The following is a 144179-nucleotide window of genomic DNA, read 5'->3' as shown; positions in this document are numbered from 1 at the left end:
CTCTCCAGCTACCATCTACTCCTGGCCTAGGGACCCGAAGTCTTCACGGATCTGGCCTACCCCTGGTTCCAAGGTTCTTTGAGGATGAATTCTGGCTTGGCCTCACCTGCTCAGGTGCCTTTGGGAGTGTGCCCACCTCGCCAGCCCCCCTCAGGATACAATCACAGGATGATGATCTCAGGGTGTATGGCCGGAAGAGCTCACTACCTAGAGCCCGCTTGGCCAGTTAGTCACTTGTATTATAGGCGATTATTTAAGCACCCACAGTGTGCCAGTCCCTGGACTGAATCAGATCCAGTCTTTGTCCTGTCAAAGTACAATGGAGGCAGACAAACACACTAAACACAGCACAACCTATTGTAACATAACAACACAACTCAACAGGACCCAGCTCAACTCAACACATCTCAGATCGCAGGTCTGTTTTCCAGATCTCTGGGGCCTGAGCTGGAAAGACGCTCAGCTCATAGGCAAAAGGGTTGTGAGGGACAAAGATACTTGAAGGAATGCCAGCAGTAGAGGGCACAGGTAAGGAGCCTCCACGGTCAGAATACCTGGCTTCAGTCCTGCCTTTGTGATCTGGGACTGATGACTTACCTCTCCGTGCCTCAGTTTCCACATCTGCAAAATGGAGAGAATAATGTGTATCTCATAGATTTTGAGGGTTAATTGAGATAATACAGGTAAAGTGCCTGGCATGTGGTAACACAGTAGCATTGGCTGTGGTGGTAGTGGTTGTTGCCTTAGAATTATAAAACTGTTATACTCTTAGATTCTTGGAGTCATAGAACCCTAGGATCTTACAACCTTAAGAATAGAACCTAAAGAAAACATAGAGCCTGAATATTAGCTGGGTGGGTCTCCTTGTTCCCTCAGATGGAGGTGAAATTTCCTCTAATGCCTCAGGCCAGGGCTGTCACATTCAGTTGCTCGGGTCGTGCCCTATATGCCTCTAGAGAGAGCCATCCACATAGACTTTGATAGGAATGGAGTCCCCTAGATGCCGTTTGACCCCTAGATGCCTGCCCCACCACACAGGGAGGCCCCACTTTCTCCAGAGAAGCCTGCTAAGTGTCAGGGGGTTCACACTAACCCCCATACTCTCTTCCCCCAGCAAACCTTGCTGGCTTTGTTCTGAACCACACTGAATTGAATGTGATAAAACTCACATTTTTTGGATTTCATATAAAAACCAAAATCACTCCTCCCAAGCATTCCTGAGAGTAGACTTTACAGACGTTTTGGAATGCTCCAGAGAAGGAGCACATCTCATGGAGCACAGCCTACTGGCATCTAGAGAGTACGATGGGTCATGTACTCCCTTTCCCCACCTTACATGTCCCCCCCACCCCACTCCCTCTCTCCCTTCCAGTTCATTCCTCAGGAGTCCAGGCTCTCTATGGGGTCTCTACCCTTATCAAATCATTTCCTCCACAAAGATAGTTCCTTCTCTTCCCAAAAGGACTTCTGGGCCATGTGTTAGGCAATAATTTTTGTATACCTCATCACATTTAGTATCACTTATGAAACCCAAGACTCAAGAGAACTTTGAAATCAAATAATCTTAGAAGAAGAATCTTGGAATAATCTAGCCTAAGGATTGTAAATTCTGAGACTCATGGAGAATTTTAGAATCTGCCACATCTTGCAGTTGGAAGGAACCATAGAGGGTCCTGCAGTCCACACCTTATTCGGTGCAGGCATCTCCTCTATAACAGCGTGGCTGGCAGCCGTTCTGACTGCTGGGCCGTCTCTACTGAAACACAGCTCTCACTCTCTGACCAGGTGGCCCATTCCATTGTTAGATTACGACAGCAGCTGCCTGTAGAAATGCTTGCAATAAGGACGTCCCTACTTAACTTTCTTCTGTACCTGTGATAACACAGGTGGACTCCAGCTCAAGGTGTGCCGAGTTTTTAGAGCAATGACAATTGGGAAGACCCAGATGCAGTGTACTAGCTAGACCTGAGAGCTGGGACCTGAGTGATCCGGTGCGTGATGATCATGGTGAGCTCAGCTGTGATTGGGGCAGGGCTGCAGCCAGAGAATGAGGATAACGGCGATGGCCACCATGTATTGATAAGCTGTATTTTCATTTATTTCAAAATGTTTTTAAATTTCTCTTAAGGTTTCTTGTTTGACCCATGCGTTATTTAGAAGTGTGTTGTTTAATCCCCAAGTAATCTGGGACTTCCCTCCCAGCTTTCTGTTACTGATTGCTAGTTTAATCCCCCTGTGGTCTGAGAGGAGCTCTTGTATGACTTCTACTGTTTTAAATTTGTGAAGGTATGTTTTATGGGGTAGGATGTGGTCTGTCTTGGTGAATTTTCCATGTGAGTTTGGGAAGAATGTGTATTCTGTGCATTCTTCTCTTGTTGGATGAAGTAGTTGATAGATGTCAATTATATCCAGCTGATTGATGGTGCTATTGAGTTCAACTGTGTCCTTACTGGTTCTCTGCCTGCTGGATCCATCCATTTCTGATGGAGGGATGTTAAATCTCCAGCTGTAATAGTGGATTCATCTATTCCTCTTTGCAGCGCTATCAGTTTTTGCCTCATGTATTTTGATGCTCTTTAGGTGCATACACATTAAAGATTATTATGGGGCTTCCCTGGTGGCACAGTGGTTGAGAGTCCGCCTGCCGAGGCAGGGGACACGGGTTCGTGCCCTGGTCCAGGAAGATCCCACATGCCGCGGAGCGGCTGGGCCCGTGAGCCATGGCCGCTGAGCCTGCGCGTCCGGAGCCTGTGCTCCGCAACGGGAGACGCCACAACAGTGAGAGGCCCGAGTACCGCAAAAAAAAAAAAAAAAAAAAAAAAAAAAGATAATTATGTTTTCTTGGAGAGTTGACTCCTTTATCACAATGTAATGCCCCTCTTTATCCCTGATAACTTTCCTTGCTCTAAAGTTAGCTCTGTCTGAAATCAATATAGCTGCTCGAGCTTACTTTTGATTAGGGTGAGCATAGAATATCTTCCTCTATCCATTTACTTTTTTAAAAAAAATTATGTATTTTTTATTTTTGGCTGCGTTGGGTCTTCGTTGCTGCACACGGGCTTTCTCTAGCTGTGGCGAGCGGGGGCTACTCTTCATTGCGGTGCGCGGGCTTCTCGTTGCTGTGGCCTCTCGCTGCGGAGCACGGGCTCTAGGCACACAGGCTTCAGTAGTTGTGGTTCGCGGGCTCTAGAGCACAGGCTCAGTAGTTGTGGCGCACTGGCTTAGTTGCTCTGCAGCATGTGGGATCTTGCCGGACCAGGGCTCGAACCTGTGTCCCCTGCATTGGCAGGCGGATTCTTAACCACTGTGCCACCAAGGAAGCATATCCATTTACTTTTAATCTACACGTATCTTTATATTTAAAGTGGGTTTCTTGAAGGCAACATATAGTTAGGTCTTGTTTTTTGATCTACTCTCACAATCTCAGTCTCTTAATTGGTATATTTAGACCATTGATGTTAAAGTGACTATTGATATAGTTGGATTAATATCTACCATACTTGTTACTGTTTTTTATTCATTGCCCTGTTCTTTGTTCCTATTTTTGTCTTCCACTCTTTTTCTGCCTTTTATTGTTTCAGTTGAACATTTTATATGATTCCATTTTTTTCTACTTTCTTAACATATCAATTATAATTTTTAAAAATATTCTTAGTGGTTGCCCTAGAGTTTGCAATGTACATTTACAACTAATCCAGGTCTACTTTCAAATAACACTATTCTGCTTTACAGTAGTGCAAGTACCTTATAATAACAAATATTTCTAATTCTTCCTTCCCATCCCTTGTATCATTGCCGTCATTCATCTCATATACACATGTTATCATCATCAGACACATTGTTGCTGTTATTATTTTGAAACTTTTATCTGTTAAGATCAATTTAAAAAAATTAAATTTATGATTATTTTACCATCACTTATTCCTTCTCTGATACTCTTCCTTTTTTAATGCAGACCCAAATTTCTGACCTATCATCATTTTCCTTTTCTCTGAAGTTATTTTAATATTTCTTGCAAGGCAGGTCTACTGGTAACAAAGTCTCTCAATTTTTGTTTGTCTAAGGAAGGCTTTATTTCTCCTTCACTTTGAAGGAAATTTCACAGGATACAGATTCTAGTTTGTGGTTTTTTTTCTCTCAGCACTCAGTTTCACCTCATTCTCTTCTTGCCTGCCTGGTTTCTGAGGAGAATTTGGATGTAATTCTTATCTTTGCTCCCCTACAGATGAGGTGTTGTTTTCCTCTGGCTTCTCTCAAGGTTTTTTCTTTATCTTTGATTTTCTGTGGTTTGAACATAATAGGTGCAGGGTTGTTGTTTTTTGGGTGGGGCGGTGTTATTCTGCTTGGTGTCCTCTGAGCTTCCTGGATCTGTGGTTTCGTGTCTGACAATTTGCGAAAATTCTCCGTCATTATTCCTTCACATGTTGCTTCTGCTTCTTTCTCTTCTTCTCCTTCAGGTATTCCCAGTACATGTATGTTACACCTTCTGTAGTTGTCTCATAGTTCTTGGCTATTCTGTCGCATTTTTTCCCCAGTCTTTTCTTTTTGCTTTTCAGTTTTGAAAGTTTCTATTGAAATATCCTCAAGCTCAGAGATTCTTTCCTCAGCTGTGCCTGGTCTACTAATGAGCCCATCAAAGGCATTCTTCATTTTTGTTATAGTGTTTTTGATTTCTAGCATTGTTCTTTTGTTTTTGGAATTCCAAATTTTGTTCTTAGGAATTCCAACTCTGTGTACATTGCCCATCTGGTTTTTTTGCTTTTTTTGTTTTTTTTAGCCATGCTGTGGGAGCTTAGTTCCCCGACCAGGGGTTGAACCTGGGCCCTGGACAGTGAGAGTGTGGAGTCCTAACCACTGGACCACCAGGGAATTCCCTGCCCATCTGTTCTTGTATGCTGTCTACTTTTTCCATTAGAGCTCTTAATCTATTGACCATAGTTGTTTTAAATTCCCAGTCTGATAATTCCAACATCCCTGCCATGTCCGAGTCTGGTTTTGTTGCTTGCTCTGTCTCTTCAAACTGTGTTTGCCTTTTAGTATGCCTTGTAATTATTTATTGAAAGCCGGATATGATGTGCTGGGTAGAGGGCACTCCAGTAAATAGACCTTTAGTGATATGGTGGTAAAGGTATGGGGGATGAGAGGCATTCTGTAGCCCTATGGTTAGGTCTCTGTCTTTTAGAGAACCTGCACCCCTGGACTGTGAACTTCATAAGTGCTTCTCAGTTTTCTCCCCTTAGGTGGGACAGGATAGGATGGCTGGAGAGGGCTGGAGTTGGGTATTGCCCTTCTATGTAGGTTAGGCTCTGATAAAACTCCAATAGGTTAGGCATTGGTCAAATAGTTTCTCCCGAGGGCAGGTCTTGTTAAGGAGAGCAGAATGTCCCTTTTCCCTTGCCCTTGCCAGAAGCAGAGGGGCAGAGCTCCGGAGGTAAAATTCACAAACATGTGGGGTCCCCCTGTGTTTGGGCCCCCACCTGGGCTTTTAAACTCTCCATGTCTGCACGGAGTCTTCAGCAGTTCAGTGACAGCTCAGCTTTTCCCATCCGGTGCTAGTTTTGTGGAAGTGTCTACACATAGGTTTCTACTGCGGCAGATTATGAATCTCTGCATTCACCTGTCTGTCTCTCCAATTTTCAGTGCAGTGCTTTGCCCTGTGACCTCACTTCTCTAACAACTCTAAGAAGAGTTGTTGATTTTTCAAAGTTTATCCAGCTTTTTAACTTGTTTTTAGTATGGAGCGATGACTTCCAAGCTCTTTGCACGCTGGACTGGAAACTTTTTTTTTTTGGCCACGCCCCCGGGCTTGCGGGGTCTCAGTTCCCTGACCAGGGATTGAACCCGGGCCACAGCAGTGAAAGCACCGAATCCTAACCACTAGACCACCAGGGAACTCCAGTAAGTACTTTTTAGAAATATCTCATTTAATCCTCACCTCAATACTGTGAAGTAATACCATTATTTGATTTTGTAGTAGCGATCCGTGTGGCTTAGCAAGAGTACGTGACTCCCTCAAGTTCACACCATTAGAAGTAGGATTTGAACTTGGGTCTGTTTGATTACAAAGCCAGTGTGTGTCCCACCCATCTCCCCCCATGTCACCTTCCATAACTAAGCAGGTTCCAGACAGGGCTTCAGGCCCAGAGGCAGACGCAAGTCAGAACTAGACACAGGAGCCCGGGCCAAAATGGAGGCTCTTTCCGGGCAGGCAAGACACCAGGTCTCTGGAGGTAAGTGCTAAACCATGATTCTGCCCCTTCTAGCTATGTGACCTTAGCGGAGTCACTTTACGTCCTCCAGCCTCCGGTTCTTACTAAGTAGCCCAGGGTCAGGAAAATGGCAGTTGCTTTAAAAAAGGAAATTCTTACTGTTGTTGCTAGGTAGTAGTTAATGTTGCCAGCTGGGAGGCTGCAGGTGCCAGCCCCTTCCAGCCCTGGCCAGTAACCAGAGGAGAGGTCAGAGCTGTCAGAGACTCCAGCTGGGATGGCAGAAGGAGGAGAAGGCATTGGAACCTCAGTGCGGAATCATTTTGTTGACAAAGTTATAATGAAATAGCCCAGCTCGACTTCCCATGGGGCATACTGGTTACCTCCTCTTCCTGGCTACTGCTCTGGTTGGCACCCAGTGCCTGAGAGCTTGAGAGCACACTAGGATCAGCCCTTCCCTGGGGCCAGCTGTGCCACGTGGTGTAAGAGAGGAAAAACCTCCTAGATGCAGCTCAGAGCCAACCATGACCAATTCCAGTGCCAACTCTGATGATAGGAATTTCTGCTTCTGATTAAGATGCAGTAACAGAGACTAGATTTACCTTCCCATCTGAAATAACAACAACAAAAGACCACCCCGCCACACACACACACAAAATGGCACTCAAGACATTGCACATCAGGCAATGACAAACAGTGATCATACTGCTTGGAGAAAGTTGCCAGGCCATGGCACAGGGGTAGGGGAATTCAGGCAGAGCCTGACAGTCTCCTGAATAAAGGAGACATAACTGGGAACCTGGGGGATGCCAGAGAGGCTAGAGTTTGTAGGGAGAGAGCCTGCAAGAATGAGGGCCCTGGTGATCTGCAGCGGGTACCCCTCCACCCTTCAGCAAAGTATTAATCAACTAGAAATTATCTGAGGCTGCAGAGAGACCCACCCAAAAGGATAAGAGGGCATAGTGCTCAGGGCTCACACAAGTCTGAGAAATAGAGCCTGTTCCTCACAGCCTGATAGCCAGAGTGGAAAGTCTCATAATTCAAGGGACATCAATTAGAGTACTAAGAAGGGTCTAGGCTGAGTGCTGGGGAAAAAGTAACCCTAACGAAACACATTTCTGGTCCCACCTATCAAAAAGATGAAATTGTTTCCAAGTAACTTAATTACTTCCAAGAATAAAACTCAAGATTATTTATAGAAATACAAAACTATACAGAACCCAAACAGGTAAGATTCTGGCATCCAATCAATAATTACTAGGCATGCAAAGAAGCAGGAAAACACCATCCATAATGAACAGACAATCAATCAATTGATACTGACCCAGAAGCAACACTGATGGTAGAATTGATAGATAATAACATTAAAATAGTTATTACAGATGTATTTTATATGTTTAACCAGAAGAAAGGTTGCCTATGTAGAGACATGAATCAACTTAAAAACAAAAAAGCGGCACTTCTAATTTTAAATTAAAAACTTTTTTCTAATTTTAAAAAAGATCCAAATAAAACTTCTAGAGATGGAAACTACAATGTCTGAGATAAATAATACAGTGGATGGAAATAATGGCAGATCAGTCGTTGCAGAAGAAAAGATCGGTAAACTCGAAGACATAGTTATAGAAAGTACGCAAAATGAGACACAGAAAGAAAAAATACTTTAAAAAAATCCCCAAGATTTTAGTGAACTGTGGAACAACTTTGAACGTCCAAATAGCTAGTACAATAATATTAAAAAAAAAAAAAAAGCAACTAAGATTGGAAAGGAAGAAGTGAAACTATCTTTACAGACAATATGATTACGTTTGTAGAAAATCCTGTGGAATCTACAAAAAAGGCACTAGAACTAATAAGTGAGTTTAGCAACAATGTAGGCTATAAGATCAATATATGAAACAATTCTATTTCTACACATTAGCAACGAACAGTCTGAAATCCAAATTTTAAAAATTCCAGCGGCATCAAAAATATGAAATATTTAGGGAGAAATCTGACAAAATATATGTAAGAGCTATACACTAAAAATGGTAAACTATCGCTGAGATAAATTAGCACCATCCATAGAAAAATTGATAAATTTGACTTCATCAAAATGAAAACTTACCACTTGAAAGACATTGTTAAGAAAATGAAAAGGTAAGCCACAACTGGGAGAACAAAGACTACATATCTGGCAAGAGACTTGTTTGCAGAATACATAAAGAACTCTCTCAAATCAGCACTAAGAAAACGAAAATTAAAATACGGGCAAAGATTTGAACAGACACTTCACCAAAGAAAATATATGGTTGCTAATAAATACGTGGAAAGAAACTCAATATCATAGTCATTAGGAAAATGCAAATTAAAGTATAATATTATACCACTACAGATCTTTTAGAGTGGCTAGAATCAAAAAGACTGACCATACCAGGTGTTGGTGAAGATGTGGAGCAACTGGAACTCTCAGATGTTGTTGGTGGGAGTGTGGAATGGTTTGACCACTTTGGAAAAACAGATTCTTAAAAAGTTAAATGTATACCTACCATGTGATTCAGCCATTCCTCTTCCAATTATTTACCCAAGAGAATTGAAAGCATTATAAAAACTTGTGCATGAATATTCATAACAACCCTATTTGTAATAGTCCCAAACTGGAAACAATCCTTGTCCCCGGACCAGGAAAAAAGAAGGGCTTGGCCTGTGGATTACTAAGTAGAAGGTTTAAACAAGGACCTTGTAGGATCAGCGGCTCCTGGGTGCACATTGTGACTGTGCTACTTAAGAAAATGTTGAATTTGGGCAAATTATTTCCCTGAGCGTCAGTGTCCTTATCTGTAAAAGGGCTGGAGCATTTCCTGAGTTAGATCCTGGCTCTACCACTTACCTCTCTGGGCCTCAGTTTCCTCATTTGTAACATGGGCCTGATAATAACAGTACCTACCTCGTCTGTCTGTTGTGAGGATTTAAGGGTCTAGCAGCATATGCAGAAGGACTGTAGCAGACTTTTCACCTAATCAGTCTTTGCATCATCCTCACCATGACCTACCTCAACGGTTTCCTAGAAAGCTTAAGCAAGGCTGCTGATGCAAACTGTCTGGCAGGGTATTATTAGATACAGCCGTCCCTTGGTATCCGCAGGGGATTGGTTCCAGGAGCCCTGCGGATACCAAAATCAGAGGATGCTCAAGTCCCTTATACAAAATAGCACAGTATTTGCACATAACTTATTGGCAATCCTCCCGTATACTTTACATCATCTCTAGGTTATTTATAATACCTCATACAATGCAAATGCTATGTAAATAGTTGTCAGCATATGACAAATTCAAGTTTTGCCTTTTAGAGTTTTCTGGAATTTTTATGTTCTAATATTTTTGAGCCGCTGTAGATTGAGCTGTGGATGCAGAGTCCGTGGACTGGAGGGCTGACAGTAATTACAGGGCAGAGTGAGTGACAGATGCTATGATATAGGTGGGGGTGGTGCTGTGAGACTCAGGAGGAAAACAAAATTTCTGCCTGGCTGGGGGATGGGTGTAGAAGGCTTGGGGTAGGGGGGAGTGGCCTTTTCTGGGTCTCAAAGGACGTGTAGAAGTTCCCTGGGTAGAGAACGGGGAAGGTAGAGAGATGAGTGGAAGCTTGACGGTGAGAGAGCCTGAGCATGTCTGGGAATACGGAGCCTTTTCATTAGGCTGCATGTCTGGGGTGAGGGGCAAGGCATGAGGCTTCTGGGGCAGGGTGGGGGGGCATTGGGTGCAGAATGCTTTGCCTGGGGGTTTAAACTCATTCCAGTAGGTGGGGAGTTCCTTTGCCGTTTTACATGGCAGAATCACCTGAGACATTTTAAAAAAAACACAGATACCTGGCCTCACCAGGCAATATTTTCAGTAGTAGGTTTCAGGTGGGACCATGTTTAAAGCTCCCCAGGAGATTCTGATGCCCACCCCCATATGGGGACAGGGTGTCATTATGCAGGGAGAGGCCCTTTTGGAATACCAGATTTGAACAGAGAGCTTGAGAAGGTGGGGAGGGGGTGTGAGAGACCCCTGACTCTGACCCCCAGCCTCCCAACCCTCTCCAAGGGAACGCCACACTTGGAACAACACATTCACTGCCAGGAAGTTTCTTGTAAAGATATATACTAACATTACACCTCAGCAATCCCACTCGTGGGTATTTCCCCAAGACGCATGGAAGCAAATGTCCACCCAAAGACTGGTAAATGAAAGCTCTATTTGTAATAACCAAAACTTGGAAGTGATCCTCATGTCCACCTACAGGTGACTGGATAAACACATTGTGATATATCTATATAATGGGGTACTTCTCAGCAGTGAAAAAGAAGGAACTGTTCATCTATGCAACAACATAGATGGATCTCAAAAGAAGGTGAATGAAAGAAGTCAGACCAAAAAAACAAGCAAAAAAGAGAGAGTACGTAATGTGCATGACTCCATTCATATGAAATTCTAGGAAATGCGAACTAATCTACAGTGACAGAAGGCAGACGAAGGGTTCCCTGGGATGGAGGGTGGTAGAGGGGTGAGAGGGCACTTTTGGGGGTGACAGATATGTTTGTTATCTTGGCGGCGGCGGCAATGGTTTCAAGTGTGTATACGTGTGATAAAACTTGTCAGATTGTATAATTTAAACATGTGCTCTTTATTGAATGTTAATTATACCTCAATGAAACTATTTTAAAAATCTGATGCCAGTTCTGAGCAGTCACGGCCAGTCTGGTCTTTACAGAGTATCCCTGCCCCTGTATCTCCATCTTGACAGCCAGTGTACATCGAGTGGGTTATTATGCACAAGGTACTGTGTGCTAAATACTATATAGAATTTTACCTTTTACCCACACAATAGTCTTGTGAGGTGATGCTATATTATTAACTCTGTTTTACATATGAGGAAACTGAAGCTCAGAGCAGTTAAATCACTTCTCCAAGGAAATGTCATCTGACTGAGTCCTCACCCCAGCATTTACTCCAATCTAATTCAAACTCTGTTCTGATTGGTTCTTATGATTATACAAACATTGTGATATTTGTGGAAGACAAAATTTAAAAATTTAAATTGCTTTCAATCAACCCCTGTACATTATTGACTATCCTCACACATCTAATGATTTTTATTTTTCCATGTTTTTTCTTGTTTTTTTTTGTTTTTGTTTTTGCGGTACGCGGGCCTCTCACTGTTGTGGCCTCTCCCGTTGCGGAGCATAGGCTGCGGACGCGCAGGCTCAGCGGCCATGGCTCACGGGCCCGGCCGCTCCGCGGCATGTGGGATCTTCCCGGACCGGGGCACGAACCCGTGTCCCCTGCATCGGCAGGCAGACTCTCAACCACTGCGCCACCAGGGAAGCCCAAACCTGTAGTCTTTGTTTAGGTACAACTTATAGAAATAAAAATTCCTCACTTTCAAGTATAAAATATCATGAGTCTTGAGACATGTATGTAGTTGTGTAACCCCTTCCTCAATTGAGATACAGAACATTTCTGTCACCCCAAAATATTCCTGTGCCCCTTTGAAGTCAGTCCCCTCTTTCTCCTCCCAGCCCCTGGCAACTACTAATCTATCATTGTAATTTTGAATTTCCTGGAATTTCTTATAAATGGAATCATACCATATGCATTCTTCTGTGTCTGGCTTCCTTCACCCCACATAATGATTTTGAGATTCATCCATATTCTTTTTCTTTTTTTTCCATTTTATTTATTTATTTATTATTTATTTATTTATTTATTTATGGCTGCGTTGGGTCTTCGTTGCTGCGCGCGGGCTTTCTCTAGTTGTGGAAAGCAGGGGCTACTCTTCGTTGCGGTGCATGGGCTTCTCATTGCGGTGGCATCTCTTGTTGTGGAGCACAGGCTCTAGGCACATGGGCTTCAGTTGTTGTGGCACGCGGGCTCAGTAGTTGTGGCTTGCGGGCTCTAGAGCGTGGGCTCAGTAGTTGTGGCGCACGGGCTTAGTTGCTCCGCAGCATGTGGGATCTTCCCGGACCAGGGCTCGAACCCGTGTCCCCTGTCCCCCCATTGGCAGGCGGATTCTTAGCCACTGCGCCACCAGGAAGTCCCTCATCCATATTCTTGAGCAGTTTGTTTCTTTTCATTGCTGAGTAAATTCCACTGTCTGGATGTACCACAGATTGTTAACCCATTTATCTCTTAATTGGCATTCAGGTTACTTTCAGTTTTTGACTATCATGAATAAAGTTGCTATGAACATTCACTTGTAAGTCTTTAGGTAAATACCTCTCTTGGTAAGTATGTCTTGGGCAAATACCTAGGAATGGGATTACTGGGTTGTAAGTGTATATTTATCTTTACAAGCAACTGTTTTCCAAAGTTGTGCCATTTTACATCTCCACCAGCAGCTTATGAGACTTCCAGTTTCTCCACATCCTTGCCAACATTGGTATGGTCAGTTTTTAAATTTTTTTAGTCATTCTAATGGATGTGCAATGGCATTTCATTGTGATCTAAGTTTGCATTTCTCTAATGACTTGTATCTTTCTGTGTGCTTACTGGCCATTCATACATCTTCTTTGGTGAAGTATCTGTTCAAATCTTTCTCCCATTAAAAAAACTGGTCATCTTCTTACTTTGAGTTGTAAGTGTTCTTTATATATTCTGGATAAAAGTCATTTATCAGAAATATGTTTTGCAAATTCTTTCACCCATCTGTGACTTGCCTTTTGCTTTTTTAATGGTGTCTTTCAAAGAGCAGAAATTATTTTTTTGGTAAAGTTTAATCTTTGCGTTTTTCAAATTCTATGGTTTCTGACGTTTGTGTCTTATCTAAGAAATCTTTGCTTAGCCCAGGGTTTCTCAGTTTCGGTACTGTTGTTATTTTACACTAGAAAATGTTTTGTTGTAGGAGGCTGTCCTTTGTATTGTAGAATGTTTAGCAGCATTCCTGGCCTTTACCCACTAACTCAGTGGCATCACCCCTCCAGTTGTGACAATTAAAAATGTCTCCAGACATTGCCAAATGTTCCCTGGGGAAAATTGCCCCAAGTTAAGAAACAGTGGCCTAAACTTAGATAAAACTAATTTGCTCCTACATTTCTTCTAGAAACTTTATAGTGTTAACTCCTATGATTTTTTGGACATATTTTGAGTTAATTTTTGTATTTGACATGATGGTTGAGATTTGTTTTGTTGAATATGGACACCTAATTGTTTCAGCCCCATTTGTTGAAAAGACTATCCTTTCCCCATTGAATTCTCTTGGTCCCTTTATAAAAAATGAATTGACTACATATGTGTGGGTTTGTTTCTGGACTCTGTTCTAGTCCATTGATTTAGATATCTATCCCTATATCACATCAATATCCATGCCTACATCAAAGTGATTACTGTGGCTTTATATTGTCTTGAAATCAGGTAGCATAATCCTCAAACTTTGTTCTTCCTTTACAAAATTGTTTTGGTTATGTTAGGACCTTCACATTTTCGTATAAGTTTGGCAGTTAGCTTGTTAATCTCTGTAAAAGTATTCTGCTGGTGTTTTATTGAGATTGTAGTGAATCTATAGATCAATCTGAGAAGTGATTTCTCAACAATATTGAGTCATCCCATCCATGAACATGCCTTATCTTTCTTTTTTATTTGTCAGCAGTTTTTGTTTTTTCATTTATTTATTTTTTATTTATTTTATTTTTGGCTGTGTTGGGTCTTCGTTGCTGTGCGCAGGCTTTCTCTAGTTGCAGCGAGTGGGGGCTACTCTTCGTTGCGGTGTGCGGACTTCTCACTGCGGTGGCTTCTCTTGTTGTGGAGCATGGGCTCTAGGCACGCAGGCTTCAGTAGTTGCAGCATGTGGGCTCAGTAGTTGTGGCTCGCGGGCTCTAGAGCACAGGCTCAGTAGTTGTGGCGCATGGGCTTAGTTGCTCTGCGGCATGTGGGATCTTCCCGGGCCAGGGCTCGAACCCGTGTCCCCTGCATTGGCAGACAGACTCTTAACCACTGTGCCACCAGGGAAGCCCAACATGCCTTATCTTTCCATTTAAAAATTTCTCTCAGCAATGTTGTATTGTTTCCAGTGCACTGGTTATGGTGATTTTAAAAATAAGCTCACAGATTATTTGATACACCTCCCTACCAGAGGTGGAGATGAATTTCCCTCTCCTGGAATATGGGCTGGACTTAGTGATTTGACTTGCTCTAACAGAATAAAGCAGAAGGGACAGTGTGGGACTTCAGTGACTAGGTCATGAAAAGCACTGTGGCTTTCTAATTGGGTTGCCCTTTCTCTCCTGGATCATTCATTCTGGGAGAAGCCAGCTGTCATGTTGTGAACAGTCCTATGGAGCATTTCATGTGATGCAAAACTGAGGCCTCCTGCTAAAAGCCACATCAAGCCTTCAGATGACTGCAGCTCTGGCCAACGTCTGGGTTGCAACCTCATGAGAGACCCTGAGCCAGACCATCTGGCAGCTAAGCTGCTCCTAAATTTCTGATCCCTGGAAACTGAGATAGGAAATGTATGTTGTTTTAAACCACTCAGTTTGGGATAATTTGTTATGTAGCAATAGATAACTAATATACATATCTTGCATCTATCTTGATAAATGTATCACCTAGTCTTTGATGGTTTCTTGATACTATTTAAAAAGATGTTTTAAAATTTTCAGTTTCCAATTGCTTACTGGCAGTAGATAGAAATATAACTGAATTTAGAATATTGACGTTATATCCTGTGACCTTGCTGAACTCAGTCCCAGTAGCTTAGAAGTCAGTAGATTTGATATGTTAAGAAACTAGCATGGTTGGGAATTCCCTGGTGGTCCAATGGTTAGCGCTCTGAGCTTTCGCCCGGTTCAATCCCTAGTCGTGGAACTAAGATCCCACAAAAGAAAAAAAGAAAAGAAAAGAAAAGAAACTAGCGTGGTAGTCCTCAATTCTGGTTGGTGAGTATTTCTTCCTTCTTCCCTGCAGCGCACTTTGAATAAATAGAGTTCTTACTAATTCTAAGTGTGAGGCCTTTCCCCTCCAGTGCTAGAACCCTTTAGGACAGCCAGCTGCAGGAGTGCATGGACTTTTACTTTCACAGCTCAACATTAACACATCGCAGTGTGTTAATGGGACTTAACATTAACTTGGCTTGACTACCATCCCAGTTTGCTTCACCTCATTCTGCTGGCTACTAACTCACTTCTTTTAATTTCTCTTTTCAGTCACTGGCTTGACCAGGCTGGGATCTCTGCACTTCTCTATAGTGTGACTTTTTTGTCTCCATTTTCCTATCACGTTTTCCCATGTTTCCCAGTTCAAGTTCCCAAGTACGACAATGTGGTGGCCCATCTCATCTTTTCCCTCCATGTCATTGGTTGCCGGGCAGCCCTCTCCTCAGGTCCCCCCTTCTTCCAGTTGGTTCTGTCCACAGGAGACAAAGTTCCATGGTCCGAATGTACCCACTTGGGCTGCGGGGGTTGGAGACCGAGCAACCTCCCTGGAAAGGGGTGTGACAGGGTGGGCCTTTGATGGACACCTCTCATGCAGACCTCTAACCCCAAGCGCTCCTTCCTTCCAAGCCTTGAATCCCTGTGTGACACCGCTTGTCATCCAATCCACGAGAAACCCAAACCCCACTTATAGAATTGAACACGTTTACGCTCGGCACTGATTACCTTCCTCCTCCCTCCCCAGCCCTCCCGCCCCTTTCTCTGCTTATTCACAGTCAGAACTGCACGTGCCCAGGAAAATCACGCACTTCAATCCAGGCCCCGGCAGATGAGAAAACTGTGGCCTGGAGAGCTCAAGTGACTTGCTCAAGTTCATAGAGAGGCAAAATTTAAATACGGACCCCCTGACTTTCCCAAGTTAGTGTTTTTTCCCCACTAACCCCTACTTGGCCCCGGGAGGCACACCACCTCCCAGTCCTACTGGGGTCTGATGGCGCAGAGAACTGGTGCCGAGTCCAGTGGATTCAGGTGGCAGCTGTTACTCAGCCTACGCTGTGGGTGGCAGGTGTCCCATCCCACTTAGGATTGGGCTTTAGGGCTTAGTGGGCGAGTGCCTGGGGGGTCCAGGTCCAGGTGTGGCTAGGAAATGAAAGGTACAGAGGCAGGGGGCTGGCTGAGTTGGAGGCAGGACCCATAACCCTATCTTAGTTACCTGTGGCTGCTGTACCATAAGCTGGTTAGCTTACAAAACTAGACATGTATTCTCACGGTTTTGGAGACCAGACGTCTGAAAGCAAGGTGTTGGCAGGGCCCCACTACCTCCCGAGACGCTGGGGAAGAATCTGCTTCTGGCCTCTTCCAGCCTCTGGTGGTTGCAGGCGTTCCTTGACTTGTGGCCACATGGCTCCAATCTCCCACTGTCCTAGTGCTTCCTTCTCTGTGTATGTATGTCTTCTCCTCTCTCCGGCCCTCTGCCTCTCCCTTATAAGAACAGTTGGGATGACACTGAGGACCCACCTGGACAATTCAGGATAAGCTCCTCTTCCCAAGATCCTTACCGTAATCACATCTTTTGCCCGATACACGAACACTCACAGGTTCCAGGGATTTGATTTGGATATCTTTGGGGTACCAATTTCACCCCCCGACACCACTACCTTCCTTCCAGTGGCCTCTGAACTGTGGGGGAAGGAGCAGCAGGCTCTTTCCTTATTCCATCCTGAGAGTAGAGGGGAAACTGGAGATGTCAAGAGGGAGAACAATTATGGCCTCCTACTTATTTAGTCATTGTATTACATTGGGCGCCATAACAAAATACTGCAGACTCTTGGGCTTAAACCACAGAAATTAATTTTCTCACTGTTCTGAAGGCTGCATCTCTGAGGTCAGCGTGCCAGTGTAGTTGGTTTCTGGTGAGAGCTCTCTGCCTGGGCTGTAGACAGCGGCCTTGTTGCCATGTCACCCGCCACATAGCCTTTCTTCTGTTTGCACTTGGGGCGGGGGGTGGAGGGGAGGCTCTCTAGTGTCTTTTCTTTTGGCCGCATGGGCACGGCTTGTGGGATCTTAGTTCCCTGACCAGGGATTGAACCCGGGCCCTCGGCAGTGAGAGCACGGAGTCCTAACCACAGTAAAAAGTGCCAGGGAATTCCCTAATGTCTTTTCTTTTAAGGACACTAATCCTTATCAGATCAGGGCCACCTTATGATCTCATTTAACCTTAATTATTATACTTCCTTAGAGTCCCATCTCCAAATACAGCCCCACTAGGGGTTAGGGTTTCAACATAGGAATTTTAGGGAGACACATTCAGTCCATAACAGACACTTCTGCTTATGTTCTTATTGAATCATCTCAACTATATTGTCAGGTAGAGATTAGTATTCCTATATGACAGGTGAGGGGAACTGAGGCTTGTGGATGAAGTAACTTGCCAAGTGACCCCCCAGCTGAGCGTCAGAGTCAGGAGTCAAAACCAGGTTGGCCTGGCTCTGGAGTCCATGCTGATTCCACTGCCCCCGGCTCCACTGGGAGCTTCCGAGCTAAGCCTCCAGTTTTCCCCTCCACACGCTGCTGTCACTGCCGCTGCCTTCCACTGAAGTGCAAACTCAGACTTCACAGCTTCTTTACAGCAGCACCTCGTCATCTTCAGCCCTCAAGAACCCCAGATACACTCATGACTGTCGGGTGTCTGGAAGAAGGCAGTCACGGGAGGAAGGAAGACTGGGCCCTTCCTTCTGGGCTTCCCTGTGTCTGTGCCGGCTTGAGCCCGGCAGGGGAGGGGGCGTGGTCTGAGGAGAATGGCCTGGGGGAGGGGCCATGGAGGAATCCCTTCTCCCCTGGGAGTTAGGAGATTTTTTTTAGTTGAGGTTCAAGCAGGACATCCTCCATGAGTGATCTCTGGCAGTCCTTTCTGGACCTCAGTTTCCTCATCCGTCTAACGGGAGGATTCAGTTAACCTGTAAGATATGTTCGTGTCCTGAACCTCTATGATTTAAATTACTGTCATAATGACCAAAGCCCTCATATTTGCACAGCCCTGCCTGGTTAACAAAATGCTTTCACTCATCACTTACCATTCAAGGACCCTTTTCTTCCACTCACTGTCACGTGCTTCACCATGTGTTGGGCATTGCTGGGCAATAGAGGGCCCAGAGAGACAGAGGGAGCCCCAATTCCTGTCCTTGGGGAACTGCTAAGTGCAGGTACAAAGGCAGATGTAAAGGGAGTGGTGGCTAAGAGGTGTGTAGGTGAACAAAGAACGCTGGGTGCTGAGTGACGGTGCTCAGAGAGGGGTGGTGCTGCAGGTGACCCCACCTCCTGTAAAGCAAAGCAAAGAAGGCCTTTTTTATTTTCCAAAGAAGGCATCTTGTCTCCATTCTTCAGACAGGGAAATTAAGGCTCGCAGAGAGAAATGACTACCTAAGCCCACCCAGCCAGGAAGTGGCCAGGCCCACCTTCATTCCAGGTCCTTCTCCTTTGGCACAGTTGGCCTTTCACTGGAGGGGACACTGGGGTGGAGGATGGGAAGGAATTTGCGCCGGATACTGAAGACTCCTGTGAAGAGTTCTCAGTCTGGTGGGGAGGTGGACACATCAACACCCATTCTTGATTGGCGGCGAGCACCGCTTGGCCACCTTGTGAATGTCCGGCCTTAGGCTGGGGCTCAGGCAAAGGGTTTTCTGGCCCCTGGGGGAGCTGTAGCCTGCTGGCGTGATGACACATACTAGGGCAAGACCAGTGACGATCCACAAAAAGTCCCAGCCTGGGCATGCCAAGGTTTTTCCACCCAAATAAATTAATGGCCTCGGACATTCATTCATTTATCCACTGAATTCACCCACTCATTTGTTCTTTCATTCAGTCACCAGATAGTATTGAGGGTACCTGTGTACTCAGCCCTGTGCCTGTTTGGATGGGGGGGCGGTCTTCCCTCCCTCTCTGAACACTGGTCCTGAGTCCTCAGCACCTGGGCTGCAGCCCGGCGCCTGCATGTGTGTACGTGCCTATTACTCATGGTCTAGACACCCGCAGGGCAGGGGCCTGGTCTCACTCCTCTCTAGCTGACAAAGGGGAGACTATACCAGGCTATGTGGCGCCTTGCCTCAGAGCTTCTGTCTGCTGCTCCCAGGGTTCCTCCTCCAGGAATGGGGGCTCTAGGCCAGGTTGCAAGGGTGGGGGGAGTGTGTGTGTGTGTGTATGTGAGCACAAGGGCCCCACTCCCTCGGTCTGCTGATCAGCTCCAAAGCAGAAGGGCAGAACTGGAGGGGCCCCAATCACAGGGAACAGCCCTCTTCCCCACTGTAATGATTAGAGAAGTGAGGCAGCCACTCCCTCCCCTCCCCTACAACTGCAAGGGGGCCTAGTCTCTTAGCTTCCTGTTCTTTTGTGGCTTTCACACCTATCCTGGGTGGTCCTCTGGCCTGCTTTGATGGGGGATGGGAGGTCCCTCTGCACTGGGCTGGTGTGGTGGAAGAGGGCAGCCGCTCCCATCCAGAGGACATTCCCTCCCAAAGTGCTTTTGATCTCCAACTAGCCTGGCCCAATTCTCCTCTCCCACCTGCCCCAGGATTGCCTTGCATGGAGGACAAAGTGAGGGTCTGGGGAGTGAACAGGAGCGATAATCCCAAAGGATCATTCTAGGGTTCATTCTGTAGCCCTCCTTGACTTTCAGAATCTGGGTGGCTCCTGGGGAGCCCGAACGTACACGTGCATGTGTGAAATCAGATGGGAACATGGGTCTGTGGGGACAACACCCAGGCGCATGCGCGGGCGGGGCTACCTGTGTGTTTGCGGGACTGTGAGCGCCCACGAGGGCATCCTCTGGGCATGGTACGTGCAGAGGTGGAGCCACGGATGGCTTGAGAAGGCTTTGGTCTCCCTCTAACCTCTATCGGCGCCTCTCCCTTCCTTTGATGTGGACTGGACGATCTTGCGTAAAGAGCTGCTTGGAGACAGTTCCATCTGGGTTGACTCCTAGATAAGACATTCCGGAGCGCAGACTTGTGTACTTGAGTGCTCTTGTACATCAGATTCCGCTTAGAGGGCCTGGGGCACAGTCCCCATCCTCACACTGGGGGTGGGGGTGAGGTCGGGGCAAGTACAAAGGGGGCCCTGGCCTCGCTTCTCTCCTGCAAAAGACAGGATCGTGCCTTTCACTAGTCGCCTCGCCCCCACCCCTGTGGGACCGGGGCGGTCCCTTTGTCTGGGCCTCAGACATCCAGTCGGCCACACAAGGACCCCGCCTCCTTCCCGGGCCGTAGGGGCCCTGGGGAGGCCGCGGGAGGGAAAGCTGCGGGTGGAGGAGACCAACCTGGCCCGGACGGTGTGCTCTTGGGCTCCTGCCCACCCCGCCCCCCGCTTCGTTCCGTGGGGCACCCCCCAACCCTGGCGGGGCTGGTGGGGGGGCAGCGCGGTAGGTAGCGGGCAGGCCCCGCTCCGCCGCAACTCCTCCTTTGTACCTGCCGGGACACTCAGCAGACCAGCGACGAGAGCTACGTGCTGCAGCCCTCGGGGGCGGGGCGGGAGACGTCGGCCTCCCTCCATCTCCCCTCCCCCCATCTCCCTTCCCCTGCCGCCCCCTCCACCCCGCCGGCCCGGGGCCTCCCGGGCGTCTCTGGGCACCTGCTGCATCCCGCCCCTCCCCCGCGCACCACCCTCGTGGTGCTCGCAGACCATCCCCGGAGCCAGGCTTGGCCGGCCAGTCGGGGTCCAGGCGACCCTTATGCACGCAGTGCCCGCTTTGCCTCGCCCTCCCAGCGCCTGACCAACTCGCACCCCCAGACCTGGCTCAAAGGCTGCTTCTGGGAAGCTCTCTCAGTTTTAGCCACTCTCCTCGGGGTGCCCCCCGGGCACTGATCACTGCGGTCGAGGCTCGTCTGCCCTCAAGATCCAGGGTGGGGCCCGACCGCCGTACATACAAGTGTCTTCCCGGGGGGAGTGAAGGAGTGAAGTTGGAGACGGGTGGGAAGGAAAACCGAGATTTCCCGAGCCAGGCGTGGCCCTCTCCACGGCCGGAGCTGAGGTCCGAGCTTCCCTGTCAGCCCCGACTACTGACCCTGGGGCCTCCTCCGTGCCCTGAGACCCTCCATTTACATGACCTACTCAGCCCCACCTCTGGCCTCCCAGCCTTTGTTCAGGCTGTGCCTTCTGCCTGATACGCTCCCTCTCCAGCCGCAAGTGCAAACTGGACCCTTCCGAGGCCCGTCTCTCCCGGAGAAGCAGTACCTGATCCTTGGGGTTTGTCATCAGCGCAACCGGCTTTTGTGCCTGGTGCCGTACACATCACGTTGCATTTTCCCCTCGTTGTGACCCTGCAAGATAGTGAGTTGACAGACTTCCAGTGGCTGACCTGGGGTTTGAGCTCTGGGCTACAAAGACATCGAACACCAAAAGACATCCAAAGCATGCTTTCTCCCACCTCACACTGTTGCCTTGCTCTCCCAGGCCTTCCCCTGGGGACAACTGTTCCTCTGAACTGCTCACCATCTCCTTGTGTTCAGGCCAGAGCAGAGCAGGGCTGGGATGCTTGCTCTAGGGCTCAGTCTGGGTCCCCTGTGGTTTTGGGCCTCCTTGGGGAATTTCAGGGGTGAACGTGCTGGGCTGTGGGACGTGGGGGTGGGGGAAGGCAGCAAAAGGTGGTAGAGATGCTTTCCCAGGGAAAGCAAGGGCTAGTTTGAATGACAGAGGTTCCCTGGGGAGCAGAGGAAAGCTCTGAGGATGGGAATGTGGGAAGAGGAGGGTGAGAAGGGCGGGGAGGAAGCTGCTCGGGGCCCCATCTGCAGCAGCCCTTTCAAGTCCTGCTAAACCCGTAACAATGAAAGGAACTGACCTGGGACACCACAAGCAAAGGATGATTAACGTAATTCACCGAGGAAATACAAAAACCTCATGAAAATGTTAGAAATCCCGAAGTACAAATGAAAAGGAGATTCCGGCTTTTCTTACCTATAGAATTGGTCGAGAGAAAAAAATAATGAAAACACCAGATGTTGGTAAAGCGTGGGGAAGTCAGTGCCCTTTTCTCTGCTGAGGAGATAAATTATACAGCGTTTCTGCGGGAACTTTTGCACATTATTTTATATACAAAAGCTTTTTAAAAGAGTTATGCTTTGATTTAGCAATTCTACTTCCAGGATGTACCCTAAAATCAAAGATTTTTTTCATCCCAGTCTTATTTATAACTGGGGAAAATTGGAAATTCCTGAAATGTTCAACGAGAGGGAATTGGGTAAATAGATGATGCCCCATTCACAGGTGGGAGGCTGTGCAGAAATTAAATATCATGCTCTTGAAGGATATTAAAGAGATGAGGAAACACTCAAGATGTGCTGGTAAGTGAAAAGGGGAAGTTATAAAGCAGCATGAATCCAATGTCTATATAAATATGCACTCTATGTACCGTAGATAGTGCTGGACTGGGCGCTCTACCCTGTGCTAAGAACTTCACCCAGTCTCTCAGTCAAGCATCACAGCAGCCTTGCAAGGGAGATTCTAGTAACTGCAAGGGGGCAAAAAGAGACTAAAAGGAAATTCAATAAAATGTAAACAGTAAAATAAGAGGGCATGTGTGTACCCGCCCCCTCCAAGAATTCACTTCCAAAGAAGGCATGTGGTTTTAATTTTCTTATTTATACTGTCTGATCCTTTCTAAATTTTCTTCAGTAGAAATATAGAATAATAATAAAAACATTAGCAATTTAAAAATCACAACAATCATGTGTTCAAAAATATCTTCAGGATCTCTTCTTTTCGGGGTGGGTAGCAGTTTTTTCTTAGTGTTCATTTCCTGGGGCTGCTGTAACGAAGTACCACAAACAGTGGCTTAAAAAAACAAACAAGCAAAACAAACCCCAAATCTGTTGTTTCACAGTCTGGAAGTTAGAAGTCTGAAATCAAGGTGTTGGCAGGGTTGACTCCTTCTCAGGGTTGTGAGAGCAGGATCTGTTCCAGGCCTGTCTCTTAGCTGCTGGTAGCCTCTGGTGTTCCTTGTCTAGTTTCTCCTTGTGTGACTTCACCTTCTCTCTTGGAATATCTGTCTCTGTGTCCAAGTTTCTCCTTTTTATAAGGACACCAGTCATATTGGATTAGGACCCACCCTAATGACCTCATTAAAGTTGATTACCTCTTTAAAGAACCTACCTCCAAATAAGGTCACATTCTAAGGGACGAGGGGTTAGGACTTGAACATATGAATTTGGTGGGAACACAATTCAACCTATCACACTGTTCAGCTGGTGTCGCTCCCTCTGAGATGAGTGTGGTAGGGAAGTGGGGGTGGGGAGCCCTCCCTAGGAGGGAGAGTCTATGTTCCTGGACATTCTGGGTCCCACTGGACTTGCCCCACTGTGTGACCTTGGAAAGATCATTGTTGGGTTTCAGTTTCCTCTTTTGTAGATTCTGCCTGGTATTTCTTACCTTGCAGGGCTGTTGTGAATGGAGTGATAGTTGAGAAGTGGCTTCCATGGGGCCTGGCACATAGTCTTTCCAGGAAGTGTCCTCCTTCTCCCTTCTCAGTGAAGGTAGCTGGGTGAGCATGGGCCCAGGGACAATCATATAGGGCTTGGTTCAAATTCTAGTCCCATCCCTCACTAGCTGCATGGTCTCTGTGAACCTGTTTCCTCATTTGTGAGATGGGAAAAATATCTATTCCCATTGAGCTGTTGTACTTTGCTATCTCTGGACATGGGAGCCTCATGGCAGGAGATGAATGAAGACTGGTGGAGAAAAGATTGGGAAAGCCAAAGCAGGTCAGGATGTTGTGGAAGGCAAGGTGAGAGGAAACGTCAACTGGTTGGGTCCAAGTTGGGTGTCATCTCCTTTAGAAAGTTTTCTTTGAACCTCACCACCTGGATTAGACCTCACCTCCACTCCATCTAGGCTCCCACAGTCTCCTTGGCTGCCTTCTGTCATGGCATTATAGCTGCCTCTCTAGGACTAGAGAAGGCTCCTTGAAGGAAGAGACCATCACCAATCATACCTGTTAAAGTAGTAAATATGAATGAAAATAGTAAAACCCAGTGCTGACAGTGTTGCAGGGATCCATGCACACACTTAGTAGTGATATGTATCAACACAATCTTTCTAGAGAACTATCTGGCAATGCCTATTAAAAGCCACACACTTAAGTATAACCTTTGGCCAAGTAAAAGCGGTTTGGGGAATACATTCCAAGTAAATAATGGAAAGGAGAAAAACCCGTATTTGTCTAAGGATGTTTTGAGCTGACTATGCGTTGTGGGGAAAAGTGGCAATAACAGAGCAATGTGTAAGTAAATGGCAAAGTATGGTAGATTGGTATACACTGTGACAATCAACACAGTCCAGCCAATAGTAACTGAGCACAAGCATGCTTCAGGTCCTGAACTCTCCCCTGGCCACCTGGGAATCTCTGTCACATCTGATGGGTAGACAGGCAGGGAAACAATCACTGTAGAGTGTGAGAGTGTGACAAGAGGAGTGGGGAAAAGTGCACATTGAGGGCTTAACCCCATGGGATGGAGGGTCAGGAGGGCTTCTTACGGGAGTAGATACCTGAGCTGGTTTAAGGCAGATGGTGGTGGGAAGGAGGATCTTCCAGGCAGTAGAAATAACCTTAGACAACGGTGCGGAACATTTGAAAAATGGCAAGTTGTAGGTGTGGCTGGAGGGTGGGATGTGTTCAGGGTTGTTGAGGCTGGAGAATCTGGCAGGGGCCAGATCATAAAGGGCGTTGAATGCTAGTTTGTGCTCTACCCAACAGAGGTAGGAAGCCAGCCATCTTTAAATGCCTGAGCAAGGACATCATCATTGTGATTTAGGAGACTCAGGCTGTAGCAGTCTGGAGGGTGGACTGGGGAGGCCAACAGTCAGGGCTCAGGCAAGACAGGGCGGCAAGGCCTGGGGATGGAGAGAGCGGGCAGGCTCACAAGGTACTTAGGACGCAGAAGACACAGCGATTGGTGATTGGCAGGATGTCGGGGAGAGGCAGAGGCAGATTTGTGGCTGGTGGTGCCAATCACCAAGTAGGGAACACGGAAGGAGGAGTCTGGGGCGGAGTAAGGTGAATCCAGTTTTGGATCTGTAAGTGGTTGGAGGGAGAAGCAGTACTCTGGAAAGTCTCTTGAGAAAGATCCAAGAGGTAGAAAACCAGGAAGACTATCTCAGAAGCCCAGGGAGGAGAGTGGAAAAAGGGCGACTGTATAAAAGAGTGCCCACTTCTGGGCGGGGCCTCAAGGGTGTCTCTTCATGTGTCCAGATAGAGGATGCCCCAGGCCCTCCCTGGGCTCCCGGCCTCCTCACCGGGGGGCTCTGTGTGTCCTTTGGTAACCTCAGTCACCTGTGTGTCATTCAGTAACCCTAAGGCCTTTCTGGGTCTCAGTTTCTTCTTCCACGCAAGGGGCATCATAATTCTGCCTGCCCCCGCAGCAGTAGTCAGAGCTTCAGATGAGAAGCTGCAGAAAGTGCCCCATCAACTGCCCAGCGGATGATCTCTGACTCAGCCCTTTTAAGTCTCAGCCTCTTCCAGAGGCTTGTTGGTTATGTTTTCTCTTGTCTTTGGTGGTTCCTTGGCTCAGCCTTTTCTCCTCCAACGATGTGTCTGTTCTGACTTGTTCTGTGGCTGCCGTCAGTCTGTGGCTGACCCATCCCTGGATTTACTGAGTCATCCGTTTAGACTTGATGTGTTGAAGGTGACCCTGTTCTGGGGCCTGCTCCTTGCTCCACTGTCCCTCCCGTCTCTTCCCTGCGTCTTCAAGGTCTTCCCCTTTCTCTGTTATCCTTCCCCCTCCCCCCACCTCGACTCAAGTTTCTACCATATTTTAAAAGAGGAACAAAAATTCCTCTTCTACTTAGCCCCCCTCCAGCTCCCTCTCTATTTGTATTTTTTCTTCACCAAATCTCTGTCAATAATTATCTACATTTCTTTACCCCCCCCGTCTTTTTATTTTTTAACTTTTTATTTTATACTGGAGAACAGTTGATTAACCACGTTGTGTTAGTTTCAGGTGTACAGCAAAGTGATTCAGTTTTATATATGTATACATGTATCTCTTCTTTCTCAAATTCTTCTCCCATTTAGGTTGTTATGTAATATTGAACAGAGTTCCCTGTGCTGTACAGTAGGTCCTTGTTGGTTACCCATTTTATTTATTTATTTTTAACATCTTTATTGGAGTATAATTGCTTTACAATGGCGTGTTAGTTTCTGCTGTATAACAAAGTGAAACAGCTATACATATACATGCATCCCCATATCTTCTCCCTCTTGCATCTCCCTCCCACTTTCCCTGTCCCACCCCTCTAGGTGGACACAAAGCACCAACCTGATCTCCCTGTGCCATGCAGCTGCTTCCCACTAGCTATCTATTTTACATTTGGTAGTGTATATATGTCCAGGTCACTCTCCAACTTTGTCCCAGCTTACCTTTCCCCCTCCCTGTGTCCTCAAGTCCATTCTCTATGCCTGTGTCTTTATTTCTGTCCTGCCCCTAGGTTCTTCAGAATTGTTTTTTTTTTTTTTTTTTAGATTCCATATATATGTGTTAGCATACGGTGTTTGTTTTTCTCTTTCTGACTTACTTCACTCTGTATGACCGTCGCTAGGTCCATCCACCTCACCACAAATAACTATTCGTTTCTTTTTATGGCTGAGTAATATTCCATTGGATATATGTGCCACATCTTCTTTATCCATTCATCTGTTGATGGACACTTAGGTTGCTTCCATGTCCTGGCTATTGTAAATAGAGCTGCAATGAACATTGTGGTACATGACTCTTTTTGAATTATGGTTTTCTCAGGGTATATGCCCAGTAGTGGGATTGCTGGGTCATATGGTAGTTATATTTTTTAGTTTTTTGAGGAACCTCCATACTGTTCTCCATAGTGGCTGTATCAATTTACATTCCCACCAACTGTGTAAGAGGGTTCCCTTTTCTCCACACCCTCTCCAGCATTCATTGTTTGTAGATTTTTTGATGATGGCCATTCTGACCAGTGTGAGGTGTTACCTCATTGTAGTTTTGATTTGCATTTCTCTAATGATTTGTGATGTTGAACATCCTTTCATGTGTTTGTTGGCAGCCTGTATATCTTCTTTGGAGAAATGTCTGCTTAGGTCTTCTGCCCATTTTTGGATTGGGTTGTTTGTTTTTTTGATATTGAGCTGTATGAACTGTATATTTTGGAGATTAATCCTTTGTCAGTTGCTTCATTTCCAAATATTTTCTCCCATTCTGAGGGTTGTCTTTTCATCTTGTTTATGGTTTCCTTTGCTGTGCAAAAGCTTTTAAGTTTAATTAGGTCCCATTTGTTTATTTTTGGTTTTATTTCCCTTTCTCTAGGAGGTGGGTCAGAAAGGATCTTGCTGTGATTTATGTCAGAGAGTGTTCTGCCTGTGTTTTCCTCTAAGAATTTTATAGTGTCTGGCCTTACATTTAGGTCTTTAATCCATTTTGAGTTTATTTTTGCATATGGTGTTAGGGAGTGTTCTAATCTCATTCTTTTACATGCAGCTGTCCAGTTTTCACAGCACCACTTATTGAAGAGGCTGTCTTTTCTCCGTTGTATATTCTTGCCTCCTTTATCAAAGATAAGGTGACCATATGTGCCTGGGTTTATCTCTGGGCATTCTATCCTGTTCCATTGATCTATATTTCTGTTTTTGTGCCAGTACCATACTGTCTTGATTACTGTAGCTTTGTAGTAGAGTCTGAAGTCAGGGAGCCTGATTCCTCCAGCTCCATTTTTCTTTCTCAAGATTGCTTTGGCTATTCGAGGTCTTTTGTGTTTCCATACAAATTGTGAAATTTTTTGTTCTAGTTCTGTGAAAAATGTCATTGAGGGCTTCCCTGGTGGCGCAGTGGTTGGGAGTCCACCTGCCAATGCAGGGGACACAGGTTCGTGTCCCGGTCCGGGAAGATCCCACATGCTGCGGAGTGGCTGGGCCCGTGAGCCATGGCTGCTGAGCCTGCGCATCCGGAGCCTGTGCTCTGCAACGGGAGATGCCACGACAGTGAGAGGCCCGTGTACCGCAAAAAAGAAAAAAAAAAGTCATTGGTAGTTGGATAGGGATTGCATTGAATCTGTAGATTGCTTTGGGTAGTGTAGTCCCTTTGTCTTTAAAAAAAAAAATCTGTTTTCCCTTCTCTCCCTTTGCCCTTTGTCTCATTTCTTTGCAATCTGGCTTCCACTCCCACCTCTCCCATGAAACTCTTTTTTTTTCTTTTTTTTTTGCGGTACGCGGGCCTCTCACTGTTGTGGCGTCTCCCGTTGTGGAGCACAGGCTCCGGACACGCAGGCTCAGCGGCCATGGCTCACGGGCCCAGTCGCTCCATGGCATGTGGGATCTTCCCGGACCGGGGCACGAACCCATGACCCCAGCATCGGCAGGCGAACTCTCAACCGCTGCGCCACCAGAGAAGCCCCCGTGAAACTATTTTTAATGATCATTGTGGAAGTTTGAATGCTGGCCCCTGAAACGATATGTCCAAGTCCTAAACTGTGGAGCCTATGAAAGTGAACATATTTGGAAAAAAGGGTCTTTGCAGATGTAGTTAAGTTAAGGCCCTCAAGATGAGATCAGCCTGGATTTAGGGTGGGCCTTACATATGATGACAGGTATCTTTACAAGAGGAAGGCAGAGGGAGATATGATGCTGGGGTACAGAAAGGAAGGCCATGAGATTGCAGAGGCAGAGAATGGACTTATACACCCATAAACCAAGAAACTTCAAGGATTGCTGGCAGCCATAAGAAGCAAGGGGGTTCTTGGGCAGAAGCTCAGAAGGAGTCAACCCTGAAGACACCTTAATGTCAGACTTCTGGCCTCTAGAGCTGTGAGACAATACACTGCTGTGGTTATAAACCCCTCAGCTGTGGTGACTTATAGGCAGTCCAAGAAGCTAATTCAGTAATGATAAGAGCCCCCAACCTTATGGAGTACCTACCCTGTGCCGGGCACAGGTTTAAGTGCCTTACATGTATTACTTCACTGAATTCCCCAACCCAATGAAGTAGATGTGCAGTAATAAAAGCAATGTCAACATGTAACCAGACACTGAGGGTTTGCCATGTCTCTGGCATTTAAAACTTGAACCCTCGGGGCTTCCCTGGTGGCACACTGGTTGAGAATCTGCCTGCCAATGCAGGGGACATGGGTTCGAGCCCTGGTCTGGGAAGATCCCACATGCTGCGGAGCAACTAGACCCGTGAGCTGCAACTACTGAGCCTGCGCGTCTGGAGCCTGTGCTCCGCAACAAGAGAAGCCGTGATAGTGAGAGGCCCACGCACTGCGATGAAGAGTGGCCCCTGCTAGCCGCAACTGGAGAAAGCCCTCGCACAGAAACGAAGACCCAACACAGCCAAAAATAAATAAATAAATTAAAAAATTGAACCCTCCACCTGAGCAGTATGTTTTATTATTTTTCTCTTTTACAGATGAGGAGCCTGCAGACCAAAAACTTATGTAATTTGATCAAGCTTACACAACGAGCATGTAGTAGAGCCAAGATTCCAACCCTGATAATTCCTGTGGGTGCCCTTAACGACTTTGCCCTTCTTCTCAGGCCACTGGTGGAGAGGGAGCCAAAAAGGCTGAGGGGTGAACTGACCCAGAGCTGTGTTTTGTACAATTGGAGGAGTGGAAGGGGCCAAGGGACTGGTGAGTTTGGGGAAAGCCTTGTGGGGTTGGTAGGGTAGGTGTGGCTTGGAGGAGCCAAGAGACAGGGAAAAGGAGATTGGAGAGCTTGATAACCTCCTAGAGCAGATGCCTCTGAAGCAAGAGGGTGAGAAGTGTCTGTGGTCACCCTGGGGACCTGGAGTTGAAGATCCCAGAGACTGAGCCATTCTGGGTGATGATAAGGTCTAGTTGTGGCCATGGAGTAAGCCACTGAACGAAAGTGGGGCAGTGGGGGTAGGGGGTGGGGGGATGGCGGGAAAATGGTCCCTAGACGCCACATGGTCAAGAGACCTGGAGGGCAAATTGCATCCCGAGGGACCTGAGAGACTGCTCCTGAGTTCAAAGGGTTAAGCAATCACTCTTTGTGCTTATCATAGAATCAATGAAACCCGAGCTGGTTCTTGAAAAATAGATAGGGGATGACAGCCATGGAAAGCAAGAAGCGCTTCTAGGTAACAGGCCCAGAAAGAAGAAACACATGGAAGGGTGAATGTATGGGGCATCTAGTTAATAGTTTAAGTTGGCTAGAGTTTAGGGTGCATGAAATTGTGTGATGGGACTTGAGCTTTGAAAGTGTCCTAACTTGGGTACCCTCCAGAGCTGTTGCTGGATCAAGGATTTAGGTGTCAGTACTGTATTTGAGAGGATGTTCCCAGGAATTCCCTGGCAGTCCAGTCATTAGGATTCAGCGCTTTCACTGCTGAGGGCCCAGGTTCAATCCCTGGTTGGGGAACTAAGATCCTGCAAGCCGCAAAGTGTGGCCACAGAAAAAAAAACAAACAAAAAAAGAAGTGTCCTACGGAGGCATGAGGAAGCTGGAGTATTTGTCTATCAAATCTGATCAGTCCCGTGATCCTGCTCAGACGGCTGAGACTGTTCCTGCTGCCAAAAGAAAGCTTTTGGGCAAAGAGGTGTGGGTGCTTGACGTAGGACACTACCAGTGTGTACCGGAGCTCCTCGCCAAATCTGCAGGCGATGTTCAAGATGCACTGAGGGGATACAGGTGGGGTACCAGTAGCACCTGCTGTAGAAAGAAAAGCTGAAGAGAGTTCGTGGGACCCCTGCAGTCCCTGCTAGAGATTTGCTGTTTACTTGTTAGGAAATGGCGAGCCATGGGAATTTTCTGAACTTCAGGGGCTGCTCCTCAAAGCTGCTGCCAGCCCCACAATGTGCTGCAAGGGAGAGGGAAGAGGAAGATGGACGGGAGGAGCTGGCCTGGTGAAAGGGTGTTGCAGAGGCTAAATGGACAGAATTGGGCTACTGATTGGGTTGGAGTGGAGCAGGGGAAAGAGAGGAGGTTATCAAGACGATGCTCTGTCTCATAGGAATAGTAACACCTTCAGGACATGTCTTGTTCAGGAAGCATCAAAAGAGGAACATGGCACTGAGCACACCAGAAATCTTTCCCGAGTTAGTTAGCTGAGTTTCACCTACATTTGGTGTCCTTAAAAAATTATAAAGTCCATTTTAAAGCACCTACTATGTGCCGTGTGCTTTGTCTACATTATCACTTGTCTCTCACAGACGTACTGGCAGGTAGGTACTATTATCGCTCCATTTTATACGTGGGGAAACAAAGACTTAGGGAGGCTGGATCATGGGCACACACGGCGTCGCACACAATAAGTGGAGATCAGATCTTTTTGACAAAGCTCTTTCTCTACACTCTATCTACCTGCACATGTCGTAACGGCCTCAGGGAAATAAGTAAAATGCCAGCAACAGTCCTGGGTCAAGGCTCAGCCTTTTAGCTTCTAAAGGATGTTTGCTCATGAGTGTGCCAAGTTCTGGAGAGAACTTCAAGAGTCTGAGACAGACAGCATCGCCACTGGACAGATGAGAAGGCCAAGGTCCAGAGACATGACACAAAGCTTGTCCCTACCACTTGACCCAAATTGCATTCTCGGACCTTTCCCATCCTGGACGCACATGTCAGCAGGGAGGTCAGAGAGGAGGAGAGCCAGTGGAGTCTGACCAAAGACCATAACTGGGAGAAGGAGAGGAGGGGGTGTTGGAAGCTCATCTGGGTCCAGGCATTCAAACACTATTATCAGGAGCCTTTCTCTCCAACTTTAGGCTCAGCTTTCTTCTGTATTGGCTTCATTTTTAGAAGGGCTCTCTTTGCGCTTAGCAGCCCACACAAAAAGAGCATTTCTCGGGCTTCCCTGGTGGCGCAGAGGTTGAGAGTCCGCCTGCCGATGCAGAGTACTGGGGTTCGTGCCCCGGTCCAGGAAGATCCCACATGCCGCGGAGTGGCTAGGCCTGTAAGCCGTGGCCGCTGAGCCTGCACGTCTGGAGCCTGTGCTCCGCAACGGGAGAGGCCACAACAGTGAGAGGCCCGCGTACACCCCCACCAAAAAAAAAAAAAAAAAGAGCATTTCTCCCTTAACACATCCAGCAAGATAGACTTTCAGTGGCTCGGTTGGGGTATGTGCCCATCTCCGGACCAAGCATATTGTACGTAGGGTGATTGAACGTGCTAACTGGTCACACAGGTTATGTACCCAGCTCCGAAACCAAGAGAAAAGGTAAGCCCACCCAAACCCAAAGGGAAGTCAGATGTTATCTTTGTCCAGACACTGAACAGAAAGAAGCAACAGATATCTTCTATACTATGACCCCCACCCCCATTCTCCAGGTAAAGAAACTGAGGCTCAGCAAAACAGAAGTGCCTTGCCAAAGGTTATACTAGTATCTAGTATGGCAGAATATTTTTTTTTAAATAAATTTATTTATTTTTGGCTGTGTTGGGTCTTTGTGGCTGCGCGCGGGCTTTCTCTAGCTGCGGCGAGCGGGGGCTACTCTTCGTTGTGGTGCGCGGGCTTCTCACTGTGGTCGCTTCTCTTGTGGAGCACGGGCTCTAGGGCGCACAGGCTTCAGTAGTTGTGGCACGCAGGCTCCGTAGTTGTGGCTTGCGGGCTTAGTTGCTCCACGGCATGTGGAATCTTCCCAGACCAGGGCTCGAACCCATGTCCCCTGCACTGGCAGGCGGATTCTTAACCACTGCGCCATCAGGGAAGTCCCTGGTATGGCAGAATTTGAACCCAGGTGTCTCTCTCTGTAACCTGTGCTCCTCTAGGGCAGCGAACACGGTCTTTCTCCTTCCTGGGTCTCCCCCTGCACTTCCCCTCCAGATCTTAGCCCATAGTGGGTCCTCTATCCCAGTGCTACTCAAAATGTGGTCCACAGACTATGCTGGTCTGCACACTCTTTGTTACCAGTCCATTGTGAGTTAAGTACCAACGTTCTGAGTAAGCATTTAGAAACATTTTGCAGCAATTTGAAATCCAAGTGTGGTAGTACAAAAAGATAGGTCTGAGGTACATTGTAAATAATTTGAGAAGCATCGCTCTATCTGGTTATCTCTTTTTTAAAAAATATTTTACATTATCCTCCATTATAGGTTATTACAAGATACTGAGTAGAGTCCCCTATGCTTTACAGTAGGTCCTTGTTGGTTATCTATTTTATATACAGTAGTGTGTATATTTTAATCCCAAACTCCTAATTTCTCCCACTCCCCCCCCCACACTGGTAACCACAAGTTTGTTTTCTGTCTGTTAGTCTATTTCTGTTTTGTAAATAAGTTCATTTGTATCTTTTTTATAGATTCCCCATATGTGATATCATATGATATTTGTCTTTCTCTGTCTGACTTACTTCACTTAGTATGATAATCTCTAGGTCCATCCATGTTGCTACAACGACATTATTCCATTCTTTCTTTTATGACTGAGTAATATTCCATCGTGTGTATGTATATATATATCTCACATCTTCTTTATCCATTCATCCATCGATGGACATTTAGGTTGTTTCTATGTCTTGGCTATTGTAAATAGTGCTGCTATAAACATTGGGGTCCATGCATCTTTTCCAGTTATGATTTTCTCTGAGTATATGCCCAGGAGTGAGATTGCAGGATCGTATGGTAGCTCTGTTTTTAGTTTTTTAAGGAAGCTCCACACTGTTCTCCACAGTGGCTGTACCAATTTACATTTGCACCAACAGTGCAAGAGGGTTCCCTTTTCTCCACACCCTCTCCAGCATTTGTTGTTTGTAGATTTTCTGATGATGCCCATTCTGACTGGTGTGAGATGATATCTCATTGTAGTTTTGATTTGCATTTCTCTAGTAATTAGTGATGTTGAGCCGCTTTTCATGTGCCTTTTGGCCATCTGTTTGTCTTCTTTGGAGAAATGTCCTTGGTTATCTCTTGTATTAAGGCATGAGCAAAGGAAGCCATGGTGGCATTAGTGGGTCCTCCACAGGGAGGCCCCGGTGTGCAGAATGTCCATCCCACCATTCCGATTGCGGTTTTGTCATCTGCTGACAAGGGAAACCTTCCTAGGAACCCCACCCTTAGTGCAGGCCGCTGCAGCTGACGTGCCTCTCCTGCCTACCAGAGGGCGGGCAAGGAGGCTCAGGCCCAAGCAGCTCCACTGCCCAAGGGCTCTTGGTTCTACTCCAGCTGGAAAGTGGCTGATTCTGTCCATACCCCGTGGGCGCCTACCGCTGTCAGTCAGGGCCCCACCTGCCCTGTGCTTCCACACTGTACCCTGGAGGGAGGGTGATGGCTGACACAGGCTGTCCTTGAAAAGCTACCCTAAGACCAGACGGTTTATTTTTAAGTGGAGGTGGAAGGTCAGCTCCAGGATTGTGCTGCCACCTCCTGTCTTGACACTGGGCCTCCTTGAGTTGGTACCAGGAATGGGGCATGGCTCCTACCTTTGCTTCCCCATCGACTGGAAACTCTCTGATGCCTTGGGTCAACAGAGCAATTCTAGGCATGAGTATTTCTCAAAGCCAAGATGACTCAAGTTGGCAAGTGTGAACCAGAGAAGAGGCCCAGAAGCCAGTTTTGTCCTTCAGTGGGAGGTTACGGGTATTCCATCCTGGCTATGCTTTCCCTTGCCTGTTCTGTCGTGTCTGGTGCAGTGAAAAGAGCCCTGCTACCCTGAGTTAGAAGCCCAGGTATGCTGTTTTGCTGAGTAATTTTGGGCCGTTCACATAACCTTTCTGTACCTCAATTACTGCGTTTAGAAAAGGCTAGAACACCCACCTCAGACTGATTCTGAAGATGAATGGAGATAATGCAGCTGGTATGCACAGGCCCTCCAAGTGTGGGAGTGGATATGAGAATGTTTCCCCCCTTCCAGGCAGCTGGGGAAACTGACGAGGACTCTGACTTGGAGTTGGACAGACCTGGTTCTTGCTCAGGCTCAGTCACTTCCCACTGTGTGACCATGGCTAAGTTTCTTAGCTTCTCTGAGCCTCAATGACCTCATCTATAAAGAGCAAAATATCCACCTGCAAGGTTGTTGTGAGGATTGAATGCAATCAAACATACAGAAGAGCATGGCACACAGTAGATGCTCATTAATTTAACACATTTTTCTTACTAATGCTGGAGACTGGGTCCACCAGGTCAGGCATCGGGAATACCATGGTGAGCAAAGAGAGAGCCCCTCCCTTGCCTAAGACTTTAGTGAGGGAAATGACATTGTAAGGGAAACAGATATGCAGACAGATAATCAAGTCACACCCAAGTGGCACATATTACAGAGAAAGGTACAGAATGCTAAGTGAAGATGTGACAAGGTAATTTAGCTGACTTAGGGGCACCAAGGAGGGCTTTCCTGAGGAGGTGATAATTGTGCTAGGATGAACGAGAAGAGTTCCCGACAAGAAACAACATATGCAAAGCTCTGTGATAGGGTGAATCCCAGTAAATTAAAGGGACGGAACAGAGGCCAGTGTGGTGAGAACTCAGGGACTGAGAGGGCGTGGGGTAAGGTGGGGGTGCAGAGGAAAGGAGAGGCCAGACCTTGCAAGCCTTGTAGGTTGTGTTATGGATTTTCGTCTTTGTTTGTATTTTAAGTGGGGGTGGGGATCACATGATCATTCTGGCTTTCAAAAAGGATCCCTCTGGCTGCAGCTGGGAGGTGAAGTGTGTGCACCAATGTGGATAGAGTTGGCTCTTGGGAGACCCTTGCTATGGTGCGGGACTGAGGAAGGAGTTTTGGGTTAAGGCAGTGATGATGGAGATGGAGAGGAGGGGACAGAGATAACTGAGGATGTGAAATGCAGCATTGTCCAAGTGTGTCGAGGACACTTCTAGACTCCTGCCTCGCACTAGCACTTGACTGGTGCTACCAGAATAGGAGCAGGTTTGGGGGAATGAGCTCATGAGTCAGGTTTTGGATGGGTTGTATTTGAGGTATTTCTGAGATGTCTAAGGAGCAATTACCATTCTTCATTGGATCTGGTGAGATACAGCTCACAAGTACCTTTATCAAGAGAATTTTCAGTGAGTGATGGAGCAGGAAGCTTGTAAAGGGGCACGAAGAGACTCATGGGGGTGATGGAGGTATTCATCATCTTCATCGTGGTGGTGGTTTCATGGGTGTAGACATATGGCGAAACTTACCAAGTTGTACACTTTCAATATGTACAGCTTATTGTACATCAGCTATACTTCACTGAAGCTGTCAGGAAAGGTGAGTGGAGCTGAGAAAGTGGAGACAGAGGTCTGTGGTAGAGGTTAGAAACACAGAGAGTGGTTGCTGGAGAAGATGTGAGGTTGAGGGAGTTGGCTTTTGTTTTTGTTTAGCAAGGTGATTTGAACGTGTTTAAAGGCTAACAGGAAAGGTGTGATGGAGAAGTAAAGTTAGAAAATCCAAGAGAAAGAAAGGATAATAAGAAATACTAGGTCCCCAAAAAAGGGGAAGGCAGGGCACCAAAACCCAGGTGGAGAACTGGGCTTTGATGAGAATGTCAGCTCCTATGCTGAAATAGAAGGGGAAAGTGAAGAGGATGGGTGTAGGCTTGCATGTGTGTGTGTGTGTGTGTGTGTGTGTGTGTGAAGATAAGGAATAGTGTTTTCTTTCTCTGTCAGGTAGAAGATGGAGTCACCACTGAGGATGAGGAAGCAGGTTTCAGGAGCATGGTGAAGGTGTGAAGTGGCCATTGGAGGGTGGTTGGTTATGGGCAGTGTTCAAGGCCCATTTGATATGAGGGTCCCAGAGTTACAGGGAAGGCCTCTGCCCTGTGGTGTGCAGTTCTCAGCAGTGTTCGGCTGCTGGGCAGAGGAAGCCACAGGAACAGATAGGGAGGGGTTTGCTCAACCAATGAGATCTAAAGACAGAGGGGCAAGAGAATTCATGGCATTAGCAAGACTGTTATTGAAATTTCGGACCTTGACGGTGAGCTGTAATAAAGAAGGACATGACTCATAAGTGTCAGACTCTATCTGTCAAGTAGATAAGAAGTAACAAGCGTTGGTGAGGAAGTGGAGAAAAGGGAACTCTTGTCCACTGTTGATGGGAATGTAAATCGGTGCAACCACTGTGGAAAATAATATGGAGGTTTCTCAAAAAATTAAGAATAGAACTACCATATGATCCAGCAATTCCACTTCTGGGTATATATCCAAAGGAAATGAAAACAAGATCTCGAAGAGATATCTTCACTCCTGTGTTCGTTGCAGCATTATTCACAATAACGAAGATACGGAAACAACCTAAGTGCCTGTCAATGGATGAATGGATAAAGAAGATATGGTATATATACAATGGAATATGATTCAGCTATGAAAAAGAAAGAAATCCTGCCATTTGTGATGACATGGATGGTCCTTGAGGGCATTATGTTAAGTGAAATAAGTCAGAGAAAGACAAATACTCCACAATATCACTTATACGTGGAATCTAAAAACAGAACAAAACAAAAAAATCAGACTCATAATAAACAGTAGAAAAGTGGTTGTGAGCAGCTGGGGGGAGGGGAAGGAGAAAGACATGAGGAAGAAGAGGGTGAAGGACTGGAAGAACAAAGAGGGCCAGTGGCTGGAGATGCCTGTGTGATGAAGAACAGGTGGAGGGGACCTGTGCAGTACATGTGGTGGGAGAGTGGAACTGTGGTCAGAGGGCGGGAGGTCCAAGTTGTGATTTTTAGAGCTGAGGGCATTGTAGTTGTGGCAGGTGGGGACGTGGGAAGTGGTGAATGATTGAGCGGGTGCATGAGTGAATATACGTATGTGGTCACCTGAGCCATTTTCTTTCTCCAGTTAGCCCAACAGTCTGTCTTTTTTTTTTTTTTAATTTTTAAAAATCCTTTAGTTCTCAATAACCTGACCCCAACCCCCTCAACTTTTTCAGTCTTTCTTCATGTTTCAGCTCAAATTGTCCCTTCCACCAAGAAGCCTTCCCTGATTCCTACTCCAGGAGGGGTACTTGTGAGAATTAAGCACCCTCTGAGGTAGAGGGACGCCCTACACCATAATCTCCTCGTCTGTGTTCCTATATGTTCCCTACCCTGGTTGAAACCCCATGGCAGGCACTCGTTCTAATTATTATAAGAAATCATAAATGGCAGCTCACATCCACTGAGTGCTTATGTGTCGAGCTCTGTGCTGAGCTGTACCATACAGTTCCCTACTTTATCCTCATTGCACAATAGGTTTTCGGGTGTGATGACACCCTCTTTATCAGATGAAAAAGTTAATACTACAAGAGGGAGGGTTGTGTTACCACAAGTAGTGGTTTTGCTTGTCTTTGCATCTCTACTCCCAGAGCAGAGAGGGGTGATGATTGGTGAACCACCCAGGTATTCTGTCTGCTTTTCTCATCCTGCCCAATTCCAGCTGCCTGAATCACACCTGACCCTTAGCACAGGGCCCATATTGCCCTCAACTTCCACAGAAGCACAGAACTAAGTATAGAAGAGCTCTCTGCAGTGAGCTAGTCCAGCTGCCCTGTTCATGCTGAGACCCCTGTTATAGATTGAATATTTGTGTGCCTCCCCCCCATTCATATGTTGAAGCCCTAACCCCCCAAGGTGATGAGATTTGAAGATGAGGCCTTTGGGAGGTAATTAGGGTTAGATGAGGTCATGAGGGTGGGGTCCTCATGATGGGATTAGTGCCCTGATGAGAAGAGACATAAGAATCAGAGCTCTGTCTCCCTCCCCCACCACCCCTTTCTGCACATGCACTAAGGAAAGGCCATCTGAGAACACAGTGAGACGGTCACCATCTGCAAATCAGGAAAAGAGGGCTCACCAGAAACCAAATTGGCTGGCACATTGATCTTTGACTTCTCAGCCTCCAGAACAGTGATAAATAAATGTCTATCATTTAAGCCACTCAGTGGTATTTTTTTCTGGCAGCTTGAGCAGACAAAAACAGTCCCTCTTCCATATCCTCTCAAAGTGCTCACACCTTCTTTCCCCTTGTGCCAGGGAGCTTACTACTTCCCTGAGGCAGCCATCCATCTTGGAAGAGCTCTGCCTGTGGGTAAGTTCCTCCATCTTCAGGGAGGAAATCTGCCCATCAGGGCATCCACACAACAATCCACGCTCTGTCTCTGGACCCCACAGAACAAGGCCATTCACTCTTCCCCAATACCTCTTCAGATATTTGCAGGCAGAGATCTTGACCATCCCATCCATTTCAGGTTTCCACAGGGACAGAGGCCATGTCTGTCTTGTTTATTTGCATGTCCTCACACCTTACACAATTCTTGCCCCAGAAAAAAAGCCTGTCACATATTTGTTAGTTGAATGATCAAAACTACTTTTCTCCAGGTTAAGCATTTCCAGTTCCTTTAACTGTACTTCCAAGAACTTTGTTTCAAGCCTTTTCTCCATTCTCTTTCCCCACCATGCTTCCATGCTCATTTTTCAGAAACTGAATTTTTTTTCTATCAAAGAATGGGGTGTTGATTCTTGCAGCTTGACAAATTGTCAAACATTCCTCCTACATCTTCCCTCTTGCTGTACTCCTCTACCTAATTTATCTTTCCACATTACAGACTCCTCAAATGTTGTAAAAAGCAAGGAAAAGGAAAAGAAGAGCTGACACTTGTTTATGTTCCCTAATGCTACCCCCAAAGTGCTCCATGCTGTTCAGATGAGTCTAACCTAAGACAGGAGGAGAGGCAGGCAGTGAAGGTGTTCAGGACCAGAGCTCTGGAACCCAGAAGGACAGATTGCAAATCTCAGTTCCTCCACTCCAGAGCTGTGTGACCAGGCAGGTAGAAACCTGTCTGAGCCTGGGATTCATCACTGGTAAATACCACCTCCCTCCTGCTTCCACCTCAGGGCAAGAGTAAATGAGAACATCGATCGCTGAGACAATGCCCTCAGCAGGGCACCAGCACATGGTGTCCAGAATATTGATGATGGTGAAGGAGAAGTGAGGGAGACAGTGGGTCCTGCAGTAGAAGGATGATGGTGTCTCAGTCAGAAGGAGCTAGATTCAAATTCCAGCTCATTCATTGACTAGATGGTCTCCTTGGACAAGCAACTTTGCTTCTCTGAGCTTCAGTGTCCTCATCTACAAAAATGGAGATGCAAAGTGGATGGGAGGACTCATTGGTGGCATGAAAGTCCCCAGCATGGCGAAAGGTCCTCAGCAGATGTTTGTTCTTTGTCCTTTCCCATGTGGTATGAGCTCCCGTATCTCCCTCTCAAGGAGTCATTCAGGAGGGAGGCCTGATTCCCTTGAATAGACAGGGGGCTACATCACGGTGGAGGAAAAAGCACAGGCTCGCTGGGCTCTCACAAGGAAGGCATGTGTCCTTTACAGCACGAGACCAGTCCCTATGTATGCTCCGGCACCCCTTTTCCCGGTGCTTCCCACCATCTACTCCTTCACAGCAGTGTTATTCTGGACCAACTAAACTTGCTGCTGAACAGAAGCACATAGTACATATTTGAATATTTATTGAGTGACTAAATGAATGTAAGAGAATAAAGATCAGTCCTTTTTTTTTTTTTTTTTGTACTGGTAGACCTAAGTCACTATTCATCTTGCATTTGTAAATATTTTTAAATTATAAAAGAAATATATGTTGCTTCTAGAAAAACAATTCGAAAATACAGCTGTTCAAAAAGAAAAAAATAACAACCCCATGCAATCCTACCGTCCAGCCATACCCACTGGTGTTAATAACTTGCCATATCGATCCTTCCAGGCATTCTTCTAAGCAATCGCATTTCAACATCCATTGTTTTGGGAATTTCCTATTGTTTGGGAACCGGTCTTATTTTTCTTTTCACTTTGTAATATTGTGGATGTCTCTCCACGTCATTGCAAATTCTTCTAAGACATCTTTTGATTTTACTATTTGTGTGGTATTGCATTGTATGAATATTCCATAGGCAAATCTTTTATCATTTAAGAAACAAACATTAAAAAATCCCTCTCGATATTTGTATCGCTAGCACTGTCCCCCAGTATTTGATATGGCTCTTAGCAAGGCCAGAAGGGCACTAGCACTGATGGATGCCGTGTGTTACTTTACACACAAGCCCCTCTTTGACCTACCCTGCAGCTGCTGAGCGGTGGGTGGTGTGTGTGGTGGTGGAAAGCAGGGCTCTGAGGTCAGGCTGCCTGTTAGGGAAACTCTTCAGTTTCCCCATTTGTAAACTGCGGATAAGAATACCTTTTTACGAACTTGCCGAGAAGACGATATGAGTTAATATATGGAAAGTGCCGAGCACAGAGAATGCCTGGCGCGTAGTATGTAATCAACAAATGGCAGCTCTCCTTATTAATATTGTAAGGAAGTTATGTTTAGCTCCAATTTGTAGATGAGGAATCACCTAACAAATAGCTGGAATGACCTGCCCATTGACACAAGTTTAAGAGAGTCTAAACTCTGGCTCCGAAGGGAACTAGAATTTGTTTAGCATCTGTAAGGTACCACACGCTACAGTGGGCATTTTGCATAATTTTGGATAATGTCACCTTGCACCATTTCGGGTCCAGCAAATATGGCATATAGAATATTCTAAATCATACTATCGCATGGATATTGTTGTCCTTGTTTGGTGGAAGGAAACTTGAGTCCTACAGAGGTTGAGGGACTTACCCAAGTTCTCACAATGAGCAAATGGCAGGGCTGGGATTGGAACCCTTAACTGCCGTGCTTGCCGGTCTCTCAAGCAAGTCTCAGAAGTGGCTTGCTCAAGGTGTCACCATAGTTTTTACTCTGTCATACTACCTCCCCAAATAGTCTTGTGGAATTTTCCAGGAATCTGGGGCTGGAAGTGATCTCTATAGTCATTAGACACTTGCGGAAGATGACCAGGACAGCAATATCCTGACTGTCAAAAGATCACACTCGGGGACCCAGAAGGCCAAGGAGGTGAAATACGAGAATCCCAGGCTGGAGATCAGAAGTCTTTCTCAGCAGCATCCCCTCCCCCCGCCCTGCGTGGCCCTTCCCTCTCCCTTTAGCCCAACAGGAAGAGGCCGTTGCTGTTTGCTTTAGGAAGAGCTCACACAAAGAGACAATGCCACACCTTCCCCTGGCCCCTCATTTTCCCTCTGCTCCAAATAGTGAAAGTAGGAGTAATAATAATGATCATGATAACACTTATTGAGCGTTTATTACTTATCATGTGCTAAGGGCTTTTCACGTTTCCTCCCCCCAAAGTTAATCTTCACAATAGCCTCTAAGTTGTGGGCTGTCATCATTCCTGTTTGACAGAGGAGGAAACCGAGGCTCAGAATGAGCAGGTAGTTTGCTTTAAGTAGTTTGCCTCTGCAGTGAAGGGGCCTTGGCTGGACCCCAAGTCTGTCTGATTGCAGAGCCATCCATCTTAGTCAGTATCCTGGACGCAAAGTCAACATTGGTACTGGGGACACTGTGGCAAAGGGACGCCACCGCTTCACCAGTGTAGCTGGAGAAAAGAAGAATATGGAAGTAGCCCCTGAGATGGGGGTCTGAGTTATGACTTGTCCCTGGCTTCCTGTATGACCTTGGGCAGATGACTTACCCTCTCTGTGCCTCGAGAGACCTCAGGAAGGCAGGGGTGAGGCTAAGAGGCCCCACGGCCACCTCTGGGCTGTGTGATGATGGCAGGAGAAGGAAAGCAGGCACAGGAGAGTGCCTCCAAGGGCCGAGTGAGTGATCAGGACCCGCCTGGGCCCCACTGCCAGCTCTGTGACCTCCACTCGCTGTTAAGAGCATTTAAGTTTACTTCTACCTGAAGTTAAGTTGTAACTGTAATTGTAAAACAATGCTGGTTGGGGAAAAAAAAAGTACATATGAAATATTTCTTTTAAAAAAAAAGAGCACCTGGCTTTGGGTCAGAAGGTCTGTGTTTTGACCTGGACCTCTCATTACTAAGGGTGTGGAGTGAAGTCCAGTCTTCCCCAGCTGGAGCTGGGCCCCAGGTCCAGTTCCATCTCCTCTCTGGCCTCGGTCTCGCAATCTGTGAAATGCGGGCATTTTTCACATAGCATCTGACACGCTCGCCCTGGCGCACTCCTGTGGGGCCCACCTCAGTTCTTGTCCTGATGCCTCTCTCGGCCCACCTTGGTGTCTGGGCAGGTGGTGGAAGGGCCTGGCCGCGGCGGGGAAGCCAGGGATGGGGGCTCAGGTGGGCAGAGGGGAGGAGAGGGGCACAGTGCCATGAGACAAACCACGCCTGGCTTGGCCCCTGCATCCCCCCTGAGTGGTGTGGAGGGCCTGGCCTGAGATCAGAGGTCCACCCGCGTCAGCCCCGGCCCGGCCCTCGCGTCAGGAGGCGCCTTCTCAGCGCAGAACAATGCGAGCTCTTTGAAGGGCTGGGCAGCAGGGGATGGGTGTTTCTCCAAACACAGGGCCTCCTTTGCAAAACAGGCTTTGATTCCCAGGCCCCGAGGCCCCAGGTGCCTGTTGGGCGGCAGGCGGGGGCTGGGGGCTTTGTTTGGCAGGAAGAGGGGCCTTGGAAACTCAGGAACAAAGCCCGGGACAGAGCTGGCTGGGGCTGCAGACCGGCCTGGGCAGATAGGTCAGGGCTGGGATGCCAGTGGGGGAAGTGGACCCTATGTCTCGGGCCAGCCCCTTTTCAGCCGGGCTCACCCAGGGTATTTCTGGCCTCCTCTCACGGTGGGTCCAGCTCTCTCACGTATACGGCAGGTGCTGTGGGACCTGCAGGCTGTCATGGTGGTCCGCTGGTTCCCAAAATATCTGTTTAGGAATGAAGTGGGTAAAATGTGGAGCCCAGGACACAGAATTCAAGAGGAGGGGAGGAAAAAGCGCTAACTCAGAGTCCACTGGGCTGCACTCAAGGACCTAGGTCACCTAGGCCAGACACTGGGCTGGGTACGTGACATGCATGTGTCTCTGAGTTAATCCTCATTTTCTCACTTGACAATGACCTATAAGACCCCACAGGACCTCCCTGAACTCACCTCCTGTCACTCTCCCTCCCCATCGCTTGCTCCACTCCAGCTACCCTGGCCTCCTTTCCAGAACACACCAGGCATGCTCTGGCCTTAACATCTCCACACTGACGTGTCCCTCTGCCCAGAAGGCTCTGGCGTGGCTGACCCCTCACTCCTTCACGCCATGGCTCCCAGTGAGACCCACCTTCCCCTGACCACTCTGCAGGCCGTGCCTGCCAGCCCCCTGAGCTTTCATCCCCCATAGCCCCCTTTTTTCCCGCTTAACATAATACACAGTTACTTATTTATTGTGCTGGTTATTGACTCTCTGTCTCTCGACTAGAACGTTAAGCTACACTGAGTCAGGCACTGCTGTCAGTTTTATCCACTCACGGACCCCCTGCACCTCCAACAGAGCCTGGTACATAGTTGGCACTTGCAAAGTTAATTTTTTTTTTTTAATTTATTTTATTTATTTATTTTTGTCTGTGTTGGGTCTTCGTTGCTGCGCGCGGGCTTCCTCTAGTTGCGGCGAGCGGGGGCTACTCTTTGTTGCGGTGCGTGGGCCTCTCATTGCAGTGGCTTCTCTCATTGTGGACCACGGGCTCTAGGCGCGTGGGCTTCAGTAGTTGTGGCACACGGGCTCAGTAGTTGTGGCTCACGGGCTCTAGAGCACAGGCTCAGTAGTTGTGAAGTAGGCACACGAGCTTAGTTGCTCCACGGCATGTGGGATCTTCCCGGACCAGGGATCGAACCCGTGTCCCCTGAATTGGTAGGCGGATTCTCAACCACTTGCGCCACCAGAGAAGCCCTGCAAAGTTAATTTTCTGTCAACTTGGCTAGGCCATGGTGTACAGGTCAAATGCACATCTAGATGTTGCTGTGAAGGTGTCTGTAGATATGATTCATATTTTCAATCAGCTGAGTCTAAGTAAAGCCGATTACGCTTCATAATGAGTGGATGGGCCTCATCCAATGGCCTTAAGAGCAAAGACTGAGGTTTCCCGAAGCAGTAATTCTCCTCAAGACTGTCACGTAGAAACGCTGCCTGAGTTTCCCGCCTGCCATCCTGCAAAATTTGGACTCAAGACCTCAATGTCAATTCTTACCTGAGTTTTCAAACTTCTAGCCTGCCCTACAGATTTCAGATTTGCCAGCCCGTTAAAAGAAGGGGAATTTGCCAGTATCTGAAAAGCTATCTCTCTCTCTCTGTCTCAAACCTATTGGTTCTGTTTCTCTGTAGAACCCTGACTGATAGAGAGCTCAAGAAATACTAGAGTTGAACTGTACGAAATGGCTGTTTCTGTAAGAAAATGATTAAACATCAGCAATTTCAAATTGTTCAACCTATTATCGTTGAATGAATAAAAGAATGAATTGTAAAGCAATCGTGAGGCAGGTGTTATCCTACGATAGGGAAACCAAGGCTCCCAGAGATAAAGCTGCTTGCTTAGAAAGGCACAGTGACTAAGTGGCAGGGCTGGGATTTAAACCTCAGGCTGATTCCAAGGACGGTGCTCCTAACAATCGCAGCAGCTTCTGCCTTCTCTAACCCACCAGCCAACCACGGGGCTGGAGTTCCCAAGCGGGGTGCGAGTTTAAATGCCCCCCAGCTGCAAGCTCTATAGTGGCCGTGAACGTGGCTCTGCCAGCTTTGGGGCTGCTGGTAGCCTTCCTTGGTCCCAGGGTCTTTCCGTAGCTGCTGGTGGCCCACCTGGCCCCCATCTCTAAGGGAAAGTCTGAAGGGAAACTGAGAGAAGGGAATCATCCACGTCTCGCCAAAGATGGAGGTGCCCAGGAAAGGAGGCAGCATGGCGTGCTGGAGTGTGGTGGTGAAGGGAGCCTTGGGGCCAGAGGACCCGGGTCTAAGACTTGGCAGCCAGATGACTCTGGCCAACTTACTTCATGTCTCCGAGTCTCAGGCTCCCCACAGATAAAATGGGATAATCATGCTTTACCCCTGGTACAATTTCAAAAACAAGATGAAATAATACATGCAAAACGCTTAGAATCCTGAGTGCCCAGTAAATAGTAGTTACTATTATTACTTTCAGCAAATAGTATCAGTACAAATTTTAGTTATTTCTGGAGGCAAAGAAGGGAAGTCAACTACATTTACTTTGGGGCCCTGATTACATCCCTTTGTCCCCTCCAGGATTCCCTCCCCCTTGGAAGAGGATCTATTTGTGGTAATTTAGTGCAGCTTTGCTCTGGTGAGTTTATACCATCCAGGTGTTACCCTCAGGGGGTATTCCTTGTTTAGACCTGAGCTTTCATTCTTGCCCAGATTCTTGTCGGTCTGCTGTTAAAAAGAAACAAAAACAAAAAGCATGAGTATTTCAGGCTCCTGGAAATGACACCTCACAGCAGATAATTATAGTACTTCACATTTTCCACATAAACTGGTGTTTCTGTAAGGGAGGCATGACAGTGACACGTATTATAATCCTGATTTTAAACAGATGGGGGAACTCAGGTCCAGAGAGGAGACACAGCTTGTCCTAAGTCTTCAGTGGTAGAGCTGGCTGTAAGCTCCCTACGTGCTCCACTCTGTCCTGTGCTGTGAAGATGGGCTTGCTCCGGGGCAGTGTGGACTCAAAGGGAGGGCGAGACAGTTCTCTGGGCTGCAGGAAGAACTTCTCTTTATATGCATTTTTTTCATAACAAAAAACTCATTAAGCTTTACTGCTATTTAACATAGAGGAAAACAAATACAATATTTCAAAATAAAACGCACACATGTTTGAAACAGCATGCTTAGATTATTTTTAACCAGTAATGGTATGAGATCAAAGAGGTTTGGAGACCACAGCTCTGGGGAACCATCCTGAACTTTGCCTTTCAGGATGACTTCCTTCCTGCTCTGGGGCTCAGCTCAGCCTGGGTCCCTGCAGGGGACCATCAGGGACCAATAGCATCATCTCTCAGACGTTGGTGCATCCTCAGCTTGGTCAGAGCTGTCTGCTCTCCCAGCTCCCGGAATGTCTGGCTCCCGCTGGCCCAGGAGGTTATCAGTTCTGGAGCCTCCAACAGCCTTTCCTGTTATCAGAGCCCAAGTGTGTAAGAAGGAGTCTGAATCTCGGGCCCCTTCCCATCCTGCTGGGTTACAGTCTGTCCTTGGAGTGAGAGTAAACAGAGGAGGTGACAGTGTCAATAAATGTCTCCCGTGTGGCCTTGGCGAGCACACATGCCTTTCCACTAAGGGACACAGGTAGACTTGTGCTTGTGGCCCTTCCTATGATACACACAAGAATAAATATTAAGAAGACAGGAGGGCTTCCCTGGTGGCGCAGTAGTTGAGAGTCCGCCTGCCGATGCAGGGGACACGGGTTCGTGCCCCGGTCTGGGAAGATCCCACATGCCGCGGAGCTGCTGGGTCCGTGAGCCATGGCCACTGAGCCTGCGCGTCCAGAGCCTGTGCTCCGCAACAGGAGAGGCCACAACAGTGAGAGGCCCGTGTACCACACACAAAAAAATAATAATAATAAGACAGGAAATAGTAACAAAAATAAAAGAACAAAAAGGAAAAGAATGTCTCTTTATGAACTCTGGAAGAGGGCTTAGAAAGCAAGTTCCGGGTAATACGAAGTCTAGCTTCTTGTACCTTATCACACTTCAGGTGATGAGTAGCAGATTCGCATCAAGAGGCCAAGTCACCCAGTAAGTACGAATTTCCTAGCCACTTACAAATATGTAATGGACATGTGTCGGTTATCCCACTGATGAATGAAGGAACCAGTAAGATGGTTATAAGAATGCTGATATATTTAAAAACATTTACAAAATTGGTTTATCCATGGGGCAATCATCAATGCTTTCCACTGGATGCAATTCATTTGCATTTCCATGGAAAAGAATAATTTGCCTTATTATCCATTTTCCACTACTTAGAGAGTTGTAGACTATCTCAAGGATAATAAAATGTGACAACAACCTGGAAGACGACTGTAGACAAGACACCCAGTAATCTTTTCTGCCCATGTCAAAGTCTTTCTAACAGCTTTCCCTGACACTGGAAAAACAAGTTTGACACATGCATCCAAAGAACTTTACGAAAAACTTGATTCTATTTGAATCAGATTGGGAGATGAATCACTGCAGAGTTCCATCCTTTTCTCCATATAGATGATTCCAGAGAGGGCAGCATGCTGGCAAGCTAGGAAGCAGGAGATCTGCGTCAGGTCCAACTTCACCACTCTGTCATCGGGTGGCCTTGGGCTATTCTCTTTGAGCCCATGACTTCTGACTTACAAAATGGGGCCAATAACATGGCACTGCAGAAGGCAAAGGACTCGCACCAGGCCTGGCACAGACTGGGAACTCAGGACGTGGGGGCTTCCTTCCCCATTTCTTTTTTTTTTTTTTTTCTTTTTCTGTACGCGGGCCTCTCACTGCTGTGGCCTCTCCCGTTGCGAAGCAACAGGCTCCGGACGCGCAGGCTCAGCGGCCATGGCTCACGAGCCCAGTCGCTCCGCAGCATGTGGGATCTTCCCGGACCGGGGCACGAACCCGTGTCCCCTTCATCGGCAGGCGGACTCTCAACCACTGCGCCACCGGGGACCCATTTCTTAAAAACTATCCCCAAAGGCAACTCAAGGCATGTCAGTCTTTTCCAGTTGCAGAAACTGCCCATTTCAGTCACTTGGCACTTCCAGCCCCTTGAGACCTCAAGTGGATGGAGTTTTGTCTGTGGAAACCTCCAAAGGCACCGGGCAAGCCTTGTGGCCAAGGTCTTCTTTGGAGGAAAATGGAACCTGGCCCCACGGTGTCACCAAAGGGCAGGTCTCTGGGGCTGTAGGGAGGGAAGGAAGTCAGTGAGTCAAGTGCAGAGCTTAGAAGAGATGTTGGTTGAGAGGAAGGTTTGATTCCTACATTTGGAGGGTTGGTCAGAGACATCTTTGAAAACTCTAAACCCCCCTCCCCAGAAATATACATGTGTGTAGGCTGAGAGACTGCAGCAAGCTCTTCCCTAGAGGTGCGGGGCTTGGAACGGGACATCTTCTGCACCCCCTTCCCCTCCCCCCAGTGAGTGTCTCCAGCTTCAGAGGACCTGGAGGCCATCTTCCCAGGATATGGAAGCCCCAAGGTGAGAGGTGGCAGATCAAGTTCCTTCCCTGTCACCCAAGTGATGGGGCCAGATGAGCTGCTGTGGCCTAGATGGGGCTCAGGTCTCCTAGAGCCTTGGCTCTCATCCAGGGGGGCTGCCCTAAGTCTCCATCACCCCAGTCTTTGAGTCCACACAGCCGAGGACCAGTGTGGAGCAGAGGTGGTGGTGGGAGGACTTCCAAAGGAAAGCATGGGGCCCTGACCTTCTCCCTCCCCAGTTCATGGGCCTCCAGGGAAGGTAAAGAATGTGGGCTCTGGAGCCAGTTTAAGATTTGTGTCAACCATGGAGGTGCACCACTCAGCTCTCCCTTCAAAAGATAACTTGCTAGTCAGCTGTGAATGAGTTTCCTGGGGCTGCCATAACAAAGTACCACAGACTGGGTGGCTTAAAAAACAGTAATCTATTTTTTCATAGTTCTGGAGTCTAGAAGTCTGAAATCAAGGGATCAGCAGGGCCATGCTGCTCTGAAGGTGCGAGGGAAGGATCTGTTCCATGCCTCTCTCCTAGCTTCTGGTAGCCTCAGGCATTCCTTGGCTTGTGGTTGCGTTACTCCATCCTCCATCTTCATGTGGTGCTCTTCTTGTGTTCCTCTGTCTTCATATGGCCTTCTTCTTAGAAGGACACTAAAGATATTGGATTAGGGGCCCACCCTACTCCAAAGTGACCTCTTAACTAATTACATCTGCAACAACACTATTTCCAAATAAGGTCACATTCAGGGGGTTAGGACTTCAACACATCCCTATTAGGGGGTTCGGAGACATAGTTCAACCCATGACAAGCTACCAGGAGTGCAGTTAGTGGACCCCCTCTTTCTGCAGCACTTTTGGGGAAGCATGCTTTCCCCAGGCAGCTCTCAACCAGTGGGAAGAAGCTTTATCAGATCTGCATCACAATCAGAAGGCCTAATCCTCTTCTTCTCCCTTCATCTTTCATAGACATTGTCTCCCATTAAGTATTTTATACTCCTTACTCCATCATGGTGTGTGCTTCCTGAAGGAACAAACCTGGCACAGGAGATAAGATGGATTTATTTACTGGGTCGCTTGCTGCCCAGCTGTCAATGAAGAACCCGTCCCCAGGGGTACGTGAGGCACGATAGTCCCTGGTACAAGATGGCAGCTCAGTTGCTAAAACTTTCATTCGTAATGACTTGGGAGAATGTTCCAGTTGAGGGAACATCCTGGCCATGCAACAATGTGGGTGTTTGAAAAGCACAGGGGACAATGCATATAAAGACAATGGAATTAATTCGTTGTATTAAGCTACATAAAATATATTGACCCTTCAGAGAGATCATGAAAAGCGGAGGGCACTTAAAAAGCAAAAACTAAGTGTGAAGACGCTTTTGGGTGGTTTACAAATGAGTCTTTATTTCCTGCAGAGGGAGGGCAGAAAAAGTTTATGATCCAAATCAGGATTGAATAGTATGGAGTTTCAAAGATGAAGAATGCTCAGTTGAGGCAAGTCTCTATGCTAAGGTCAGGAGCCTGGCTGGGAAAAACTGGAGCCTGACACATGAAATGGAGACACCTGTATATTTTGGCTCCCCAGACTCTGCACTATCAGAGCATGCAGAGGTGGCCCACTCCTCTCTAATAAGAGATAGCACTCCCCGCATGCAGGAAGGCAGTGAAGACGCTTCTCCCCTACGCCGCAATAGGGGTCTTCTCCAGAGTCTGCCCCCATCTCCTTTCCTGGCTGCCAGGCTGATAATCAGAACTAAGTTGCATCATGACCCAGCCAGAGTCTTACATTGGAGGAAAGGGACTATACTCCAGAAGAACTATAAGAATTATACCGTAGACTGTATTTTAAGGGTGCTGGATCAAGGGATCCAGAACAGACGACTGGGAAAGGGGAGTTTATTTACTTGGGGATATGGGATTTAACCCTCTGGCAAGGATCTGAGGGAACAGTGCGAACTTGCTGCTTGGGAAGCTCCTAGAAACTTGGAGAAAATGGTGGTGTGTGCCAAGCAAAGTTGAAATGCCTGAGTTGCCATGGCAAATGGAGGAGAAAGGGATTAAAAGTGTCAGGGAAGCAGATGTGCTAGAATGAATATATTACGTGAGGTCAAAAGACCCATCAGAGGATGATAGTCCTTAGGAAGGCTCAGAGAAGATATTACTCACCAAGTTCATTGGGTGTGTGTTGGTGAGAGGGCACCAGTGTCACTAAGCTCAATGGTGGTTCTCTCCTTTTTAAGAGGAGGTGATGGTAGAAGATGACTGTCATAGAGCTTGGCCTCTTGGTAGCAATGGGGATTATGGCTCCTACAAAAACCAGGAGGTCACAATTATTGTTAAACTGGCAAAGTTAGGGTGGCAGCCAATGGAGCTTGACCTGCAGAGAACAGTGGAGATGGTTAATAGAATAAGTTGCCCTACAGGCAAAATAGATGGGTAATCAATGAGGGTATCATCAAAAGAAAGCAAGAATGTTTAAGCAACAGGTTTAGGGTGGTTGCCCCAATAAAATGTCACAATCCCTTGCCCAATTCTTGGATGTGATCCAGATTTTAGATCTTTATGTTAGTAGAAGGGAGAACCTGTTGACTGAAGAAGTGGCTGTCTCTCCAGTGGCTTTCCTCCAGGAGGAAAGACTGTGCTATATCACAGTAAGCACATCCTCTAAGCATCTTCCCAGTCCTTCCCCAAAGAGACTGATGGCCTTTTGCTCAGAGTCTGTTTACTGTGGAAATAGGAATACCCGGATATTTCTAGGACTATTGGACCCAGAGTCTGAGTTGACATTGATACCCAGAAACCTGAAGTGTCATTATGGACCTACATATGAGGGCCAAGTAATAATGGAGTCCTGTCCAGGGTCCAGCTTACAGTAGACCCACTGGGATGTGAGACCACTAAGCACTCATTTCTCTGATCTCTGAATGTATTATTGGGGTTGACTTACTTGACAGATAGAGTAATATGTACATTGGGTCCTTGACCTGTGGGGTAATAGTGGAGGAGGCCAAGTAGAAGCCCCTGAATCCATCCTCCTTTCTCTCTTTCCCTCTCCACCCTCTGTTCTCCACACTCCATTCCCCACCAAGATAGTAAATCAAAACCAGTATTTTATCCTAGGGGAGGTAGCAGATATTAATGCTATCAGTGAGGATCTCAAGATTTAGGAGTGGTGGTCCCTATGATATCTCTGTTTACCAGTCTGGTCCTTACAGAAACCGGATGTATCCTAGAGTGTGACTGTAGACAACTGGAAGTTCTACTGAATAGTAGCCCCAAATGCAACTGCCATGCTCATCTAGGGTCTTTGCTAGAGCAGATTAAGATGACTTCAGGTTCATGGTGTGCCGCTATTGACTTGGTAAATGTGTTATTTTCTATCCCAATCAGGAAAGAAGATCAGAAACAGGTCACATTCACATGGGATAGACAAGAATATACATTCGTAGTTTTATCCCAGGGCCATGTTAATTCTTTTGCTCCTTGTCACAATATAGTCCAAATAGTTGTAGACCACCTGGACATCCCACAGAACATCACAGGAACCCGTGACATTGATGACATTATTGTAAGCAGGAGGATGAGCAAGTGGTGGCTAGCACGCTGGAGGCTTTGATAAGACACATGTGCTATAGAGAGTGGGAGATAAGCCTTGAGAAGATTCATGAATGGCTGCATTTTGCTTTTGCCACCATGAAGGAAACACAGTGCCAGTTAGATTTTTTCGGTTCTGGAGGCACATGTTCCATGTCTAGGGTTACTGCTCCAGTCCACGTACATGGTGACAGAAAAGGCTCCCAGGTTTGAGTGGGGCCCAGAGCTGGGAAGGGCTGTGCAGCAAGTCCGGGCTGCAGTACAAGCAGCCCGCCACTTGGTTTGGGATCAGCAGATCTTGGTTTGGGAGACGCCAGTGCAGAAGAAGGTGTGGAGTGAAGTTTGCAGCAAGCCCCAGAAGAAGAATCGCAAGGCAAGCCCTGGGATGAGGATCGAGGGCTTGGGTCACATCATCTGACCTGTCAAGGTGACATCTCAGGGAAGAGGAGGGGATTCAGAATGGATACTGGAGGAGGGAGATGATGAGCACCAGTTGAAGCTCCAAGATCAGCTGCAGTGATGGGCGCTGAAGTTTGTCCCACTAACCTCCCTCTTCCAGGTCTCCTCCCTTCAAGAAGAGTGGTCCACTGGAAGCTTGGAGAAGTGCATCGCTGCAGGGAATAGGTGGACTGTGGGAGTCTTGAAGGTGCACCCCCCAGACCTCCCTTCAGTAAAGAACTTGCCCTTCATCTGTGAGGGGAGCAGGAGGTGAGAGCTTCCAGCTGCAGAGACTTCAGGCCAAGGCCATATTCTCTGGGCAGCTCCCAGCCAATGAGAAGCATGTGGGTCCTAGGATCTGGCCCTTTCTACCCAGTGTGGGACTCTTCTGATGGGCAGTCTTTGCTCGGGACCTCCCTATTGTGTTGGCTGGACTTTGTCAGTTTTGCATCACAGTCTGACAGCAGCCTGAGTAACTTTCAGGATCTGGGATCACACCAGGTAACCTGGGCTTTCAGTGTCCATTTGATGGATCTGGAAAGTGAGAGAGTTGTTCTCAGACCCCATTGGAAGGCCACACCTTCCCCTTGAACAGCCTCTGGAAGTCAAAAGGGCATAGGCTTAAAGTCAGACACACCTGGGTTGCAATCCCAGCTTCTGCACTGACGGGTCATGGAGCTTTGGTCTCTGTGCCTCCTGAAGAGGCCTCACCTTTATCATCTCTCTGACTCCTCTCTCTTTCTCTTCCACACTGCATGCCTGCTCTTTTCCCTCCATAGTACAGGCCCAGCCAGAATCCCTCAGGGACAGATTCTCTGCCAGTAACTGCCAATGAGCTATTGAGGAAAAGTCTCCATTTCCAAGACCACCCACTCTCTCTCTGCCCCCTCGTTCCCACCCCCCAGAATACCTGCCTCCTCTAATTCTCAGAAGGAGGCCAGGCACTCAGCTATCAGGGCTGAAATTTAGTGAAGGGCCACGGTGAATCTGGCCTGCTCTGGCTTGTGATGTTTATGTGCTGGAGAGGCAGCTGGAGGAGCTCCTGGGGTCAGGAAAGTCATGGTAGGCCCTGAAGGCTCTCTGGAGTGTTTGGGATTACCAGAGCTCTTTTTTTTTTTTAAAATAAATTTATTTGTTTATTTTTGGCTGCATTGGGTCTTCGTTGCTGCGAGTGGGCTTTCTCTAGTTGCGGCGAGTGGGGGCTACTCTTTGTTGCGGTGCATGGACTTCTCATTGCAGGGGCTTCTCTTGCTGCAGAGCACAGGCTCAGTAGTTGTGGTACACAGGCTCAGTCGTTGTGGCCTGCGGGCTAAGAGCTCAGGCTCAGTAGTTGTGGCACACGGGCTTAGTTGCTCCATGGCATGTGGGATCTTCCCGGACCAGGGCTCGAACCCATGTCCTCTGCATTGGCGGAGAATTCTTAACCACTGCGCCACCAGGGAAGTCCCTACCAGAGCTCTTTGGATCACAGCAAAAGTAATGATATCAAGATCGACTGCAATTTATTAAATCCTTACTACGTGCCAGACGCGTAGGGTTAACAAACATGATCTCGATTAACCCTCCCAGCAATTCTGAGAGGGAAGAATTGTTTTCCAGAATTGTCCATCCAGGCCTGTGTGGCTCCAAAGCTCATGCACTTTCCTTGATGCAGGTCTGCATCTCCCCTTGGTAATGACTGATGTGTCCTCGCACCTGCGGACCATGCGTTGGCCAGATCCCTGCTTTGTCCACCACTCCTCCCTTGCTCTGGCTCCTCAGACAAGCCCCAGGTTTTGGACTTGGACCATGGAAAGGATAAACCCTTCCTAGGTGTAACTGAGTCCCATCTTCCTGAACCACTGAGACCTAAAGGAGATGGAAGAGACTTTCTGAACCCTGTTCAGAGCAAGAGAGAATAAAGAAGGCACAGGCTTAATGTTTATAGAACAGAACAGAGTGTTATAGAACAGAACATAACCCAATGGACCCTGCCTTCTCTATGGTGGAAAACACTCTTCAAACCGAGAAGTAGAACAATCCTGGCTAACAGTAAGTTAAAAGACTTAGCTACCCCCAGCTTCCTTTGCTTTGTTCACGGCCCCTCTGGGCAGAGATGGGTCATTCCAGGGGCCCTTCTGGGGAGGTGAGAGTTTCCAGGAAGGAATTCAAAAAAATGCTGCCTCAATTTGAGCATGGGAAAAATATGGTACATTGAGCTTATGATAATCCTAGGCAAAATTCCAGAAGTTCCTTTTCTAAGCAGGGATTATTGGGAGCCAAGACGGGTTCACGTAGGTCAAGGCATGCCTCACTCTACAGACTTTCGCTGTAGGAAGGGTGATCAGAGCACGTTGTGGGAAAAGGACCACAGACACGGAATTTTAAAATAAGACTTTGCTGTTATAAGAACTGCATTGAGGGGACTTCCCTGGTGGTCCAGTGGTAAAGAATCCACCTTACAATGCAGGTGACACGGGTTCCATTCCTGGTCGGGGAACGAAGATCCCACATGCCGCCAGGCAGCTAAGCCTGCGTGCTACTATTAGAGAGCCCATGTGCCTCAACTAGAGAGCCTATGTACCGCAAAACTACAGAGCCCACGTGCTCTGGAGCCTGAGTGCCACAACTAGAGAAGAGAAAACCCACACGCCACAACTAGAGAGGCACGCCGCAACTAGAGAGAAGCCTGCACGCCGCAACGAAAGATCCTGCATGTCTCAACGAAGATCCCGCGTGCCACAACTAAGACCAAATGCAGCCAAAAATAAATAAATAATAAATCTGAAAAAAAAGAGCTGCATTGAGGAAGAAAAGAGAGGGTTCATCAGCCAGGGTCACCTCAGTCCCTTACATACCAAAATTATAAGCTTCCCTTTATAGCAGAGGAGACTCAAGTGCTGCCAGAATTTGTCTCGTGGTCGGTGATGGAGGAGGAGCCCTGGGACACTGAGTGAGAAAGATGAGACGTGCTGAGGTTATGAATGTTGGTAACCTACATTTGAGAGACAGTGATAGTATTTGTCCAATATAGCAGTTAGGACCTAGAAAGTTTTATTTCACCCATAGGACTAAAATATCAAGAATCCCTTAGAATACGTGACATAGATTATGGAGAGGCTGATTTCCTTGTCAGGCACCAGTAGTACCAAGGTCAATTTTGCTGTTGATGAGGGGTTTTTTTTTTTTTTTTTTGCGGTACGTGGGCGTCTCACTGTTGTGGCCTCTCCTGTTGCGGAGCACAGGCTGTGGACGCGCAGGCTCAGCAGCCATGGCTCACGGGTCCAGCCACTCCGCGGCATGTGGGATCTTCCCAGACCGGGGCACGAACCCGTGTCCCCTGCATCGGCAGGCGGACTCTCAACCACTGTGACACCAGGGAAGCCCTGATGAGGCTTTTGAAATGCCTCTCACACATATTTTTGCGGGTCAGTAGAGAAATAGGGACCAGATCTTAGGGTCGTTCAGCCTTCTCATGGCTGGTTGAAGCCCTCTGCCCAGGATAGAAGAATCACAGTGATTCTGTTGGATGGGATTCTTCCTCTTTTATGAGCCAGAGCATATGGTCCTTCCACTAAAGCTCGCTGGTGTCTGTCTCTGTGTGCCCTGTGCAGAGGAAGAGAATGCGAGTCTAATGTGTGAGAGGAAAACCCTGCTAGGTGCCCGGGTCCCAAGACTGGTCCTGCACTGTCCTCCCACTGCCTTCATGGCAAGGCTGTTTCTATCCTGGAGGCCATGGAGTGGAGAGGTTCTAAGTTCATGCTCTGGGGGCAGACTGCCTCCTACCCCCACCCTCCCGTCCTGTTCCAGTCTCAGCTCTGCCATTTACTGGTTGGGTGACCTTAGGCAAGTTAATAACTGATCTGTGTCTCTTTTTTTTTTTTTTACCTGAAAATGGGGATAATTGTGGTGCCTCATTCATAGAGTTAGAGCATTGGTTTTCATTTTATTTTTGACTTGTGACCCACAGTAAGAAATACATTCTACATCAAGACCCAGTACACACATTCCTACATATATATACATACATACCTACATACATGTGTAGGTATAGCCGGAAAAAAAGTTTTCCAAACAATTCCTAACCTTAGTGCTGGTTGATGAACTATCATATTTTTTGTTCTATTCTATTCTGTTGTTTCATTCAGCAAAATGATGGTTGAGGACCATTAAACTGATTTTTACTATTTACATGGGTCACCACCCATCGTTTGAAAAACACCAGGTTAAGGTCTTTCTGGAGTATTGTGTTTGATTCCAAAAGCTATACTTTTTTTACACATATCACTTTTTAAGAGAGCTGTTTTCAAGCTATAGCATGTCCGGAAGAGAATGGGCAGGGTATTCCATTCAGCTCTTCTTCCTCTTCCTTCCTTTTCTGCCTCCTATCCACTCCCCCATTTGGTTATTTCTTGATTTCTTCATCCATTTAGCCATTTATCATAGGTTTAAGCACCTGTTTCATCTGGATAGGAGACTCCAGGAGAGATATGGTCTGTACATCATGTGAAAGAGGAACTAGACCTGTTCCTTGCAGTCCCCTAGGTAGAACTGGGACTTCTGGGTGAAAGTGACAGGGAAGTGAATTTGGGTATCACGTAGGAAGTGTATTCCAGTCTTGGGTACCTCTGGGCATTGGGTCCAGCTGCCTGTGAGACTTCTTTCTGGAAGTGAGTGATCAGAGGTGGGAGAAGGGGAGCCATGAGGCAACTTCCAGTGTTGAGTGGGGGGGGGGCTGAGGTTGGTTTTACACCCCATGTTCCGCTGAGCCTGGGGTCTGCTCACCCCACTGCAAGGGCTGCTGTGGGGCTGGAGAGGAAACCATCCAGCTGGGGTTCTGTGCCCCCCGCCTGACAACTATAGCAGTTCCATTTCTGTTTTATACAGTGGGATTCCCCAAGTGGTTTATTTTGGAAGAAGGGCAGGAGACACTTTCCACTGATGCTGAAATTTTTTTTTTAATCTTTAAACTAGGAGCTCATTAAATCCCTGTGAGTCTTAGAAGTAATCATTTCTAGGATTCTGGGACTCATTTTTTTCCTATAAAAACAAGTCCATTAAAATTACAGCATAAGCCTTTGTTTTGCGCTCTTAAATCCAGATATAATTGAGAGTAAGAGTTAAAGAATTACAAGGGTGGCAGGATAACAGATTGTGCTGTTATTTGTGTCGGTGGCTGGTTTTTCTTCTCCCCATCCTGCCATCCTGCATCCCAGGCAGAGGGCAGAGAGCCCTGCCTTTGTGCTGCATCACCTCAGGGGGTGTTGCTGAAGCTGCAGTTTGAAGTCCCCTGTAGACAACTGGTCTTTCAGGCTTTTGTTGATGGAAAGCCTGAGATTATGGAGGGAGTTGTGATGAAAGACAGGGAAGGAGGGACAAAAGGGAGGTGGTTGGGTAGGTCCTGGGAGGAATGAGGAACTGGCAGAATTCTGGAGGGTAGTGTCTGCTGTGTGACTCCCTTAGGGAGGCCGAACCCCAGGCATCCACGCTCCTTCGACCCACCAAAGCCACAGTGCTGTCAGCCGTCGAGGGGTATGTGGGGGTGGTCTACAGGGTTTTTCAAATATTAATGTGCCTGTGAATCACCTGGGAATCTCGATATAACACAGATTCTGATTCTCTGAAGTGGATCCTGAGATTCTGCATTTCTAACAGGTTCCCATGGACTCTGATGTGGCTGGCCCTCAGACCACACTTTGAGCGAGGAGGAGCTCCAAGGGTCGTTCCCTGGTTTTCTGGACACAACCTAAGCCTTCCAGACTCTTGTGCATCCTTAGAACAGGGAAGACCTTCCCACTCGTCATGGAACTGGAATTTTCCATCAGCACAGCCTAAAGAGATGCACCACTAGTTTTAATTTGACTTGAAAGAATCACAAGCACCCTTCAGCTTGTGGCCGCAAACGCATAGCCACAGTCCAGGTTAGGCTGCATCTCTATGTGAAATTCTAGGGTTATTAACCCCTTCTTGTTCCAGGGCTGGAATCTAACTGCTCTCCCTTCCCAGGGTGAGAAATCAGGGCAATGAGTTCTTTGTTTGGTTTTCTGAGAGACACTTGAGCTGGGAGAGGCCTCTTCTCCTCTCTCTCTTTCCCACCCCAGGGGGGTTAAATCCCTTACTAGCTGCTTATCTTAATTTCTTTGGGTGGAATTTTATCTGTTCCCTATCTTGCTCTTGCCTGGAGGCACAAAATACATCTGTTTGTGTCCTCTCCACCAGCCTGGCTTAAGAGATAAATGTAGGAGCCTCAAAGGAATGGAATGAACACAGCAAGCTCCCTCCTCTGTTTCTTTGTCTCTTTGGGAACTGGTATGAGTATCAACTCTGTTCACCTGTTCATCTCCACTTCGTTCGCTTGCTTTCACGTCCTACCTGGGAGTATACATTATTTTGCAAAGAATAGAAAAAAGCTAACCATTCCCAGCCTAGCCCACTCAGGGAATACTTCTTAAAAGGGACTTTGCCTCCTTTCCTCAGAAGGCCTAAACACACATTTTTAAAAGGAACAATCTGTAAATACTCCTTGCCTACAAAGTAACTCTTTGCCTTTACATAGCTCTTTAGACTGCTGAAAGGATCTGGTATTAATCAAGCATCTACTTGTGCTAGGGACAGCATCCCATTTCATCTTCCCATCAACTCCTTCAAGGAGGTATTAACACTCCTTCTCTATTTATCCACAAAGATTTAAGTGAATGAGCCTTGCTGATTCAAGCAAAAGCTATAGAAACAAAAGCAGAAATATTAATTGCAAGAAAGAAAAAATGAAGTTTAAAGGGAACTTCTAAACGGAAGTTTAAAGCCGGAACCCTGCTTCCTTGGCCACTAGGGATGCCCAGAGGGTGATTCACCCCTCTCCCTCGTTTTTTATTTGTTTATTTTATTTGTTTATTTTTGGCTGTGTTGGGTCTTCGTTGCTGTGCGTGGGCTTTCTCTAGTTGTGGCGATGCGTAGGCTTCTCATTGCGGTGGCTTCTCTTGCTGCAGAGCGTGGGCTCTAGGCGTGCGGGTGTCAGTAGTTGTGGCTTGCGGGCTGTAGAGCGCAGGCTCAGTAGTTGTGGTGCACGGGTTTAGTTGCTCCGCGACATGTGGGATCTTCTCAGACCAGGGCTTGAACCTGTATCCCCTGCATTGGCAGATGGATTCTTAACCACTGTGCCACCAGGGAAGCCCTCACCTGTCCCTTGCTAAACGTGAGAGATGGAAAGTTCGGGGGTGATGGTGGTGAGGAGGAAGTTTCCGAGCCCCATGGAGGGACTTCTTTCTTTGGGCCTTCAGTAAGTCAGTTCTCAGGGAGGTGGGGAAAGCAGGTTGGGCACAGTTCAACTGTGGCAGGAGCCAGGTCTTGTATCTGAAGAGGTGAGAGAATTAGCACCAGGATGTGGCCAAGCTTGGGAAGCAGGTGATAGGTCCTGTCTGGTAACTTTGGCATCAGGAGACCTGGAGCCTAGCTCAGGAATTCCACTGACCAACCATGGGCCTCTGGCCAGGACCTTCCAGGCTCTAAGCTTCAGTTTCCCCTTCAAGAAAGTGGAGTCTTTGGCCAGGATGCTTGCTCTCCAAGGGTTGAAAGCTTCTGATTTTCCAGCTTGAGAAGGGAAATGGTTTCCTTGCCTGAGAGACTGCTGTAACCTGTTTTCTATATGGGGCTGAGTGGTGCAGTGGAGGTGGGGACACACACACACACACACACACACACACACACACACAGGGGTTATCCTGTGCCAGGCGCTGGGGATGCAACAACGAGCAAGATGGATGTAATTCTTCATCCTTGACCTCATGGAGTCAGGAAAGGCAGACACTGAGCTAGTAATTCAACAGTTATACATTCACTGATGTTAGAATAGAGACCAAAGTGATGAGAAGGAGCAAGTGTGTGACGGGCAGAGAGTTCCAGGCAGAGGGAACAGCATGTGCAAAGGCCACAGGCAGAAACAAGATTGCCATGTTGGTGGGCACAGAAGAAAGCCTCAGTGGCACAGGGGTGTGGGGAGATGGATGGGCAGGGACACCTCTTTCATAGTCTGGCTCCTGCTACAGAGTTCTCTTTGGAGGCAAGATACTGGGCTAGGTGCCTCTCTGCTTCTGCACTCCTCACCCCATCATACACGCACATGCGCCCATGCCCCGCACGCTCATACACACATACCAGCCTCGGGGAGCCTTGGAGATAGCTGGGCAGGGGCTTTGTGGTAGATCATTGCAGGCAGGAAAAACTCTGTTCTTCTCCCCCCACTCCTACCGGTGGGGGGACCTTGGGGTCTCGCCCAAGGAAAGGAAGCACTGCTTCCTGGTTTATGTTGAGATGAGAAAGACTTGCCCAAGAACAATGGCGTTTTCGTAAAACACCACTTTGTTCTGGCGAGACCAGGAGGGGGTTTCCTTCGGGACCTAGCCTGGCCCCATTGCCCCAGCCTGCCAACCACAACAGCCTCATGGCGTTCTCGGGGACCAGCCTTTCATCTGAGACGCTTGCTCACGCACAGCCCTGACTGTTTAACTCTTCACACCCCACACTGCCTAGGCAGCAGCATCTCAGGGCTTGAGGATGCCTCTCTGGAGATCCTGGGATATGTTGGCCAGGGGAGTCTACTGGGGGAATCAATAGATGACTTGACAGACAGTCTGTGTTTTCTCATTTGAAGGGACCTTCTGGAAAAAGGGCTCAGATTTGTCCTGGAAGTGTCTCAGCTCAAAAAACCTTTCAGGAACCAGAGTTGAAGGTCATTCTTTCACAGGTGAGGAAACTGGGGCAGAGAAAAGGAAGTGAGTTTGCTGAGGCCACACAGAAAGTTAGAGGTGGAACTGAGGCTGGGATCTAGGGCTCTCAGACTAACACTCTTCCAACATTCTGTTCTGCTCTAGAGGAGCAGAACAGAAGTTGGGGAAGCGAAGGGATTAAGTCTACCTTGGAGACTTGGGGCTCTCTATCTACAGAGCCCCAGAATGTCTGAGAGAGGTACGGAGGGAAAAGGGTGTGTGATGCTAGGAGCTGGACTTCCTGATGTCACAGACAGTAGGGGGTTACTCCTGTAATCACTCCTGTGTTTTTCAGCCATGCATGGCTGTTCCTCTGTGAATCGCTAAACGGACCAATTTAGCAAACAATCAAGTCTGTTCAGAGGAGGACATTAATGGGAAGTGAGTGGGCATATAATTATATAGTCAGAACAATAAGAAGAACTTTGCTTTCCTCCAGCTGTTTTTTTCACTTTCTGCCTGGCATAGAAACAGGCTCAGGTGCAGAGCAAATGTTTCTCATCCTAATAGAGAGGTGGTGGTGGTGACAGTTCGGGGATGATGGAGTGTTCATATTGGGGAAGGTATTGCTGACAGCTCTGTGGAGATTATAGTGATGATGGTATAGATGTTGGTAGTACCATTTTTAGTGGTGTTGATTAAAGTTATGGTGGCACTGGTATTTTTTATGGTTATGGTGGCAATGATGATGATGGTGGTGTTGGCGTTGGTGGTGTCCAGTTTAGAGCTGCTGAGTACAGTCATGGTGATGATGGAAGCCATAATGGTGGTGGTGGTTAAGGTGACAGTGATGGTGGTATTTTTTTTTTTTTGGCCTTGCAGCAAGCAGGATCTTAGTTCCTCGACCAGGGATTGAACCCATGCCCCCTGCAGTGGAAGCACAGAGTCTTAACTACTGGACCACCAGGGAAGCCCGTGAGGGTGGTATTGATTATGGCAGTGGTAAGAGTGATAGTGATGGTGGTGGTCGTAATGACGTCGGTAGTGGTGATAACGGTAAAGGCGAGGGTGGTGTCAGTGTTGCAAATGGTGGTCATATTTTTGGTGGCAAAATGACAATTGTCTTGGATGGTGGTGACAGTGACAGTGGGGTTGGTATAAGAATGGTGGAGGTGTTGGTCAAAATGGTTTTACTGATGCCTTGTGTTGGTGATGATGGTAGTGGTATTGGTGTCAGTGCTAGTGGCAGTACTGTTTTTGATGGTGTTGGTGACACCTGCCTGTCTTAGTTGGTAGAACTAAATGATGGAAGTAAGCGGTGGTGGTATGGGTGCTGGCGTCAATGGTGAACTTGACAGTAGCCTTGCTGTCAGGCTGACAGCTGTGGTGATGATGATGGTGGTCCCAGTGATAGTGGCAGTAATAGGGAGGGTGTTAGTGGAGACAGGGATGATGACCACGTTGGCTGTGATTACACGGAGAGTGGTATCACTTCTGGCAATGAGCCCTAGCTTACATGTGCTGCCCGCAGCTCTCCTCTCTGGAGCTGACCGTGTGCAGGATGTGGGGAAAAGGCTTCCTACCTTCCCCCAAAGCCCTCCGTCCCACTTGCTGCAGTTCTGGCGAGGATTAGCTGTCTGTGCCAGATTAGTTGGCTGTCTTTTGGGGCCAGTGGGGATGGAGCGGGGAAACAAGTCTGTTGCTAGAAAAGTGGGCCGGGAGGGAGGCCCAGGATTGCTGAGCCGGAGAGTACTCTAGTGGGCAGGTCAGCAGGAAACAGGCACATGAGGGCATGCCCATGGTGGGGGCCGCACCAGACAGGCGGGCAGGCAGCCGTGGTGGCCGTGCAGGGACTCACGTAGCTGGCAGAACAAGGGCTCTACTTCCTGCTGACTCAGCAGAGCAGGCTGGGGCTGATTCTCCTGGACTAATGTGTCTTCTCCTGGGATTAGCTCACTCAGCTCTGGCTGGGAAAGGGGGAGGGAGATCGCCTCTCCCATCTCCCTGGGCTTAGGGGCCCTTGGGGAGGCTGTGGGCAGAATCTGGGGCCCCAGCAGGGCCAGGGACTGACCCTGTGTGTCCTTGACCTCATTCCAAGTGGGCCCTCATTTGACTGGGTCCCCAGGTGTCAAGGAATCTAGTTACCCTACCCCCCACCCCCTCACCCACTCCACGTGGCTGGTTTACCCTGCATTCAAATCCCAGCTCTGCTGTACAAAAGGCAGCACAGCCTGGGAGGGAGGAGAGGAAGCCCTGGAACCAGACCGTCTAACCTCAATTTCCAGGTCCCCCACGCAGTCACTGTGTGACTTTGGGACAGTCACTTGCCCTCTCTGCGTCTTGGCTCACCGTTTGTGAGATGGGGGCAATGACCGTGCAGCTCATAGGCTGCGGTGAGATCAGATGAGTTACGGCTTACAAAGTGCTTGAGGTGCTGGCATGGAGCGGGCATTCAGAAAGTGCTTGCTCTTACTATTATGCTGAGAGTTGAGTCACTTTAAGAGACCCTTAAGTTCTCGGGGTCTCAGTTTTCTCACCAGCAGAATGGAGATAATCCTGAATGCGCATGCTTGATAAGAGAATGGAAAAGGAGTAAACAGGTGAAGACGTTAGTTGTTACTGTCCTTGTTGTTAGTATAAGAGCCAGTCCCAGGGTCCCTCCCGGAGCAGGGGGCTCATGTCATGTGGGATTTTGGATCCCTAGAGCGATGGATGCTAGCCTGCGGCTCCAGGATCTTGTGCCAGCGCCGGCTGCCTCCTGGAAACAACTCCTCTTCCTTGTGATGGGGGAGTTTGAGGAGATCAGCCATCTAGTTTCTAGCCCTTTGCCCTCCTCCCCCCCTGCCCCAGCCCCAGCTCATGCCCAGGATGAGGTGGAGAAATGAAGAGAATACTCTAGGAGAGTCCTCCTGCGCTGAGGCTTCTGAGGAATCTTTTCTCATTCCTTCATCCCTACTTCCCTCTCTGTTTCTCTTCCTTCACTTCCTCATTCGCTCATTCATTCATTCACTCATTCATTCATTCATTTCTCTACAGGACATGGAGGTCGTGGGGTCTGCCTTTGTCTCAGAGAGAATCTAGTTCAGGCTTCAATCAGGGCTTCAGTGAATGATTCTGAGAGTGAGAGCAAGAGAGGAAGAGGGGGATTGAGAGGGAGAGGGAGGGAGAGAAAGCATTACATGAAAATCAAACTTTGCATTGAGGAAAACTGTCGACAGTGATGCTATTTAAGTACCATAAAATCAACAGCTAAATAAAAGGGCGGAGGAAAAAAAGGAAAAAAAAATCAACTGTATGAATAGTTTATTTTCTCAGCTGTAAAAGAGACAAAAATGACACACTCCCATGGATCTAACTTTTTTTCCCCCGTTTCATTGGCCTTCAGATGCACAGAGTTGAGTCCTCTGTGCCAGTTTAATTTGTCCCCTCTTCCCAGATTTCCGTTCCTATTCCTTACTCCCTTCCCCAATCCAGGAATCCACTCCAATATGTATTTTTTAAAACTATGTCCTTAAAATGTGTTTATCTTTATAAAATATGCATTTGGGGGGTTCATTTACAAAAATAGTACTGTGGGGCTTCCCTGGTGGCGCAGTGGTTGAGAGTCCGCCTGCCGATGTGGGGGACACGGGTTCGTGCCCCGGTCCGGGAGGATCCCACATGCCGTGGAGTGGCTGGGCCCGTGAGCCATGGCTGCTGAGCCTGTGTGTCCGGAGCCTGTGCTCCGCAACAGGAGAGGCCACAACAGTGAGAGGCCCGTGTACCACACACACAAAAATAGTCCTGTGTAAATCTTTCTGGTCCCTAATTTTCTTACTCAACACCGTGATTTTGAGGTCTGTCCAGGTTCCTCTACGTAGATTGCTCTGTTCCTTCTTGCTCCTGCATAGTATTCCATTAGAAGCATCCACATGCTTCCCTCATTCATTCCCCCGAGCGATAGATGCATCACCAGCACAGCCTCACAGCATTACTGAAGCGTTAAGCAGAAAGCCCTTAATGCTGAGCTTGCCCGAATTTCCCATTCTGTAAAGTCAGCTGTCATTACAGGGATGTTATGATTGCTTCCATCAGGCCTTTAGGCTACAGAGTTTCCATAATCTTTCATAATCAGTTGCACGAGGGCCTCTTACGCTCTCATTATGATGTAGCACAATTTTCTCCTTCACGTATCACTGATGCTCGTGTTAATCCTTGTCCAGTGCCGGGAACAGGATTGAAGAGATGACTTTCATCAGGCCCCATGTTCTCAAGGGTCTCGCAGTCTAGGAAATGGGCCATTCAGGGCAGGGGTGGGTTGCAAAAGAGTCAGAGATCAGTTCTGCTGGTGGAGGGCAGAGCCCCCGGCGTAGGGTTTTAACAGTTGAGTAGGAGCTCACCAGGTAGATGCAGGGAGAGAAATGGGGCAGAGGTGTTTCCAATAGAAGGAACACCCTAGGTAAAGGGTCAGAAGCATGTAGCAGCTCAGCAGGTTTAGGAAACTTCATGGTTTTGTTATGGCTGAGGCAAAGGATATGAAAGGGAAGAGGCCAGAGGCAAGAACTGTTTGTTGAGTTATTATGTGCCAGGCACTGTTGAAGCAGTTAAGTACAGAACCTATTTTAAGCCACACAAGAACCCTAGGAAGACACCATTATCATTCCCCTTTGACAGGAAAGGAAATGGAGTCCCAGAGAGGTTAGTAACTTGCCCACAGTCACACAGCTTATAGATGGGATCCCTAAGAACTGAAGCCAGGCTGTCTGGGTTCGCAGTCACAATGTTATGACCTCTGAAAGTTGAGGAAGGTGAGGAGGTCAGTGAGAAGGCCGACAAGGGGCAAGCAAGAAGGCACGGGAGCCTCACGTGAGAGCCGTGCCGCGTGGTGAGCGTGGAGACCACAGGAGTGCACGAGGGCTGTGTGCTTGAGTGTGCCAGGGCGGACATGTCTGTGCCACAGGGCCAGTCCCACTAGGACTCGGTGAGTGTGCGTGTGTGTGCGTGTGTGTGAGAGAATCTCACACTTGCATGTAAGTGTGGGAATCTCTGGCTGCCCATGGGTCTGAGCATGTGTCCTGTGGGCATGAGAGTGGGCCTTGGTGTCCTGCCCTCCTGGGGCCCCAGGGAAGCTGTCAGAGCCCATTAGCCTGGCCTGGTGTGAGGGGTCTGGCCTTGGCCTCAGAAGCTGAACGGTGCACATCAAAGGCAGTCTGAGCCTGGGACCAGTGGGGCGGAATAATTTAATGAGGGTCCAGGAGGGAGGCTGCGGCTGGTGAGGGTTGCCAATATGTGCCCAGCGCAGCTCCCAGGCTCCACCGCCAAGCATCTGGGGTCTGCATGTGTGTCAGGGAGGGGAAAGGCTGTGCTGGGTACCTGGCCACGCTGCCCTCCTTCCCTGGGCACCGGCAGAGCTGCATCTGAAGCCCAGGCTCAGGCTCCCGGCTTTTGCCTGGATGTCAATCTAGCCCCCAGTCTCCCCAAGGAACTTCAGGGGAACCAGGACGGCAACTCAGGCATTTTCATCTTTCAGGCCCTTCTGACATTTCCGTGAGGTGGAACACACAGAGAATCATTCCCGGGTCAACTAGTCTAAGCCCCTGGCCTTACAGAGGGGTGTGTGTGTGTGTGTGTGTGTGTGTGTGTGTGTGTCCTTTTGTGAGGGCCTTGGGTCAGAGAGAGAAATGTGGGAGGACTCAACCTAGTCAGTTTTTCTATGCATGATGTGGGAAGAAAAAGGAGGATTTTCGGCAGGGGTAGGAGGAGGGACTAAAGATGAAGGTTCACGTGAGGACACAGTGGCCCTTGCCAGGAAGCGGTTGTGATGGGGCAAAGCAGAAGTTGTCCCTGTCGTCAGGGTCTTGGGTAACAGGAACGCAGCCCCTTTTTGTCCAGTGACCACAGTGTGAGAGCATCTCTGGGAGGCCCCTCTGACAAATGTCTTTTCATGGCAAGAACCTCCCGTGGGTTTTAGGTCCATCTACAGGGTCAGGCTCAAACTCCTCTCTACATGTAAGGCTTCCTTCCAATTCCCGATCTATCATCTGAACGCATCCACAAATCAGTTTTTTCGACTGACGCATACTCTTGAACAGAAATGCTTTTGACAGGACAGGAATGCTCCCATTAGACACACACTCCCCTCCCGCCACCATCATTTACACTGTACCATTTCGTCCATCTACACCACCTTCTTGGCACCAGAAAGCACTTGATTTGGGACCCTTGAGCATAAGCTCTTCGAGAGAGGCTTGTATATTTTATGTGTCATAATCTAGCATGTGGTAAGTATTGATAAATATGTGTTGAAGAGCTGACTCCAATTTGCCTCATTTCCTGTACCTCAAGTCCACCCTCCACTCCTTATTTCACCCATGCTGGCCTCTGTTCTCTGAAACACAATTTTCCATCTGGAAAGCGTCTTGGGGAACTCCAACTCACCACTCCAGACCCAGATCAAGCGGCCCCGCCTCTGGTCCAGGGCGGCTGCTCCCTGCTCTGAGCTCCCACATGCTGTGTCTGTCTCTGTGTTATAGCCCCCCATCCTGGCATTGTAATTATTTGTTTACGTGTCTGGTCCGTCCAGCTCAGCGCATCTGTTAGAGGACTCTGACAGGTGTCACTGTTCATGGGCTAGGCTTTGGGATTAGTCTGTATTAGATACATACATTAGTTGGCTTACCAACTTTGGTAAATCCCATTAGCAGCTCTGGGTGCTTTGCCCCCAAATCCTGGCGCCTTGATCCTCAACTTCAGTGGGTGTTGGAAGAGGCCTCATGACTCAGGGTCTGGCCCTTTCAGGGAGGAGTGTCCCCAGGCAGAAGACAAATACTAGCTCTCAAGCTGGGACCAGTACTGCCTGGCCCGGCCAGGCCCCTCCTGGCCTGTGACTTGGCACTTTCTGGGGCAACCTGCTGGGTTTGGCCAGGGCGAGTTGCCTGGGCCTGTGGGGAACTGCTGGCAGCACACACTTGCCAGAGTTGCTGATGACGATGCCAGGGTGCACCCGTGCAACACCATGCTGGTTCAGGCGCCCCCTCTTAAATGTTCAGCGCGTAACTCCCACCCCAGGGTCTAGCCTTAGCTGCGCAGGGCCCCTGATCCGGGTCAGCTCATCTCTTCTGCAGCAGGAGGGTGGTGCATGTGAGTATGAAAGTGAGAGAACGTGGGTGTGTGAGTACGTGTGTGTGAGTAGACAGATGAGTGAAAGGATCATGTGGGATGAGTGTAGGTGAGTGTGTGCTGTGTGTGACCACATATGACCATGTGCATGTAATGAGTGGACGTGTGCAATGCCATGTGTGCAGGTATACAAACCAGCTGGGGATGTGGGTGGGAACGGCTGTCTATGTCCATGTGTACATTCATGGGTTTGTGTGTAACAGTTTCTGGGTAAGCTGTGTGGTGTGTGGATGTGTGTACACGTGACTCTGTGTGACAGCAGAGATGTGAATTTGAGTCCTGGTTCTGCCATTTCCTAAATGTGTTGAAAACTTAAATAAATCCCTTCCCCTCCTTCTGTAAAATGGGGTGGCATAGACAAGATATCTCTTAAGTTCCCTTCTAGCTTTGATATTCAGTGACCAGTTTAGGAGTTGAGCACAAGTGTGTGAAAGTTGTGTGTGCACCTGTGTGTGTGTGCACGCGCAGCAGCAGAGTGGTGCTGTGCAAAGGGCATGGCTTTGAATTCTGATTCCACGTTTAACAGTTATGTGGTCTCAGCTTAGTCCCTTCCCCTCTCTGAGCCTCAGTTTCCTCGTCTGCAGATGCTAGTGATTCTTACAGGGCTGCTGTGAGGACTAGGAAATATTGTTTGCAATGGGTCTAGCTTGGAATCTGGCTGAGTTCCCTCTGCGAGAGATGCATGTGTGCATGCATGTGTGTGTGTGCATGTCTGTGTGGATATGCGTGTGTGCACGTGGACGGCCATGCTCACATGCTTGACTGTGCAGGTTGGTCTGGAAAACAGAGTAATTGATCTAGATCACTCCTGCCCTCTGGGGTTTCTGACTGCTTGGGACACAGCCACCCAGGAGAGGTAGAGCTGGGCAGTCAATTTCCAGCTACCCACCTGGACCCACGTGATTCTGAGGGCTGCCCCAGACTGTCACATGGGCGCAGTGGCCTGGAAAGGAGGATTGGTGTGGGCAGGAGACAGGCCTCCTAAATCCGCTTAGTGCCCACCCCACTATTCGGGGTATTAGAGACTAAAGAAATTCTTCTTCTTCTTAGAGGGTCAACTGCCAACCTGGGATGGTGGCTGAGCTGAGCGTGAACCCCTGAGCCCCATGCCCATCTAGAATGAGGCTTCAGAGTGGAGGGCCAGGAACAGACAGGGTCCTGCCCTCAGAGAACTCCCAGCCAGATGGAGAGAGCCAGGAGAGTCAGGCTCGAAAGCGGGGCGGGGGTAAGGAAGGTTTTCTAGCAGGAAGCAGGCTGGAGGGACTCGTAGAGGCTGGAAAGAGAAAGGAGAGCCTTCTGGATGGGAAGACCAGTGTGAACAAATGTGGAGTGATGGGAATGAGCAACGTGTGTGTGTGAGTGTGTGTGTGTGTGTGTGTGTGTGTGTGTGTGTGTATGTGTGTGTGTAGGGGACGACAGGAAGAGGGTGGTGTAGGGGACCTTGGAGAACATCAGATCCAATCTTCCATTTCTTGGTGAGGAAATGAAGGTAGAGAAGGGAAAGGATAAGGATGTGCCTCTGGGCAGAGTGCAGTCACTCTGCTTCCCAACTGGAGTTTAGGGTCTGCCCTTAATTCCTGGGTTCTGAAGAGGGGTGTCAAGCTGAGCTGCCACGGGCCCTCCTTTAGCTGGTCCCACAGGGTTCTTGATGAACTGGGGCAGATGGTGAGCCGCGATGTGTGTCTTCAGGCCAATGGAAGGCTCTGGGGCTAAACATTCATCTAGAGCAGCTACTCACACTTGGACCTAATCTGCCTGGGCAGGTGCCAAACTCAGATCCTTGACACCCAGAGAAGATCACCAACACTGGACCACAGGTACTAGATGGGCTTCCAAGACACACCAGGAAAGGCTCCAACAATCTGACCTGGAGAGGAACACCACACCCAGACTCTGAACCCAGAGAAACAATCCCCACACCTGGACCAGGTACCTCTGGACCAGCTTCCATTGCAAACTTTGCCTGAGTGGATCCCTACAACTCCATCCAGAAACTGAGTGAAGGTCCCAACATCTAGAGGAGAGCACCCAGAGAGGGTCCCGACACCTGAACTCTGAACAACGAGATCCCAACACGGGACCAGATGACATCTGATTGACTTCCAACTCAGACACAGAACACCCTGATTGTATCCCAGCAGCCTGACCCAGAACACCCGGAGCTGGTCCCAACACCTAACAGACCCCCCCTGCCCCGCTCCGTCCCTTCCGCCCCCAATCCATCTTCGGATGAGCTCATCCCGAGAGGCTTTCCCAGGTTCCAGGGCTTTTTCTGGGGGAAATCTGTGGTCGTCCTTCGGGATGCCTGGGATGAGGAGGGGGCAGGAGGCGAGGCCCACGCCCTTTGCAGGGAGGGCTGGGGGTCCAGCTTGAGGAGTGGGCTTTGGCTGCTGCCTGCTGGTGGGCGGGGTGGGAGCGGACGGGCGGGGAGTGCGCGGCAGCCCCCCTCCAGCCGCCCCCAGCGCTGGGCGGAAACCGTGCGCCCTGCGAGGCCCAGCAGATTCCGCGCCGCGCGCCCCCCAAACAGCCCGCGGGGCGCTGGGCGCGGGGCCAGGAAATCCGGCGCCGGCCCTTGAAGCGGCCCCAGGTCGGGCGGGGCGGGTGGCCGCTGGCACCGCAGCCGCCGAGCAACGTGACCGCGCGGCCCCACCGCGGCCTCGGGTCCCCACCGGGACAAGGCGGCCTCTGTGCCGACGCAGCTGATCCCAAATCCCTTCCGGCTGACAGCCCGCGCCGGCTGGGGCCTGGCGGCGTGGGAACCGGGTCGAGTGGGGCCGGGGGTGAGGTGGGCGCGAGGGGAGCGGAATCTAGTGGCGGCGCCCCCGCCCAGAGGCCGTCTGCTCCGGACAGGGTATTTCGCTCCCCGAGGGTAGCAAGAGTTACCGCACTTCCCAGACAGGGAGACTGAGGCTCGCGGTAGTGAGCAGTAGTCTTAGCCCATTTCTTGGTTGAAACCAGGAATCTAAATTAAGCCCCCGTGATAAACTACATACATGGTGAGAGCTGGGCGGCATCGCGATCCCCATTTTATAAATGAGGGAACTGAGGCTCAGAGAGTTGAAGCCACCTGTCCAAGGTTCCCAGACAGGTGGAGTGAGGGGGGGACTGAAGCCACCTCTGCTGACTCAACGCGGGGCGCTATGTGTATGCAGTCCCCCTGCTGGACCCCCTGGCCACCAGGTAGTCATGGAACATCCCATGGGAGGTTCTGGGGAGGGTGTAAGCCCCTGGGTCCATCTGGTCAAGGAGTTGTGTTTCTGGGTTCCTGAGTGTGGTGGACCCAGTGAAAGTGTGGAATTAATCTCTTGGAGGACGGATGTGGGGCTGAAGTGGGGAGACATCAGAGTGAGGGAGACAGGTGTGGGGAAGGAGAGGGGCTTGGAGGGAAATGAACCAGGGGGATGCCTGCTGAGTGCCCCTCTGCTCTGCCCTTAACAGCTGGGGACAAAGCTGGAATCTGAGAGGCTGGAGAAAGGGTCATGGAGGGGTGATGCGCTAGAACAAGCCTCACCCTGGCCTCTGGGAACGGGATGGGGATTGTCCGGTGGATTCTTTGGAATTAAAACGTGGCACCTTCTTAGTGCAGGGGGAGCCTGGCTAGACCCTGGGTTTTGTCCAGCCCCTGTCCTATCTCCCAGGACTGGGGCAGCTCAGGATTTTCCCCCCTTTCCTTGACTAATGTTTGATCTAGACAGGCAGTGTGGGGGGCCGGGGGAGGAGGGAGGATGGCAGGGGCTGGGGGTGGGGTGTTTGCTGAGTGTGCACGGGAGTCTCCCGGGGTGAACGTGCCTGTGTGTGTCTGCGCACGGGCTGCATATCTCTGTGTGACGGTCTTATGTGCGTGTGCCTCTGAGAATGAGCCTGTCTGGCGGGACAGGCATATTGTTTCTGCGTGTGTTGTTTGTGTGTGATTCCTTTTGCTTCATCTGGATCTATGTTATCTCTCTGGGTCTGCGTGTTTGTGGCTTTACTGGTATCAGTGAGTCTTTGTGTGTGGGCCTCCCTCCCGGCCCCCCGCCGCATCAGGGCCCCGAATGCCACTTTGCTGCCTAAGTGTGCTGAGGAATGTGAAGGGCGCGGGGCGAGGGGAGCACACGTACTGGGCTGCGGGCCTGCTGGTTATGGAAAACTACTGAGGCCTCCTGGGGATGGGCTGGCCAAACCGGCCCAGAGCCTGGCTCGGCAGCTTTTGCCCTCCCAGGCTCCTCCCACTCTTCTCTGCAGGGCTGGGGACCTGCCGAGATGGGTCTTCCATTAAGCAGAGAGCATGGCCTCCCTCCCACCACTCCCCAGATGGCTAGCCTGGCCTCCGCCCTTCCCTGGGCCTAAGCATCCCTTGGAGAGGGGGAAAAGTGAGGCGGTGGGATTATATTTTCTCCGAAGCCCTTCCCAGCCCTGACAGTCTCTCCATTCTGTGAACGTTAAAGGGATTTAAAGAGGGCAATTTCACCCCCATTTCAGGGATCATGAAAGCATAGGGCCCTAGACTATTAGAGTGAGACAGGCTCCTAAGAATGGCCTCATCCTATTCCCTCCATCTTATACACGGGGAGAAAGTGAGGCCTGGATCCAGATCCCCCAGGTACCTTCTAGAAGGACAGGGATCAAGTTTTCAGGTCTCCTGTCTCTCAGTTGCCAGCCCTTCTGCCATCATGGCTGCTTTTCAGCTCGGCCTAATCAGCATGGAAGGAGAGGCCTCTGAGATGGCCTTGAAGGATGGGAGGGCTTTGACATTTGGAGATGGGGTCGAGCCAGACAAGCAGCTGGTGGCAAGAAGACATGGGTTGAGATATGGAAGTGGGCCGGTAAGGAGTGCGGTCAGGATGGAGAGCTGGGAGGCACCAGCTGGGCACAGGAGGTGATGGGACTGAAAAAGTTGTGTCTGAGGCGCCCCGGAGGCCAGGCAGAAGTGTGTGGACTTTATCCGCTAGGTGTTTCTGGCAGAAGAGGCCAATTAGCAGTGTAGCAGAGTGATTAAAGACAGGTGCTCTGCAGTCAGATCAGACTGTGTGTATTCAAATCCCAGTTCCAAGACTTTAGTAACTATAATTAACTGTATAACTGTGAGTGGGCTACTTAGACTCTATGTACCTCACTTATCTCTGAAATGGAGATAATAACAGTGGTACTTTTCTCATCTTGTGGTAAGGAATACATGCATAAATGAGAATACAGGTAAAGCCCTCAATGCCTGACACATACTAAGGGCTCAGTAATAGTTATGATGGTACGATGATATAATCTATATTTTAGGCCAGGCTGGAGGGAAAGAGAGTGAAGGCAGGGAGACCAGTGGGGATTCTAAGGACGTCGTGTGGATGAGAGGTATGGAGGTCCATGGTGAGGTCCCCTGAATGAGTAAGGGACCCAGGCAGAGGGCTCAAGGGGGTCTGGGCTGTTGCAGGAAGGTGGGCAGAACTCGTGTTGAGTGCTGGGGAATGTGAGGGAGAGGTTGAGAATGGCTTCACTGTGGGAGGCGTGGAGGGACCTCCATCAGGGTTTGGGGAGGAGGGTAGGTTAGAGAGGTACTTGAGAGGTGAGTTGACCAAGACCTGGGGACAAGTCTCTGTGGCCAGGGAGGAGGAGAGGCAGAGTCCGGGCTGAGCACTTGTGTTTTAGGCTCCGAGTCACTGGCACCTGGGAAGCTATCTTCAGAGTGGACAGTGGAGGAGGGTTAGTGAGATGTGGGAGGGGACGGAGGAGAGAAGGGGCTCAGCTGTGCTGAGTGTGGGGTGAGCCCCCTGGGGATTTGCTATAAGGCCTGGAGCTCAGGAGCCAGGCCTGGGCTGGCGATGGGTGTGGGGACCATTTGATAGGCTCGTGGTGTGGGCAAGGTCATCCCAGGGAGGCTAAAGATAGAGACGGGGCCTTGGAGCCCAGCCAACCCCCTGCTGAGAAGCAGCACCTTGGGAGAAGCAGCAGCCAGAGGGCTAAAGAAACCGAGGCGAGCTGTGGGCAGAGAGGGCAAGGGAAGGCTGGGCTCCAAGGAGGAGTGCAGACCAAGAGAGCTGCATGCTGGGGACCCGGGGAGGGGCTTGGGGAGAGAGAGAGAGAGAGAGAGAGGGGCTTGGAGGCCACCAGGGACCCCTGCAGAATGCAGCCTGGAGAATAGGGGGCAAAACGCAAGCAGCAGGGAGGTGAGGGAGGAATTAATGGAGTGGGGGAAGCGGAGATGGAGGCAGGTATCACACTGCCTGGAAGCTTGCTTGAGGAGAAGAGGGGGCCACCTGAAGCAGCCAGACCAGGAAGGCTCTGAGCCTCTGGGTAAAGGGGGCGGGGCGTCCTCCCTATGTTTCAGGTAGAGAAACCGAGGCTCATTCGTACACAGAGTTACAATAAATTCATGTGAAAGACAGCCCAGGATCTCCAACTCTTAATGTAGCAATTTTTTTAAATGAACAATTGAAGTTGTATCACACACACACACACACACACACACACACACACACACTTGTTTTGATCACAGAAAGAAAACATGCTTATTGGATAAACCTAGAAACGCATGCACAAAAGTACAAGGGGAAAATACAAAACTTAACCTGTAATTCTACCACCCAGAGATAAGCATTTTTACCATTGTGTATTATGACCTTCTACTTTTTTCCTCTGCTGATATACAGAAATAGACACTGGGGTCATGTACTTACTGTTTTGTAGATCCCTTGTTTCGTTTAGCAACACGTCATGGACGATTTTCCATAGTATCAATAATATATATTCCTTAAGACTATTTTTTTTTCTCTTTTAGCTCACAGTCTAGTCAGGGAGACAGGACAAGGACAAGGATGGGATCCTCTGACGATCAATCAGGGCTGTGTCTTATCAGGGTGTCTGGGGCTGTGGCTAGAACACCAGACCAGGAGCCCGCTGGACTGGCTCATTCAGTCCTGGATTGGCCCCTGGCTCACCATGTAGCCTTGGGTAATATATTTGCCCTCTGTTGATCTCAGAATACCAGAATCACAAACGGATTATGAGCAAGTCTCTTCAGGCCAGCTGCCATCACTGTGAAATGGTAGAGAGAGAGGCTTAGAAAATCAAACGACTCTGACCATCATGATTCTGCAGGTCAGATAACTGCTTTACGCCTCAGTTTCTTCATCTGAAAAGTGAGAATCACATTTACCTACTGTGCCTGCCAGGACTCTGGTGAGAATCCAGTTAGATGAACTGTTATGATGCCTAAAAACAACGAATATTTGGACAATACTTGGGCCACACGATCTCACTTGCCATTCCAGCAACCCTATGAGGTAGGTACTATTTTTGTACCTTATTTTTCCAGGTGAGGAAACCGTGGCTTGGAGAGGTGAGGTCACTTGTTCAAGGTCACAGGTAGGAAGCGGCAGAGTTGGATTCAAGCCCAGGTCTCCCAGTTACCAGCACCATGGATCTTTACACTGCACCGTTCTGATGTGTGGTGTGGGCCCAAGCAGGAAGAGGGACAAGAAGAGCCCTGGGAAAACAGACAGCGAGTGGGAAGCAGCCGCATAGCACAGGGAGATCAGCTCAGTGCTTTGTGACCACCTAGAGCGGTGGGATAGGGAGGGTGGGAGGGAGACGCAAGAGTGAGGAGATATGGGGATATACGTATATGTGTAGCTGATTCACTTCGTTATACAGCAGAAGCTAACACACCATTGTAAAGCAATTATACTCCAATAAAGATGTTAAAATAAAAAAAAAAAAAGCCAGATAATAAATCATGTTAGGCTTTGTGGGCCACAGAATCTCTAAAAAAAAAAAAGAAGGGCCCTGGGAGTCTGGCCCTTGCACCCTTGGTTCAGCTGTTGTTGTCCCAGGCACCACCATCTGTGGGGAGTGGCCGCCCTCTGGTGTCCTAAATGTGACTTGTCCTCTCAGGGAGGAGAGCTGGCAACCTGCCTGTCTCCGAAGGGTGGGATGAGCTTGGAACAACCCCAACTCATCCTTTCAGAGTTTGGGGGTTCAGGGAAAGTGAGTGCACTTCCACAACTTACTGGATGTGAGGCTGTGCCCCAGAGGGCTCTGGGTAGAAGTTTCATCAATTTCAGCCCCCATCTGCCTCTCATCCTGGTGTCATTTTGCAGGGTAAGTGGCCACGTTCTATTTCTGACTCGAGTGCTAGTTAGAAGGGCGTTGCATTATTATTATTCTTTAAACCCTGCATTAATGTTTTACGGGCATTTCTGTATCTATGTTACAACACAACAGAAAAAAAAATAGAATTGTTGCCAATCCTTATGGGGCAAATTTTACTCTGGGCTGATGAAAATTTTGTCATTGGACTGGCACCAGATTGCAAAGTGGCTCAGGCAACACCCAAGGATGTGTGCTTTAAAGGGCTTTCTCAGCTCATTTTATAGTCACCATAACCTTATGAAGAAGTTTTTTATGATCATTTTACATATGAGAAAATAGGCTCGAGCTCCATCCAAACTTGTTTGAAGCCAAAGAACTTTGCAAGATGCCACACTGCCCCCTGTGGCAGCCTTGTGGGTTACTCGGCAAATAGGCCATAGCAGCGTGTCCAGTTGTCTTCCAAATCCAAAGATGTTGTGCTTCTTTCTTTGTGATTGGAGGTGCCAGATGCAACAACTATCCTTCACTGTGGAAGGGGTATTCCGCAACATTCCATTATTACAGCTACTTGGTCTTCCAAAGGCTTGCCTTCTATAGGCCACCAACTCTAGCCAATTACAGGTGATAATTTAAGTAACCGCATGCCATGGACTGGTAGTAGTGTCCCTTTTTCCAATATCAGTGAGTTCATTACTACTTTTGCATCTAAACAGATTGAAAAACAAATTCCAGAGCCATTTGCAGTACTAAAGACTTTCAGAGTTTAGTTAGGAAGACAGAGCAATTCTATGTATTCTGGGAATAAAGGCTTTAATACAGAATTGGGGGCTCACACAGCTGTGGGAAGAGCCAGCCAAGCTGAGGGAGTGGAAATCAAGGAAACTGTGGCTAAAGGTCAGAGAAGCTGACACACGCGATCTCTTCTTCAAGCAGTGAAGTGCATAGTTCCCAAAAGCTTGCCTGGAAACCACTGCAAGTCTCAGAAACCTCCGGAAAGCTCCAGGCATCTCAATTTGCAGTGGTAAAGGGGGCAGTTCTCACGAGCTTGTGTGAAGGTTTTGTGATACTTTTGTCTGTTCCTGTGTTTGGCTGCAACCACAGCTAGAGATTAGTGGCTTCTACGTTGGCTGTACCTTCCAAATCTTGTGTGAATTCTCTTATTTGGCAAATTCTAACCTGGAAGCACATAGGAAAGGGGACTCCGGGAAATGCAGTTCCCAGTCTTAGAAGGGCGTGGCTGCAGCTGAACACAGACAGGCACTCATGGCAAAGATACCGGTATATGTTTACTCTGTTGCCTCAGGGCCAAGTTAATTAACTCTGCTTTTCTCTGTCTTATATATAGTCCGCAAGAATTTTGCAGAGTATCACGCTGTTCACTATATTAGTGGCATTCTACTTACAGACCCATGAGCAGGAGGTGTCAAGAATTCTAGATGCCCTCTGATGGGAGATAAACTTCATGAAGGTTCAGGGGTCTGCCTCTTGGTGAAGTTTTCGGGGCCCCTCTTATCCTGGAGCAGGAGTTGGCAAATTTTATCTTTAATAAATATTTTATGCTTTGCAGGGCATAAGGTATCCGTCACCACTACTCAGTTTTGCCATTGTAGTGTGAAACCAGCCATAAACAATAGTTAAATGAATGGACGCGGCTGTGTTCCAATAAAACTTCATTTACAAAAATAGGAGGGGGATCATATTTAGTCTGTGGATAGCTGTTGGCCAACCCCCACCCTAGAGGAGACACTCCTTCTAAAGTAAAGGACAGACTGTTGCTCGTCACTCCTCTTACCGCTGAGAAAGGGGCACCACACTTGGTTGTATTTTGATGGTAGCATTGACCACACTTGGGAGTATTGTTTTGACCCTTAATCAGGTGACTCAGGACGCTTCCAGTTCTGACTACAACCCTGAGAAAAGAGGACTCTGCAGCCGATCCAGGCTGTGATGCCAGCTGTCCTGCTGCTTCAGCCATGTGACCAGCAGTTACCATGGTGCCCAAAATGTCTATGGTGAGTGAGGACACTGTGCAGAGTGTCTGGTAAGCTCTGATAGACCTTCTTGTGAAGATTTTTAGGTTTTGAAGCCGGGCTATGACTTCTGTGGTGGAGAAACACTCTCAATTTGAAAAATATTTCCTGGCCTGCTACTGGGCTTTGGTAGAGACTGAATATTTAACCACATGACACCAAGTGACTGCTTATCATGAGCTGGTTTTACTGGATGGTTACAGATCCACTGAGTCATAAGGCTGGGTGGGCACAGCACCAGTGCATTGTGTGATGAAAGTAATCACTTAGGAGTCATGAATAAATTATAAGGACAGGTGTCTCAGACTCTCATGTCACCTACCAACGCAACTTATTCTATGGCATCAGGAAGGGGTCCCTATGACCAACTGATAGAGGATGAAAAGATTTGGGCTTGGTTCTCTGGTGGTTCAGTGTGATTTGCTGGTGCACGCTAGAAAAGGAGTGTGCTCCTGATTACAGACTATCGGGGTGGTCCTGAAAGACAAGAGTGAAAGGGCGTGTTCTCAATGGGTAGAGCTGAAGGTGGTACACTTGGTCATGGATTTCCTGTAGAGGGAAATATGGCTCGAGATACCTACACACACTGATTCCTGGGCCATGATGAATGACTTGGCCAATTGGTCAATGGCCAAGAAGGAACAAGACTGAGAGGTTTGGGGAAGAGTTATGTGAGTGTATATTTATGGGGGTGAACATAAAGCATACAGATCTCTGTGTCTTATATTAATGTTTTCCAGGGAGCATCCACTTCAGAAGAGACCGCCACTACCACTCCACCCACTTCCCTCCACCACCCTAGCCTCTCTCCTTGGCCGTCCTAGAACTTGCCAGGTGAGCCCAAAGGTAATGGCCATGGTGGCATGGATGAAAGTTCTTCATGGACTCAACTACACTGAATCCTTCTCAACAAGGATGATTTAATGCTTGGCCTTCTAGCATCAGAGAATGACGCAGAGCCCTTGATACAGCATCATTCTCCAGAGAGACGTGCCAGCTACTTGATGACTGGTTGACCACATTAGATACCTTATACCGTGAAGGAGGCAGTGATTTCTTTTTGCTAGAATCGATAACTTGATAGATTTGCATTCTCTGATTGCATAACCTTCACCAGTACTATTATCTGATATCTTACAGCATGCCTGGTTTATTGTCATGGCATCTCCTACATACTGCCTCTGGTCTAGGGGCCCGTTTTATAGCAAAGGAATTAGGCAATGAACTCATCACCACATGATTCATTGGTAAAAATAACCCATCACCTAGGAATAGTCAGCCTGATATTAACAGTAGAACAGCTAAGTAAAAGTTCACCTAAGGCACCAGCTTAGGGACAGCACCTTATAGGGTTATAGTGCTGTCCTTTACATGTGGTATATGTGCTGAACCAGTGGCTGATATATGTTGCTGTGTCCTTAATAGGTAAAATATGTAGGTCCATGAACAAAGGGGTAGAAGTAGGATTGGCTCTTTCATGATCCATCCTGGTGACCTGATTATGAAATCTGTATTTACCATTCCTGCAAATATAGGGGGAAAAACCCTTCCTCCAGGGGACACAGTAAAATTTTACTTCCTCCTGGGGACCCAGGCTAAGACGAGAAGAACTTCAGAGTGGAGTGACTGGGTGAGACGTTTTTGTTTTTAAAAAAAATGCTGTTGTAGAAAGCAACAGAAATGGCTTGAGTAACTAAGATGAAAGGGAGGGAATATTTTAAAGGAATGTAATTCAAAGGAACAAAGCAAAGACTGAACAAGCCCGTAGAGCAGATGGGAACCAGGGAAGATCTGCTGATGTTTATAACAGCATTAATGGATGGTATCTGTGATAGTTTTAAAAGATGAGCACAAAGTTTTGGATACTCCTTCCTTCAAGAGGTGGAGCCTAAGCCCTCTTGTTGAATGTGGGCTGTGCTTAGTGACTTAGTTCTAATGAATAAAATATGGCAGAAATGATGGTCTGTGGCTTCTGAATCTAGGCCATAGAAAACATTGTGACTTTCACCTTGCTCCCTCTTCTATCACTTGATCTGGAGGAAGCCTGCAGCTGCCGTGTCTTGATGACTATCCAGCGGCCCCATAGACAGGCCTGGGTGGTAGGGACCTGAGTCCTCCTGCCAACCGCCATGTGAGGGCACCATCTTGGAAGCGATCTCCCGGTCCCAGCCTAGCTTTCATATGACTGCAGCTTTGGCTGACATCTTGACTGCAACCCTGAGGGGGCCTGAACCAGAACCACCAGCTAAGAACCTCTAGAGTTCATGACCTGTAGAAACCGTGGGGTAAATGTTTGTCATTTTTAGCAAGTGAGTTTTGGTGTAATTTGTTTTGCAGCAGTAGATAACAAAGACGGTATCTTTAAGGTATCTCCAGTGATTATTATTTTTTTATTTTTTATTTTTTTGCGGTACGCGGGCCTCTCACTGTTGTGGCCTCTCCCGTTGCGGAACACAGGATCCAGATGCGCGGGCTCAGCGGCCATGGCTCACGGGCCCAGCCGCTCCGCGGCATGTGGGATCCTCCCGGACCGGGATACAAACCTGCGTCCCCTGCATCAGCAGGTGGACTCTCAACCACTGCGCCACCGGGGAAGCCCTCCAGTGATTATTGATCTTGGCATCAGTATTATTAGCCCCATCTGCAAAATAGTCACAGTAATTGTACCTCAGTCATAGAGCTGTTTACAAGGCTATAAAATGCTCAACATTGTGCCTAGCACAGAGTGAAAATTCAATAGATGTTACCCGTGCTAGTAGCAGTCATCATCATCATCATCTCAAGATTCAAATTCCCAGGAAAGAGAATCTGATTGACTTAGCTTGGGTTATGTGCCTTCCTCTTGGGCAAGGGAGCACAGGGCACTCTGACTGAGAGTCCTACAAGGTCTGTATTTCCTCAAAGGAAATTAAGATGCTGTTGCCAGGCAAAAAAAAGCAACACTAACTACAAAGGGTGTGTATACTTTAAGGTTCCTTATACATAAAGCCAAATTGCTTTCCAAAAAATGTTGTCTCAATATATATGCTCCTGCCAACAGCACGAGAGCATCCTCTCGGTCCACCTTTGCCAACATTGCTATTATCCCGAAGAAAAGAAGAGCCAGTTTAATGGATGAAAAATAATGATATCTTATTGCTATGTCTACACTTCTTTACTAGTGAAGCTGAATATGTTTCCATGTTTTATTGGCCATTTGTATGTCTTGTTTGGTGAATTAAGGAACACTCATCGAAAAAGTGGGATATTGGGACTTCCCTGATGGCACAGTGGTTGAGAATGCACCTGCCAGTGCAGGGGACATGGGTTTGAGCCCTGGTCCGGGAAGATCCCACATACTGCGGAGCAACTAAGCCCGTGCACCACAACTACTGAGCCTGCGTGCCACAACTACTGAAGCCCGTGCACCTAGAGCCCATGCTCCGCAACAAGAGAAGCCACCACAATGAGAAGCCCGCGCACCGCAACGAAAAGTAGCCCCTGCTCACCGCAACTAGAGAAAGCCTGCTCGCAGCAACGAAGACCCAACGCAGCCATAAATAAATAAATAAATTTATTAAAAAAATAAAAGGTGGGATATAGAGTTATTTCTGTTGACTTATGTGATTTATTTATGTGCTAATGGTATCAATTTTCTGACATATATTACAAGTATTTCCTCAGTGTATGTTTTTTGTTCTAATTTTGTCTATGAAGCCCTTTGCTCACGATGTTAAATTTTTAATAAGTGAGACTGATCGAGCTTTTCATTTGTTCTATTCCTGCCATGTGTCATCTTTGGGGGGGGTCTGATCTTGCTAGAAATCTTGGAAGGTGGGTGGTACCTATAAGTTTAGTTGAAACATGAATACCAGCCTTAACTTACCTAAGAAGGCCAGAAAGCAAAGGAGTGGTCACTATTTACCAGCCCATTTGTTATTGGCCCTCCAGAACAAAAACTTGCATGACTTTCATCTTCTGCTGGATTGCCACTGCATGGGAGTCCCCAGCTCACACACGAATTGCAGTACATTTAAGGGGACAGTATCTTAGAGGAGAAAAAGTCAAACAATCAAAACAGGAGGGTCCTCCTGAGGTGCAGCCAGTGAGTGATAAAAAACAGAACTGAAACAAAAGTACCACAAGAACTCCAAAGGCAGTGCAACTAAACCTCAAAGACTTTTCAAAAGTGCAAGACATAATTTCTATGTTTGAAAACTTGGCAAATTAATTAAGAAGTACGATCAGAGCTGAGAACTGAATTAACATTCTGACTGATGTTTAAGTTAAACTACCCTTATAATCCAGAGTAAAAATACAAAGAAGTTGAAATCATGAGTGAAAAAAATGGTTGACTCAAATGATAGGACTAGGAAGCTGAACATGCTAATAATAGGAATTACAGAGGGTTAAAAAGGAAAATAGATGGAGAAGTCATAATTAAAGCACAAATAGAAAAATACAGCTTTGTCTAGTTGAATGTGGGCTTACTTGGTCATTGAAAAACCCAGACAAATTCCAGTCTTTTGGCCTATATGTGAAAAATGCACATAAGCATAAATAATTAAAAGGAAAAGATATTACAGATGAAAATCTCCTGGACCTAAAGAAAGGGGAGCCTCCAGATTGAAAGAGCTCAAACAATCCTAGGCATGATTTTTTTTTTTTTTTTTTTTTTTGCGCGGTACGCAGGCCTCTCACTGTTGTGGCCTCTCCCGTTGCGAGCACAGGCTCCGGACGCGCAGGCTCAGCGGCCATGGCTCACGGGCCCAGCCGCTTCGCGGCATGTGGGATCTTCCCGGACCAGGGCACGAACCCACGTCCCCTGCATCGGTAGGCGGACTCTCAACCACTGCGCCACCAGGGAAGTCCATAGGCATGAATTTGTTTAAAAAGCAAAAAGACACTAAACTTGAAGGATCAAGAAAAAATCTTATAAACTTCTCTTATAAAAAGAACAGGTTACCTACAGAAGGAAAAAGGAATCTGACCTATGTTGGATATTTCATTTACAACAATGAAAGAGAAAAGATAGTTGAATAATGTCTATAGACTATTGAGGGAAACAGGCTGTGCAATTAAATAATCCTAAATCCAGCAAGGACAGAATTCATCTGACAGCACAAAAGGAAAACATTTTCTTTTCTTTTTTAAAAAATTTATTTGCTTTCCTTCATATATATATTTATACAACTTGAAAATATTATACTCCATTTATGGTTATTACAAAATATTGGCTATATTCCCCGTGTGGTACAATATATCCTTGTAGCTTATCTTAGGCCCAATAGTTTGTACCTCTTAATCCCCCATCCCTATACTGGCTGTCCCCCCTCTCCCCACTGGTAACCACTAGTTTGTTCTCTATACCTGTGGGTTTGTCTCAAAGGAAAACATTTTCAAACATATGAGGATTCAGAAAAACTACCACAAATGGACGCAACACAAGGAAAATATTTCATCAAATTGAAGATTGAATTGAAATAGAGAGTCTCAAGACATAGAAAGGGAATAGTCCAGGAGACAGTGGTGAGCAGTGACTCTGATGATACACATAATTAAAATTAAATGGATGCTAATAACATGCCTGGGATCTCTAGTATTAAGTGAGGAGGGTTCTTGAAACAGAAGAAACACATGATTAGGCAAAACCTAAAAATAGACTGTAGTCTTAGAAATTATCCTGCTCCTTGTGATTCTGTTTATGATTAGGTAAGAATTAGTATAAAACATGTATTGCCACATACAAGCATGAATGTGGGCTGGCAAGAACTGAAATAAAAGCACACTGTCTTGTTATTAAAGTCAAATGAAGAACAACCAGACAGAAAACGGGAGAAAAAGAGGACATAACACAATTAACCAACTAGATCTAACAACATACCCAGCACACTCTACCCATCGACAGCAGTGTACACATTCTTCTCAAGTGCATGTGGGACATTTTCCAAGATAGAGCCTATCTTAGGCTCAGATGAAGTCTCAGTGAATTTAAAAAGATAGATATCATACAAAGTATCTTCTCTGAGCACGACAGGATGAAGTTAGAAATCAATAACAGAAGTAAAACTGGAAAATTGTTAAATTTGTGGAAATTAACAGACTCAGATAATCAATGGATCAAAGAGGAAATCACAAGGGAAATTAGAAAATACTTGAATGAAAACAAAAGCACAACATATCAAACCTTATCAATTATACCTTAATTAAAAAAATTAAAATAAAAAGATGTGGTGAAAGCAGTGCTAAGGGGGAAATTTGTAGCTATAAATGTTTACAGTAAAAAAAGAGAAAGATCTCAAATGAGCAACCTAATTTTACAACTTAAGGAATTAGAAAAAGAGCAAACTAAAGCTAAAGCTAGTGGGAGGAAGGGAATAATAAAGATTAGAGCAGAGTTAAATGAAATAGAGAACAACAACAAAAACTGAAGATCAATGAAACCAAAAGTTGGTTCTGTGACAAGATCAACAAAGTTGGCAAACCTTTAGCTAGATGGACTAAGATGAAACAGAGACTCAAATTACTAAGGTCAGAAATGAAAATGGGAACATTACAACCAATTCTACAGAAATAAAAAAGATGATGAAAGAGTGAGTGAGAGAGAGAGAGAGGGAGTAAACAAGTGTAACACTGGAAATGTTTGTATAAACAGTTTGACCCCTAAGAGTTAACTAATCTTAGATTACTTGTGTCAGTATTTAGTATAAAATGTTTAAGAATGTAATACAACCTTGGAATTCTCCTACTAAAAGAGGGCATTCCTCTAGTCATTAGAAATATACCTAAAATCAAGGTATCTGCAAATAAGAGTGCTCTGGGTTTGGTTTTTGCTAAAACTGGAACTAAAAAAGTTTTTCTCTTCACTTTAAATCTTGATATAATTTCAGACTTACAGAAAAGTTCTGATAGAGTGGAAACGCTAATACAAAGAGCCATTGTTAACACTTTGATATTTCTCTGTGTGTATAATTGTTTTGAATTTTCAAGAGTAAGTTGTAGACACAATATTTACTCCTAAATATTTCAATGTATATATCCCCCAAACAAGAGCATTTTCTTAATAGCTTCAGTCTAATGATCAAAACCAGGAAACTAACATTGACAATACTATTTTCTTTTCTTTTTTCACTTCCCTTCCCACATTTATTTTTTTTAAGTATAGTTGATTTACAATGTTGTGTTAATTTCTGTTGTACAGCAAAGTGATTCAGTTTATATATAAATATATAAATATATGTATGTATACATACACACACACATTCTTTTCCATATTCTTTTCCATTATGGTTTAATCACAGGATATTTAATATAGCTCCCTGTGCTATACAATAGAACCTTGTTGTTTATCCATTCTATATATAATAGTTAGCAGCTACTAATCCCAAACTCCCAATCCTTTCTTCCCCCCATCCCCCTTGGCAACCACAAGTCTGTTTTCTATGTCTGTGAGTCTGTTTCTCTTTCATAGATAAGTTCATTTGTGTCATATTTTAGATTCCACATATAAGTGATATCATATGGCATTTGTCTTTGTCTGACTTACTTCACTTAGTATAATAATCTCTAGGTCCATCCATGTTGCTGCAAATGGCATTATTTCATTCTTTTTTATGGCTAAGTAGTAGTCCATTGTATATACATACCACATGCTCTTTATCCATTCATCTGTCGATGGACATTTAGGTTGTTTCATGTCTTGGCAATTGTAAATAGTGCTGCTATAAACATAGAGGTGCATGTATCTTTTTGAATTATAGTTTTGTTTGGATATATGCCCAGGAATGGGATTGCTGGATCATATGGCAACTCTATTTTTAGTTTTTTGAGGAACCTTCATACTGTTTTCTATAGTGGCTACATCAATTTACATTCCCACCAACAGTGTAGGAGGATTCCTTTTTCTCCACACCTTCCCCAGGATTTGTTATTTGTAGACTTTTGAATGATGGCCATTCTGACTAGTGTGAGGTGATACCTCACTGTAGTTTTGATTTGCATTTCTCTACTACTTAGCAATGTTGAGCATCTTTTCATGTGCCTATTGGTCATCTGTATATCTTCTTTGGAGAAATATCAATTTAGGTCTTCTGCTCATTTTTTGACTGGTTGTCTGTTTTTTGTTATTGAGTTATATGAGCTGTTTGTATATTTTGGAAATTAAGCCTCTGTCGGTTGCATCATTTGCAAATATTTTCTCCCAATCCATAGGTTGTCTTTTCATTTTATTTATGGTTTCCTTTGCTGTACAAAAGCTTGTGAGTTTGATTGGGTCCCATTTGTTTATTTTTGCTTTTATTTCTATTGCCTTGAGACACTGACCTAAGAAAACATTGGCATGATTTATGTCAGAGAATGTTTTGCCTATGTTATCTTCTAGGCATTTTATGGTGTCCTGTCTTATATTTAAGTCATTAAGCCATTTAAATTTAGTTTTGTGTATGGTGTGAGGGTGTGTTCTAACGACATTGATTTACACGCGGCCTTCCAACTTTCCCAACACCGCTTGCTGAAGAGATGACACAATACTATTTTCTAGTCTACAGACCTTATTCAGATTTGCCAATTGTTCCAATAGAGTCCTTTATAGCAAAAGAAAAGTTTTGATCAGGCATTGATTCCAGCTGCCCTGTTTCTTTAGTCTCCTTTAATCAAGAAAAGTTCCTCGGTCTTTTTTCTTCATGACATTGACATTTTGAAGGAAATATATTACTTTCTTATTGCTGCTGTAACAAATTATCACAAACCTAGTGGCTTAAAATGACACAAATTTATTATCTTACAGTTCTGGAGGTGAGAAGTCTCACAAGCCTACGTCAAGGTGTTCACAGGGCTATATTCCATCTGAAGGCGCTAGAGGGTAATCCATTTGCTTGCCTTTTCTAGCTTCTAGAAGCTGCCTGCATTCCTTGGCCCATGGCTCTGTTCCTCCACTTTCAAAGCCAGCAATGTTGGCTGACACCTTCGTATGCTGCCATTTCTCTGAGTCTCTCTCTTCTGCCTTCTTCCACTCGTGAGGACCCTTGTGATTAGATTAGACAGACGTGGCTAATCCAGGATACTCTCCCTATCTCAAAGTCAGCTGATTAGCAATCTTAATTCATCTGCAAACATAATTCTCTTTGCCAGGTAACCTAACATATTCACAGGTTCTGAGAATTAGTATGTGGCTATCTTTTGGCTACCACAATAGGCCAGTTACTTTTAAGAATGGCCCTTAATTTTCATTTGTCTGATGTTTCCTTATGGTTAGATTCAGGTTATGCACTTTTGGAAGAAATGCCACAGATGTACAATTGACCTTTTATCTGGAAACCTTGATGAACTTGTACTGGTTTTAGTCTTGATTATTTGGATGTTCTGTGTATGTTCATATCATCTGTGAATAGTAACACTATATATAATATTTTCCCTTCTAATTTCTTCCTTCCTTGCTCCTTCCCTCCCTCCCTCCTTCCCTCCCTCCCTTCCTTCCTTCCTTCTTTCTCTTTCCTCCCTCCCTCCCTTCCTTCCTTCACTGCTCGGGATCTTAGTTCCCTCACCAGGGATTGAACCAGGGCCATCGGCAGTGAGAGCGCAGAGTCCCAACCACTGGACGGCCAGGGAATTCCTCCCTTCCAATTTCTATACCTGTTATTTTTCTTATCGTATCGACCAAGACCTCCAGGACTATGTTAAACAGTAACTGGGATCACTGGCCTTCTTTCCTTCTTCTTGCTCTTACAGGGAATACATCTAAAATTCTATGCTAAGTGTAATGTTTGCTGTAGGTTTTTCATGTATAGCCCTTATCTAAATTAAGAAAAGTCCCTTCCTTTCTTCTTTTTAATTTTTTATTTATTTAAAAAAATTTTGGCTGTGTTGGGTCTTCATTTCTGTGCGTGGGCTTTCTCTAGTTGCGGTGAGCGGGGGCTACTCTTCCTTGCGGAGCACAGGCTCTAGGTGTGCGGTCTTCAGTAGTTGCCGCATGCAGGCTCAGTAGTTGCGGTGCACGGGCTTAGTTGCTCCGTGGCATGTGGGATCTTCCCGGACCAGGGATTGAACCCATGTCTCCTGTCCCCTGTCAACCAATAATAGCATGACAGGAACTATCAGAAAAAACTTGTGCTCTCAATTAGAGCAGAAAACCTGATAATTTATAATCTTGTTTCTGTCTCCCTCTCCAAACTTATTTTCCACTACATTGTCACAGAAACCTTTGCTCTAGTCATACTATTTGTTGTTCTCTGAAGACATGATGCTCTCTCTTTACTCTGTGCCTTTGCACATGCTGTTCCCTGTGTCTGGAATGCCTTTCCACTAGTTTTCTGCTTTTTACTCCACATTCAGTGCAAGCATTATTTCTTTCTTTCTTTCTTTCTTTTAGTCACACCATGCGGCATGTGGGATCTTAGTTCCCCCGACGAGGGATCAAACTCCTGCCTCCTGCAGTGGAAGCGTGGAATCTTAACCACTGGACCGCCAGTGAATTCCCTCTTTCTTTTTTAGATTGAAATATAATTGACATACAACATTATATTAGTTTCAGGTGTACAACATAGTGATTTGACATTTACATACATTATGAGATCATCACCGTGATAAATCTAGTTAACATGTCATCATTTAAAGTTATTACCATATTTTTGGCCATATTTCTGGCCATATTTCCTATTCTGTATATTACAGCTTCATGACTTATTTATTTATAAATGGAAGTTTGTGTCCCCTAATCCCCTTCACCTATCCCCCATCCCCCCCCACCCAGCGCCATCATTCTTGACTCTTGAAATCATATAAACTATTTCCAAATCTTGCCCAAGGTGGGTGTTCTTCTGTGCATCTAAGGTACTCTATGCTCACTCTTATCTCAGAAATTATTATATGTGTTAAATTTAAATGTGGTGCAGATACTCAAATTCTGTTTAAATCAGAAATCTCCTAGCGTCATTTTTTTTTTACCTGTCTATGTATTCAATATGAGAAGAGGAAAATGCCATTGATCCTCTACCAGCTTAACAAAATAAAGTTACAAGTATTTATACCTTCCATAAAATAGAGATGCCAACAATTATTAAAGAAGACATCTGTATGGTCAGGCCATTCAAAATGGCTGTTCTCTTGCTCTCTCTACATCCTCTGCTTGATCAGGTCCTGTTTCACTCACATGACTATCCAATCCTCTTAATTATGGGGCTTAACCAGTAACTGCCTATGTTCTTGCCTCCTGCCTCAGCTGCTGGTTTCCCTGGTAACTGATGAGCCAAACGGACATCAATTCCCCTATAAATGGTAGCCTCCTTCTCCCCACCCCCCAGTAGTGAAGATTGATGCCATGTCCTGCCTGCTATCTGCTGTACATGGTGAGGTGTCACTCCGGGACCTTGCTTCAGACTTGTAAGGTCTCCTATCCAATAAAACCATTGATGACTCTGTCATTGTATCTGGGCTCTTCCTTCAGTCTTGCAGCTGGGCAACTACAAGGCTTGCAGGCCTGTGGGGTGCAGCCCAACAACAGTCAATCGTTAAAGGCCTTTTTGGGATTAAAGATTACTTTCATTGGATATACCAGCAATCTCAGGAGCCCTGATGTTTTAAAGGGCTACCTTGTTAGTAGCCCTTTGCAAGAACAATTATATGAAGCAGAATAGTTTCTGCTTATCTACAGCTGGGAAGAAGGAAGGATCATTTCTTTTTGCCTAGCTAAGAGTTCTTCCACTAGCAGTTAGAAGAAACTACAGTTTAAAAGGTTGCAGAAAGGGAGACATGGGTTTGGGTAGGTGGTGTAGGAGAAGCAGCACTTAAGCTAAGTCTTGAAAGGTGAAGAGAAGAAGGAGAGAACTTCCTTGGGCTAGGGAATGGCAAGAGCAAGGCTTGTTTGCCATGGGTGGGGTTTGGTGAAACTAGCTTGAAGAAGGATTATGTTGGTAATTGGGAAGTAAGTACTGTTGAGGAGATGGGCTGAGAAAGATTAGGATGGACCCTTGAAAGCTAAGCAAAGGGAGTTGGGATTTTTTAAAAATTAATTAATTTTTATTTTTGGCTGCATTGGGTCTTCATTGCTGCGTGCGAGCTTTCTCTAGTTGCAGCGAGTGGAGGCTGCTCTTGGTTGTGGTGTGCAGGCTTCTCACTGCGGTGGCTTCTCTTGTTGCGGAGCACGGGCTTTAGGCATGCAGGCTTCAGTAGTTGTGGCTCACGGGCTCTAGAGCTCAGGCTCAGTAGCTGTAGCGCACAAGTTTAGTTGCTCCGCGGCATGTAGGATCCTACCGGACCAGGGATCGAATCCGTGTCCCCTGCCTTGGCAGGCGGATTCTTCACCACTGCGCCACAAGGGAAGTCCTGGGAGTTTGAATTTAATGTGATAGTAAACAAGGAGTCATTTGAAATTTCGAGCAGAGCACTATTTTGACAAAAGCAAAGCTTTAGCAAGATTAATTTGATAACTGTAGGATGAGTCAAGCCTCAGTATCTCATCCCTTTGCCTTTAACCTCTTCCTTCCCAAACCCGACCCTAACTTTTTAGGGCAGAGGTTCTCAAGTATTCTCGGGACATGGACCCCATTGAGAGTATGATGAAAATCTAGGACCTATTCCTCAGAAAAACACCAACTCCAGATTTTTCACAGATTCCCTGAAACCCATCCATGGATTCCAGGATAGTTTCCAATCTTAAGAGCTAATGGATTTTAGCAATATTGAAATGGCTACTATGTTTTGAATGTTAACTATTGACTAGGCTATGCGTTTGTTTTGTGAGTGGATTGCAGTCATAGCTCAATATAATTTTTAATTTTGCCTTCTTATTTAATGTGTCACAACCATTTTCCATGTTATTGCATAGTCTTTTAAAATTTTAGTCACTGTTTAACATTCCACTGAATGGATATTTCCTTATAGTTGTTCATCTATGTGGCTTTTAACTTATTACAGACCGGGTGGACATCACACATCATTGTGCAAATAACTTTTCCATTATTTTGGATTAGTATTACAGGATAAATTCCTAGGAGAGGTCAAAGTATTTAAACATTTTATTTGACAGTTAGTACCAAATTGCTTTCCAAAAGAAAGGGCCAATTTAGCCTCTCACTCATTAGGAAAATGTAATTGTTATTGTTATTATCATTTGCTTTTCTTTGATTGACACTGTTAATATTTTTTTCCATACGTTTATTTACTAATTTGCTGTATTTTATTAGAAATTGTTCATGTAAAGGTTAATTGGAAAAATGAAAATGTCCATTTCATTAGAAAAGTCTCAGTTGATAATGGTATCTTTAGAAAACAATTTCTAAATGCAGGTGACGTCAATATCTCCTTCTAGAGAAAGGGTATATATGATGTTGGTAAAGAACTTTCCTGGGTCAGGATCAGGATATGTGAATTTGTATTTGTTCTTTAAGATGCTGGAGTGGCTTTTAATATGATTGTATCATCTATCCATTTTCAGAACCTTATGTAAAAGACTGCTTTCACGTGACCGTATCAGCGAAAGGAGGGCATCTCCAAATACAGAAGGTGGAAAAATGAAGATTTGACCCAACTTCCCCAACTGGCACAGGGAAGGCTTTGCTTAGAGCAAGCATTGGCTGTTTCCAGCCAGTTGTAAAACAGTAAACAGCTCATATGATCATAAATGGGCATGTCCCAGAAATTCATAGCAATATTTTATTTCCCCATCAAGACCAGGAAATTCAGCCTCTGAATTTTTCAGTCTGAAAAAGATATAACCAATCACATTCCAGAGTGGGAAAGTGGGGATTTTTTTCTTTTGAAAGTTTTTCAAAATCAAGGTTTCTAGCTATGGGTTTTTGTGCAAACAACCCAATTTCTCTTTGCCTTAGTTTCCTTATTGTAAAATGAAGATGACAATAGCCCCTGCCTCATAGGGTTGTTGTGAGAATTAATATGCCTAAGATACTTAGAACAGTCCCTGGCACCATGCAAGCATTAGCTATTATTAACACTATTATTGTAACTATTGGGTCAGAATTAAAATTACATTAGAATTAGAATTCTAATATTCTTTATAAATTCTGCTAGTGTTTACCTTTTGAAAAAATCTAGAAAATTATACACTTAAAAAATAAATATTAAGAAAAAACTTGATATAGGAGGGTGAGGAAAATCATATTGTCCATATTATAGTCAGAGAAAGGCTGCTCTTTGGGAGATGTGTGCATACTGCATGGCAAGTTGACTGAGTCTTGTGTTACAGTGATTTTTATTTTGTATTGTGCCAAGCCAACTGGAAAACATATAAAGAGGGATTTTTGTATCATAATATCAAAATACATAGGAATAACTCTAACTAAAAAGAATCAATATTAGTTGATGAGTTTCTTGACACAGAGTTTTTGCTTTGAGGCTGCATTTATGCAATTGTGATCATATGCCCCCAGAGGGCTTTTGTCAATGACTCCCGGATACAGATAGGATAAAATCTTTGTGTCTTCACAGTCTGACCCTGCTCATGTCTAGCCCTGCGGAGAGTGGTCGAGGAAGTGAGTGATGGTAACTGAAGCAGAGAAGGTAAGCAGGCTTCAGATAGTAGAGGGTCTTGTGTAGCACTAGGAAGTTTGGATTTTACCCTGAGGGCAGTAGGATCCATAGAAGGATTTTTAAGTAGGGAGTGACAATCAGATTCTAGAAAAATCACATTGGTAATAGTGTGGAATGTTAGGTAGATAAGTAAATGCGGATACAGGGAGGCCAATGAGAAGGCTGTCTCAGTAGTCCAGGGGAGAAGTTAGTTATAAATCTGTAGAAATCATTTATGGTCAAGTATTATCAAAATATTTTGTGAACATTGTCTTGTTTAATGCTCTTAACGGTCTTGTGAGATTAGTGTTATCTTTGTTTTATGTATTGCAAAATTGAGGTGTAGATCAGGTAAGCAGTTTGCTCAAGGCCACACACAGACTGATTCAGAAGCTGGGTTTCTAACTGTGGTGCGTCCAATTTCAAAGCCCATGAGCTTGACCAGTAAGCTACACTATTATTCTACTGACATGAATTATAATAGGGGCAATTCAGAAAGAAAGAGGCAGCTAAATGTAAGAGGTACTAAGGAGGAAGCATCAGCAAGACCTGGTGATTGACGAGATATAGAATCTGAAGGGAAGGGAGGAGCTGAAGTTGACATATAGGCAATGGGGCAGGACGGAGGTGGGAACCCCATTCCTAATTGTTTCTATGTGGAGGAACTTTTAAAGGGACCTCCTGACGTCTCTCTGCTTCCTCATTCTTCTTTCCTTCAAGGAGAGGAAAAGTGGCTTAGCTGGTAAGTTTGGAAAAAGCTGAGCTACTTGGTTAAGTTCCTTCCTCTTTTTTCTTTGGGAATGGTCTACTCTTCCATGTCTTAAGTTTTATTGGGTTGGTCACCAAGTGGGAGGCCTGAAGAACCCAGAGCTGTCTTTGACTGCTTGGGTGTATCGGTTCAGATTAATTTCACTGCAGGTGGCAGAAATCCAAAACACCATAGCTTAAATGGATTAGAATTTTTATTTTTTTACATAATGTCCAGAGGTAGTCAGACCAAGGACAGTGGACTTGATGGCTTTGTGCCCTCAAAGTCCTTGAGGACCCAGTTGCCTCCTGCTTATTGCTCAGTCATACCTAGAGTACAGGGTGCTCTGAGGACATAAAACTAATATATTCTTGCCATCACATCTGTGTTCCAGGCAGCAGGATGGGGGAAGGGAGGAAGGAGAGAAGAAAGAACAAAAGGCAAAATTTAGGGAGGTTTTCCTTGAAGCTGCCTTGTAGACCTTCAGTTTATATCTTATTGACCTGTATACCTCGCTACAGGGAAAACTAGGAATTATAGTCTTTACTCCAAGAAGCCATTTCCTCAGCCCAAAACTGAATGTGAAAGGCAGAATAGGGAATAATCAGCAGCCTCTGCAGCAGTGGGTGTGAGTTTGCCTAATTCAGGAATGAACTTAACGAGCTCATTTTCCCCAGGTCTGAGCCCTCTCCTCCAAAGTAGCATTTAAAAAAACTTTTTAAAAAAATGTATTTATTTTCTTTATTTTTATTTTCGGTTGCATGGGTCTTCATTGCTGCACATGGGTTTTCTCTAGTTGAGGCGAGCGAGGGCTACTCTTCGTTGTGGTGCACGGGCTTCTCATTGTGGTGGCTTCTCTTGTTGCGGAGCACAGGCTCGAGGCATGTGGGCTTCAGTAGTTGCGGTACGCGGGTTCAGTAGTTGTGGCTCGTGGGGTCTAGAGCGCAGGCTCAGTAGTTGTGGCACATGCGCTTAGTTGCTCTGAGGCATATGGGATCTTCCTGGACCAGGGCTCGAACCCGTGTCCCTGTATTGGCAGGCGGATTCCTAACCACTGCGCCACCAGGGAAGCCCCAAACTAACATTTATCAGTAAAAAAGCTGACGTTTATCTCCATCTCTCTTACTCCTGTATCTATTTCTCAGTATTCCAAGCCTGTTCACTAGATGTTGGTGTTTGAAGTAAGACTCCCTTTTGCCCCCTAAAATCAGCGTTATATTCAATTTTGCCCATTAGATAAACAATTTTGCCAATTAGATAAACCATCTCCCTCCTTTTGAGGAGGAGTCGGTAGGGGGTTAAGAGACGGGCATAAGTTACCTTCCTGTTGCCCACCCCTTCCCACCCGCAAGGAGTGGAGCACAAATTTCCTGTGGAAACATTAGGTTATGGCATCCCTGTCCCCTCTCCCCACCCCAACTAATACTATTGGTGACAGTTGCTTGGTCAACCTACAATATCAGGGACACCTGAATTCATAAGTTTTTTCACAACTAAAGCCTTCATAGTATGCTTTTCTTTATGCCCCTAAATATAACTTAAAAATAACAAACCTACTGTAATTTATTGGGGTCTTTTATTTTATTTTTTTTGTGGTACACGGGCCTCTCACTGTTGTGGCCTCTCCCGTTGCAGAGCACAGGCTCCAGATGCTCAGGCCCAGTGGCCATGGCTCACGGGCCCAGCTGCTCCGCGGTATGTGGGATCCTCCCGGACCGGGGCACGAACCTGTGTCCCCTGCATCGGCAGGCAGACTCTCAACCACTGCACCACCAGGGAAGCCCTATTGGGACCTTTTAAATAGAGCTCGTAGTCTTCATGTTTTTCTTCCTTGCCCCCCTCTCATTCTGATTTTGATATCCCTCAGATCCTCTCTGATGTTAAAGCTTGTCTGACTACCTGCTTCTTGGGACAGTGTTTAGCTACTCTTGTTTCTGCTGGCTTCCTATGAGATTTTGCTTTCTAAAAAGTCTCTTAGAGGGAATTCCCTGACGGTCCAGTGGTCAGGGCTCCGCACTTCCATTGCTGTGGCCTGTGTTAGATCCCTGGTTGGGGAACTAAGATCCCGCAAGCCACGTGGCCCGGCCAAACACAAAAAGGTCTTTTACATATTTCTGTAAGTCATCATTGAAGGGAGTTGAACTTCCTTAAACTTACTGATTGATAGTTATATGAGTTGTAGGCCTTTGAGATTGGCTGTTTCTGAAACATTTCTCCCATTTTAATTCTGCCCTGTTGGTCTCTCTTTCCAGGTTCTTTTAGGGGGAACTATCCTCTAGAGCCTGAGGGTGAAGAGAGGGAATTGTTGCCCTATATCTGTCTACTGAATGATGAGTGCAGAATCCTGGGTGACCATGGTCCTGAGCTCTTAAGGCCAGGCCCACCAGGAATAAGAGAAACTACCAATGATGACATTAGAAGAGACCTCAAATTGGAAACATGAATCCATCCTGCAAGGGCATGGCCTCAGCCCTGAGATTTCTTACCAGTCTGGTAAACAGTTCCACTATCAGGAGAGAGAAGGACTCCAGGAAGCTCTCAGCCAGCTCCCAGAAGCTCTGCCCTCAGTGGCTAAGGCCAGAGATGCGCATGAGAGAATAGCTATTTACTGTGCTGCCAGAGGCAATTCACAGCTGGGTACAGGAACATTGTCCAGAAGGTGGTGAATAAGTGGTGACAGTGGTGGAGGATGTGTCTCAGGAGAGTGGTAGGAAGATGGCCATTAGTGGTAGGAGAGTGAGTTCTTCACAGACTGGAGTTAGGGTTTTGGAAGTCCAGCCTGGGGTCAGTACAACTGGTATCAGTAATATATGTTTCTCTATGAAGGTAAAACGTCAACATTGTATTCATTCAAATTTTTGAGTGCCACCCTGAGCTAGGCGTTAGGGATGTAAAGATAATCAAAAGACATGCCCCATACCCATGTGAAATTTATGGTGCAGGAGGAGATACAGTCATTAAACAATTTCACAAGTAAGTAAGGATGGTTTGATTATGAAGAACAAGTACAGAGTGCTATGAGAGTTTATACTGTTGGGTTTTGAGGGAGCTCAAAAAGCAACACCTCACTTCTCCCCACCTGAGTTTCGAAGCAAGACACACAGGAGTCAGGCAGATAAGTATCAAAATGTCAGTTCCTTTACTGACCAACTAACTGACTTGCTAATACAAGCTGGTTTTACCACTTTAGGAAAAGGCTTTTCTACATGAAGTTGAGGTTGAGACTTGAAAGATAAGTAGGCATTAGCTAGGCATACGGGAAGGGGATAGATGGCAGTGGAAACAGCCTTGAGATGGGAAGAAGGATAGTGTGTTCAAGGAACTAAAAGAATGCTGGTATGGTTGAAGTATAGGGAAGGAGGGAGAAAATGGTTTGAGATGAAGGTAGAGGTAGTCTGGAGCTAAATTATATTTTATCCTAAGGGTAACTACAAGATAATGAAGGTTTTAAGCAAAGAAGTGACATTCAGTTTTGTGTTTTAAGAAGATCGGTTTGTTATGTGGAAAATAGATTGCAGTGGAGCAAGAATGGATACAGGGAGACCAGTTAGGAGGTTATTACAGTGGCACAGCGGAGAGATGACAATGACTCAAACGAGGTTGGCTGCAGTGGACTCACTAGAACTTGGTGATTAATGGGATTTGCAGGGGGCAGGGGTGTGGATTAAGGATGCTTCTTAGATATCCAACTTGAGTACCATCTACCAAGAGCAAAAAGACTAGAGGGAGAGGTAGATTTGATGGAAACATGTCAGTTTTTTAAAAAATTAATTAATTAGTTAATTATTTGGTTACACTTGGTCTTAGCTGCAGCAGGCGGGCTCCTTAGTTGTGGCTTGTGGGCTCCTTATTTGTGGCTCGCCTGCTCCTTAGTTGTGGCATGCAAACTCTTAGTTGCAGCATGCATGTTGGATCTAGTTCCCTGACAAGGGATCGAACCTGGGCCCCCTGCATTGGGACCTCGGAGTCTTAACCACTGCGCCACCAATGAAGTCCCAATGTCAGTTTTTGATATGTTAAGGGCCTATGAGGCACTTGAATGGGAGGTCAAACAGTTGGATTTTGTTTTTGAAGCTGAAGAAGAAAGGTCTGGGCTGGTGAAGATTGGGAAGTTATAATAACTAAAGTAATAATAATTAAAGCTATAGCAGTGATGAGATTGCTCAGACAGAGAGTGTAGAGAGAGAGATGAGAAGACAACCTGGGGATGGAGATCCCCAGGAGCTCCAGCATCTAAAGGTCCAGTTGGATCAGGAAGAGCTGGCAAAGGAGCCTGAGGAGTAGCAGTATTTGACATGGAGAGTCTTGTCTTGGGCTCTGTCAGTCTATAGAAGGAGGACCTCATAAGGTCTGGTGCCTCAGGCACAGCAGACCCAGCCTCCATTGTGGGAGTCCAGTGCTGGAGCAGTCCTCCTCGCCTCTATTGCTCTGCCAGCTCCGCAGGCATCAGCCTCCCTACGAGAATGAAGGACCACCACAGGAAGACAGCTGTACTTGTTATGTCCAGGTCTCAGGAGAGCTAGAATCCTCTTGCCCCTCTAACATCCTTTTGTGACTTGGTCCTTCCCTTCTTTTCTGTTCTTCCCAGGAATTCCTACCTGGGCTGATGGGGCCCCCTGAATTTTTAAATTGTCCTTACTACCATTTCCACTATCCTTATTTCCCCTGTGCCTTAAACACCCACCACATGTGTGGATAGCAGATACTTGGTTACATTCAATCTCCCCTGGGTTCTACTCACAAGGTCTAAGTCCTTTTTAAAAATAATGTTACTTGTTTGCCTTTGCATTCATGTAAATCTCACCTTTAATTTATTGCAGATAACCTGTTTTTAAAAGGAAGGTTTCTATGTCTTTTTTGTTTATTGTGCAAACAATAAGGTTTGCTTTCTTTAATTTCTCCTCTACGGGTAGTGAGCCCTCCTCTATTCTCCTAAAACGCTGACCTGAAATGTCTTAGTTAAGGTCACAGGAGACTTTTCTCCAGAATTTGTTTTTTAAAAGTGGCTGATCCTGATTATGTCAGGCCTTATACTAGTGAAATAACTTAAGAACCAAGTTATTTGAAGGGTAAGGGTGGATGGGCTGGGATGTGTCCTGATACAAGTCAAAGTCTGTGAAAGGGACCGAATTGCTTATTCAGCTTTGTATCCACAAAATTAAATCCAGTGACCTAACTCTTAATAAATGTTTGAAGGATGGATGGATACATGGACGCATGGATGGATGGATGGACAGATGGTTAAATACATGGCCTCTGCTAGAATAAGAGATGTGTATGGAATAGAAACCCCAAAATCTCTGAAGAAATTAAAAAAGAGATATGAACTTAACTTCCTCTTGAGCTCTGCTTGTTTTACCTGATAAGATCTGCCTCTCATCTATGACCTGGCATGATCAAACTCTGGCCCTAAAAAAAGCAAAGGAGGGCAGGAAAGAAGTGAGAAGAGGGACCACAGCAAGACACATGGTAAGGAATCTATCCCCTGACGTGCTGGTGCACAGGAGTGATACATGTTAAAAATCTAAGAACTCTTTCAATACCTATTCAACAAAAATTCAATGTGAAGGATTAATCTCCAAAATATACAAACAGCTCATGCAGCTCAATATCAAAAAAACAAACAATCCAATCCAAAAATGGGCAGAAGACCTAAGCAGACATTTCTCCAAAGAAGATATACAGACTGCCAACAAACACATGAAAGGATGCTGAACATCACTAATCATTAGAGAAATGCAAATCAAAACTACAATGAGGTATCACCTCACACCAGTCAGAATGGCCATCATGAAAAAATCTACAAACAATAAATGCTGGAGAAGGTGTGGAGAAAAGGGAACCCTGTTGCACTGTTGGTGGGAATGTAAATTGGTATAGCCACTATGGAGAACAGTATGGAGGTTCCTTAAAAAATTACGAATAGAACTACCATATGACCCAGCAATCCCACTACTGGGCATGTACCCTGAGAAAACCATAATTCAAAAAGAGTCATGTGCCCCAATGTTCATTGCAGCTCTATTTACAATAACCAGGACATGGAAGCAACCTAATTGTCCATCGACAGATGAATGGATAAAGAAGATGTGTCACATATATACAATGGAATATTACTCAGCCATAAAAAGAAATGAAATTGAGTTATTTGTAGTGAGGTGGATGGACCTAGAGTCTGTCATACAGAGTGAAGTAAGTCAGAAAGAAAAACAAATACCGTATGCTAACACATATATATGGAATCTAAAAAAAAAAAAAAAAAAGGTTCTGAAGAACCTAGGGGCAGGACAGGAATAAAGACGTAGATGTAGAGAATGGACTTGAGGATATGGGGAGGGGGAAGGGTAAGCTGGGACAAAGTGAGAGAGTGGCATGGACATATATACACTACCAAATGTAAAATAGATAGCTACTGGGAAGCAGCCGCATAGCACAGGGAGATCAACTCGGTGCTTTGTGTCCACCTACAGGGGTGGGATAGGGAGGGTGAGAGAGAGACACAAGAGGGAAGAGATATGGCAATATATGTATATGTATAGCTGATGCACTTTGTTATACAGCAGAAACTAACACACCATTGTAAAGCAATTATACTCCAATAAAGATGTTAAAAAAATAAAGGTATGTACATTGTTTTTTTTGACATAATGCTATATTGCACACTTAAGAGACTACAGTATAGTGTAAACATAACTTTCACATGCATTAGGAAACCAGAAAATTCATGTAGACTTGCTTTATTGTGATAATCACTTTATCGTCATAATTTCTTTTTTTTTGTGGTCTGAAACCAAATCCTCAATATCTCAGAGGTATCCCTGTATCCTTCAAGAATTATATTTTCTGTATATCAGAAACATATCAGGTTTACTTATAATTCTACATGGCTTAGTTTTTTTTAAAAGAAATGGGTGTTGTGTTTTATGAAGTTATTTTTCAACAGTGACTAAGGTTTGGGTTTTTCTCTTTACCTAAATTTGAACCATCCTTGCATTCCAGTGGTGGTATAGTGGTGATGATAATACTATTAATAATTGACATTTATTAAGCATTTAGTATATACCAGTCAGTGTTCTTTGTTCTTTATGTTCAACTCAATACTACATCCCTATGAGATAGTTCCTACTGTATGATTACCATGTTGTTTTACACATAAGGAAATTGAGACACTGAAAGTTTAAAAATTTGCCACATTACTTAGCTGTTTCTTGGATATGACATTATTCTTTTAGAACTCCACTCGTTTTTGGTTTTCTGCTCTTATTTTGTTTAGGAATTTTACATTTATATTCACAAGTGAAATTGTTCTACAGTTCTCTGTTTTTGCATGTTATCACCAATTTTAATATTAGGGTTATGTTTTTCTTAAAGCATTAGTTGGGAAATGTTCTTTTTCTGTGCTCTGCTTTTTCTCATTTTCATTTCTCTAATTTAGTTGGTATTTTCAATACCAACCATTTACTGAGCACTTACTTGGGTTAGGCTATGTATAAAACCCTTCACATACATTATTTATTCCTCACAGTTAAGACATTTATATTATTACAATTTAAAAAAATTTAGATTTAAAAAAATGTTATTTGTCCAATATTACACAGCTGATATAATCCAGGGTTTGGTTCAATCCAAGGTTTGAATCTAAACTGACTTCAGAGCTTATGTATACTCTTGACTTTTCTACTATACTTTCTCCCTCCACCTCTCCTGTACAAAAAAAATGTTCTACAAGATAGACTACACCTTTTCCTGATTTCTCCATTGCATGACCCCTATGTCTCAGCCTTTCTCTTCTGCACTCTGTGTTACAGTTCTCTCAGTTTTAATGTTGTGAAACTTTTGGTGGAGGTTAGAAACACTATGTTGTCAATATCCATTGACCCAGGAATTTTATTTCATGGATTAAACTTAAAAAGCCAAATTACACAGACGGGAAAAGTTTTCTATATAAAAGGAATGTATTGTGCCATTGTTTTTTAAAGAAAAATTAGAAACTATCTATGTGCCCAAATGAATAGGCCATTATTTAAAATAAAATAATAATTCTAAAGATAGTTCTTATCATCTATTAAGCTATTATTATGCATTAGGTATTTTGAAAATTCTTTTTAGGCATTATTTCATTTAATTCTCACATTTATGGTAGATGTTATAATTAAGGCTGACAGAGATTAAATAATTTGCCCAAGGTCCCACTGCTAGTAGATGGTAAATTTGGGATTTGAATTCTTGACAGTCTGATTCCAAAGGAGATGCTCATAACCACTTCATTCTAGTCCATATAATAGAATACCAGTATGCAAATAAAAAATGATGTAGAACTACATTTTAAGCATGGAAAGATGCCCACTATATGTTCGGGGAAAAAGTAGATTATCAAATAGCATATATAGAATGAATCTATATTGATACCATCTGCATTTTTTACAATAAGCATGTTATTTTTATCATCAGAAAAAAAAATCCACTATTTTATTTCTGAAAAAAAGTCTAAATCTTAGGGTTTCATGTGTGTACAACCCTAAAGTCAGAAATCCTTAAAAAATGCAAACTGTTAGGGCCCCTTAATCCTAATCCTGATCTTCCTTAGGTAATGAAAAATAAGATAACTACATTTTCTCTTCTTACAGATTTTGAGGACAGAAGTGAGAAGGAAAACAATACAGAAGAGAACGTTTTTGAAGAAGTGTTGCTTGATGGTGCATTTTTAGCTTCTGTACAGTGTTATCAGAGGAAAGACTTTGAAATTGAATGTGAAATGACATCTCTGATACATTAATAGGGAAAGTCCACCCCTGAAGAGGACAGTTTAAGGTCATTTGCAAGTCATGAAGGGTCCTGTGTAGAGCTGTGTATATGTTCTAAGTGTGGAAGGAATTTTACTCAGAGCTCACACCTTATTAAGAATCAGCTGATCCACACAGGAGAGAAATATTATCATTGCCCAGATGGAGGGAAATGTTTCAGTAACAGTTCAAATTTTATTAGACACCTACGGACCCACACTGGAGAGAAGCCCTATAGATGTCCTGATTGTGGGTGCTCCTTCAGCCAGAGCTCAGCCCTCATCACACATCAGAGGACACACACCGGGGAGAAGCCTTACAAGTGCTGTGAATGTGGGAAGTCTTTCAGCAAGAGTTCTAGCCTGATCACCCACCAGGACCTTCACAATGGGGAGAAGCCCTAAGAGAGTCAGGGGTGTGCGGAAAGCTTCAGCTATGGCTCCAGCTTGCTCTGGTACCAGAGGACATGCACTGGTAAGGGGACCCATGAGTACCCAGAGTGTGGTCAGAGGTTTAGTCACAGCTCCTAACTTGCAGTGCATCAGAGGACCCACACAGGTGAGAAAACGTATCACTGTTCCCAGTTTGGGAAAAGCTTCAGGTGCAGTTTATTTCTTCTTATGCATAAAAGAGCCCACATGGGAGAAAGACCTTACAAGTGCTTAGTTTTTAGGAAAAACTATAGTTGGAGCTCATTTATCATCATTCATCAAAGAACCCATACTGGGGGAGAGACCTTACAAATGTCCCACTTGTGAGAAGGGTTTCAGCAACAGTTCCAAACTTATCACCTATTAGAAAACTTAGTTTTTAGGAAAAACTATAGTTGGAGCTCATTTATCATCATTCATCAAAGAACCCATACTGGGGGAGAGACCTTACAAATGTCCCACTTGTGAGAAGGGTTTCAGCAACAGTTCCAAACTTATCACCTATCAGAAAACTCATTCTCAGTAAAAATGTTAATGTGGCCATAGGGAAAACGTCCTTGTAACCACTAGTGCCTTCATGGACCAGTTATTAGGCTAGGAATCCTAATTGCTCTGTGGATGATGTGTCTCTGATATGTCTTACTTATGCAAAAGGTCTGCCCTGAATTATAACAGCCAACTCTTTCTAAAGCAGATATCTTAAATCTGAAGTTGTTACCTTAGTTGTTACCTTAGATCCAGAGAAGTCAGGAGACTTGGATTTTATTCTTGGTTTGATTTAAACTGCCATCTTAAATTTCTCACTCTCTCTGTGCTAATTTTTTGGTTAGCCTTCTTGAATATTTAAAGATTTTTATGTACACCATGTTGTCCATGAGGTCTTTACCTCATTTTTCTTAATGTATTGTAGTAAGGTAGGGAACAGATCTTCGAAGATAAGCTGATGGGAAAAAGGAAACCAGGATATCAGCCTTGAGTAAAAAGTAATTTCGTACTTTTAAATTTTATTTATTTTTATTAAAAGTGCCTCCATCAGGGCAGCACAAATCTCACCAACAGTTTAGACATCAGTTGTCTAAACAAAATTTGCTTTGTCCAGTTTTCTAGCTGGGCTAGAGGTAAATGGCCTTCTCATTCATATTTTCTACATTGAAACAGATTTTGTGGTTTTGTTCTGATGCTGTTGAATCTCAAGGGGCTATCCTGTGTGTGGAATGGTACTAGACAGTGCAACATAGTTGTTTGGTGGAATTTAGTTATCTTAGACTAGATGAGCTGGCAGGAGACAGAGCTGTCCAGAGGCAAGGTTTTATACCTTCTTGGGAAGAATGCTATCTCTTCAGAGCTACTCTATCCTTCCTTTACTAGAAGAAAATTTGTTCCTTCAGTCTGCAGTGTCTTTACAAACCAAATGTTGAGATATATAATCTGACACAGGGATGAATATTTAGAGTTAAAACTGTCCAAAGAGTCCTTGAGAGTTCCAGGTATCCTATTTCTTCATATACTATATCCAAATAGTTGGTTCTCAGAGGCTTAGAAATATTTGAGTTACATATTATTCTGAAACAAAAACTGTTTTGCTATCTCTGTTCACACTATCATGTTCTTTTAGATAAAATCAACATAAACATGCTCAGTACAGTAGAGGTGTAAGCAAGTAGGTAATAAGGTGTTTTAAATCATGAATTTGGTTTAAGCCTATGTGCATATATTCTAACATTTATAAATTCTCAGTGTTGTAAAACTCAGAGCTAATACTCTTGCAAGTAATGGATGACTTGTGAGTAATGAGTCAGTTAATGTATAGTCATTTGAACGTTTATGATTCTCTGAGTTTAGCAAATTGATCTGTGACTTTTGCCTGTGACTCCTGTGACTTCATCCTTGTGACCAATTACATTGTTTTCAAGAATGTTTAAACAGGCAGAGGTTGAGGTTGATCCAAGGTTGTTTCTGATTTGGAAATCAGGTGTTTGGATAGGACTGGTGAATGTGTTGTCACCATATGTTCCTCTCTGAACCTGAACTCAAAATAAAGCTTGAAAAAAATTTTTTAGTTACCATCATTCTTATTTCTGATGTCCAAGCCAGGGCACTCTATTAAAGCTTTTAAGGTGCTTCTAGAGTTATAAGGTTTGAATCCATATTTGTAAAAGTCACAGCATAATACCTCATGTTGTTAAGTGGCTCATTGCCTCTTCCCCACTCTCCAACCCCAGCATTACGCTGAAAACCTTTAGTACTTTTACATTTTTGTGTTTACTTCCTCTAGTTTCTTCTGGAACCCTCAAAAGATATGCATCATAGTGAGATCAGCTATCTGCCTAGGATCATTGGAGACTACCAAGGAAACAGAACACATTGATATCTACTCTCAGGGAGTTTATAAACCTATTTGGGTGGATAAATCCATGAGAATATTTTAACATTTAACCAAAGCGCATATCAACTTGCACTGGGTGGTGGGAGGTTCCTGATATTTAGATTTTTTAATCTTCTACTCAATTTTATTTTTTTCATGAATTATTTTTGTGATTGAATCCTAACAATATGTTCTTTGATAAATTTATTCATTATATCCACTTTTTAATGGATGTGGAAATTTTACAAAATAGGTCACTCTTTATTATATTCTTTTTTTTTAAAACATCTTTATTGGAGTATAATTGCTTTACAATGGTGTGTTAGTTTCTGCTGTATAACAAAGTGCATCAGCTATACATATACATATATCCCCATATCTCTTCCCTCTTGCGTCTCCCTCCCACCCTCCCTATCCCACCCCTCTAGGTGGTCACAAAGCACCGAGCTGATCTCCCTGTGCTATGCGGCTGCTTCCCAGTAGCTATCTATTTTACATTTCATAGTGTATATATGTCCATGCTACTCTCTCACTTTGTCCCAGCTTACCCTTCCCCTTCCCCGTGTCCTCAAGTCCATTCTCTAGTAGGTCTGCGTCTTGTTAGATTTTTGATGGCAGGAACTGTCTTGTACATCTTTGTATGTCTCACTCCTGGCACAGAACTTGATACAGGTAGGTTTCAATAAATGTTGTTTGCCTGAATGACTTACTTACGCTCATTATTTTTTGGTTACACTCTATAACTTTTACAAAGTCCAGTAAACCTTTGTTTTTCCACATCCTCTTCAGCAGCTGGTATTTTCTGACTTTTAAATTATAGCTAGTCCGGGGGTGTGTGGTTTTAACTTGCATTTCCCTGATGACTAATGAGGTCAAGGATTTTTTCATGTTTATTGGAAAATTGTATTTCTTATTTTATCATGTGTTTGTTCAAGTCTCTTGCCTATGTTTTTATTGGGTTTTCTTTTATCATTTGTATGAGTTCTTTATATATTCTAAGTATGAGTTCTTTGTTATATGTATTTCAAGTATTGTCTCCCCTCTGACTTGCCTTTTACTTTTTTGAGGATATCTTTTGATAAACAGAAGTTCTTACATTTAATGCTGTTTAACTTATCAATGGTTAATGCTTCTGTTTTCTGCTTTTAATATCTTTCTTACCTCAGTGAAATGCAGATATTCTCTTATGTTAACCTTCTAAAAGCATTATAGTTTTGTCTAAGACTGAGTTTTTGTGTCTGTTGTGTGATAGGAGTCAAGTTACTCCCTCTACGCATGCCTTCTTGCTTCAACAGCATTTATTGCAAAGACCATCCTTTCTCCACTTCTCTATAGTGAAAAATCAAGCTTCTTTCTGGGTTTTCTATTTTATTTCACTAGTCTATTTGTCTATTCTGGTGCCAGTCCCACACTGTCTTAATCACTGTATCTTTACATTAAATCATAATATCTAGTAGAGCAAGTCTGCTCACCTTGTTCATGTTTCTTCAGCAGTGTGTTGGCTATACCTGGCCCACTTGCAATTCCATGTATAAACTTAGATTCAACCTGTGAAATTACTTACATACATATGCACATACTTCTGGGATTTGGATTTGGAATCCATTGACTGAAAATTAATATGGGAGAAATGATATCTTTGTGAAACTAGGTCTTTTGATCTATGGTCATTTACATACCCCTTCATTTTTTAAGTGTTTAAAAATTTCACTCAATAATGTTTTATTCTTTCCTATATATGGGCCTTGCACAGTCGTTGTCAGATTTGTTCCTAGGTATTTGAAATATTTTATTCAACTGTAAAGCATATCTTTAAAAAATTTTATCTTATAACTTTTTGCTGGCTTAGAAATATGATTAGTATTTCTATATTGGCCCATTTCTAGCAACTTTGCTAATTCTAATTATTTTTTCAGAATTTTATGTGAGCAGTCATATCTAAGAATATTCATAATTTCTCCTTTGCCAATATTTATGTTTTTATTTCTATTTATTGCCTTACTGCACTAGCTAGGCTTTCTAGTACAGTGTATGTAGAAGCAGTGATAGTAGTGGGTATTCTTGTCTGTTTTTAATCTCAAAGGGAACAATCTCATTTCTTCATCATTAGATGTGATGTTTACTGTAGATATTTCAGAGATATTTGTTATCTGATCTATTCCTATTTTCCTAAGATTAAAAAATTATAAATGATGTTGAGTTATAGGTACTTTTTCTATATTTTAAAGATGATTTGATTTTTTCTCTGTATCCTATTAATATAGCAAGACATTGATTTTCTAGTGTTACACTCTTTGCATTTCTTGAATAAAGCCAAATTGGTCATGATCTATATATGTATAACTATATCAAGAGTTGGTTTTGCTTTATTAATATCCTGTTTAGGGTTTGTTGCATCTATGTTAATGAGTGAGAATGGGCTGTAATTTACCTCTCTCATTATATCCTTAAATTTTAGTATCAGTAGTATGCTAATCATATAAAATGAGTTGGTAATTGTTTCCATCTTTTATTCTTTTCTGGAAGAGTTGTTGTAAGATTGATATACCTTCCTTAAAAATTTGGTAGAATTTACTATTGAAGGCATTTGCACCTGGAGTTTTCTCTGTGCAAAGGTTTTTAAATTACAGATTTATTTTACAGCTATAGACAATCCACATTTTAAAATTTCCCCCGGCAGTGACTGATCTTTTTACTGTCTCCGTAAGTTTTGCCTTTTCTCGAGTATCATATAGTTGGAATTATACTGTATGTAGTCTTTTCAGATTGGCTTCTTTCACTTAGTAATATACATTTAAGACCCCTCCATGTCTTTTCATGGCTTTATAGCTCACTGCTTTACAGTGCTGAATAACATTCCATGGTGTAGATATACCACAGTTTATCCATTCACCTGTGAAGGACATCTTGGTTTCTTCCAAGTACTGGCAGTTATGAATAAAGCTGCTATACACATCCATGTGCAGGTTTTTGTGTGAACATAAGTTTTCAACTCCTTTGGGTAAATACCAAGGAGTGTGATTACTGGATTGTATAGTAAGAGTATATTAAGTTTTGTAAGAAACCACCAAACTGTCTTCCAAGGTGGCTGTACCATTTTGCATCCCCACCAGCAGTGAATGAGAGTCCCTGTTGCTTCACATCCTTGCCAGCATTTGCTGTTGTCAGTGTTCTGGATTCTGGCCATTCTAATAGGTGTGCAGTGGTATCTTATGGTTGTTTTACTTTTTATTTCCCTGAAGACATATGACACAGAGCGTCTTTTCATATGTTTATTTGCCATCTGTGTATCTTCTTTGGTGAGGTGTCTGTTGTTGGAGGACAGAGGGAAGGAAAAGTGCCCACTGAACTGAGAAGGCATTTGAGACTGAAAAATGAGGCAGACATCTCCATATAAGCAGTGGATCAGTTTATTATAAGGTAACTTACTCACAGGGTGGGATTGGCATTGGGTGAACAACGATCCAGGAGCATTTGCAGCTGCACTCTCTATCCCCCGAGGGGCCTTTGGGACAAATTTATAGTTAACCTAAGGTATGGGGGTAGGTGCTTGGAAACAAGATGTGCATTCCTAAGTCAAGATTTATGAGTGGGTAACTAGTCTTGTGGGTGCTGGGAATACGTCAGTGAAGGTTTTCATCATTGCTTGGAGACTAACAGAGCATAAAGGCCCCCTGGTCCTAATGATTATTAAACAATATCTATTAACTACAAATCCCATGATGACAGAGAAGTGATTTACTACACAGTACAGTCCTGGTTAGGGTCAGCGGAAGGACAGGAGAAACTGTAAGGGCCCAAGATGGTGTTAATTATACTAACAGCCATACATCTATTAAGGTCTTTGGCCTATTTTTTTTTTTTTTTTTTTTTTTTTTTTGCTGTACGGGCCTCTCACTGTTATGGCCTCTCCAGTTGTGGAGCACAGGCTCCAGACACGCAGGCTCAGTGGCCATGACTCACGGGCCCAGCCACTCCACGGCATGTGGGATCTTCCCGGACTGGGACATGAACCCGTGTCCCCTGCATCGGCAGGCAGACTCTCAACCACTGCGCCATCAGGGAAGCCCTGGCCCATTTTTTGATCAAGTTGTTTGTTTTCTTAATGTTGAGTTTTAAGAGTTCTTTATATATTTTGGATAACAGTCCTTTTTCAGATGTGTCTTTTGCAAATATTTTCTCCCAGTCTGTGACTTGTCTTCCCATTCTCTTGACATTGTATTTTGCAGAGAAGTTTTTAATTTTAATGAATTCCAGCTTAGCAATTCTTTTTTTTAACATGTTTATTGAGTATAATTGCTTTAAAATGGTGTGTTAGTTTCTGCTTTATAACAAAATGAATCAGCTATACATATAAATATATCCCCATATCTTGTCACTCATGCATCTCCCTCCCATACTCCCTATCTCAGCACTCCAGGTGGTCACAAAGCACCGAGCTGATCTCCCTGTGCTATGAGGCTGCTTCCCACTAGCTATCTATTTTACACTTGGTAATATATATAAGTCCATGCAACTTTCTCACTTCGTCCCAGCTTACCCTTCCCCCTCCCCAGGTCCTCAGGTCCATTCTGTATGTCTGTATCTTTATTCCTGTCCTGTCCCTAGGTTCTTCAGAACCATTTTTTTTGAGACTCCATATATATGTGTTAGCATATGGTATTTATTTTTCCCGTTCTGAATTACTTCACTCTGTATGACAGTCTCTATGTCCATCCACCTCACTACAAATAACTCAATTTTGTTTCATTTTATGGCTGAGTAATATTCCATTGTATATATGTGCCACATCTTCTTTATCCATTCATCTGTCAATGGACACTTAGGTTGCTTCCCTGTCCTGGTTACTGTAAATAAAGCTGCAATGAACATTGTGGTACTTGACTGCTTTTGAATTATGGTTTTCTCAGGGTATATGCCCAGTAGTAAGATTGCTGAGTTGTATGGTAGTTCTATTTTTAGTTTTTTAAGGAACCTCCATAACTGTTCTCCATAATGGCTGTATCAATTTACATTCTCACCAACAGTGCAACAGGGTTCCCTTTTCTCCACACCCTCTCCAGCATTTATTGTTTCTAGATTTTTTGAAGATGGCCCTTCTGACTGGTGTGAGGTGATACCTCATTGTAGTTTTGATTTGCATTTCTCTAATGATTAGTGATGTTGAGCATCTTTTCATGTGTTTGTTGGCAATCTGTATATCTTCTTTGGAGAAATGTCTGCTTAGGTCTTCTGCCCATTTTTAGCTTGGGTTGTTTGGTTTTTTTGATATTGAGCTGTATGAGCTGCCTGTAAATTTTGGAGCTTATTCCTTTGTCAGTTGCTTCATTTGCAAATATTTTCTCCCATTCTGAGGGTTGTCTTTTCATCTTGTTTATGGTTTCCTTTGCTGTACAAAAGCTTTTAAGTTTCATTAGGTCCCATTTGTTTATTTTTGTTTTTATTTCCATTTCTCTGGAGGGGGGTCAAAAAGGATCTTGCTGTGATTTATGTCAGAGAGTGTTCTACCTATGTTTTCCTCTAAGATTTTTATAGTGTCTGATCTTACATTAGGTCTTTAATCCATTTTGAGTTTATTTTTGTGTATGGTGTTAGGGAGTGTTCTAATTTCATTCTTTTACATGTAGCTGTCCAGTTTTCCCAGCAGCACTTATTGAAGAGACTGTCTTTTCTCTGTTGTATATTCTTGCCTCCTTTATCAAAAATAAGGTGACCCTATGTGCATGGGTTTATCTCTGGGCTTTCTATCCTGGTCCATTGATCTATATTTCTGTTTTTGTGCCAGTACCATACTGTCTTGATCACTGTAGCTTTGTAGTATAGTTTGAAGTCAGGGAGCCTGATTCCTCTGGCTCCGTTTTTATTTCTTAAGATTGTTTTGGTTATTCGGGGTCTTTTATGTTTCCATACATATTGTGAGATTTTTTGTTCTAGTTCTGTGAAAAATGCCATTTGTAGTTTGATAGGGATTGCACTGAATCTGTAGATTGCTTTGGGTAGTATAGTCATTTTCACAATGTTGATTCTTCCAATCCAACAACATGGTATATCTCTCCATCTGTTTGTATCATCTTTAATTTCTTTCATCAGTGTTTTATAGTTTTCTGCATACAGGTGTTTTGTCTCCTTAGGTATTTTATTCTTTTTGTTGCAGTGGTAAATGGGAGTGTTTCCTTAATTACTCTTTCAGATTTTTCTTCATTAGTGTATAGGAATGCAAGAGATTTTTGTGCATTAATTTTGTATCCTGCTACTTTACCAAATTCATTGACTAGCTCTAGTAGTTTTCTGGTAGCATCTTTAGGGTTCTCTATGTATAGTATCATGTCATCTGCAAACAGTGACAGATTTACTTCTTCTTTTCTGATTTGGATTCTTTTTCTTTCTTTTTCTTCTCTGATTGCTCTGGCTAAAACTTCCAAAACTATGTTGAATAATATTGATGAGAGTGAAAAACCTTGTCTTGTTCCTTATCTTGGAGGTAATGGTTTCAGGTTTTCACCATTCAGAACAATGTTGGCTGTGGGTTTGTCATATATGGCCTTTATTATGTTGAGGTAAGTTCCCTCTATGCCTACTTTCTGGAGGGTTTTTATCATAAATAGGTGTTGAATTTTGTCAAAAGCTTTTTCTGCATCTATTGAGATGATCATATGGTTTTTATCCTTCAGTTTGTTAATATGGTTTATCACATTGATTTATTTCTGTATATTGAAAAATCCTTGCATTCCTGTGATAAACCCCACTCAATCATGGTGTATGATCCTTTTAATGTGTTCTTGGATTCTGTTTGCTAGTATTCTGTTGAGGATTTTTGCATCTATGTTTATCAGTGATATTGGCCTGTATTTTTCTTTTTTTGTGTGACATCTTTGTCTGGTTTTGGTATGAAGGTGATGGTGGCCTCATAGAATGAGTTTGGGAGTGCTCCTCCCTCTGCTACATTTTGGAAGAGTTTGAGAATGAGAGGTGTTAGCTCTTCTCTAAAGGTTTGATAGAATTCGCCTGTGAAGCCATCTGGTCCTGGGCTTTTGTTTGTTGGAAGATTTTTAATCACAGTCTCAATTTCAGTGCTTGTGATTGGTCTGTTTATATTTTCTATTTCTTCCTGGTTCAGTCACAGAAGGTTGTGCTTTTCTAAGAATTTGTCCATTTCTTCCAGGTTGTCCATTTTATTGGCATATAGTTGCTTGTAGTAGTCTCTCATGATCCTCTGTACTTATGCAATGTCTGTTGTTACATCTCCTTTTTCATTTCTAAGTCTATTGATTTGGGTCTTCTCCCATTTTTTCTTGATGAGTCTGGCTAATGGTTTATAAATTTTATTTATCTTCTCAAAGAACCAGCTTTTAGTTTTATTGATCTTTGCTATTGTTTCCTTCATTTCTTTTTCATTTATTTCTGATTTGATCTTTATGATTTCTTCCTTCTGCTAACTTTGGGGTTTTGTTGTTCTTCTTTCTCTAATTGCTTTAGGTATAAGGTTAGGTTGTTTATTTGAGATGTTTCTTGTTTCTTGAGGTAGGATTGTATTGCTATAAACTTCATCTTAGAACTGCTTTTGCTGCATCCCATAGGTTTTGGGTCCTCGTGTTTTCACTGTCATTTGTTTCTAGGTATTTTTTGATTTGCTCTTTGATTTCTTCAGTGATCTCTTGGCTATTGACTAGTATATTGTTTAGCCTCCATGTGTTCGTAATTTTACTGATTCTTTTCGTGTAATTGATATCTAATCTCAGAGCATTGTGATCAGTAAAGATACTTGATATGATTTCAATTTTCTTAAATTTGCCAAGGCTTGATTTGTGACCCAAGATATTGTCTATCATGGAGAATGTTCCATGAGCACTTGAGAAGAAATTGTATTCTGTTGTTTTGGGATGGAATGTCCTATAAATATCGATTAAATCCATCTTGTTTAATGTATCATTTAAAGCTTGTGTTTCCTTATTTATTTTCATTTTGGATGATCTGTCCATTGGTGAAAGTGAGGTGTTAACGTCCCCTACTATTGTTGTGTTACTGTTGATTTCTGCTTTTATGGCTGTTAGCATTTGTCTTGTGTATTGATGTGCTCCCATGTTGGGTGCATAAATGTTTACAATTGTTATAGTTATATCTTCTTCTTGTATTGATCCCTTGATCATTATGTAGTGTCCTTCTTTGTCTCTTGTAATAATCTTTATTTTAAAGTCTATTTTGTGTGATATGAGAATTGCTACTCCAGCTTTCTTTTGATTTCCATTTGCATGGAATATCTTTTTCCATCCCCTCACTTTCAGTCTGTATTTGTCCCTAGGTCTGAAGTGGGTCTCTTGTAGACAGCAGATATATGGGTCTTGTTTTTGTATCCATTCAGCCAGTCTATGTCTTTTGGTGGGAACATTTAACCCATTTATATTTAAGGTAATTATCAATATGTATGTTCCTATTACCATTTTCTTAATTGTTTTGGGTTTTTTATTGTAGGTCTTTTCCTTCTCTTGTGTTTCCTCCCTAGAGAAGTTCCTTTAGCATTTGTTTTAAAGCTGATTTGGTGGTGCTGAATTTTCTTAACTTTTGATTTTCTGTAAACGTTTTAATTTCTCTGTCAAATCTGAATGTGGTCCTTGCTGGGTAGAGTAATCTTGGTTGTTGGTTTTTCCCTTTCATCACTTTAAATACGTCTTGCCACTCCCTTCTTGCTTGCAGAGTTTCTGGTGAAAGATCAGCCATTAACCTTATGGGGATTCCCTTGTACGTTATTTGTTGTTTTTCCCTTGCTGTTTTTAATACTTTTCTTTGTATTTAATTGTTGATAATTTTATTTTTTAAATATTTATTTATTATTTTTATACAGCAACTTCTTATTAGTTATCCATTTTATACATATTAGTGTATATATGTCAATCCCAATCTCCCAATTCATCACACCACCACCACACCAACTCCCTGCCGCTTTCCTCTCTTGGTGACGGTGCATTTGTTCTCTACATCTGTGTCTCAATTTCTGCCCTGCAAACTGGTTCATCTGTACCATTTTTCTAGGTTCCACATATATGCGTTAATATACAATATTTGTTTTTCTCTTTCTGACTACTTGAATCTGAATGACAGTCTCTAGATTCATCCACGTCTGTACAAATGACCCAATTTCGTTCCTTTTTATGGCTGAGTCATATTCCATTGTATATATGTACCACATCTTCTTTATCCATTCATCTGTCGATGGGCATTTAGGTTGCTTTCATGACCTAGCTATTGTAAATAGTGCTGCAATGAACATTGGGGTGCATGTGTCTTTTTGAATTATGGTTTTCTCAGGGTATATGCCCAGTAGTGGGAATGCTGGGTCATATGGTAATTCTATTTTTAGTTTCTTAAGGAACCTCCATACTGTTCTCCATGGTGGCTCTATCAATTTACATTCCCACCAACAGTGCAAGAGTGTTCCCTTTTACCACACCGCTTCCAGCATTTGTTGTTGGTAGATTTTCTGATGATGCCCATTCTAACTGGTGTGAGGTGATACCTCATTGTAGTTTTGATTTGCATTTCTCAAATAATTTGTCATGTTGAGCAGGTTTTCATGTGCGTCTTGGCCATCTGTATGTCTTTTTTGGAGAAATATCTATTTAGGTCTTCTGCCCATTTTTGGATTGGGTTGTTTGTTTCTTTAATATTGAGCTGCATGCCTCCAGCTCCATTTTTTTCCCTCAAGACTACTTTGGCTATTTGGGGTCGTTTTTGTCTCCATACAAATTTTAAGATTTTTTGTTCTAGTTCTGTGAAAAATGCCATTGGTAATTTCATAGGCATTACATTGAATCTGTAGATTGCTTTGGGTAGTATAGTCATTTTCACAATATTGATTCTTCCTATCCAAGTACATGGTGTATCTCTCCATCTGTTTGTGTCATCTTTAATTTCTTTCATCAGTGTTTTATAGTTTTCTTCATACAGCTCTTTTGTCTCCCTAGGTTTATTCCTAGGTATTTTATTCTTTTTTTTTGCAGTGGTAAATGAGAGTGTTTCCTTAATTTCTCTTTCAGATTTTTCATCATTAGTGTATAGGAATGCAACAGACTTCTGTGCATTAATTTTGTATCCTGCAACTTTACCAAATTCATTGATTAGCTCTAGTAGTTTCCTGGTGGCATGTTTAGGATTCTCTATGTTTAGTATCATGTCTTCTGCAAACAGTGACAGTTTTACTTCTTCTTTTCCAATTTGTATTCTTTTTATTTATTTTTCTTGTCTGATTGTCATGGCTAGGACTTCCAAAACTATGTTGAATAATAGTGGTGAGAGTGGACATTCTTGTCTTGTTCCAGATCTTAGAGGAAATGCTTTCAGTTTTTCATCATTGAGAATGATGTTTGCTGTGGGTTTTTCGTATATGGCCTTTATTATGTTGAAGTAGGTTCCCCCTATGCCCACTTTCTGGAGAGTTTTTATCATAAATCGGTGTTGAATTTTGTCTAAAGCTTTTTGTGCATCTATTGAGATGATCATATGGTTTTTCTTCTTCAATTTGTTCATATGGTGTATCACATTGGTTGATTTGCATATATTGAAGAATCCTTGCATCTTTGGGATAAATCCCAGTTGATCATGGTGTATGATCCTTTTAATGTGTTGTTGGATTCTCTTTGCTAGTATCTTACTGAGGACTTTTGCATCTATATTCATCAGTGATATTGGTCTGTAATTGTTTTTTTGTAGTATCTTTGTCTGGTTTGCATATCAGGGTGACAGTGGCCTCATAGAATGAGTTTGGGAGTGTTCCTCCCTGTGCAATTTTTTGGAAGAGTTTGTGAAAGACGGGTGTTAGCTCTTCTCTAAATGTTTGATCGAATTCACCTGTGAAGCCATCTGGTCCTGTACTTTTGTTTGTTGGAAGATTTTTAATCACAGTCTCAATTTCATTACTTTTGATTGGTCTGTTCATATTTTCTATTTCTTCCTGGTTCAGTCTCGGAGGGTTATACCTTTCTAAGAATTTGTCCATTTCTTCCACGTTGTCCGTTTTATTGACATATAGTTGCTTGTCTCTTGGGATTCTTTGTATTTCTGCAGTGTCTGTTGTAACTTCTCCTTTTTCATTTCTAATTTTATTGATTTGAGTCCTCTCCCTCTTTTCCTTGATGAGTCTGGCTAATGGTTTATCAATTTTGTTTTTCTTCTCAAAGAACAAACTTTAGATTTATTGAGCTTTGCTATTGTTTTCTTTGTTTCTATTTCATTTATTTCTGCTCTGACATTTATGATTTCTTTCCTTCTGTTAACTTTGGGTTTTGTTTGTTCATGTTTCTCTTGTTCCTTTAGGTGTAAGGTTGGATTGTTTATTTGAGATTTTTCTTGTTTCTTGAGGTAGGCTTGTATAGCTATAAACTTCCCTCTTAGAACTGCTTTTGCTGCATCCCATAGGTGTTGGATCATCGTGTTTTCATTGACATTTGTCTCTAGGTATTTTTTGATTTCCTCTTTGATTTCTTCAGTGATCTTTTGGTTATTTAGTAACGTATTGTTTAGCCTCCATGTGTTTTTTTTTTTTTTTTTTTACTTTTTTTCCCCTGTAATTCACTTCTAATCTCAAAGTATTGTGGTCTGAAAAGATGCTTGATATTATTTCAATTTTATTAAATTTACTGCAGTTTGATTTGTGGCTGAAGGTGTGATCTATCCTGGAGAGTGTTCCATGCACACTTGAGAAGAAAGTGTAATCTGCTGCTTTTGCATGGAATAAATATCCTATAAATATCAATTAAATCTATCTGGTCTATTGTGTTATTTAAAGACTGTGTTTCCTTTTTTAATTTTCTGTTTGGATAATCTGTCCATTGGTGTAAGTGAGGTGTTAAAGTTCCCCACTCTGATTGTATTACTGTTGATTTCCTCTTTTATAGCTGTTAACAGTTGCCTTATGTATTGAGGTGCTCCTATGTTGGGTGCTTATATACTTATAATTGTTATATCTTCCTCTTGGGTTGATCCCTTGATCATTATGTAGTGTCCTTCCTTGTCTCTTGTAACATTCTTTATTTTTAAGTCTATTTTATCTGATATGAGTATTGCTACTCCAGCTTTCTTTGATTTCCATTTGCACGGAATATCTTTTTCATTCCCCTCACTTTCAGTCTCTGTGTGTCCCTAGGTCTGAAGTGGGTCTCTTGTAGACAGCATATAGATGGGTCTTGTTTTTATATCCATTCAGTGAGCCTGTGTCTTTTGGTTGGAGCATTTAATCCATTCACGTTTAAGGTAATTATCAATATGTATGTTCCCAGTATCATTTTCTTAATTGTTTTGTTTTTGTTTTTGTAGGTCCTTTTCTTCTGTTGTGTTTCCCACCTAGAGAAGTTCCTATAGCATTTGTTGTAGAGCTGGTTTGGTGGTGCTGAATTCTCTTAGCTTTTGCTTGTCTGTAAAGCTTTTGATTTCCCCATCAAATCTGAATGAGATCCTTGCAGAGTAGAGTAATTTTGGTTGTATGTTCTTCCCTTTCATAACTTTAAATATGTCTTGCCACTCCCTACTGGCTTGTAGAGTTTCCGCTGAGAAATCAGCTGTTAACCTTATGGGAGTTCCCTTTTATGTTATTTGTCATTTTTCCCTTGCTGTTTTCAATAATTTTTCTTTGTCTTTATTTTTTGCCAATTTGATTACTATGTGTCCAGGCGTGTTTCTCCTTGGGTTTATCCTACCTGGGACTCTGCGCTTCCTGGGCTTGGGTGGCTATTTCCTTTCCCATGTTAGGGAATTTTTTGACTATAATGTCTTCAAATATTTTCTTGGGTCCTTTCTCTCTCTCTTCTCCTTCTGAGACCTCTATAATGTGAATGTTGGTGTGTTTATTATTGTCCCAGAGGTCTCTTAGGCTGTCTTCATTTCTTTTCATTCTTTTTTCTTTAGTGTGTTCCACAGCAGTGAATTCCACCATTCTGTATTCTGTGTCACTTATCCATTCTTCTGCCTCAGTTATCTGCTATTGATTCCTTCTAGTGTATTTTTCATTTCAGTTATTGTATTGTTCATCTCTGTTTGTTTGTTCTTTAATTCTTCTAGGTCTTTGTTAAACATTTCTCGTATCTTCTCGATCTTTGCCTCCATTCTTTTTCCGAGGTCCTGGATCATCTTCACTACCATTATTCTGAATTCTTTTTCTGGAAAGTTGACTATCTCCACTTCATTTAGTTGTTTTTCTGGGGTTTTATCTTGTTCCTTCATCTGGTACATAGCCCTCTGCCTTTTCATCTTGTCTATCTTTCTGTGAATGTGGTTTTTGTTCCACATGCTGCAGGATTGTAGTTCTTCTTGCTTCTGCTGTCTGCCCTCTGGTGTGTGAGTCTATCTAAGAGGATTGTGCAAGTTTCCTCATCAGAGGGACTGGTGGTGGGTAGAGCTGGCTGTTGCTCTGGTGGGCAGAGCTCAGTAAAACTTTAATCCACTTGCCTACTGATGGGTGGGGCTGGGTTCCCTCCCTATTGGTTGTTTGGCCTGAGGCAACTCAACACTGGAGCCTACTGGGGCTCCTTTTTGGGGCTAATGGCGTACTCTGGGAGGGCTCACACCAAGGAGTGCTTCTGAGAACTTCTGCTGCCAGTGTCCTTGTCCTCACAGTGAGACACTGCCACCCCCCGCCTCTGCAGAAGACCCTCCAACACTATCAGGTAGGTCTGTTTCTGTCTCCTATGGGGTCACTGCTCCTTCCCCTGGGTCCTGATGTGCATACTACTTTGTGTGTGCCCTCCAAGAGTGGAGTCTCTGTTTCCCTCAGTCCTGTTGAAGTCCTGCAATCAAATCCCACTAGGCTTCAAAGTCTGATTCTCTAGGAATTCCTCCTGCTGGTGCCAGACCCCCATTTTGGGAAGCCTGATGTGGGGCTCAGAACCTTCACTCCAGTAGGTGGAGTTCTGTGGTATAAGTGTTCTGCAGTTTGTAAGTCACCCACCCAGCAGTTATGGGATTTGATTTTATTGTGATTGAGCCCCTCCTACCGTCTCATTGTGGCTTCTTCTTTGTCTTTGGATGTGGGGTATCTTTTTTGGTGTGTTCCAGTGTCTTCCTGTCGATGATTGTTCAGCAGTTAGTTGTGATTCTGGTGCTCTCACAGGAGGGAGTGAGCACACATCCTTCTACTCCCGATAGTTTGATTAATATGTGTCTTGGCGTGTTTCTCCTTGCATTTATCCTCTATGGGACTTTCTGGGCTTCCTGGACTTGATTGACTCTTTCTTTTCCCATATTAGGGAAGTTTTCAACTCTAATCTCTTCAAATATTTTCTCAGTCCCTTTCTTTTTCTCTTCTTCTTCTGGGACCTCTATAATTCGAATGTTGGTGTGTTTAATGTTGTCCCAATGGTCTCTGAGACTGTCCTCAATTCTTTTCATTCTTTTTTCTTTATTCTGCTCTACAGTAATTATTTCCACTATTTTATCTTCCAGGTCACTTATCCTTTCTTCTGCCTCAGTTATTCTGCTATTGATTCCTTCTAGAGAATTTTAAATTTCATTTATTGTGTTGTTCATCATTGTTTGTTTGCTCTTTAATTCTTCTATGTCCTGCTAAACGTTTCTTGTATTTTCTCCATTCTATTGCCAAGATTTTGGATCAGGTTTTCTATCATTACTCTGAATTCTTTTTCAGATAGACTGCCTATTTCCTCTTCATTTGTTTGTTCTGGTGGGTTTTTACCTTGCTCCTTCATCTGCTGTGTGTTTCTCTGTCTTCTCATTTTGCTTAACTTACTGTGTTTGGGGTCTCCTTTTCACAGGCTGCAGGTTCGTAGTTCCCATTGTTTTTGGTGTCTGCCCCCAGTGGCTAAAGTTGGTTCAGTGGGTTGTGTAGGCTTCCTGGTGGAGGGGACTGGTGCCTGTTTTCTGGTGGATGGGGCTGGATCTTGTCTTTCTGGTGGGCAGGACCGCGTACAGTGTTGTGTTTTGGGGTGTCTGTGACCTTATTATGATTTTAGGCAGCCTCTCTGCTAATGGGTGGGGTTGTGTTCCCATCTTGCTAGTATTTTGGCATAGGGTGTCCAGCAGTTTAGCTTTCTGGTTGTTGAGTGGAGCTGGGTCTTAGCATTGAGATGGAGATCTCTGGGAGAGCTTTCACCATTTGATATTACATGGAGCTGGGAGGTCTCTGGTGGACCGATGTCCTGAACTCAGTTCTCCCACCTCAAGGGCACACGCCTGACACCCGGCTGTAGCACTAAGACCCTGTCAGCTACACGGTTGTGGACAGCCAGATATTTTTGGAGATGGAGTTGAAAAGAATCGAGCTCCAAGATTTTCTCACATGGAGAAAGCAAACTGACCTCTCAAGATGGCAGCTGCCGAGCACGTCCCAGGAGGAGGTGGGGCTCCAGCTTAGCAATTCTTTCTTTTATGGATTGTACCTTTTGTCTTGTATCTAAAAAGTCATTGCCATACCCAAGGTCATCTAGATTTTCTTCTGTTTTCTTCTAGGTGTTTTACAGTTTTGTGTTTTACATTTACATAAATGTCTTTCATTTTTCAGTTAATTTTTTGAAGGGCGTAAGCTATGTGTCTAGATTTTTTTTTTTTTTTTTTGCATGTGGTTATGTAGTTGTTCCAGCATTGTGTGTTGAAAGGACTTTCTTTGCTCTATTGTATTGCATTTGCTCCTTTGTCAAAAGTGAGTTGACTGTATTTATGTGGGTCTATTTCTGGGCTCTCTATTCAGTTCCATTGGTCTATTTATCTGTTCTCTTGCCATTCTCAAACTGTCTTGATTACTATGGTTTTTTAGTAAGTCTTGAAGTCAGGTAGTGTCAGTCTTCAAATTTTATTCTTCTCCTTCAATATTGTGTTGACTATTCTGGATCTTTTGTCTCTGCATATAAATTTTAGAATCAGTTTCTTTTTTTTTTTTGCGGTACATGGGTCTCTCACTGTTGTGACCTCTCCCGTTGTGGAGCACAGGATCCGGATGCGCAGGCTCAGCGGCCATGGCTCACGGGCCCAGCTGCTCCGTGGCATGTGGGATCTTCCCGGACCAGGGCACGAACCCGTGTCCCCTGTATCGGCAGGTGGACTCTCAACCACTGTGCCACAAGGGAAGCCCTAGAATCAGTTTCTTGATATCCACAAAATAACTTGCTGTGATTTTGATTTTGATTGCACTGAATCTATAGATCAAGTTGGGAAGAACTGACGTCTTGACAATGTTGAGTATTCCTAACAATGAACACAGAATATCTATTTATTTTGTTCAGTTTTCTTTTAAAATCCTGATTTGAGGACTAATTGCATTGTGATAAGAGAAAATACTCCATATGATTTCAACCCTTTGAAATTTGGGACTTTGATCAATTTTTACAAAGGTTCCATGAACGATTGGAAATTATGTATATTCTGCAGCTTTACCAAGACACTGTCTGTGTATGTTCCATTAGGCAGGTTTGTTATTGTTCTTTTAAGAATCTTTCATATACTTACTGAATGTTTTGGCCTGCTTTTTGAATCAGCTACTGAAAGATATGTGTGGAAATCTTCCACTGTAGTTGTGAATTGATAAATAGATAAATAGATAAATAGATAGATAAATAGATAGATAAATAGATAAATAAATAGATAAATAAATAGATAAGTTGTAAATTGATAAATAGATACATACATGCACAATAGTATTGTTATAACTTTTTGGTAACGTGAAACTTCTGTCATTATGAAATGTACCTCTCTACCTCTACTAATGCTTTTTTCTTAAATTATATTCTATGTGTTATCATTAAAGATATCTCAGCTTTCTTTGATTAGGTTTGCATGGTAGTTCTTCTTTGATATTAACATTTCTATATTCTTATATTTTAAATATATCTTATAAACAATAAATCGAGTTGAGGTTTTTAGTACTAGATTTATTAAGATATAATTCACATACCATACAATCCATCCATTTAAAGTGTACAACTCTGTGGTTATTAGTATATTCATAGAGTTGTGCAACCATTACCACATCAATTTTAGAGTATTTTTATCACACCCCTGAGAAACTCTGTATCTTTTAGCAGTCATCTCAAAATCACCTTGCCTCCATAGATATTCCTCTTCTGGACATTTCATATGTATAGAATCATACAATATGTGGGCTTTTGTGACTAGTTTCTTTCACTTATCATAATGTTTTTAAGGTTCATCCATGTGGTAGCATATATCACTGCTTATTCCTTTTTATGGCTCAACTAGATGGAGTTTTTATGTATTCTGGATATTAGCCCCCTTATCAGAGACACATAAAATTTAAATTTTGATGTAGTCTAATCTACTTGTTTTTCCTTTTATTGCCTGTGCTTTTGGTGTCATAGCTAAGAAATCATTGCCGAATCCAATGTATGAAGATTTTACTCTCTTTTCTGCTAAGGATTTTATATTTTTAGGTCTCACATTTAGGTCTTTGATCCACTTTGGGTTAATTTTTGTATATGGCATAAGGTAAGGGTCCAATTTCATAGTTTTGTATGTTGATATTCAATTTTCCCAGTATCATTTATTAAAAAGACTGTCCTTTCCTCATTGAGTGGTCTTGGCGCATTTGTTCAAAATCATTTGGACATATATAGAGAGGTTTTTCCCCCCCTCTGTTCTCCGTTCTATTCCATTGGTTGATATGTCTGTCCTTATGCTCATGCCACAGTGGTTTGATTACTAAAGCTTTGTAGTAAATTTTGAAATAGGAGTGTAATACCTTTGACTTTGTTCCTGTTTTTTTTCAAAATTGTTTTGGCTATTCAGGGCCTCTTGAGATTCGATCTGAATTTAGGATGAATTTTTCTATTTCTGCAACAACAACAAAAAAGGCATTGGGATTTTCATAGGCATTGTATCAAATCTGTAGATTGCTTTGGGTAGTATTGACAACTTAACAATGTTATATCTTCTAATTCATGAACATGAGATATCTTTCCTTTTATTGGTGTCTTTTAGAATTTCTTTCAACAATGTTTTGTAGTCTTCAGTGTTCAAGTCTTTTGCTTCCATGGTTAAGTTTATTCCTAAGTATATATATATTTTTGATGTTATTGTAAATGAAATTTCTCCCCTTAATTTCGTTTTTGGATTGTTCTTTATTAGTGTATATAAACAAAACTGATATTTGTGTGTTGGTTTTGTATCCTGTAACTTTTCTGAATTCGTTTATTAGTTCAAACAATTTTTAGAGTGTAGTCTTTAGGTTTGTCTACATATAAGACCATGTTGTCTGTGAACAGAGGTAATTTAACTTCTTCCTTTCCAATTTGGATGCCTTTTATGTCTTTTTCTTGCCTAATTTCTCTGGCTAGGACTTTCAGTACTATGTTGAATTGCATGGTGAAGTGGGCATTGTTGTCTTGTTCCTGATCTTAGAGGAAAAGCTTTCAGTCTTCTGCCATTGAGTATGGTGTTAACTGTGTGCTTCTCATATGTATATACAGCTGCTTTTATTTTATTTTATTTTAATTAATTAATTTATTTGGCTGCACCAGGTCATAATTGCAGCACGCGGGATCTTCGTTGTGGCATGTGGGATCTTTAGGTGTGGCATGTGGGATCTTTAGTTGCGGTATGTGAACTCTGAGTTGCAGCATGTGGGATCTAGTTCCCTGACCAGGGATCGAACCTGGGCCCCCTGCATTGGGATTGTGGAGTCTTAGCTACTGGACCACCAGGGAAATCCCCACAGCTGCCTTTAAATGTCTTAATTTCCCTGAGAATCTCACCTCTGCTTCTTCTCAGGGCTTTGGATGTTCTGTTGTATTCCTCTGCCTGTAATCCCTTGCCTCCAAACCACCGATGGGTCTGCAGTTCCCCTGAAGTTTTCATGTGCCACTGCACCTACCACTGCTTTCAGCAACATTCACCCTGATATTCAAACTATGTCACTGTTGCCGTCTGAGCTTAAGTCAGACGAAATAGAAATCCATCTCTTGGGCAGCCCCCAGTTGTGCCAGAACATTGCAAACAAGTTCCAAGGGAAGAACCAGGTATTGGGTGACTTCCACCTTATTGAGTTGGGGAGGTGGTCGGCAAGGTTACCCAAAAATGCCATGAAATTTTCTACTGATTTTAGTGTTGCTTTTTTAAAATTAGGCATTTTCTTGGTTGCTACAGATCCTTGGCTGGTTTCTTGAGCTCCCACAACACTATTTCTGGTTAATCTGTTGTTGTTTACTTGGCATTTCCATGGAGGAAGGGGGGCCTGGAGCTTCTGCCATCTTGCTGACATCACTGTCAGATAGCTTTAAAAGTTTTATTTTTTATAAAAAATTTCACATTTGGTGTCTGATCCATTTTGAATTGGATTTTGTATGATTGTCTGGTTTTGTATTATAACTCCACCACATTCTTGCTATTTGGCTTTGGGAAAATTACTTGACCTCTCATGCCTCAGTTTCTTCTTCAATAAGATGAGGGGCAAAATAATATCTACTTCATAGAGTTATTGAGAGGCCTTATTCATATATATATACAATACTCAGAAAAGTGACTGGAAATTAGTACATTCTCAGTAAGTGCTACTTGCCATAAATATTTTTATATCCTTTTGATCTGGTAATCCACTTGTTCCTTGGAAGCTCAGAGGGGACTGACCTAATTAAGTTTCAGGAAAGCCTCAGCTCTACCACTTAGCATACCTTGAAAATCCTCATGGCTGGGTGGGAGTACTGAAAAAGGTAGGCTCAAGTGTGAACAGTGGATTCTATTGTGCTAAATAAATATGCTTCCTTTCTCTTCCCTTTCCTTGTACCAGTATGGCAGTTTGAATACAGAGTGTTCCATGTAAGTACTTTTATTGATCTAACCATTAGCTCAATTTATAGAAACGTTGAAAGTCTTCCTTGTTTATATATTTCCTGGGGGCAAAGCTCATTAAAAATTTCCTAGAACCTAGATGTGCCTCTGCACTCAGTTCCCCCAAGAATTTCTTTTTTAGGTCTGTTTAAACTTTATCTATCTATCTATCTATCATTTGTCTATCTATATTAAGCTTAAGGTGTTTAACATGTTGATTTTTTAAAATTAAAGTATAATTGATTTACAATATTAGTTTCAGGTGTACAACATAGTGATTCAATATTTTTATAGATTTTAGTCTATTCAAAGTTATTATAAAATATTGGTTTTATTCTCTGTGTTACACAATATATTCTTGTATCTTTATTTTATACATAGTGGTTAGTACCTCTTAATTCCCTATCCCTATCTTGTCCCTCCTCCATCCCTCTTCCCAATGGTAACCACTAGTTTGTTCTCTGTATGTGAGTCTACTTCTGTTTTGTCATATTTATTCATTTGTTTTATTTTTTAGATTCCACACATAAGTGATAACATACACTATTTGTTTTTCTCTGACTTATTTCATTAAGCATAATACCCTCCAGGTCCATCCATGTTGCTGCAAATGGCAAAATTTTTTTCTTTTTATGCTGAGTAATATTCTATTGTATATATACACAACACATATTCTTTACCTATTCATCTGTTGATGGGCATTTAGGTTGCTTTAATATCTTGGTAACTGTAAATAATGCTGCTATGAACATTGGGGTACATGTATCTTTTTGAATTAGTGTTTTTGTTTTCTTCAGATATATACCCAAGAGTGGAATTGCTGGATCATATGGTAGTTCTATTTTTAGTTTTTTGAGGAACCTCCATACTGTCTTTCACAATGGCTGCACCAGTTTACATTTCCACCAACAAGTATACTAGCATTCCCTTTTCTCCACATCCTTGCCAACATTTATTATTTGTGGTCTTTTTGATGATAGCCATTCTGACAGGCGTGAGGTGATATCTCATTGTTGTTTTGATTTGTATTGAATAATTCCCTGATGACTAGTTATGTTGAACATCTTTTCATGTGCCTGTTGGCCATCTGCATGTCCTCTTTGGGAAAATATCTATTCAGGTCTTCTGCCCATTTTTAATCAAGTTGTTTGCTTTTTTGATATTGAGTTGTATAAGCTGCTTATATATTTTGAATATTAACTCCTTATTGGTCATATCATTTGCAAATATTTTCTCCCATTAAGGTAGATTGTCTTTTCGTTTTGTCAGTGATTTCCTTTGCTGTGCAGAAGCTTTTAAATTTAATTACTTTCCATTTGTTTATTTATGCATTTGTTTCCTTGCCTTAGGGAACAGATCCAAAAGAATACTGCTAAAATTTATGTCAAAGAGTGTTCTGCCTATGTTTTCCTCTAGGAATTTTATGGTTTCTGATCTTACATTTAGGTCTTTAATCCATTTTGTGTTTATTTTTGTATATGATGTGAAGTATTGTTCTAATCTCATTTTTTTACATGTAACTGTCAAGTTTTCCCAGCACCACTTTTTGAAGAGCCTGTCTTTTTTCCATTATATATTCTTGTCTCCTTTTTCATATATTAATTAATTGACCAGAGTGTGCAGGTTTATTTCTGGGCTCTCTATTCTGTTCCATCGATCTACGTGTCTGTTTTGTGCCAGTACCATGCTGTTTTGATTACTGTAGCTTTGTAGTATAGTCGGAAGTCTGGGAGGATACCTCCAGCTTTGTGCTTTTTTTCAAGATTGCTTTGGCAATTTGGGGTCTTTTATGGTTCCATATGAATTTTAGGATTATTTGTCCTAGTTTTGTGAAAAATGTCATGGGTAACTTGGTAGGGAATCACATTAAATCTGTAGATAACTTTGGGTAGTATGGGCATTTAAACAATATTAATTCTTCCAATCCATGAACATGGGATATTTTTCCATTTCTTTGTATCATCATCAATTTCTTTCATCAGTATTTTATAGTTTTCCAAATATAGGTCTTTCACCTCCTTGGTTAAATTTATTCCTAGGTATTTTATCCTTTTTGATGTAATTTTAAATGGGATTGTTTTCTTGCTTTCTTTTTCTGAGAGTTCATTATTAGTGTAGAGAAAAACAGCAGAATTCTGTATATTAATCTTATATCTTGCATCTCTGCTGAATTCATTTATTAGTTCTAATAGATTTTTGGTTGAAACTTTGAGGTTTTCTATATATAGTATCCTATCATCTGTAAATAGTGACAGTTTGACTTCTTCCCTTCCAATTTGGATACCTTTTATTTCTTTTTCTTTTCTAATATCTCTGGATAGAACTTCTAGTACTATGTTAAAGTGAGAATCCTTGTCTTGTTCTTCATTTTAGAGGAAAAGCTTTCAGCTTCGACCAGTCCGTAGGATGTTAGCTGTGAGTTTGTCATAAATGGTCTTTATTATGTTGAGATATGTTCCCCCTATACCAACTCTGAGAGGTTGTTTTTTTTTTTAAATCATGAATGGATGTTGAATTTTGTCAAATGCTTTTTTCTGCATCTATTGAGGTGGTCGTGTGATTTTTACTCTTCGTTTTGTTAGTGTGATGTATCATATTGATTGATTTATTGATATTGAACCACCCTTGTATCCCTGGAATAAATCCCACTTGATCACGGTGTGTGATTCTTTTTGTATATTGTTGAATTTGGTTTGTTAATATTTTGTTAAGGATTTTTACATCTACATTCATCAGAGATATTGACTTGTAATTTTCTTTTTTGTAGTGTCTTTATTTGGCTTTTGTGTCAGTGTAATGGTGGCCTTGTTGAATGAATTTGGGAGCATTCCCTTCTCTTCAGTTTTTGGGAATAGTTTGAGAAGGATAGGTATTAGCTCTTCTTTATATGTTTATATTATTCTATTCTTTATATAGAATTCCCCTGTGGAGCTCTTCAGTCCTGGACTTTTGCTTGCTGGGAGTATTTGATTACTGATTCAATTTCATTACTAGTGGTCAATCTGTTCAGATTATTTATTTCTTCCTAATTCAGACTTGGAAGATTGTATTTTTCTTGAAATTTATCCATTTCTTCTAGGTTGTCCCATTTGCTGGCATATAACTGTCTGTAGCATTCCCTTATAATTTTTTGTATCTTTGTGATATCAATTGTAGTCTCTCCTCTTTCATTTCTTGCTTTGTTAGTTTCCTCTCTCTTTTTTCTTAATGAGCCTGGCTAAAGGCTTATCAATTTTATTTATCTTTTCAAAGAACCTGCTCTTGGTTTCATTGATATTTTCCATTGTTCCTTTGGTCGTTATTTTATTTATTTGCTCTCTGATCTTTATCATTTCCTTCTTTCTGCTCACTTTGTCCTTTATTTGGTCTTCTTTTTCTAATTCCCTTAGATGGTAGGTTAGGCTGTTTTTTTTTTTTTTTGGTTGCACATACAGTATGTGGGATCTTAGTTCCCTAACCAGGGAGCCAGGGATTGAACCCATGCTCCCTGTATTGGGAGCATGGAGTCTTAATCACTGGACCACCAGGGAAGTCCGTAGGCTGTTTATTTGAGATTTTTCTTGTTTCTTGAAGTAGGGCCTGTATTGCTATAAACTTCCCACTTAGAGCCGCTTTTGCTGCATCCCATAGATTGTGTTTTTATTTTTATTTGTCTTGAGGTATTTTCTAATTGCCTCTTTGACTTCTTCACTGACCCATTGGTTTTTTAGTAGCATGTTGTTTAGTCTCCACATGTTTGTTCTTTTCCCATTCTCTGCACCCCTCTCCCAATTTGATTTCCAGCTTCATACTGTTGTGGTTGGAAAAAAGCTTGTTATAATTTATATCCTCTTAAATTTGTTAAGACTTGTTTTGTGGCATAGCATGTGGTCTATCCTGGAGAACATTCCATGTGCACTTGAAAAGAATGTGTGTTCTGCTGTTTGGGGATGGAATGTCCTGTAGACATCTATTAAGCCCACCCGGTCTAATGTGTCATTTAAGACCACTGATTTTATGTCTTGATGATCTGTCCATTGAAGTAAATTTGGTGTTAAAGTTCCCTACTATTATTTAATTATTGTCAATTTCTCCCTTTGTGTCTGCTAATATTTGCTTTTTATCTTTAAGTGCTCCTATATTATGTGCATATATATTAATATATTCTCTTCCTATATTGATCCCTTTATCATTATATAATGACCTTCTTTGTCTTTTGTTACAGACTTTGTTTTAAAGTCTACTTTGTCTAATATGAGTATTGCTACCCCAGCTTTCTTTTAGTTTCCATTTGCATGAAATATCTTTTTCCATCCCCATACTTTCAGTCTCTCTGTGTCTTTTTTTTTTTTTTTGCGGTATGCGGGCCTCTCACTGTTGTGGCCTCTCCCGTTGCAGAGCACAGGCTCTGGATGCACAGGCTCAGTGGCCATGGCTCACGGGCCCAGCCGCTCCACAGCATGTGGGATCTTCCCAGACCGGGGCACGAACCCATGTCCCCTGCATCAGCAGGCAGACTCTCAACCACTGCGCCACCAGGGAAGCCCTCTGTGTGTCTTTTTTAAATTTAATTTTTATTTTATATTGGAGTATAGTTGATTTACAATGTTAATCATTGTAAATGAAACCTGTTAGTTTCAGGTGTACAACAAAATGATTCAGTTATACATATACATATATCCATTCTTTTTCAGATTCTTTTCCCATATAGGTTATTATAGAATACTTAGCAGAGTTCCCTGTGCTATACAGTAAGTCCTTGTTGATGTTTAAGTCTGTGTGTGTCTTTAGCTCTGAAGTGAGTTTCTTTTAGCAGCATATAGATGGGTCTTGTTTTGTTTTTTAAATCCAATCAGCCAATCACCCTGTGTCTTATGATTGGAGCATTTAGTCCATTCATACATATATATATATATATTTTTTTAATTTAATAACACCTTTATTGGAGTATAATTGCTTTACAATGGTGTGTTAGTTTCTGCTTTATAACAAAGTGAATCAGCCATACATATACATATGCAAGAGGGAGGAGATATGGGGATATATGTCCATTCATATTTAAATTTATTACTTTTAGGTATATACTTATTGCCATTTTGTTACTTGTTTTCTGGTTGTTTTTGTAGTTCTCCTCTGTTATTTTCTTCTTCTTTTACTTTCTTCCCTGTGGTCTGATAATTTTCTTTAGTGATATACTTGTGTTCCTTTCTCTTTCATTTTTATGTATCTATCATAGCCCCCAAGAATTTTGATCAAAACATAGACTAAGTTTTGGGATTAAAGTTTGGAAGGCTAGAAGCTGGAAGTGAGTTTGGAGGAGAGTTGATTCACTTCAGTTGTTCAGTTCTTCCTGTGTGTGTGTGTTTAATTTTTTAAAAATCTGAAATATTTTTAAAATAAAGAAAAAATACAGAAATGAATATAACAAAAACATAACAATCATCCTTGTACTCATCAACTAGATTGAACAAATTTTAACTTTTTTGCTATATTTGCCTCAACCCATTCTTCCCCAAAAGTAAACACTATTCTGAAGTTAGTGTGTATTCTTTTGCTCAGGTTTATCTCTTTTTAATCAAATATGTATATATTAAAAATAATATAGGGCTTCCCTGGTGGTGCAGTTGTTGAGAGTCCACCTGCCGATGCAGGGGACACGGGTTTGTGCCCTGGTCCGGGAAGATCCCACGTGCTGCAGAGCAGCTGGGCCTGTGAGCCATGGCCGCTGAGCCTGCACATCCGGAGCCTGTGCTCCACAACGGGAGAGGCCACAACAGTGAGAGGCCCACGTACCACACACACACAAAAATATATATATATATATTTGTTCTTGAATTTAATATGTAGTAATGTATGTTTCATTTAAAAATTCTTTTCACTCATCATTATTTTCAAAGGTTTATTCGTGATGATACATAGATCATGTAGCTCATTCATTTTTTAAAAAATTAGTTTATTTATTTATTTTTGGCTGTGTTGGGTGTTCGTTGCAGCACGTGGGCTTTCTCTAGTTGCGGAGAGCGGGGCCTACTCTTCTTTGCAGTGCGTGGGCTTCTCATTGCAATGGCTTCTCTCATTGTGGAGCACGGGCTGTAGGCATGTGAGCTTCCATAGTTGTGGCACATGGGTTCAGTAGTTGTGGCTCACAGGCTCTAGAGCACAGGCTCAGTAGTTGTGGCACATGGGCTTAGTTGCTCCGTGGCATGTGGGATCTTCCCAGACCAGGGCTCGAACCCGTGTCCCCTGCATTGGCAGGCAGTTTCTCAACCACTGCACCACCAGGGAAGCCCTGCTCATGCTTTTTTTTTTTTTTTTTTTGTGGTACACGAGACTCTCACTGTTGTGGCCTCTCTCGTAGCGGAGCACAGGCTCCGGACGTGCAGGCTCAGTGGCCATGGCTCACGGGCCCAGTTGCTCCACAGCATGTGGGATCCTCCTGGACCAGGGCACGAACCTGCATCCCCTGCATTGGCAGGCAGACTCTCAACAACTGCACCACCAGGGAAGCCCCAACCTTACATTTTTAATGAATCTTAATAGCTTTAAAAGTTTTTTAAAATTCTTTTTAGTGTTTTTGCTCTTTCACAAAATTGATGAACTCTCATATAAATTTACATCATAATTTTTATTTATTCTCAGGGTTTGTAGGCAATGATTTAATATCAATATAGACAGTGACATTATTTGTGGATGCTAGCAGTTTTGTTTCATCCTTACCAATTTTTATACTTTATATTTATTTTTCTTGTCATATTGCATAACTAGGTAACCAGAACAGTTTGAGGAGAGGTGGTCATTGTGGGCATCTTTATCTTATCCCTGATTTGGGGGTGATTATATCAAATATTTCACCATGAAGTTCGATGCTTACTATAGGTTTTTAGGAGATACCCTTTATTGGGTTAAGAAAGTTTCCTTTAACATATGTGTGTGTGTGTGTGTGTGCGTGTGTGTGTATGTGTGTGTGTATCTTGTATACATGGGGTATGGTTTGCTAATATATCAAACATTTACATCTCTGTTCATAAGTGAGATCAGTTCATAGCTTTTCTTTATTAAACCTTCTTTTTCTAGGTTTGGTATCAAATTAGACTTGTCATCTAAAATGAAATTGAGAGCATTCCCCTTTTTTCTCCTATTATTTGGAACACTTTGTGTAAAATTAGGATTGTATGTCACTTGAACATTTGGTAGAATTTAGCTTTAAAATTTCCAGCGTTTTTTTTTTTGAGGGAGGCATGAGTTATTATAAACTATTATGAACTATTAATCCTATGTATTTAAAGGTTGTAGATCAATGTAGGTATTTAAAATTCTCTTAATTCAGTTTTGATAAATTATATTCTTATATGAAATTGCCAGTTTCACCTAAATTATATTTTTATATGAGATTATCTTTTTCATCAATTTGAAAATTGCCCATTTTCAAATTTATTGGTATAAAGTTATTCATAAATCTCTGAAAGGCTCTCTTGTCCTTGTCTGAGCAGGGCTGTTCTCCGAAAAATCTGTCTGTGTCAGCATCGCAGTCATCAGAACCCAGGTTACAGGAAGCAGGGAGCCTGCCTCTTATAAACCTCTTATAAAGTTATTCAAAAAATCTCTTATGATTTTTTAAAAACGTCAATTGTATCTGTAGTTATTACCCTTTTTAAAGTCCTATTATTGTTTATTTTTCCTCTCCAGTGTTGTACAGTTTACACAGCACTGGAATTATTTGTTTCTTAAACGTTTGATAGAACCCTGTGAGATCATCAGTGTTTGTTGCTTTTTGAGGGAGAGTTGGGCCTTTGACAACTTTATTTTCCTTATTGTGATTGGTCTGTTTAAACTTTTTTATCTCTTCTAAGATCAGTTTTGTCAACTTTCATTTTCTGAGAAAATAATCTATTACATATAGGTATGAAATTTACTTGCATATAGCTGGGAAAAGCAGTCTAAGTACAATTTTTGTTGTTGTTACTCTGTACTAGTTATTTCCTCATTCTCATTTTTTATATTAGACATTTGTGTTTTCTTCTATTTTTTTCCTTGACTAGGTTAGCTAACAACTTATCTATTTATATTTGTTATTTTAAAAAGCTCTTGCATTTATTAATTCTAATGTTTTATTTTCTAAGCAATATCTTTATTAAATCCTTACTTCTGTTTTTCTTATATTTATTCTCACATTCTTTTTCTGATATTTTGAGTTGGAAGCCAGCTTATGGTCACAAAGTGGTTGCTGGAGCTCTAGCCATCTCATCTGAGGTGTAGGTAAGAAGAAAGGAAAGAGTAAGGAACAGAAAGGGAGCCACTTCAGCTGAGCCAGCTTCCTTCAAGGAGCTTTTCTAGAAGTTTTATTCAAAAGCTTTGTTTATATTTCATTGGCCACACTTATCTCCAAAAGAGGCTGGGAAATGTGGATTTTTAGCTGGGCATGTTGCCATTTAAACAGCAGAGGGTCTTGTTACTACCAAAGGGGATAATAGCATCTGTAGGTAATTTGTTGCAGATTTTTAAATCTTTGAAGGTCAGTAACTTTACTAAGACTTCATCTTGGTATGGGCTGTACTGTGTTATTTCTTTTACTCGGATACAGTATATTTTATCTCCAATCACCTTCCTCCTGACCTACAAGTTATTCCTGTCCAGAATTTTGGTTCTATCTTAAAAACTTTTAACACTAAAAAGTGGCCACAGTTATTATTGTTTTACACATGCTTTCAAAATTATTTGCCCACTATTCTTTTTCCCATTTAGAATTTTCCTCTGGAATCATTCTTCCTGAAGTACACCCTGTGGAAGATCCTTTAATGAGGTTCTGTTCATGGTAAAACCCATCAGTTTTTGTTACCTAGAAATGTCTTATTTCATCTTTATTATTGAAAGATAATTTTGCTGGTTTCAGAACTCTAGGCTGTTGGTTATTTTCTCTAAGCACTTTGAGGTGGTATTCCAACGTATTCTGGTCTGTGTTGCTATTGAGAAGCCAGCTATCAATTTAATCAACAGTCCTTCATAGGCAATCTCGCTTTTTTGGCTGTTTTTGGCATCTTATGTTTGTCTTTTGTGTTCAGCCAGTTTGACCATGATGTGTCCAGGTATGCATTCCTTTTTACCTATCTAGTTTGGGAATTTGTTGGACTTCCTTCATTTTGTTTTATGTATTTCATCAATTCTGGAAAATTCTCAGTTACTATTTCTTCAATATTGCCATTCTCTCATTCTATCTATTCTCTCCTGCTATATCAGATTAAATTTATACTGAATGTTCTCCCTTTATCCTACATGGCTGTTAAGTTCTTTTTCATATTTTTCATCTCTTTGTTTCTAAGTAATTTGTCTCTAAATAGAGACTAATTTCTTCAGCTCTTTCTTCCAGTTTGCTAATTATCTTTTCAATTAAGTCTAAACTTCTATTAAATCTATCCCTGTGCTTCTAATTTTATTTATGTTTTTCACTTCTAAAATTCTATTCAATTATTTTTCAAATCAGACTGGCAAGTTTTTGATAGTCTCTTTTCCTTGGTTATGTTTTTAATTCCTCTGGGTTTTTCAGTTTCTGTGTTTTAAAAATGGGGCCTGGCTTCATGATCTTTAAGCACACATTCAGTCCATAAATGCTCCCTGCCTTCCTCTTTGGGTGGAGTGTGGCACACTGGTGGTGATGGGCTATTAGGTCAGAACTCTCCTGTTGAATTGTCCTCTTCTTTTGAGTAGCTCAGGAACTCAGCTTTAGTCTCAAAGTCTTACTCCAGTGCTGCCATACATTGAGGAATCAGCATTTCCATTGCACTGGATGAGACTGGGAAGCTTCAGTTCCAGCTACCTGCCAGGTGCACAACAGGGTAGAGCACAGTGGCTGACTCTCACTCCTCTAGCCCCATGCTCATGGGGCTCCAAGACCAGACCATTCTGAAAGAAAACAATTTCCCAGTCTTCCCAGGAACATGGTTGAAAGTGCTTCCTGAAGTTTAAGTTGTATTTCCTTGGAGTATCAACAGAAAGTTTATTTCCTTCTTTTCTAGCCTTGGAGAGACAGGCAGGGGTCATGTCCCTGGTGTTGAATGGAAGCTTCAGACAACCAGAAACTCAAGGAAGAAGCAGCATTCTGATTCTTTTGGTTTAAGTGGTTTAAAAAATAATACTATGTCTGGCTCTGGCTTGGACTAACTTACTTCTTACTACAGGGAATCTGGGAGATATTTTGACGTAATTTACATGTTAGACTAAAAATTTAAATTTGTGAATACATGCAGGGCATCAGATAGAGAATCCTGTTTATGTAACTTAGAGCAAAAGAAGCTTTCTAGTTCTCAATTCCGTCATTTGTAAAATGGAGGTGATGATTGTGTCTATTTCATAGAGGTTGGCTTTTTGGGGGGTGGGGTGGGGATTCAGTTAGAAAATGAATGTATGGTTCTAGCACAATACTTGAAGTAAGACTCAATAATGATGGCTATTATTATTACCATCTAGTCTGGGTGCTTACACTTGCATGCTGGGTTGATCTCACTCTCAGAGCCTCAATTCCTTGTCTGTCAAGCAGGAAGACTAACAATCAATGATGAATATAAAATGCTTGGAAAAGGAAGGCAAAGAGGGACTGAGTTTCTGTTCCTGGCAGGGTCCCCTTCCTCTTCCTTCTTCACCCCTCCTTCCTCACCCTTTTTCCTGGGGCCTGTTAGTGGGTTCTTAGCATCCAAAGGGGCCCAACTCCAAGTTCTAGCCTTGCTTCTTAATCTGGAGCTCTGGCACCTGGCCCTTGATGTACTCACTGGGTTCTAAGAAGATCCCTGGGGGCAGGAAGAGAAGATGTCATGCCCAGGGATTCCAAGGGAGACTTTGCTCAAGATTCTCCATGCTCTTAGAGTAAGCTTCAGCTTGGGATTCCCAGAGGTCTACCTCTAAGTGGCTTGTGTGTGTGGTACAATTTGGGGTGGAATGGGGCATGCTTTTACCTCTTGAGAGTTACTGGAGTCATTCTCAACTGTCGCTTTTGTGAAGGCATATGTTACATATGGCTGTTCTGTGCACTCACCCTTCTATGAGTGCTCCCAGATTTTGATGCAGAAAGATAAAAGAGGCTGCTCACTGAAATTTGTAGTAGCTATCTGTAGAGAGGCTGCTGGTTTTATGAGCCATAACTCTACTCTTTTCTGTCCCCCCTCAAGAAAGCATGTAGAAAGGAAATGAGGGAGTGTAGCATTATAGGGATAATGTGTTACCCAGACAGGTGGTCAGCACCACCCATGCATATCTCAGCCCTTACAGAGCTCCTGCCACCTCACCTGCTTCAGTGTTTTCTTGGTCTGAATTTTGTCCCATCTCTTTCAGGCCAGTCATTTCTCTCTCCAACTAGACTAGCAGCATCATACTGTGGAAAGAGCTAGACTTCTGAATCAGGCAGCCCTGGCTGTGAATTCTCTCCCAACACCTGGCTGTCAAAGCTTCAGCAAGTCACTTGATCCCACTGAGCTTTGGTGTCCTCATCTTTAACCTGCGAATAATTCCTCTCTCTGAGCAGTGGGGGGCAAAGACTTCCTCCATGCTTTATGCGCGTATAATCTTTAGGTGCCCTTTGTACAGGATATCTAATCCCTTCAGCCATGAAGGAGGAGTGGGGTGTTATCCTGATTGTTCAGCTGAGGAACTGAGACTCAGAGAGGTTCAGTGGCTCATGTGGCAGAGGTGGTCTGTGTCCTGTCCTTCTCTTTGGGACTTACATTGACTTTGCCTTATGGTTGCCAGCATCAATACCTTCTTCCTGTGCCTGGGGAATCCACCACAGTAAAGTCTGATGGAAGGCAACAGTTCACCTCCCACTTCAAAATCTAGAGTATTGTTCATGACTTGCTTTTCCTGATGCTGCAGCCAAGGAGTGGGCACTGACCTAGGCTCAGCCAGTTGGATGCTCCCATCTGGGATTTTGAATATAGGGGAAATGAAAAAGCAGTGGGCAGTTGAGAGCTAGTTCTGGAAGAGTAGGAGTGTGCCCAGTGGTGGTGGTCCCAATGGCCACACCAGCACGCAATGGCCATCTGTCAGGCTGCTCCTATGGCTGGAGCTTGGCTGTGGCTCAGGTCACAGGTCTCCTTTGACATCTGCCCACTTCCCTTCCTGTCAATTTTAGGAGCTTCTTGGTATTCCTCCTCTCCTCTTTGACTTAAATCACTCAGATTTGGTTTCTGGGTTTTGTAATTAAGAACCTTGTGTGGCAGCTCTCCAACAAAAAGGTATCTCTGAACCGTTTCATCTTCTGCCTAATACTCCCATCCAAATGCTTGAGTCATTTACCTCCAAACCACAGGTTGAGTCTGACTTCCACCCTCCATTCCCCCTCACCCTACTTCATCCTTTCTGCACAGCTGACTCCATGGCCCTGGGGCCTCATTTATATATCCAACGGTCAGAGGTCAGCAAAGAGCTCTTTGCTTCCCTGTTCTTCCCTGTGTTCCTCCCTGATTTGTTTCTTCAGGGTCCTCCTCTTAGCCAAGGGGGTTCATGATGAGCTCTTCCTACGGGAACTTGCTCTCCCCCAGTCCCGCCTCTGCTCCTTTTTCTGCCTGGACTCCACTTGGCCAGGATTCCTCCTCTCTTCTGAGAGCCTCAAGAAGGCATGGCCTTTGCCATGACACTAATGGGGTTACCAAATATAACAGTCTAGGAGACAATTTGGAAAGTGACTTCTCCCTTGATGAAGCCGGGTTCTAGGGGTTTCACCATGTGTACAGTTTCCTAGGACTGCTGTAACAAATTACTATAAAATTCGATGGCTTAAAAGAGCAGAAATTTATTTTCTCACAGTTACCAGAGGCTAGAAGTTCAAAAATCAAAGTGTCAGCAGATTTGACTCCTTCTGGGGGCTCTGAGGGAGAGTCTGTTCCATGCCTCCTCCTGGCGCACCCTAATCCAATATGATCTCATCTTAACTTGATTACATCTGCGAAGACTCTATTTCCAAATAAGGTCACCTTCACAGGTTTTGGATGGATATGAACTTTTGGGGACATCATTCAACTCAATACAGAAGCTAATTTAGGAAAACAGTGTCAAGAGGTAGAAAGAGAGAGAACTCTAATGATGCCTTATCAATTCCTGAACCCAATCAGTCTGAGTGAAGTGCGCTTCACCCTGGACTTTTCAGATATGTGAGCCAAAGCATTTCCTTTTCCCTTAATGGTAGTTTGAGTTTGATTTCCAGCACCTGAAATGGAAAAAGTCCTGACTAACATAGGGGTGCAAAGAAAACCAAAATTAAGTAGGCTGGGCTTTTAACAATAAACCAAATGCAGTAAGAAAATGTTTTCTCTTTTTATCCCTTCCTCCTATAAATATGCCAGTCTCAGGATATAACACTACATGTTTCATCATGCTGGTCTCCAGAGTCTTCCTGGTGGAATGTTCTACAGCGAGAGGGTTTACTGCTTTATTTACTTCTTCCTTTTGTCTACTTGGATAAATAACATATAACAGCACAAGAAGACCCACAGTTCAAATGTTTGGGACTCTAGGTAAGAAGGGTTGTGGTTCAAAGGAAAGAGACCCCTGGGGTCTGAGTGTGGCCATTAAGGAAGGATTTGGGGAGAGGGAATAATTTCAGTTGGGCGTGCAAGGACAGGGCAGGTGTTAGTGCGGAACAGAGTGGGTAGGGAGCATGTAGAATGAGCTTGGTGTCCTCCCAGGGGGATGTGTGGACTGGACAGGCAGGGGCAGGGCGGTGAGTTCTGGTTGGTGATGAAGAGATCAGGGTAGAGAGGAAAAGTCCATGGGCCAGGAGATATCTAGGAAGCCAAGTCCTGCTCTTGCAGGCTCAAAAAAGGGCAGAAAAGAACTCCTCTCTCCCATCCTCCTCGACTTCAGCTGGGCCAAGATGTGAGGCCCCTGGCTCAAGCACGCAATGATGGGGTTTGCTGTGCTGTGGGTTCATGTGGCCAATCTGTGGTTTAACATTGCTCTGATTTGGGTTTGTCCGTTCCTTTAGGGGCTTCTCGTTGTAGATGACAGAAATTTGGGTGTTGTTGAAAACTTTCTTTTCTGCTTGTTACTATTATGCAAGCTAAAGGCTGATTCTAGCACAGTCCGTCCTTGTTTTTTTCCTTATCCCTCCAAATACCCTGACTCTGCTGATCCTTCTCAAGGGCTGGCAGGAGTGAGAAGCCAGAAAGGGGGTGAACTTGCCAGCTGGGTTCTCTGGTATTTTCGGGCTCTTTGTGGGCAGGGGGACTAATGGCACGTCTCTCCAGGGTCTCTGCCTCCAACTCCCACCTTGCAGCCTGATTCGTTCCAGATCCCCTCCGGGATTTCTCTTCGGGTTAGAAATGATTCTGAGTGTTGGTGAAGGTCTTCTGTCTCCCCGTGGCCTCTTTGTCCACGGCAGCCTGGATGTTCCTGGCTGCTCGGAGGCCAGACTTGATGGCAGTGTCTATCCAGGCGTGGGGCAGGCAGGTGTGCTCGCCAGCAAAGTGGATGCGGCCCTCCGGCTGGAAAAGCTGCTGCGAATAGTCCACAAATTGGTAGGGTGTGAACTCAGTGAAGGCGCCCATGATGAGGGGGTCCAGAGACCAGTGCTTGATCACAGAAGAGGGGCACATGCGCCGCAGCTCCTCCTTGGGGATCTGGTGCACAGCCGCCAGGTCCTCCAGGACGATATCCACCACCTGGTCGTTCTTCATGGGTATGAAGAAGAGGGAGTCGTCGTCCACGGTGTAGGAGGCCAGCAGGACCCCCTTGCCGCTGGGGAGGCTATGGCTGGGGTAGTAGATGTAACGCGAGGGCCGGTCGGTGATGGAAACTCCACCCCGGATGCCATCCCGCTCCCAGAAGGACTCGTTGCAGGCCAGAACTACCTTGCTGGCACTGGTATAATGCACGGAGCGGAGCGCATCCATCTTGTCCCGGGAGAGCGGGGGCTCAAAGGTGATGAGTCTCGTGGCCTTGGCCGAGGTGGAGATGATGACAAAGTCCGCGGTGAGGGTGGGCAGCGTCGAGTTGGATTCACCCACCCGGTAGGAAATCCGGACCTCAGGCCCATCCCTCACTACCGTCTCTACCTTGGAGCCCAGAAGGATGGTGCCAGGCTTCAAGCTGGCGTTGAGAGCTTTGGGGAGCTGGTCAAAGCCTCCAGTGATCTCGGAAAAGCTGTAGGGGTGAAGAGAGGGGAGAGGGTGAGTGTAGGAGATGCAAGGTCGGTTTGCTGAGTTGCCAGCAGCGATCCCAGTGTGAAAAAGGAGGAAACTAGCCTCCTGCAGCCTGCGCTGGTTACTTCATATACCTCACCTTAACTAGTCTTTGTGAGGGAGGGATTATTGTTAACGTTTATAGCTTGGAAGAGGAACACCAGAAAAAAGGGACTTTGCCACGATGACGTGCGCAGTCTAGCTCCAAAGCCCACCACGCAATTTTGCATCCCAGGAGGAGTCCCACAGACCTGCCTCAGGATTCTGGCTCCAGTCCTTGCCCAAGTGGTGTGAACTTAAGTAAGTTACATAACTTCTCTGAGCCCCAGCACCCTCCCTGGTAACATGGCTCTGAATTATAGTGCCTACCTTCCAGGTGATCATAGCATTAAATGTGATAACCCTTGGAAAGTGCTTAGCACAGCACCGGGCACACAGTAACTACTTAACAATCAAGGTTCCCTTTCTCTGCTCTGAGTATTGGAGGAAGAGGCCGACTCGAGTCCTGGTCCAGATCAGCCTTACTCATTACTTGTGAAGACCATGTCCGTCCGAAGGGCCTCCAGGAGGGACTTATAGTATCCAGCGTCCTCATTCATCACATCCCCGATCATCCTTACTGCGCCTCGGCTCAGCAGCCCTTTCTTCAGCAGGTAAGCCTGTGGGGAGGTGGAAGCACCAGAGAGAGGGCCCAGTATGCAAGAAGGGGCCTCAGCAGGGGTCTGGGGTAGGCAAGGTTGGGTGGGGGAGGGGGGACTGGGCTCTAGGGAGGTGAAGCTGTGGGCATTGGGAGGAGGGGGTCCTGGCATGCAGGAGACAACCCCAGGGGTCTAGGCTGAGCACAGACCCCCTTCCGTCCCTATCCTGGGACTTCGTTGCCTCACTCACCTTGGTGGAGTAAGAATCATAAAAGGACATCAGGTGGCTGCAGTTGAATTTTTTCAGACTTATTCTGAGCTGCAGAGGAGAGGAAGGGGGACCAGCTTTGGATTAAAGTCATAGAGCCAGAGGCAGGACTCCTGGGTTCTCTGGATGTTCCTTTGAAGAGGGTGGGGACAAAGAGGGAGCGGATGGAAGGACCAGGGGGAGGGAGCTTCCAGGATCTCCTAAATTGTCTCTTAACTTCCAAATCTCTCCTTCATTTAAAGACCTTTGGAGACTAAAATTTAAGGTAAAGACATTCACTGCAATCTAGGAGGACTGATTCATTACCAAGGATTGGATCACCCGGTGATTCCTTTTCCTTCCACTGCCTAATCAAGCAATGGGCCATTGGACCATACAGGGACAGAAGAGATGGGGCTGGACACTAGGGTTGGGGTGGCAAAACTCTTAGGGGGTGTTAGAAGGAAGGCAGACCAATCATAAGAGTGCCAGGTAGGAGTCAGGTGACCTGGGTCCACCCGCTAACTTGCTAGGTGACCTTTGGCCAGACTCTGTTTTTTTCCTAACCCTGGGGCGGGGCAGGGGGGAGACAGGAATCACCTTGGCAATGGACTGGTAGAAGAGATTCATGGCATTCTTGCCCTTTTCTCTCGGGTTCATGGAATAGCCTAGGAGCTCTGGGTTGGCCTTCACCTCCTTAGTACGATAGCGTTTTCTATTGATGAGGTACCAGGTGTTGCCATCGTACTGGAAGAACTTGTTTAGCTTCAGGCCCAGCTTCCTGACATAGGTGTGGACCAACCTGGAACAGATACAGGCATAACATGGCACCCATCCCAATGGCACCTCCTTCCTGCTGACCTCACAATAAAAACCATTTCCAGGAAAACCAGTTTCTTCACGTGCCCAAGGAGCTCAGACTAACTGCTTCCTCATCTCTAACCTTGCCTCCTCTTACTGTAGCATTAGTTCTTTTCCTCCTGTTCTTGCCCTGAGGGAGACAGGGAGTAGGGAGTTCACCCATCCCTGAATGAAGGCCCTTAAGGAAATCTGAACATATAGAACTCAGATACAGAGACAGAGACATTTTGTTTCAGACGGTGTTCTAAGTAAGTTTGAGGCCACATCTAAAGACTCCTACTTTGGGCTGGTACTGTTAAATTTTGGTTTTGTTTTTGATGGTGTTTGGAGGGAAACCTCGGGTTCAGTTTCCGCTTAAGGCATAAAAGAAGGCATATTTTTGGAGGTATGTAGGACACCAGGTGAGGGCTCTTTTTGTCTTGGAAGCCCCAGAACCAGGGGCTGGGTTCTCCTCCAGGAGTGAGCTCTGCTTTAGGGATTGGGCATATGTTCTGGTGCCAAGTGCCTCCTTGATTTTGAGGAGCTTTGCCACTTTCTCCTAGGAGAACCTTGGGTGAGTCACTTAGTATCTCTGAACCCAGTTTCTTGATTTGTAAATAGGAAAAATAAGAGTATTAAATTATAGGGTTGCAAGGATCAAATGAAATAATACACATATAGCACTTAGCACAGGGTGGGGCACACAGTGAGTGTTCACTGACCGGCAGCTGTTATTATTATTTATTATTAATTATTTTATAGCTTAAAGTAGCATAATTGACATGTAAGTAACTGCCCATATTTAAAGAGAACAATTTGATGAGTTAATGGTAACTATTGTCATTATTAGTCTGGGATCTACCACTTTCTGTATGACCCTGGGCTCTGTCAAGTGGGGGACCAGTGTTAGTCCTGACTCGCAGGACTGAATCCCATGAGACAGTGAATCTGAAAGGGCTCTGACACGATGGCAGCAGGGCTGCCCTCCTCCTAATTCTTCCTCCTTGCCTTTTGCTCCATCCCTTTCCTGAGACTTACCTGTGGGACTTTGGGATTCGCATGGGCCCCAGTTCACAGTACCAGCCCTCTTCCTCATTCCTGAATGTGAACACTCGACCCCCGACATGGTCGCTGGCTTCCAGGATGGTTACCTGGTGTTCAGAGAGGCTGCTGTCATTCCCAGGGTCATGCTCTCACTTCTCCCACCCACTACTCCCACCCCCACTGGCCACAGGCTCTACTCTGGAATTCCCGGCAGTAGGTCCCTGAATGTGCAGGATAACCAGTTTGCCCCAGTTTGGGGCAGAGGGGGGTTCCTCCCAGAGGGTCCTGAGTAATGTAAGTGAGGCAGAAGAGCTCCAGGGTTACAGGGGTCAGAACGCCTCTTGGTCCCTTCTGGTTAGCATAGCCTTTCTCTACTTTTATTTCCAAAAGAACACAAGTTACAATTAAGTCTCAGGAGAACCCAGATTTCTGAGGAACAATACCTAAGGTCTGAGAGACCTGGTGGGTTATGCATAGTTGTCAAAGTGTTGGCTGTAACCCCACTCCTTTTCTTTTTCCACACAACGATGCAAACTGGAGGTGAATGATTGAGGCCCCTCCAAGGCCTGCTCACCTGGTGGCCCGAGTCCTGCAGGGCCTTGGCTGCCGTTAGCCCTGACATGCCAGCTCCCACTACCACCACACGCTTGGGCAGCGGGGAGGTGTGGAGGCCCTCCTGGGCTGTGACCAGGAGAGACTCATATTCGGGGTCCTGGAAGCA

The 144179-nt window shown here is 44.3% G+C and overlaps 1 protein-coding gene across 1 annotated transcript in view; it reads right to left on the bottom strand.

Moving 5' to 3' along the window:
• Window positions 1–139825: 139825 nt before the first annotated feature.
• The window catches only part of LOC115858778 (L-amino-acid oxidase-like), a 6069-nt gene continuing 1715 nt past the window's right edge, over window positions 139826–144179 (bottom strand). The window contains exons 2-7 of the mRNA XM_030866957.2: window positions 144033–144179; window positions 143453–143565; window positions 142175–142376; window positions 141578–141646; window positions 141215–141348; window positions 139826–140651 (exon numbers count right to left, since the gene is read on the bottom strand). The exon at window positions 144033–144179 is cut by the window's right edge and continues 68 nt beyond it. Coding sequence (XP_030722817.1) covers window positions 139826–140651; window positions 141215–141348; window positions 141578–141646; window positions 142175–142376; window positions 143453–143565; window positions 144033–144179 — 1491 coding nt within the window. The remainder of the gene's footprint in view (window positions 140652–141214; window positions 141349–141577; window positions 141647–142174; window positions 142377–143452; window positions 143566–144032) is intronic.

This window comes from Globicephala melas, chromosome 1 (assembly GCF_963455315.2).
Source record: "Globicephala melas chromosome 1, mGloMel1.2, whole genome shotgun sequence".
NCBI lineage: Eukaryota > Metazoa > Chordata > Mammalia > Artiodactyla > Delphinidae > Globicephala > Globicephala melas.
Note: the sequence above shows the minus strand (reverse complement) of the source record. Positions and strands in the feature narration are given on the sequence as shown.